The sequence below is a fragment of the Heptranchias perlo genome, chromosome 22 (genome assembly GCF_035084215.1).
Source record: "Heptranchias perlo isolate sHepPer1 chromosome 22, sHepPer1.hap1, whole genome shotgun sequence".
In the NCBI taxonomy this organism is placed as follows: Eukaryota; Metazoa; Chordata; class Chondrichthyes; order Hexanchiformes; family Hexanchidae; genus Heptranchias; species Heptranchias perlo.
The window spans coordinates 6,501,707-6,645,885 of record NC_090346.1 but is presented as its reverse complement, the minus strand read 5'-3'; the positions used below and the strand labels follow the sequence as shown (position 1 = coordinate 6,645,885).

The window sequence follows — 144,179 nt, the reverse complement described above, 5'->3', positions numbered from 1 at the left end:
CGATTAAATGGTTCGGAACAACTGGTGTGTTTTTTTTTGTTGGTGTTTTTTTTTCCCTGCAAAATGCTCTGGATCGGGAGCAGTGGTTTCTGCGCAGGAATGGAGCTCAGACCAGACGGTGAGCGTGTGTCTTGTGGCGGTGTGGGGGGCTGATCGCTGTCTGAATCTCTATCCCCTTGATGGGAGGCCCCGGGCCCTCTGGTGTCGCTCCCAGCCGAGTCTGGAGCGCCGCGACACGAAAATCAATGCAATCGCCACCCCGTGGTCACATGTTCCCCCGGGGGAGGGCCGGGCTCGCAAATCCACTCATAAAACAACATTCCTTTTTCCTCCAAACGACTATTTTTTTTTTCTTTCTCTCTAAATTCTCAATCCGAGGCCAAATCTGATTTGTAATTTGACTTTTAGCCTAACTTATTGTGACCCTGAATGCAAAAAGCAAATGGGATTTTAAAAAATATATATGACTAGACGCTTATCTTAATTTTTAGCTTAATCTTCAATACAGGAAACACCTTAAACCAACGTCGTACTAAATGTTGCCTTTTACAATCGCCGAATATCGACAGACGTTGCTAAGAAATGGGATGCTCCGGTCAGCATTTGTATTTGACGGAGACAAAAGGAATTACTTTGTAGATGTGTCCGTTTGGATTAGAAATGGGTTCACTCGGATCCAACACGTCTTACTCGCATTGTGCTTTGTGAATCAGGGCAGAATGCAGCAAACCTTTTTTTTTACATTTAATTTATTATTATGTTTGATTGGAGCAAACTGACTTCAACGAGTGTCCTTATTTTCATCAAACAGTCACTATAAAAACGGAAAACAAACAAGAATGGAAAACTCAATCTGTCACAGGCTGGTAACTGGGGTCCCCTATTGTTTCCCCCAGAACGTCTAAAATGAAATGAATTGCAAACAAAACCGCCAGCCCGGCTGGGTGCGGCTATAGGCCCAGTTGCATTGTAATTCGGAATAATTATAATCATTCCCTCTATCAAGCTGTTCCGAATCATTCGCGGATGGGCTTGTTGCTAAATCAAGACAACAAATCAGGAAAAAAAATACCGAGTGAAGAGACGCTTTCTTTGTGTGAAGCTGTTGTCCTTGGATTATTAAAGCTGCCATGTCACCCACGCGTAATCGAGAGGAACAAGTCGAATTAGAGTCCCGCGCCCCCTTTCCCCGGACCGTTAATAGCCACATATTGTGGTCTGTCCGTGATCTCCTCTCTGACTATCCCAAATAACTTTACCCAATTGTTTTACGTGCATAATTTTGTTGCAGTAATCTCTCCGTAGTGCACACACATTACTGGTTGGCTGATTTCAAGTATATGGAATTGACCTGAAACTGGCTCGTTACGCGAGTTTATTAGAGCGTTCTCATTACATGTATTTCTTTCTAATCCCTAAACGCCACATACACCCCAAGGGTTCAGTGTAACTTCCCCCAGTACAGAAATAACGCTTCACTGATATCTACCCACCAACAGCAATCGTCGAAACCCTAGTTTGTTAAATCAGTTGAAGAAATAAACATTGTAGTCTCAGAGCTTACGATGTATTGTTTATAGGCTCCCGGTTTCATACATTATCAAAGCATCTGTGCTGGTTCACTGCGAGAAACTAAAATGAGTTCATTTTTGGTTGCACAACATTTATTTTTGGAGACGAAATCACAACGCAGGATCAAATCTACCGGTGAAAAGACGAAAATCAACCGACGCAAATAATAGAGAAAAAATAATAACTGATCAGCAGGACCCCATTCAATTGCGCGTACCCGCTTTAAGAGTGGGAGGATAGTGAATGTAATACTGGGTGTTGTGTGAATGTGCCTGAAACCTCTGTGGCTGTTCATCCCGTCTCAAAGCCCTCCCTCCGGAAAGCAGGGATCAGAAGGGTCGAGGACATGATTTGCACCGTCATATATTTCTTTTTTTCATTAACCGATTCGGCGATTTATAGATTTGCCGGATTCCTGCTTGGCAAAGGCGAGACTACTTTTTTAAATCACGGAAAACTCATTTATCGCAACAAAGATATCGTCATCTTTTGTTTATTGGCAGTGAGAGGGGGGAAAGGGAAAAAATGGGGAATCGCCTCTGTTGTCTACAACCATCAAAACTGTTCTGGTCAGATTAAATAGGACCTTTTCTTTCAATAGCTGGGTTCTAAGTACTGTATAAGCAAATTCCTTCAATGTTACTAGCTTGTTGTTTTTCAGCTTGAGCGAATCGTTGCAATGGAGAATTTGCTGAGCGTTTCTCAAGGGCATCCTGGAGATTTATTTTTCAATCTCAACATGAACACACGAGCGAGACAGATCAAGCTAATCTGCACGCAGCCCTCTCGTACCCTGTTATTTATTTGCAAAAGGGTAAGTGCTCTTTCTTCGGAAATTGGAAGGGCAGTGGCGAGAAGGATTTTTTTGTGTTTTTTTAAGGAGGACGTGGAAGAAAATTAACCAACCTTAATACGATTTTAACACGCAACTTATGCATTACTTTATAACCCGTCATCAAATCGATCGGTCTGTCTGTATTCAAGATACATATGGGACTCGTTTTATATTTTATCTCGCCTCATACTGCTTTCTACTTGCTGGCTCAGACACATTGATAAATAACATTAGGTTGTCTTTTCCCCAAACATTTTTTCGGGGCTGTTACGACACTGACGGGGTGCAGCGCTGCTTTAGAACTGTAGCCAGAACATTCTGTGTCTCGAAACCCCTAATTCCGCCCCCTCCCCCCAACAATTTATAGAGCTGCAGATTTACTGGAGGAAGAAGTCGCCTACAGCTACATATATCTAAAAGCTGATCGACACTGACGTTTGGGGAATTAGGAATAGAGTTGCGTTTGGCGTTTTGTTAATCAGCTCGATGGAGCGGACAGACAGATGAGATGAGAGAGGAGGCAGCGAGGCAGGGCTGCCTGTCCTCCGGGGAGCCTGCAAGGGAAGGCGGGGAAGCGGAGATCCAGGATCCGGCGCAAGCACTATGCACAAAAAAACAAGACTCCCATTAACCACCAGTGACTGGGAATTCAACACTGAATGAAAAGCAACCCACATTAGGATCCATGCACATTTTAATCTTCTAAAAACATACGTGCCAAATAAAGTAATTCAGAACACAGTAATACACAGGCAGGGACAGAAATAAGTGTAAACGGTACAAAATAAAGATTGCGGTTGGAGTTTTAGTAAATAGAAAGTTCTAAAAATAATGTTACGCCCGACACAAATGCATTGCTAATAAAGAGTAAAACCAGTGGCTGTTTGAAACAGGGGCTCGCTCCACAGTATTCAATCGCCGAAGCTTCTCCTCATGTAACCAAGATACTAATATTATTTTACAAATTGTAACAGTTCCCTTATTTTAATCAAACAGGTACAAACTTATCAGTTGTATCGTATGTTTTCTGCCAACCTTCGTCGTGTGGTGGGCTGCGGACCTGAATTACAGCGTTTTCTGTAATTTATGATATATATAGTTATCTATAGCTTTATAATAGATATTATAATGGTCACAAAATTTAAATGTTTACGTTTGAACACGTGTCTTCAAGCTGTCTAACTATTAATAGAAGAATTAAAACCACATTCTTTCTTTTTCTCTGTAGTTTACAGCTATCGGTGAAGGTGACAATGGAATCTTCGGACTGAGGAATTCACGTCGGCCGAAATAAAATTGTGAACAATTTTTTTAAAGTACGAGCTAAAAGGCAGTAAGGAGCTGGGTGTTTGAGCGCGGTAATGACTGTCTCTGGGGCTCCCTACTCCATTACTTCCACTGACAAGCACAACAAATGGGGCAGAGCTCATTAAAAGGTAGGCGCAATGAAAGAACATAAAGAACGAAAGTACGCTGTGTATTTGCGTGTGTGCGAGAGAGAGAGAGAATGAAATAAATAAAACCGAAATAAAGATAAAACGAACCAAAGTGGGTACTAGTACTGAACCGAGATCTAGGTATGTATTTTTTACATAGAAAAATCAATCAAATTCACACATCAAGCGAGTTATAAAATAGACCAGTACATGAAATACGGATTATAATCCCTTTTAAAATAGGTAGATAAATGAACGATTCCATACCAACTGGCAGAGGGAAATAAAATGACCGGTGAGCAAAAGGTTCGGTGCCGCAGATGCAGCTGACTCCTTGCAGAGAATCCCTAGGTGTAAATCTATATTTAATAATGGCCAAGCGTCTTTAACGCTACAATAATTGTATAAGGAAACCAGACGGAGATAATATAACAGATATCACCTCAATGTGTTCGGTTGCTGGAAGGTCAGTAACAGACTGTTTCCAAGTCACAGACTGGGGGAAATGCTTCAGTCGCGTACACTAACCTTTCTTAAAAGTACTGAGTGAGTCTCTCCCGGTGTACGGGCCATCACTGATGGTAGTAATAAGTTCTCTCAATCATTCCATGCAAATATGTGACATTCCCCCTTTCCAATCATTGCTCCTACAAGAACCACTTTTACATCGCCCATTTACTGGGACTTTTTTTCAAACATCTCTTGCAGCTTCTTGCTACGTGTCCCAGTATCTCCCTTCATTATCTTAAACATTGCGATCATATATATGCACGTTTCGAAACACTGACTGTAGCTATCAGTTTTCCAATCTCTTTCATTCGCCCCCTGAAGTAAATCGGAATGTAAATTTAAACTGGTTTAAAATCCGGTGTGCTTTTTTTTGGATATCAATTTGAAAAGTAGTCCTTGGATAAAATGAGTGTGTTTGAGAATACTTTTATTTGCTGTACGAGCATTCGAATTACTTTATACACCCATCTCACAGCGTCTCCATATATTAATGCACGGAACCCTTCCGCATTCATTGTATATTTGCTTACTGTATTAAATACATTTTATCTATAGTCTTTGTTCAGTCATTCATTTGGTTATCTATAATTCTTGGTATGTATCTATCTACCTATCCCCGTCAATCTTTGTGCGTTACTTACATTTATGCTATTCGGTTGCTTATTCCTCTATTTCTGTTCCACTGTTTAATTATATCTTTTCCCCACCCACACCCTAGAATGTCCAAATTCGGACAGAGTTTATTCGCCCTCCAAGACGCACCATGTACCTTGGATCAGTGTTATACTCAGCTCTCCTCGTGTCATTCCCCCACTCTGCTTTTTAAAAAAAAATAACGGCCAGCAATCCAAGCTACCGATATAATGTTTTAATTTCAGAGCACGTTTTAAAAATCTAAACCAAGCTATAGCTTTCAGAAAGAGTTACATCAACTAAAAATAGAGCCGGGAAACTGGGAGTGTTTCCAAGCGGACCTGCCGAGGTGATCGGGGGCAGATACCGGGCCTTTAACCCCCTTCCGTCTCCGTGAAAAATAAAATTAAACAGACACAGGCTTGATCACTACGCTATTTCGACTGAAACGGGTCTTTTGATAGCAAAACCTGAAAACGGAGAGCTTGTGGTTCCCATCATGAAACATTCGTGTCTCTGTTCACAGATTATGTATAAGATATTAACACTCTCAGTAACCGAGCACATAACGTTACAGGGACTGGCAATATATGAGTGGATTTCATGGAGGGTATAGATGCGAATATCTGGACTTATAGGTGGACATAGAGGGACAGACGGAGAGATGCAAATACTGGTAGGAAGATGATGTTGCTGTGATATCAATATTTAGAATCTTTAGTGATGTTTAAACACCCGGACATAAATATTAAAATAGAGATATAGAATGCGTACAGTAGAATTCAATTGGAGGTCCCTCGTAATGTACCCACACAAAGGCCAAACTAGCGATACATTTATATTTATATATATGCAAAGTGCCATAAAGGTTAAGGAAAATTGCATACCCTGTTATAGACATAGGTATAAACATGTGAATAGATATACAGGGATAAATAAATGGGCATAATAAAGGATATAAGGGTGATTAATAGGCAACCAAATTTAAAGTCAAATAATGAACATACTGTATGTCGGTGTGTGGGGGGGGAGTGAGAGTGAAACAGAACGATATTAACAGTGATAACAGTGCTGAGGATTTCATCTACCTGGTTTTCCCATTTGTAAGGATGAGAAGTTCAAGGTAAACTTGGACCCTTTTTTATTGCAGTCGGCAAGGAGCTGGTGCTGAACACTGTTCTGTTCCTATCTGGGCTGCTCGGGTTCCACCAAACAGACCCGCGCCCTTAATGAATGCAGCCCTGTATAATTAAATAATTGCCTGTTCCCCGGAGGAGCCGTTCGCTGCATCTGTCCCCGGCTCCGCGGGGGATCCGAGACAATACAGGACAGGCAAAGACTGAAGGAGGCATCCCGTCCCAAAGCAGGGGATCCGAGACAATACAGGACAGGCAAAGACTGAAGGAGGCATCCCGTCCCAAAGCAGGGGATCCGAGACAATACAGGACAGGCAAAGACTGAAGGAGGCATCCCGTCCCAAAGCAGGGGATCCGAGACAATACAGGACAGGCAGAGACTGAAGGAGGCATCCCGTCCCAAAGCAGGTTGTTTCATACGTTCTTTGGGTAAAAGCCTTCTGATGTCAAATAAAAGGAAAATGAAGAAATATTTAACAAAATATATATATTTAAAAGAATATTTAATATCTTAACGCCATTGAGCCATTGTCTTCTAGATGCTCTTGATATAATCACGTATGTTTAAATCATATAATCCCAACATTTTCCTTTAAACGTTATTTAAATATTAACAATTCTCCATTTACTAGGAAGGTGAGTCTCAATCAGCCTCTACAGCCCAGGGACCAGTTGGCTGATTCTGAATTAAAACCTATTTTGAGGATAGGGGGAGAGGAATGAATGTTTTGCCTGTAAATATGAACGAGCAGCACACGTGGGCCTGTTTGAAGTGAAATATATTTTGAAGGTTTCGTTTACATAGTACTGTGGCGGCATCTTGCAAGTGCTGAGAGGTTAGAGCTTTTTGGTGAACCCAATTGTAAAATCACAAATGGCTGAACTTGCAATAACAATCTTAAAACAGGAATCATCTTCCAGGGGCGGACAGTACAGTACTGCAGAGTGACTTTGGTACTATAGCACACCGTGGCGGTAGTTTTGTGTGTGTATTTCTGTATCCCTCATTGCTTCTGATTTTTTTTTAAATAACAAAAATAAAGATGAAATTAACATTGTTTTTCTGCATTCGTCTTGTTTCACTTTCCAAAAAATAAACCTCACTCTTTAAACCAGCGCCTTACTGTCATTGAGTGCGATCTATCTTTTTACAGAATGCTCAGTATCGTTCCAGCAAAGCCAATTGGCAAAAGAAGACAGCAGAACCGCATTATATGTTTTATAAATGTCTGTAAACTCACTGATACAAGTGTGAAATCCATACGCACCGGTCTGTGTCACCATGAAAATAACCCAATCAGCAAAATAAAACGTAAAACAAAAAAGGTAAAACAAAGATTTTCCGTTTAAAATGTCAGGACATCTCCAACCTTTCAATGATTCGTTTAGCTGTAGCTGGGTTACCTTGTACCGCCGACGTTTGAGTGACGTTCAGGGGGAAAATATATCATTTTTTTAAGGAACAGAATATAATGTAAGGAAATTAAAGTGAACTCCGCCGTGAAGTGACTGGCATCTTACAGAGCCGACCTTGAGCCAAGTTGTGTATTTTCTTTCGACATTCAGAGGGAGTTTAATGATCACCAAAATGTGAGACTTATACTTTATATCATTGGCATTTGATCTTGCGTGCCAGTTTTAAACAGCTAAATTGTAACAAGAATTCTTCAATATTTCTAAGGAATACTCTGCAGTGAATTGGTCGATTGTTTCCACTTGGAGTTTGCGCTGATGCCTCCCTCCCCAGCGTAGAAGCAACAAGACATATTGCTGGTAAAAATGATAGTGTGGCAGCAATGCTTCTGGTCACCTTCAATAATCACCCGGGGGTTTGAAGGGGGCCCTTTTTTGGAAACAGTTCCCGTTTAAAAGCGGCTCTTGCAATCCATGTTCTAACCCAGCTGCATCCACTGTTTAAAGTGATATGTTTGCAATACAAATAAAACTTCACCAAACAATTAGAAACTGTGATTCTATTGTGCCATCGCGGCTGATTTAAACGCTAGAGTTAAAAAAAATCATATTCATTCAACAGACACCAGCAAAAAAAAACCCAATCTATTTAGGTTTGGTCCCAGAAGGTTTGGCTGCAGCGAAGTTATTCCCTCCTGATAATTCTCTAGGAAACTATAAACAGAATCCGCCATCCCAGTTTGTTTTTACACAGAAGAACCCCATTGAGATCAACTAAAATGTTCCCAACAGGGGGAAAGCACTCGTTTTAGAGATTGGGAAATCGACGATAGGAGAGTGGGAATCTTAAATAGATAGGACAGTTATATAACCATCCTCCCCCCGCCAAAATAAAATATTTCACAGACTTATTCGGGCTGTACAGAATTACATAGCCACAGGACTGCGAAAGTTAATGCAAATAAAGTGAGTTAAAGGAACAGAGTTTGACAAATGACAGTCTGTTAGTGCTCACCCCTATGGCTACTTCAATAACTAACTAACATAAATAACTAACAAACTGCTTCGCAGTGATCTTTCCTTGTTTACAGTTTGCTCGCATAAACAAGCGTTACTCACAAGAGGCCGATCTACCTGGTGTTTGCCCATCTTTTCTCGCTGTCTCTGAGCTAGACACAGAGTCACGGTTGTGGGTGGAACATGGGGGATCCAAATTGGTTTTTTGTTTGCAAATCGATCAGGGGCGATGGAAAGTATGCAACCGGAGCGGTAAATCTGCAACATCGAAGAAGAAACTGCGTATAAGTTGAGTTATTCAGTTAAATGTTACGCGTTTGAATTCTGAATGTTACCCACTGCCCAGTGTCAAGGGAAACAAAACGGTTCCAGGGCTTCCCATGGGAAGATATGGGGCGCGAACTGAACTAGTGTCAATAAATGAGGGCCAATGGACCGAGGCAGTTACAATAACAATAATTACCCTAAAATAGAAATCTTAACGTCATACTAGCGAACGAAAGAGCGACTTATATGTTGCCTTATCACCTCTCAGAAGCGTATCCAAGCCCATTATGCTACTAGTTTGGAAATATGAGTCTGGACAAAGCATCTTACAATTCTATATTTTGTAAAAACTCCCCCCGATGTAGAATTTTAAGTACAGTAAATAACTGATATTTTAGATGCTATTTTGATCATGATTCAGCAACAAATGAAGGATTATAAAGCGGTAAACCCCTTGACACAATCTTTGGGGTTTCTCTGCTATTGTAAGTAAGCGGTGAAACATCTATTGGAGCCGTATGGCAGAACTTTGATGTCCTTGATACAGTACGACAGGCAGCCCGATGGCAACGGGCTTGAACCCCAAGAGTTGGTCCTCGCTCAAAATGAGCGGCCACTGTTGGAGAGTGAGTTCTATCAAGTCTTGGCTGGGTTTCGCTGGGTGGATGGGTTCCAGAAGGGGCACGGGGGTCCAATGGTTGAGAAAATGGAATATTGCCATTCACCTTCATGCATTTCCAACTGCAGTACTATTGCTGGCCAACATGGGGACAACCGCAGCCCAGTATGTCCCATCCTCTCAATTAAGTATACTTGGCAGTAAGCATCTCCAGTAGAGGCATAAAGCACAATGGACAAAGGTCTAAATGAAACCATACATTATTGATTGCCGTTTAATTGTATATCATTATTTCATCCAATCATTTGACTGCCAGAAGTCTCACTGCCATAGCCCCGTGTCCTGATGGTTACTTTTCTACGTGGGTTAGTTCAGGCCCAGCTCACTTGGCTTGTCTTGTCTTTGAATGAATGAAACTGATCTTTAAATGACGAAAGGCGATAGATTTGGAAACACATACACGCCGTAGCTTCGAGAAGAAGCAATCTTATCGGAGGAGGGATCTGAGAAATCTGTGTCCGTATACTGATGGCTTCACTGAACCTGGCCTGACTCTGATCACCTGAGTAAGTACACACACGGGTCAGAGGAGTCAGGAGCAGTTAGAAGATAATGGAGTTCCCGACCTTCTCTTAGCTAAAGTGATTGAAGTCCAAGTTAAATCGCCAGTGTGACACTGTCGGTGTGAACACAGCTTAACCCTCTCCTTTTCTAACCTCTTTTGGCAACAACCATCACCGGAGTAAGGTTAATGCTAATCACAGTAGCCCCCGCTGCAAGCCAAATGAGTTTTCTAACGCACATAAAATGCACTTTAAAAGGTTAGCCTTTGCATGCACATTTCAATAAACACTGTATTCTGCTCGAAAACAGGACGAGTGGCAATGATTTAATTGCATTTATGCAAATGAGCAAAGCAGTCAATAAAAGGAGAGGGGAAAAAAGATCCATTCAGCATTTTTTATGCAAGGGCAGTAATGTATAAACAAAATGGTTGTGTTGAACAGGCTGGGGGAGGTGATTGAAGGGGTCCCCTGAGGGATGTGAATGTCATAGGATCTTGCAATATCACTTACGTGAAATTTAATATGAGCCAATACTTCAGCATCCAAATGGGATTTAGCTTATGAAAGCGGGGTCTGTGTACAATACCAGCCAACCCTGTTATGTGCGTGGATGGTTTGATTGCAGTTTTGTCGTAGCTGGAAGGAGGTTTGTATGCACTGAGGGTTATTTAGAATCAGCCAGACCAAATTAACCCATAGTGCATAGAAAGTCATTTGCAGTTAACAGCAAAAAGAAATCGCATTGTAATCATACCACGTCAGCAAAATTGATTTTCTATAACGTTCTCACACTGATTATTAGAAAGTTAAATTACAAAACTATGAAGAGCCAAAGGACACAACTAAACTCACAGTCTTCTTCAAAACTTTGATATAAGAAAATCTTACGCAGGGTAGCCCTCCCTTTAGAATAACTTAATTTCCAAACTCATATTAAACGAGTGGACAAGGGCGAGGAGGCTTGATAACATGAACTCGGAGAGGTGCACAATGTTTTTAAAAATTAAAGGAAAAGATAAATGGTCAAGGAAAATGGGAACAAAAGCAAATGCACCAGAAGAAGTAAAGGTCAAAGTCAGAGAGTGAATTGTTAAAACGTTCCAAAAAGACAAGAGGATTAGACTGAAACAATCACACAACTCGTTCTTGTCAGTGTTTTGTTTTTGTTCTTTCTGTTTGTAAATCTGATTGACATTGAGAAAACTACTATTTATCTTATGTAGTGGGTATTGGTATTTCAGGCTGTATATATATATATATATATGTTTTTATATAGTTTATTTATTCCTGACCATTGTATTGTAATCACTGTTTTTAAGCAGTCAGTATATCCCTTTACTTTTTTTAAGTCTCTATTTTCTTTCTCCTTGGGTAGTTTCTATTGACACACCCCTATGCCTTGTACATGCCCTGACTATCTCTAACATTGGAACCATTACTAACTGTACCGCATACATAAAGAAACATACAGGACACAAGAGGCTGAATGCCCTGACACCATGCATCATGTGTGTGCCAGAGCAACAAGAGTGTTGCAGCCAGTACAGATGAGCTATGTCAGGCAAAGGTTTATGTCAGGTTTGACCCAAAGACTTGTAATTGCACAAGTAAATATAATGGGGAGGGATGTCATGACATTGATACAATGTTACGATGTACAGAGGTTTCTGGGCCATTGTTTCGGTTCCTCATCTTAGACTGAATCTTACACAACACTAATCCACTGTGAGACCACCACCTTGTGGAGGCCTCATTCCTGCCAACACAATGAAGAACAAAACCAATGGGTCTACATTCAAAGATTGCAATCATAGTGAGTGACATGAAGAAAAGAAATATCATAACAGTAATATACAATTCAGTTTAAATGTGACTGAGGTGCTTTGACCTCATAAACTGTAAGACAGTAAATGGTTCATGTGGCATAAAGAAAGGAAGAACTTGCATTTATATAGTGCCTTTCACAACCTCAGGATGTCCGAAAGTGCTTCACATGCAATGAAGTACTTTTGAAGTATAATGATTGTGGTAATGTAGGAAATACAGCAGCCAATTTGCACACAGCAAGGTCCCACTAACAGCAATGAGGCAAATGACCAGATGATCTATTGGTGGTGTTGGTTGAGGGACAAGTGTTGGCCAGGGTACCGGGAGAACTCCCTTGCTCCTCTTTGAATAGTGCCATGGATCTTTTGATTTTTAAAAATTAATTTGCGGGATGTGGGCATTGCTGACAAGGCCAGCATTTATTGCCCATCCCTAGTTTCCCTGAGAAGGTGGTGGTGGGCCTTCTTCTTGAACCACTGTGTCCAGCAGTTTGATAAAACCGAGTGCCACTTCAGAGGGCAGTTAGGAGTCAGCTGAGGAAGGAGGAAGCCTCCGAAAGCTTGTGAATTTTAAAATAAAATTGTTGGACTATAACTTGGTGTTGTAAAATTGTTTACAATTGTCAACCCCAGTCCATCACCGGCATCTCCACATCTGAACTGAAGTGTTATCCTAAGTTATGTGGTTAAGTCTCTGGAGTGAGCCTTGGATCCATGACCTTCTAACTCAGAGGCAAGAGTTCTACCACGTGAGCCAAGCCAGACACCTGATAAGATGTATTATTGTACAATCAATGAATAGGAAATAGGTTGAAATTTTGGAATTCTGTGATGTCAAGCCAATTGCTATATAAAATTGCATGGTAATATATACAGTAATTGATATCTTTGAATGATTCAGATGATGCCATGAAGTTTGAGAGGAAAACTTGAGCAGTTTGTCAGTGTTGTTAGAAAACAGATTTGATTACAGACTGGAAATCAATCGATTATTTATTATGCAAGCTGGATATTTATATACATGTAATATCAAATAAACTGGCATGCCAGCCCTACTATTTTCAGTCAGTGTCCTTTATATTGAAGCTATGTGAGGTAAAGAATCTATGGGTGTGCTTTGTGTTGGTAGCTGTCATTTTAAAGTGCGTCTTTAGTGTGGGTGGATAAAGATACCTCTCTCTTGGTCAATAATTATGAGAAAAAGGACAAGGAGCTCTGTTCTTAATAATCCTTTGATTTTTTTTTGCCAACTTTAGTCCCCTTTTGACCTTCTTTCCTGAAGGTGCTGTTTCATGCTGGAGTCTGGTTCTATGAGCTGCAGACACCCTACACTACCTCACCCGAGTGCCCATCCTTTACGTATTGTGACTTTTGGTGGAATATATAACTGTGGGCTGTGTTAGCTGTGGCTCAGTTGGAGCACTCTCCCCTCTGAGTCAGGAAGGTTGTGGGTTTAAGCCTGCACTCCAGGGACTTGAAGCACTAAATTCAAGGCTGATAATCCAGTGCAGTAGTGAGGGAGTGCTGCACTGTCAGAAGTACTGTCGTTTGGTTGAGATATGAAACTGAGACACCATCTGCCCTCTCAGGTGGATGTAAAAGATCCCATCGCACTATTTTGAAGAAGAGTAGGTGAGTTTGGCCTGGTATTCTGGTCCATATTTATCCCTCAACTGCCATCACTAAAACAGAATATCTGGTCATCATCACATTGCTGTTAGTGGGACCTTGCTGTGCTTAAATTGTCAGCTGTGACTACACTTCAAAAGTACTTAATTGGCTGTAAAGCATTTTGGGATGTCATGAAAGGTGCTATATTAACGCAGGTCTTTTTTTTATGGGCCAACCCTGATCTTGGCCTCACCCGACATCCATAAGCATACATCGTCTAGAAGAGATCACTGGATAGCAATCAGGAGCAGGAACTCCGGCTATCTGTTCCCCTCCCTAGGTCTAGATGCACTGAGGCCAATTGTAACATCCCTAGGGCCACCCTGGCTGAGTTGGGCTAACTGAGCCCATCCCAGAAATGAAACCTGGGGGTGGTAGATGCTGACTTTGTGCGATAGTGTAAAACAGGAGATAGCGAGTCGGCAGCCCATTTTATATCTCTCTCAATTTTTAGTTCCGTTGACTTCAATGGAAATAAAAACCGGGAGAGATGTAAAACGAGCCTGCCGATTCACTATCATCCGTTTTACACTATCGCACAAAGTCAAAATCTACCCTCATGGGGTATGATAACCTTATGATTTTTAAGGTTTTGTTTCTGTAAGGCAAACTAGCAGATGGCAGCCTTGAAGCATGACATTCACAGAAGGGTATTAAAGGTGTTTGTGACATATTTACTGCAGCTTTACAGAGAAATAATCTACAGTTGATTACAAGGAAATTCCATGCCTCTGTTTTATTACAAGCAGGTTTCACTCTGCTATGTGCACTAATGGGGAAATGGCACTGCAGTCGATCGGTTAATTTCTAGTTTCCTGGGCATCAAGGCAAAGCAGTCAGCGGGAACCATGACCAGAACACATTCTTTAAAAATTACACTCTTTAAAAATTACAGCCTCTGAATTGTCCACATAATAATAAAATATATTACTGGTAATCTTTCCGTCTATGCCCCCTAAACCCATAACGTTAACACTTTAAAAAAAAATTAGATCTGAATCACATTATGTACAGAAAGTGATAATCTTCCCATCCTCTATTATGGAAGGTTCAATAGTTTGTGACTGAGGTCTTTAGACAATGGCCTTCTGTTAAGTACCGGTGGGGTCCCACACCGTCTTCACAATGCGGTCATGTTTTTTATCATACATCCTGTTGATATTTAAATACAGCAGGATCTCTTTAAAAAAAAAATCAATTTAGGTAAATTGGCTGTGGAGAAATTCTGCCAGAAATATTTCTCCTACTAGAAACAAAGGGTAATAGACACATAGAAATATGAAAAATTATTGCTGTCTCGCACTCGTCTAGTTTTTAATAAAACATTAACAGATGTGTTCTAAAACTATTTCCTGTTACCGACACTCCTGAAGTTCAATAAATACCAAGATTGTAACACAATTAATTATCACTGAAAGGTTATGAAACTCATGCATTTTACATTGGGTCTGGATATGTTTACATGTTCAGGACTGACCACTTAATCATTTTCTATTGTAAGGAGTAACGCCCAAGATAACAAGAGGAAACGAAAACAAAAATTAAAGTGGAGAATCAATGAGAGAGAGGGAGATTCATCTTTCATTGTTGGGAGTGCTGAGACTCACACACAGTGAATTGGGTTTGCACTTTATTTCTGTTTAAAGTGCAGTGTGTGGAAATCTCCCAAGATGTTTTGACTCACAGCCTTGAATCTTTAGTTTTTTGTTGAGTTTGCAGAGAGTTGAAGTCTCCAAGGCAGCGAGTCAAAACATCCTGAAGGAATTTCCACACACAGCACTTAAGACAGGAATAAGGTGGAAGCCCAATTCATAATGTTTATATTTACATTTTATTGTCTCTTTTTGTCTCCCTCAAAGCCTGTCACTGTACTATGAGCCGTTCTTCAGTCTGGGATGGTGTTGGAGCAGGTAATTCCACTCAGACTCGACTCTATGCATATACAAAAGACATGCAACTTGCTGGTGGGGTGGGGGAGGGGCAAGAAGGAGGCACTGCTGCTCTCTCTCCCTGATGGGTGAAATGGTTCATCCCAACTATTGATAAACTAAGAACATTCCTTGTAAGCATGCTGGATGGAATCAAATGTTAGGCAGTACCAGGAACAAACACAATAGTTGCAGAATCATAAAGAATTTGTCTTTAATTTCTCTTGGATAAATTCATGCTTATCAAGGTGAGATATGCCAGTGCTAGTGAATGGCATATTTTTCAACTTTTTATACCCATTGTTATCAAGCACCCACAGGAGCAGGTATTGCATGGGTTAGATATTGGCTAAAGCTCTCTCTACACTGCCTTCACCAATCTCACTTCAGTTCAACCTCAGAACAGCACCAATGTGACATTTGCAATTCCCATACCAGCCAACTTGTGGCCTATTGAAATGAGATGGCTGATTTAGTACCCCTCATTGCTAAATAGTGAATAATTCTATACTGGATTGCAATCACCCAAAGTCACTTCTATAGTTAATCAAACTGCTAATAGTAGTTTTATAGTTTGTGAATGAAGTGGCTGTAACAACTATGATGTCACTTACACCTGGTGTGTTATATTTACCTGCGGCTCTAGTTTCTCTGACACTTAAAGCACCTCCACACTATATGCAGGCCCACCTGTGTATGTTCAGTGACACTGGACACTCAATGGGTGCAGTTTGCTTAATCCAAACATAGAAATTGCAACCCAGCTAATAGCACCAGTATACTGTTCAGACAGGGGTCCGACATGCACCAATAACCAGGTTGACAGGAGTTAATTTATATTGTGTCAGGTCAAAGTGTTTTTTCATCTCCCCTCCGCTGCTGAAGGCTTGCGTTCCATTGCTGGAACATGATTCCATGAGCAGTGATCACCCACAGTATCTTGACCAATTGGCCATTATTCTAGTGCCACTCCCCTGTTATGACAGTGAGCGCTGGCAGTCTGTTTGGGACTATGGAGGTTATCACACTCAAGCCTGATCCTGACTATCACGCAATGTTGATACACAAGCACTTTTAGCAGGGGTTGCTGGATAGTGATCAGGAATGGAAACCCTGCCAGATTTTCTCTTTACTGGCCTCCCTCACCCTAGCCAACTGTAGGTGAGATCAAATAACGACACGGAGCAGGGATTGAACCGGGGCCTTCTAGTTTACTTGGCTCACAGCTGATGGCCGGGAGATTCCTTGGTGAAGTAATGCTGGCAGAACGGGTGCAGCTATGAAGAATTTAGGAACGTAGAAACATAGGAACTGGAGTAGGCCGTTCAGCCCCTCGAGCCTGCTCCGCCATTCAATTACATCATGGCTGATCTGTATCTTGACTCCATCTACCTGCCTTGGTTCCATAATACCGTTGCCTAACAAAAGTCTATCAATCTCAGTTTCGAAATTTTCAATTGACCCTCAGCCTCAACAGCTTTTTAAGGGAGATAGTTCCAGATTTTCACTACCCTTTCTGTGAAGAAATGCTTCCTGACATCAGAACAGCCTAAATGTAATTTTAAGATTATGCCCCCTTGTTCTGCACTCCCCCACCAGAGGAAATAGTTTCTCTCTATCTACCCTATCAAATCCTTTAATCATCTTAAACACCTCATTAAATCACCTCTTAGTCTTCTATACTTGAGAGAATACAAGCCTAGTCATATCCAATTTCATGGCCAATGACTTTATCTCGAAATATCACATCGGCAGGATTGGAGTTACAGAAAAACGTCTTTCGGATGAGACGTTGAACCAAGGCCTCGTCTGCCCTCTCGGGTGGACATAAAAGATCCCATGGAACTATTTCTAAGAAAGGGGAATTCTCCCCGGTCTCCCGGCCAATATTTATCCCTCAACCAGCACCTAAAAAGAGATTATCTGATCATTATCACATTGCTGTTTGTGGGACCTTGCTGTTCCCAAATAGGCTGCTGTGTTTCCTACAATGCAAAAGTGACCACACTTCAAAAAAGTACTTCATTGGCTGAAAAGCACTGTGGAAGGCACTATATAAATGCAAGTCTTTTTTTCTTTCTTTCATCAGTCTGGGCTGGGCTGAAACCCAGATTCGAGAACTAAATGGGCAGTGTGCTAATCTGCTAACCCATCCCATCTTTGAAGGAACTATCTCAACTCCTAAGATACTAGGTTTTCTATTGAAGCTAAAAGGCAAAATAAGATTTTTTTTGACTTGTAGGGAAACATCAGGTTGCAACCATTTCTATTCTAATCCTTTTTGCTGAAGCTCAGGCCCAAAGAGAGAACTTGCATTTATATAGCGCTTTTCATGACCTCAGGATGTCCCAATACATTTTACAACAGGAACAACAACTTGCATTTATATAGCGACTGTAATGTACTAAAACATTCCAAGGCACTTCAAAGAAAATTTGACACCGAGCCACATAAGGAGAGGTGACCAAAAGCTTGGTCAAAGAGAATGTTATAAGGAGCATCTTAAAGGAGGAGCGAGAGGTGGAGAGGCAGAGAGGTTTAGGGAGGGAATTCCAGAGCTTAGGGCCTAGGCAGCTGAAGGCACGGCCACCAATGGTGGAGCGATTAAAATCGGGGATGCGCAAGTGGCAAGGATTTTCAGCCAATGAAGCACTTTTGAAGTGTAGTCACTGTTGTAATGTAGGAAACCAGAATGTGGGGCTCAGCCTTCAGAGGCACCACTCTCTGTGGGTGAAACTGTTCTGTTTATTCTGCTGGTAAAACCACTTTCATGAAAAGGAGGGATTCGCAAATGTCAGGCACCAGCCTCCTATCTTTCCTGGAAGTGGCTTTAATAGAATTTATATTGAATCTAAAATCAGGCTGCAAAATGCATATCTCAACATGGAGCACCTCTCAGCAGTGTGCTGGAGTGCACACTGTTTCTCTTGTTTGTTGCCCCTCCCTCCTTTGCTGGTGTCCAGCTCCACAGTCACCAGATGCCCTTTGGTACCTTGGCGAAGTTGTTTGTCTAAACCTGACATCCACACATGTGCACTAGTGGCAGAGGTCACTGGACTTTGATCCCAACCTGCTGTTTCTCATCTCTAATATGGGGGCACTAAGACCAATGACAGGGGCCCTACAACCACCCTAGCTGAGATCAGCTAACTGAGCACAGACCAGGAATTGGATCTGCAACCTCCCTACGTGGATCAGCTACTCACTGAGCCATTGGGGGAGCACATGTTTAGAAGAAAACCAGATCTGATCTCACAATGGGGGGAGATGAGGAGAACTTTGTTTTACGCAGCAAGTTATTATGATCTGGAATGCACTGCCTGAAAGGGTGGTGGAAGCAGATTCCACAGTAACTTTCAAAAGGGAATTGGATAAATACATGAAAAGGAAAAATTTGCAGGGCTATGGGGAAAGAGCAGGGGGAATAGAACTAATTGGACAGCTCTTTCAAAGAGTCGGCACGGGTACGATGGGCCAAATGGCCTCCTTCTGTACTGAATGATTCTACGCTGAGGACTAAGTTCACTTAAAACCGATTAGAATTACAGGAAATTGAGAGGTATTTGGCCTGAGTCGTTTCTCAACCATTGCCGATTTATCACCATTATACTGGCAGTAGCTTTGCAGCTTGAGTTTTTGAAACAAACAGCACCAGTCAAGAAAGTAGTTGCCTTTATTCCACCTGGACTAAGTTTGCAATGTTACAATCAGGAACCCAAATGATCTGATTTATTCAGTGATTCAGATCCCATTTGTGCCTACAAGATATAATACAGCGAACATTACTGCAGTGTTTAGTTTATAGTACTCATTTTTTTTATTTTATCATTTCATCTACGAGGGAAGAAACAATTCAAAGTGAACGCCTTCCCCTCACTGAGAGCAGCTGTTGATTGCTGTGGAAAGATCATTAGCAGCCTTTTAAAAGCAGACCATGATGTCCCACTGCTTGGTGCTGGCTACTTCACACAGCATCCTTCCAGGATCTGGTTCCCAGAACTAGTTTTCTTTTCATCATTTCTTGTACTTAGCATTAGTCATCAACATTGAAATATTCATCTACATTGTGAATTAATCCTAAGAAACCAAATGGTGTGACATCATCAAGCGGCAACAAAGGGCTGCTTCTAACGAAGCCTCGATGGCAGTTAGATGGTGGATCTAAATACAGAACATGTCCTTAGAAATAAATGTGTTTTCACTGCAGATGAAATTTTAAAACTGAATTACTTCTGGCAACTGGATGCTGGAGGAGCGCTTTGTGTGTCATAGAGAAGAGGTTTCATTGGTATACTTTTATTTATTTTTTGTTCTTTTACCCTTAATTTTCATCCCCCCAAAATAACTTTTAGGGGATGTAGGGCATAGTGTTTTATTCCCCAGTTATACTGTCCCAAACTACAAATTAACAGTGCTGTGAGTGAACAGCCAATGTCACACTGCCTGCCAGCTGGCACGGCTGCCAGGGGGCAGAGGTGTGATCAAAAACAAATGCATGAAGTTTGGCAGAGATCTGTATATGTGCACAAATCGTTGAAGGTGGCAGGGCAGGTTGAGAAAGCGGTTAAGAAAGCATACGGGATCCTGGGCTTTATAAATAGAGGCATAGAGTACAAAAGCAAGGAGGTTATGATGAACTTTTATAAAACACTGGCTCGGCCACAACTGGAGTGTTGTATCCAATTCTGGGCACCGCACTTTAGTAAGGCCATAGGGAGGGTGCAGATCGAGTGGTTGTGATCTGGAATGCACTGCCTGAGGGGGTAGTGGAGGCAGATTCAATCATAGCCTTCAAAAGGGAATTGGATAAATACTTGAAGGGAAAAAATTTGCAGGGCTACAGTGATAGGGCAGGGAAATGGGACTAGCTGGATTGCTCTTGCATAGAGCAGGCACCGGCTCGATGGGCTGAATGGCCTCCTTCCGTGCTGAAACATTTCTATGATTGTATGATACTAAGATAAAAACAGAAAATGCTGGAAACACTCAGCAAGTCAGGCAGCATCTCAGAAGAAAGAAACAGAGTTAACATTTCAGGTCGATGAACTTTCGTCAGAACTGGAAGAAGTTACAGATTTAACAGTTTTTCAGCAAGTACAGAGCCAGGGAAAGGCGGGAGGTTGTGGGGTGGGGGTGGGGAGGTGGGGAAGAGGAAGGGGAGGGGAGGAAAGAACAAACGGGAAGGTCTGTGATATGATCGAGGGCAGGAGTGATTAAATGACAAAAGGGGATGATGGTGCAAGGCAAGGAGGGTGGGAATGGGACAAGTAAAGGAACAAAAGATGGGTCTAGAGGAGCTGTAAATGGTAACATCAGAACCATTACCAGCACCTGCTGTCTGAAAAAATGGGACCAGTGGTTATGATCTGAAGTTATTGAAATCAATGTTGAGTCCGGATGGTTGTAAAGTGCGAAAGCTGAGGTGCTGTTCCTCAATGCTGCCTGATTTGCAGAGTATTTCCAGCATTTTCTGTTTTTATTTCAGATTTCCAGCACCCAAAGTATTTTGCTTTTGATTTAGAGATCTCAAAGCGCATGCCCAGAACTCTGCACACTGGCTTCCATTTCTAATGATTGATGAGGTCCAATGCAATAGTTGGCCCCTTCTGATGATTAGAAAAAATATAGTCGAGAGAGGTAGTGGAAGGGCAAAGGCCCACTGAACAGGACATCACCGAGGTTGGAAAGAGTAGGAGGGAAGACAGAATATATGAAGAGGCAAAAGAAGGACTTGCATTTATATAGCGCCTTTCACGACCTCAGGATGTCCCAAAGCACTTTACAGCCAGTGAAGTACTTTTGAATGTAGCCACTATTGTAATGTAGGAAATGCAGCAGCCAATTTACGCACAGCAAGGTCCCACAAACAGCAATGTGATAATGATCAGATAATCTGTTTTTTTTAGTGATGTTGGTTGAAGGAGAAATATTGGCAAGACAATGGGGAGAACTCCCCTGCTCTTCTTTGAAATAGTGCCGTGGAATCTTTTAAGTCGATCTGAGAGGGCAGACAGGGCCTCAGTTTAATGTCTCATCCAAAAGACAGCACCTCTGACAGTGCAACACTCCTTCAGTGCTGCACTGGAGAGTCAGCCTAGATTTTATGCTCAAGTCACTGGAGTGGGCAGATGTTTTAGTGGTGACAAGCTTTGGTTTGAAAAGCCTGTAGTACTGTATGAGAAAGGGAATCCTGAGGTAAGGAGATAAGGAGTTCAACAGTTTTAAGTTGCTGGCAAAGAAATAGTTGGAACATGAAGCAGTGGGTTGAGCTTTGATCTGCACATTGAAGGGAGGAAGAAGAGTGCGTGACTCAGTATGCTTGGAGCTCAGGGGCACAAGACAGGGAAGTTCAGACGATCAATGACCATTACTGCATGAATAATGGAGAAGTGGAAAGGCAGTTTAGTAGATTGCCAGAGGTGTAGTTTAAATTTTCAATCTTAAAGATTACAAAACCCCAGTGTGCACCAGCTGCAGTTACTGTACAGCCGCTGTCAGTGACCATTGCTTGCTTTGCGGTGCCTCAGATACTACTGTGATAAGTAGAGTTACACAGCAGGTCTTGCATCAGGGCAGTTTGAAGGATCATATCTGTCTAACATAAGGCCTGCATTATAACCAGGGTATTAATAAAGTACCTCAAATCTCTAGTTCAGAAAGCCCTCTCTGTAATACTTGCACTGATGCCTCACCCTTGTTTTGTTACATAATTAATAAAAACAAGTTCTTATAAACAAACTCAGTGTGATGAATTAATTCAATTTAAAGAAAAATATAGATCTATTCTCATGGGAGAGCACTCTTTAAAACTTTTATTGAACTTCAATCAACACATAGTTGGTTCATAAAATAATTAAATGTTCAACAGACCAATGGAGAAGCCCTGTACAGTTATTGAGATGTAACTAGCCTGATGGGGTCCTGTAGATAAACTGCGCAGGAGCATCAATCCATCTATTAATAGTTTAGCCAGAGTTAAGATGGATGAATTAGATCATCTAGACACGGATTGATATGTGTGCACAAGTCAAAGTGCAGCCCTGTGCTTATAATTTAAAGGGGTGGATCTGCTATTAGCTGAGGAAATGATAAGATGGTTGCCCTGTCATTAAGTAGACTTTAGAAAGTGAATTCCTTTTGACTTATTTCATAAGGAAATAGTTCTCAAACCTTTTTTAGTATTTTCCAATTTTCTCTTTTTTGCCCACATGACTATACTTCAAAAAGCACTTCATTGGCTGCAAAGTGCTTATGGGACATCCTGAGGTTGTGAAAAAGTGCTATAGAAATGCAAGTTCATTCTTCCGCTGCTCTCCTGAAGATGCTGACCGATGCATGGATATTTCCGTGGGTTCCAGCAGTGCTCCGGGACGGTGACTTGTTTGGCCATTCTTCACAAGCAAATTTGGACAGTGAGTGTCGGCAAGCGTTTGCGTCATGGGGGAAATCACAATCCAGCCAGATCTTGCCCTCGTCTGACTTCCATACACGTGCAGGTTCCAATATAAGCCTAGGTTTGACATCGCATTCGAAAGACGGCACCTCCGACAGTGCAGCACTTCCTCAGTACTGCACTGGTGTGTCAGCCTAGTTTTCGTGATCAGAAGCACGCACCCTGGATGACTTTCCCCCTCCCTTGCCCAGATGCCATGGGACAATTGTAGCACCCCTACACCGCCCTGGCTGAGATCAACAAATTGGGAATCAAACCTGGGACCTCCCTGTTCTGTGTGGTTCAGTACCACATGAGGCAACTTATTTACCCAATAAGGCACCAGGGGAACAGAATATTTGTCTTTAAGAAAGAAGAAATTGAGGGACTGGTTGTGCAATGTGTTAACGGCGCTATATAAATACAAGTTGTTGTTGTTGGAAGGGTTTAAAATTGGATTTGTTGCCTCACTGCCACATTTACCTTGATGATTGGCCGGCCGCCATTTTGAAAGGGACCTATGACTTGGCAGCTGTACTGCATTTAAAATTCAAACTGGGGCCCTGTGACCTACATAGGACCTCGAATGCCATTTTAGGGGAGAATTGGCCGGAGCCTGCGCAGTGCACTCTCCGACCAATTTCACTGGGTGATAGAGCCAAAGAGGCCCAGTAAAAGGTCGCTTAGAAATTATTTTTGTGGGGCCAAGGAGGAGCAGGGGTCCTTCAGGATGCCTGTTTGGTGCCGGTTCGATTTAAATGAGGCCGGGGCCTCAAAATTGCAGCCGTCTGACTGGCCATCAAAAAGTCAAAACTGACCCCCATGTTCCCAAAGCCTCACACTGGGTGGTCAGAGCGCCCACCTGCGTCAGGTGGTAGGCCCTCGGAGTCCAAGATTCAACTAGGCGGAGCGTGCATCGTGCCGGCAGTCTGGCTGAAGAGAAGCCCAGTAGGTAAGTTCTAATTTATTTTTGTGGGGTCATGAGGAGCAGGAGTGCTCTTCAGGGTTCCCCATAAACAACCTGGGCCTCTGCCACAAGGGGTCCCCCCTCCCCACTCACCCCTCCTCCCTCCCCCCACCCCTCCTCCCAACCCCATTCCCTTTCCTCCCACCCCCCCCCACACTGCCCCTCCCTCCCATCCCCTCCCCCCCTCTTCCCACCCTCTCTCCCCCAGCCCCTCTACCTCCTCCCCCTCTCAACCCCCTCTCTGACACCCCCCTCCCTAACACCCCCCTCCCCCTTCTTAGCTGGCCAGGATGGCCAAATGGAGAGGAGAGATAAGAAAATAGAAAAGGAATAACCAAATATTTTTGTACTAATACTGGAAGCATAAATGAAAGCCCCCAGAAGTGTCAGTTCGGCTCAGTATTAGCACTCATGCCTCTGAGTTCAAGCCCCACTCCAGAGATTTGAGCACATAACCTAGGCCAGCATTTCGGTACAGGAGAGGTGCTGTCATTTGGATAAACATTAAAGTGAGCCCTGCCAACATATTCAGGTGGATGTAAAAGATCCCACAGCACTTTTATGAAGAATGGAATTCTCCCAGTTACTGGGCAACATTTCTCCCTCAACCAACACCAACAAAAAACAAATTAACTAGTCGTTCATGTCATTGCTCTTTGTGGGTCCTTGCTGTGTGAAAAATTGGCTGCTGCCTTTACTTATTAAATAATAGATCCAAAGTAATTCATTGGTTGTGAAGTGCTTTGACATATTCCAAGAAATGCAAGCTCCGTCTTTCTTAAAATAATCTGATCGGTTTGCATCGAAATTCTTTGGGTTTATGGGGAGAGACTGTGCATTCCGTATCAGGCAAATGGGGACTACTTAAATGTTTTTTTTAGCAGTTTGGTTCAGAGGTTTTTAATTATAGTGATGGGTTTCTGCATGCATCAGACCGAAAAAAAGACACACTTACCTACCGTGCAGTGTCTACCCTCCAGGCAGATGAATACATTTTGCGGCAGTTTGTATGGTACCAGGCATCAGATGCAAAGACATGAAAATACAGATGGAAGGTAAAGGTTGCACAGTTTCTTCCAGTGCGCACTTTAAGGGTTCACTTTGATAGAATTATGTTTGGAATAATCCAATGGTCCAACCAGTAATTGCTGTAGCAAGTGCATGCAAAAGTCGTGATTTGATATGGGTTTTGTGATGTTAATTTTGTCATTTAATCTTTTATGATGCAATCTTGCTCCTTGTTGAGTATTTTATGATGTAAATGTGTACACTTCTGATGTGAATTGCATCAATATTATTGTTTTTTAAAAAATACTATGATGTATAATGACAGGACTGCCACATGCCAAGAACAATCTGTTTGGCCATGGATGTTCTGAGATACATTCCAATGCCCATCACCCAATCTTGGCCGACAAATTGTGTCATAGGACCAAATCACATCACAACCATCATCACCATTAATGTTGAAGCTCCTCGGTGTGCTAAAGCTATATAAGCACCACAATCCATTGTAGGAATGATGCAGGTTTTCAATGTGAAGGAGAAGGAGATGAGGACGTACAAATTCCAATGATTACAAACAGCTTTTGTTCCATTTCCCATTTCAAATTTTCTATCAACACTTTCTGGACTTTGGGGTGGGGGGTGTTGGTGGCGGTGCTGAGGGTGGGGGGGTGCGTTGGTAAGATGGAGGAACTGGCTGAACTGGCTGCTTTATCTCCAATGATGGTATCTGCCTATTCCTTCCTGGCACTCCCACAAACCTCTGTGGCAGCACAAGAGTGTTGTGCAGTAAACGTTTATTTAAATTAGTGTTTGAGTATTTATATGGTGGCACTAGCATCCCCTGTGAATTGTTGAATGTAATAGATTAACACCATGGCACTCAAAGTTGCCTTTAACATCAGCACCAACAGCAGTAGTCAAAAATAAGTGTTGCCTTTAATTCCTTAAATATATAATAGCACCAAGTGGGCTTTTGGATAGTGACTTGAGGTTTTAATAGGTACAACGCTGTTTATTGTCTAGCACATTCCCGACAAAACAGAAGTTATCGCTTAATGAACCATTGCACAATTACTCAACTCTTTTGGGAATATGACATCATAGCAGCATGTGTGGGAGCAAACAAATAAATTGTCACAGAATGCATGAGTGCTGTGTTTTTAATAAGGGAAGGCATGTCTGTGTGTTCCTAGTCGCCGCTGCAATGTCATAGGTTTTAAAAGGGTCAAGTAACGATGAAATGGTTCAATGAACATGTAGCCCTTTCTTCCGTGAGTTTTAATCAAGCATGTAACCAAAATCTAGCTCGCAACATGTCAGTTGAAAGAAAGAATAGCTTCTTTGTGACATATGTTCCCACTGTGATGATCAGCTTTCAGCCAAATGGGGGGTTGTGCTTAGCGCTTGCTATTAGAAGACATCTGTCCACCTTCAACATACTAGAGGCACTGGCATCATCAATTCCTTTACCGATGTACCATCTCAGGGCAACCTCAGTATAATGGGCATTGTAAAGACGACAGCTGAGACAATGAACTTCCAACCTGATGCGGCACTAAATTGGGTCATTTCAGGTTATTTTGGATTTAGGTTGGCTTGTCTCTTGTAAAACAGAGCAGTTCATACACACAGAGACAACGTCCCACATTCCCTGTCTTAAACCAAATTATTTACTGTTCTAGCTGTCTAATTTAAAAAAAAATCATTCTTGGGGATATGGGCGTGGTTTGTAAGGTCAGCATTTATTGCCCCATCCCTAATTGCCCTTGAGAAAGTGGAAGTGGGCCTTCTTCTTGAACCGCTGCAGTCCGTGTGGTGAAGGTTCTCCCACAGTGCTGTTAGGGAGGGAGTTCCAGGGTTTTGACCCAGTGACGCAGAAGGAATGGCGATATATTTCCAAGTCGGGATGGTGTGTGACTTGGAGGGGAACTTGGAGGTGATGGTATTCCCATGCACTTACTGCCCTTATCCTTCTAGGTGGTGGAAGTCACGGGTTTGGGAAGTGCTGTTGAAGAACACTTGGCGAGTTGCTGCAGTGCATCCTGTGGGTAGTAGTAGGGTTGGCAATTACTTCGACAGGTAGCTATTGACAGGCTGAGCGGGGATGAGTGGTCCTACACTCAATTCCTGATAATATAGAGGTAAGCATGTGTCACCTTTCCTGGTAGTGAAGTGAAGGATACATCCATGTTTTTTCCCAGTCTGTAGAAATTTTGATGTAATCGTTAGGATCGGGTCCATAGAACTGGCTCAAAAATATCCAAATCTTGGAAGCAGACTACCAAAGAAAAGACAGTTCTCTCTCCAACTAATCTTGGGCCAGGACTGAGAGTCAGGTATGTTTAACCAAAAAAGGTATTTCAAAACCAAAATCAAATATTTGAAAATAGCTCCATTCAATGCAAAGCCACTCCCTATTTCAAGATCAATAAAGAAATTGGACACCATGTACACTTTCCTTGGAAAATCAATCACGGACGATGCTGTTACTGAGTTAGCATCTCTGGGCTAGTATCAATCAGCAATACTTATGGAGGACAAAACATCTCGAGGCTCAACTGAAACCTTTCAAAAAAGATGACCATGAAAACACAAGAAGGGGAAAGAACGCCTGACTTATTTGTCTTGGATGCTTTCAAATGAAATCCATTGAGAAGTTCCTGTCTGATTACCATTCACCCCTCCCCCGCTTCCACAAATTAAATGTGCAAAGGGATCTTTGGCGCTGAAGTTGAGCTGACTAGAACGAACATGAGCTCTTCTTTTTGAGGATATGCCACTTCAAAACACAAGGAGCATAATAGGGACCAAACCATAGTGGACTGACCATTACTGAGGGAAGATAAGAAGCAATTCCAAGATTTTAGGAAGTTCTTTATTTACACCTCAGAATGTGCACCGTCTGACAAAGACTCGTACTATCCTCTTTCAATGCTTTTAATCTCTCCAGTGTCTTGCTGGAACAGAAGACTCTGTTGGAAAAAAACATACACATTAAAGAAATAATTACGACCATTCATTCATCTCATCCTTGTAAGTTCTCAGCCTTGATGGCTGCACCAGAGTGTTCTATAGAAAATACTCGAATCCTGACCCCATTGTTGCTTCACATATAAATAAAACACTGCTCCACAAATTTGATTTCTGTTGGAAATAAGGAAGCTGGCCAATATTGTTGTTAAACTCAAGGATGACAACTCAATAATACTTATTGTTCATAGTGCCAGATCAAATTGGCTTCACAAGGAGGAGGTTTAAAATAGGCAACATCCTTCCTTTCTTGGATCTGTTGATTGGTTATAGAGTGAATAGGACTGTAACTGCATCACCAGGAATACTGTTAATGATGCAAAGTTGTTGAATTTAATGCACATTAACATTTTGGATTTGGATCTGCCCTAACTGACTACACAGTAACTTTATAGGAAAAGGTCTCAGCAATGAGTTAGCTGATTACAGCAGGAATCGTATTAATGGTCTTTTGACCCTCAGGCTGTTCCTGATCACTATCTAGGGACCCCGGCTTGAAGTGTGGGTATCAGGGATTGGACTCTGCTGGACAGCTCAGAAGGTCAATAATCCACTAAAGGACGATTACATGCGAGGTACTGGAGGGATGCAAGCAGTCATGGAACCGCAGAACAATTCTCCATTCTCATAAGAGCACAGGTCCGTCTGTCCGTTGTGTTCTGCCCTAGGGCAGGTCCTATCTCAAGTCTCACACATGAGATTCTTCAGCCACTAACTATTGGAGAGTAGCTGAGGTGGTTTACCATTGCTTTCATCGCGGTTTTTAATCTTGGGTGTACTTTCTCCTTGGTGTGCTGCAACCAAGGCTAAAGAGCCCTGCCTACCCTTTCCAATGGCAGGGGGGGAGAGGAGCCATACTCATCAGACATAAGTACCCCCGCTGGGCATCAATCTGAACCCAACCCTCCTGACGCAGAGTTAGGAATGCTATCACTGAGCCAGTGGTCACTCCGTCTGGTCGAGAGTACCCCGCTGGATGTCAATCCATATTCTGGTCTCTGCTTTCCAGTGCTGTGTGGAGTGGGGCCTGAACCCAACCCTCATGACTCAGAGGCAGGAATACTACCACTGTGCCAGTGGTCACTCTGTCCAGACGTCAGCCCAGTATTTAGGGACAATATTCTAGTCTCCACTCGCCGGGGGCTGTCAGGAGTGACTTACTTTCTTTGTCGGTATTCAACAAAAGTCTAAACAATGCCAAAGTCTGAGGCCCAGAATTTCCCCGGAGCTGCTGCTGTTCCACGGCCATAACTTAGTTACCTGCATAACCAGGGTTTCCACCGCACTTCCAGAAAAGTTATGGTGGCCAAGTAGGAGCAGCTCTAAGGAAATTCTGGGCCTAGCTCTTGTGTCAGTTACATGCAGCTTAGGCCTTTGTTACTCACAAAACTGGGGACAACTCTTCAAGAATTGCCGTTGGACACACAAACGCAAGGTGGCAAATTTGTGACCAACTGTTATGGGCTCTTGGAGGAGCAGGTGGATACTAGCTCTTGGTGTTTCAGGTGCAATGGTTGAAACATTTACAGAAACTTTGAGGAGATCCACTCACATTATCAGTTGCATGGAATCATAGGAATTACAACACAGATGAAAACCATTCGGCCCTTCGACTGGTGTTATTCATGCAGCCGTGATTCCTTAACAGAGTCTACATGGTTCTAGGAGGTAGTGAAGCATCTTAGTTTCCTGGACTTTTGGAAATGTGGAGCAGATGGAGAGAGCCCTAAACCATCTTTGAGTAAAAAGAAAAAAGCTAGAAATCCGAAATTAAAACAGAAAATGCAGGAAACACACAACAGGTCAGCCAGCACCTATAAAGGGAAATGATAGGTTATGACTTTTCGGGTGCGGAACCCTTTGTCAGTCTGATGAAGGATAGAAACCCAAAATTTGTTTTCTCTCTTTACATGTGAACATAAGAACATAAGAACATAAGAAATTGGACATAAGAAACAGACCTGCTGCCTATTTCCAGCATTTTCTGCTTTTATTTCCTCACCATCTTTCCCTGGATTGTCCAAAGCCAAACTGATGTGTGAACTTTGTTTTTTTAACAGATAACTTTCAGACGTACATACTAGTGAATGTGACTCTGCATTCGGGTGATCTATCCTTTGCGCATTGCCAATTGACAGTCAAATTGATCCTTTATTCCTGAACTGATGCAGGTCAATCCAGATTTACGAAATGGCTGAGGACATGATACGAATATAAGCCCTTGAATATCCACATTAAAAGGTGTTTATCGAAGCAATTAAGTTAAAATAAGGCTGATGTCAGAGCATTTGTCCTTCATTTGTCAAAGCGGTTCATGTGATAAGCACAAGGTGTCTTTACGTCTCCCTCTAAATCTATCCACAATTTAACTGCCAAGCAGGCAATGGCTGCCAATATATTTCCATTACGTGTAGCCCAACACACGTTACACAGTCCTACCCACTTATGCCAACACCTTGTCTAATTTTGTCCACCTAAGCAGTTTGGCGAAATAAGGGGGCATAATATAAAAATATAAAAATGAAATGCCCCACATAGCATTTCTGAATTTTAGGGGAAGCTAGATAAATACATGAGGGAGAAACGAATAGAAGGATATTTTGATAGGGTGAGATGAAGTAGAGTGGGAGGAGGCTTGTGTGGAGCATAAACACCGGCATAGACCAGTTGGGTCGAATGGCCTGTTTCTGTGCTGTAAATTCTATGTCATTCTATGTTTCTGTCATTCTATTTTCCTTAACTTTGTTTAAAAAAAAAGTAGTCATTTAAGAGTATAGATTGAGATCAACAGATTTTTGGACTCTAGGGGAATCAAGGGATAGGGGGATCGGGGGGGAAAGTGGAGTTGAGGTCGAAGATCAGCCATGATCTTATTCAATGGCGGAGCAGGCTCGAGGGGCTATGTGGCCTACTCCTGCTCCTATTTTTTATGTTTACGTTCAAACGCGACACTTGTTCTTTTCGGATTAGTGCTTGCAGCTTATCCAAATACTCAGCTGCTTCATCCATTTCTTTCAATGGCCCAGATTGAGAAATAAATGTCTGCAACCCTTCACACCTACTAAACGCCTCTTTGCACATCACTTGCCAAATATTGGCGTTGTCGGGTTCTTCATCATCATTATCAAGTTCCTCAGCTTCTTGGCTGTCGTCTTGACCCTTCTTTACTGAGGCGATGATATCATCATCGGCCGGTGCCGCACTGCGCTGCTCTTTTGCATCCATAATAACAGCAAGAGCTATGCGGGGTGAAATCGGACGCGGGCGGGGACATAAAACAGGCAGTATGGCATGGGCTGCTTGTTACAGGCTCCACTCGATATTCTGTTCCATTCACTTCAATAGAATGGAATATCAGGCGAGTCCCACAACGGTCATCAAATGCGATTAGGCCTGGTTTGTGCCCCGCCCATGTGCTCTTTTTGCAAGCCCAATGCTTCATACAGAATCCAATCGTCGCCACCTTCTTCAGCTCTGTCACCTATGAACCTACAGAAGTCATCAGTCATGGGGGTCGCAGCAAAAAAAAGCACGTGCAGAGCAATTTTGAATTGTCTCTTGCCTTACCAATCGCCCCCAGTGGGTTTTCAGGAAGCTCTTCCTTGGCGTCCAAGGCTGCCAACATTTCACGAGCTAAAAGTTTTCGGTAAAGATTTTGAATAATCCCTCGATCCAGTGGCTGTATTAAGGACAGAAGGATTTGGAGGAAGAAAACTAATTTAATGGCGCCTATATCATTGACATAAGGGTGGGCAGGGAGTTATCAACTAATAACACTATTTTCCGACCAAGCGTTGCCATTTTATGATCGAGTTTTTGGATCCGTCTTGTAAAAATATCAGATGTTAGCCAGGCTTTGACATTGGCCTCATAATTGACTGGCAGATGTTTTATGTTTTTTTTACGAGAAGCTGCAGTTTATCTATTCCATTTTGTCAAGTTCCCCTCCAAGTCACGCACCATCCCGACATGAACATATATCGCAGTTCCTTCATCATCGCTGGGTCAACATCCTGGAACTCCCTACCTCACCACATGGACTGCAGCAGTTCAAGAAGGTGGCCCACCACCACCTTCTCAAGGGCAACTAAGGATGGGCAACAAATGCTGGCCTTGCTATTTCCACCAGTAGCGTTATAGGTCACGGAGAAAGTTGGGCTGATTTATTTTCTGTACTTTCTACTCTCTGTTGCTTTGATTCTGCCCTATTCATCCTTGAGCATTCTCAAGTCAAGTTTACGTTTAATTCCAGTCTCAGTATCCATCGCTGATGGGCACTTGCAACACGGCTAATTTAAAGGCCTAATAAACATGTGTCACACTCACTCATATGTCACACGTGAAGATAAGGGTCTGTCAACATAAGTGGTAATGAAATAGGACCTTTAATACTGTTAGGGATGTTAAAATTTTGCTGGCTTAAGAATGCCAGAGTGTATGTTGACATTAACATCCAGGGTAAGTATTTGGTATTAGTTTGCAAAAAAGTGACTGGGACTTCACTTTTTTGTCAATATGTCGACATTAATGAGCTTGAGATGAATGGGTAGGACTGAATATCTTATTTATTCTGTATTATTTTTTAAAAGCTCATTCTTGGGATATGGATATTACTGGCAAGGCCGGCATTTATTGCCCATTCCTAGTTGCCCTTGAGAAGGTGGTGGTGAGCCGCCTTCTTGAACAGTGGTGAAGGTGCTCCCCCAGTGCTATTAGGGAGGGAGATCCAGGATTTTGACCCAGCGACGACGAAGGAACGATGATAAATGTCCAAGTCGGGATGATGTGTGACTTGGAGGGGAACTTGGAGGTGATGGTGCCATGCACCTGCTGCCCTTGTCCTTCTAGAAGGTGGAGGTCACGGATTTGGGAGGTGCTGTCGCAGAAGCCTTGGTGAATTGCTGCAGTGCACACAGTATATAGGATACACTACAGCCAAGGAACACCGATGGTGGAGAGAATGGATGTTTAACATCATTAATATCAATAAAGAGCGAATTAATTATTAATTTTAATTAATAATTTTAAATCTGAGAGCGATAGATTTTTGCTAGCCAAGGGTATTAAGGGATATGAAGCTAAGGAGGGTGGATGAGTGGCGGAACAAGCTCGAGGGGCTGAATGGCCTCCTCCTGTTCCTATGTTCCTATGTAAAGAACCAAAGTCTAATCAGGCCAACTGTAACAATACTACTCTTTCTAAAAAAAACTGGGGGGTACATTTTCTGATTAGTGAAGTTCACGTACAAACATTTAATGCTGTTATACTGTGTCCTATTTTTAGACAAGAACATGCTCAGGTTTTGGACCTGAACTTTGCCGGTTGGAAAATATACTGCTTTGGAGTCACTGTGGACATCCATTCAAATGATATTGTGGGGAATCTTGCAGTGGCCCAGTGGATACATTCCCTGCTACGGTACTGAGCCGTGCAGACCAGAAAGATCTCTGGTTCAACCTGCTGAATAAGCTGACCTCTACTGCAACAACCATGGGATACCACAATTGGCTTTGGTTCTCCATTGCTAGGGAAGAGAAAAATCAACCAGGGGTCCTTCTCCTAGTCACTATCCAGCATCACGACTGAAGTACGTGCACGTTTGCAGGTTTGGTGGGGACAGGACTGGCTGTGAATGAAATACCTTTCATGAACTACCTGGCACATTTACTGTCTCAGCTCACGCATGAAGAATGGCCATTTGAGTAAGGCTCGGAATGGCTGCTCTCTATCGTGGCTGTCGTGGCTGAGCCTTGTCTCAGGTGGTACCTCTCTCCCCTGAGTCAGAAGATTGTGAGGCCAAGTCCCACTCTGGCGACGAGCACAAAATCTAGGCTGACATTCCAATGCAGTACTGAGGGAATGCTGCAATGTTGGAGGTGCCGTCTTTCGGATGAAATATTAAACCAAGGCCCCGTCTACCCTCTCAGTTGGATGTAAAAGATCCCACTATTTTGAAGACTAGCAGGGGTCCCGGTGTCCTGGCCAATATTTGTCCCTCAACCAACATGTAAAACAGATTACCTGGTCAATTATTTCATTGCTGTTTGTGGGACCTTGCTGTGTGCAAATTGGCTGCCACGTTGCCTTACATTACAAGTGAATCCACTCCAAAAGTACTTCATTGGCTGTAAAGCGCTTTGGGATGTCCTGAGGTCGTGAAAGGTGCTAGATAAATGCAAGTCTTTCTTTCTTTTTCACCTACAGCCTAACATGAGCTGCCACTTTAGAGCAGGAGGGGGAGAAAATTAGCATAAAAATATAATATTGTGCTAAGCAGTCAGTCTATAAACACACATACACCCGAACTCCCAGATATCATGGGAATCCCTAAGTGCAGAGTAAAATCCTGCTTATAAATTGATCTGGAACAGTCCTCTTGCAACAGATATGTGAATGGTGTAGCTGGGGAGCAATATATACGTACTGCAGAAGGATTGTTGGTAAATCAACTGAATAGTAACTAGCTGCAAGGTAGGATTGATTCACAATTGCAATGTTTTCCTACTATTTAATGGTATGTTTAGTTTTTGACGGTAAAGAGGAAGATGTTTAGAACCTAACTTTAGTAAAAGACTGACCAAGAGCTGGGAGCCCTGGATACATTGATTCACAGAAGTATAAACAGTTGCATTAATGCAGAGGCGGCAAAATTCCTTGGGAATTCTGCTGATCACCCGACACAACTCCGGCAGAGGACCAATGGAGCCCCTCCTCAGAACACAGTGCGGACCCCCGTTGACTTACTTTATAAGGGACAGATCTTTAGCCCTCCCCTTATAAGGCAAATGTTTTCAGGGTGGGAAGGCGGGGGCGCAGAGTCAGAGGTGGGCACGCCCTACGCCTGCTCCATTTGCTCAGTCGGGACCCTGTGTTTCTCTGAAGGCCGATATGTCCAGTAGGATGAGATGTACCAACCTCCAGGGAGGAATGAGGGCCCCATTGGTGGGGTCCAGGCCCAGGAAGCAGCCTGGATTCCCGATGAAAAGTAAGAATTTACAGGGAGCCAAGAAGGATTCGGCTGGTGTGGGGTGGGGGAGGAGGTTGGAGACCCCCTCCCCACTCCCCATGACAGGTAGACACTGAAGCTTCTGGTTTCAGGGGACAGGCAGGCACCAGAGATGTTTCTACAGGCAAAAGCAAAATACTGCGGATGCTGGAAATCTGAAATAAGAACAGAAAATGCTGGAGAAGCTCAGCAAGTCAGGCAGCATCTGTGGAGAAAGAAACAGAGTTTCAGGTCGAATTCAGGTTAGAGTTTCAGAAACAGGTCAGAGACCTTTTGTCAGACCTTTCTATAGGCCTGTCCCATACCAATGAGGTGTCCTCCCCCCGAATCTGGAAACTGCAGTGGAGTCAGTGCTCGAAGGCACCGGCTGACTCAATCCGCATTTAACTGCCAGGATGGTGCCCTGCTGATTTTCAGCCGCAGAGTCTCTGAAGGCATTTTTACACTAAAGGGGTGCAGCCAGGGAAGGGTCACCTGGTTCCCCTTCCAACAACTGCATCCCATTGTGTAAAGGAGCTGAGACACTGGGAGTCAATGGGATCGTAGATCCACAAAATGAGAGTCTATGATGTTGTGCTGGGTGAGGGAACTGCTTTCTCTGCAGTAAATGCAAGGAGTTGGTCCTTACATTTTCACTCTGGGTCTCCAGCTTACACCCATCACCCCTGTGCTCGCTGACCTACATTGGCTCCCAGTCCAGCAACGCCTTGATTTTAAAATTCTCAACCTTGTTTTCAAATCCCTCCAGCCCTACAGCCCGCCAAGATCTCTGAGCTGCTCCAATTCTTGACTCTTGCACATTCCCGATTTTAATCGCTCCACCATTGGCGGCAGTGTCTTCAGCTGCCTAGGCCCTAAGCTCTGAAATTCCCTCCCTAAACCTCTCCGTCTCTCTACCTCGCTCTTCTCCTTTAAGACACTCCTTAAAACCTATCTCTTTGACCATGCTTTTGGTCACCTGTACTACTAGCTGCCTATGTGGCTCGGTGTCAAATTTTGTTTGATAATCGCTCCTGTGAAGCGCCTTGGGACGTTTTACTACGTTACAGCGCTATATAAATGCAAGGTGTTGTTATTTTTTTTATTCGTTCATGGGATGTGGGCGTTGCTGGCGAGGCCGGCATTTATTGCCCATCCCTAATTGCCCTTGAGAAGGTGGTGGTGAGCCGCCTTCTTGAACCGCTGCGGTCCGTCTGGTGAAGGTTCTCCCACAGTGCTGTTAGGTAGGGAGTTCCAGGATTTTGACCCAGCGTCGATGAAGGAACGGCGATATATTTCCAAGTCGGGATGGTGTGTGACTTGGAGGGGAACGTGCAGGTGGTGTTGTTCCCATGTGCCTGCTGCTCTTGTCCTTCTAGGTGGTAGAGGTCGCGGGTTTGGGAGGTGCTGTCGAAGAAGCCTTGGCGAGTTGCTGCAGTGCATCCTGTGGATGGTACACACTGCAGCCACTGTGCGCCGGTGGTGAAGGGAGTGAATGTTTAGGGTGGTGGATGGGGTGCCAATCAAGCACGCTGCTTTGTCCTGGATGGTGTCGAGCTTCTTGAGTGTAATTGGAGCTGCATTCATCCAGGCAAGTGGAGAGTATTCCATTACACTCCTGACTTGTGGCTTGTAGATGGTGGGAAGGCTTTGGGGGGTCAGGAGGTGAGTCACTCGCCGCAGAATACCCAGCCTCTGACCTGCTGTTGTAGCCACAGAATTTATATGGCTGGTCCAGTTAAGTTTCCGGTCAATGGTGACCCCCAGGATGTTGATGGTGGGGGATTCGGTGATGGTAATGCCGTTGAATGTCAAGGGGAGGTGGTTAGACATTCTCTTGTTGGAGATGGTCATTTCCTGGCACTTGTCTGACACGAATGTTACTTGCCACTTATGAGCCCAAGCCTGGATGTTGTCCAGGTCTTGCTGCATGCGGACATGGACTGCTTCATTATTGTTGTTGAACCAGCAGACTGGCAGACTGTTTTTGTGCAGGGCTCACTAGATAGTGATCAGCAGTGGAAACCACGGCCGGGAATTTAATTGGAGTCGCTCCAGTAACTGCGTGAAAAGGGTTTCCGCTACACACCTGGCGAAGTTACAATGGCAGCGTGGGAGCAGCTCCAAGGAAATTCCCAGCCCAAGACTGATTTTCCCCTTCTTAGCCCAGGGGTTTAACATGTTATCTGAAGCACTGCACCTCTGGCAATGCAGCACTCATTCAGTACTGCACTGGAGCATGTTAGTATACATATAAACACAAGCAGACGGGAAACAGGCTTGATACTGAGCCTCCAATGAGTTGCAATATATCTTGGTGAGTGTTCCAAATACTACACGTGTAAATTCACCATTTTAACCACTATCACTGGATATTTTTACCAATATGTCGTCTAGTGTTGAGCACAGCATCACTTGTAAAAGCAGTTTCTCACTCTACACTGTTAAAATTAAATGCTGCCTTGAGGACCAATTTGTTGAACATCTCAGAGGTATAAAAAGAAGCCTTACATCTACATCACCTGCGGCTGCACAGTGGAGATCAAATGGACACTCTATCGATGACATCAGCGTTTTGAGGATCAAACAACTATTTGACGCGAGAATAAAGCAAAATGAAATTCTCAATTAAAATTAAAACCATCAGCCCAGTGGAATAAATATATTATTTTCTATTTTGAGAAAGCAAGCTTGAGAGAGGAGAGAGAGAGAGAAAGAGAGAGAGAGAAAGCAAGGGCATTGCATCATAATTCTGTCATAAGTTTCATCATAATCAACTCCCTGACACTAACTAAACAATCTATTGTGGCATAGCATTTAAATTTAAAATTTTACTTTGCCCTTCAATTATTTCCTATCCTTTCTTGAAGACAGTGGAGTCGATCCTAACTTTACGCGATGAGTCGGCAGCCATTGAAGCCAATGGAAATAAAAATCGGGAGAGATGTAAAACGGGGCTGCCGACTCGTTATCGCCCACTTTACACTATCGCCCAAAGTCAAAATCTACCCCAGTGACTTATGCTGCAGCTCAGACGTTGGAGGTCTGATAATACCTAACACAGGAGACCATTCTTTATGAGTGAGCCTAAACAGGGAGTCCAGGAGGCTCGAGGCAGCTGTGCTTGATCCTGCCTTTACCTGATGTCCACACATGAACGCTTAGGGCAGGGGTCACTAGATGGCAATCAGTAGTGGAAACCATGGCCAGGAATCTCCTTGGAGCTGCTCCCATTCCGACACCGTAACTTAGCTGGAAATGCGGCCGAAACCGTGTAAAAGGAGTTTCTGCTGCACTTCTGGCGAAGGTACAGCAGCGGAGTGGGAACAGCTCCGAGGAAATTCCAGGCCCATGACTGATTTCCCCCTTCTTAGCCCAGGGGCACTGTTGCAATCCCACAGCTGCCCTAAGATTAGGTAACTCAGCATAGCCCAGGGGTTGAACCTGGCACATTCCCAGTTGCTATGTTCAGCATTAGATCATGAAGTACATTTCTCAGTGAGCTATTGGGAGAACCCAATTTTTAAATTTTAGCCTGCTTACATAGCTACGTAAATACACATTGTGTGATGTAAGGGCTCATATATGTAAGTTAAATTTAAAACCAATATTTATCTTTAAGATCTGATGAAGGACCAAAAGATAAAAAGAAAGAAAGTCCCAAGGCGCTTTACAGCCAATGAAGTACTTTTGAAGTGTGGTCACTGTTGTAGAAAACACGGCAGCCAATTTGCGCACAGCAAGATCCCACAAACAGCAATTAAATAAATGACCAGATCATCTATTTTAGTGATGTTGGTTGAGGGATAAATATTGGCCAGGACACCGGGGAGAACTCCCCGGCTTTTCTTTGAATAGTGTCATGGAAATCTTTTACATAAACCTAAGAGTGCAGACAGGGCCTTGGTTTAATGTCTCATTCAAAAGGCAGCACTCCCTCAGTACTGCACCAAAGTGTCAGCCTAGATTTTGTGCTCAAGTCTCTGAGAGGGGGACTTGAACCCACAACCTTCTGACACTCAGTAGGTGAGAGTGCTACCACTGAACCACAGCTGACACAAAGTGACTCCAGTCGCACACTATGTGAAGGAGCCCTTAAAGCCCTCAGGGCAACTAGGGGTGGGCAATAAATACTTCCCACATCATAAGGCCAATTGTTTAGTTTTTTAAAAACACCTTGGGATGTTTTCCTATGTTATAAGCACTATTAAAAGTAGTTATAGTAGTAAATGAGTATTAGTACAACTGTGGTAGGACAATACAGCCAAGTCTAATTCTACATGTCCCAGCACTGGTCAGTGAGTGATGATCAGGAGCACAATCTCTGGTTTATTTTCCCCTTCCTAGCCTGGGGATTCTAAAGCCAATGTTAGGACTCCCACCACTGCATAGCCTAGATCAGCAAACTCTTCACAAACCAGGACATCCTTGGCCTATGTGGATGCTTCTATCCACCAGGGAAAGCCCACCATCACCTTCTCAAGGGCAACTAGAGACAGGCAATAAATGCCGGCCGTGCCAGCGGCACCTACATGCCAGGAATGAATTTTTAAAAAGCCTCTGAATGTCATCTATTTATTATCATAGCGTTCATATCACACTTCATTGTTATCATTCTAAAATTCTAAAACACTCAATAATTTCCTACGTTCTCCTATAAAACATGTTATCACAGCCTCTGTGCAATGTCATATATAAAAATATCATGGCTATATATCCACAGCTACACTGAGTTTAATTTGCTACATCCCTTCCGACCTTTTTATACCAGCACTACATCTAGAACAGTGACTAAATATATTACCACGTAAATAACTGTGACCTTTGAATTAATCCTCATCTCTCTCACCTGTTTTGCACCTTTCTACTGGATCTTCTTATTGAATTTCTCTCTCTTCTCATCTTCCCCGTTTGTCTCTTTTCTATTTTACTTCTGTTTCTGCACTTTATTCGTATTCTTTTCGTTTCCTTTTTTCTCTCATCTATTTTTCTCCCATCCCCTCTTGATTCCTTGTTGAACTACAGTTCCTCGGGCAACAGCCACCCTCTGGTACCTCATTATTCATGTGTGAGCCTTGTCAGTGAGTGTCAGTGGGTTATTTAACCGTGAGGGAGGGAGGAGGTACCGCAGCTGAGCCTGGTCCTGTCCTTGCCAGTCAACCACCTCTACGTACATCCAGTAGGGATTGTTGGATTGCAATCAGCAGTGGGAGCCTTGTCCAAAGGGATGCTGAGGATAATTGCAGCATCCCTACAACCACCCAGGCTGAGATCATCCACCACAACAGAGACTGGGAATCCGACTTGGAACCGTTCTGGTCTACATGGGTCAGCAAATCACCGGATGGACTCACAGACCCACCAAGGAAACGTTTTCTAAATTTGCTTTGATCAGGCTGCTAATATCACCAATGTTTCCAGTACATGGGATATGGTAACAGTTTTACCATATGATGTTAGCCATGGCTCTCAGTGGTAGCACTCTCATCTCTGAGTCAGGAGGTTGTGAGTTCAAGTCCCACTCCAGAGACCTGAGCAAAAAATCTAGGCTGACACCCCAGTGCAGTACTTTCAGATGAGATGTTAAACCAAGGCCCTATCTGCCCTCTCAGGTGAACGTAAAAGATCCCACAGCACTACTTCGGTGTCTTGTTCGATATTTATCCCTTGACCAACATCACTAAAAACAGATTATCTGGTCATTATCTCATTGCTGATTGTGGGACCTTGCTAGGTGCAAATTGGCTGCCGCTTTTCCTATATTATAACAGTGTCTACACTTCATTGGCTGTAAAGCACTTTGGGATGCTCTGAAGCCGTGAAAGGCTCTATATAAATGCAAGTTCTTTCTTTTCTTTTTTAAAATTTGGCTTCATTGCCAGATCCTTTCTAAAATTACAGCCCAGTATTGACCGCACAATTCTGCTTGCTTGACACTACACACAATTACCCGTTCTCAGCAGAAAAAAATTAAAACGACTCTACAAAGTATTTTGAAGATTGCTGGTGCAATATATATTCCGTATGCTAATAAAGGTCCATCTAAATTGATCTCTGTCGGGCTTTCCTCCTTATAATTCAAATACAATGAGCTTCCAGATCTTTGCAGAGCTAAGCAAACTACAGCCTTTAAAGGGGGCCTCATGGTACCTTTGAGAGTAATTACGGGGAGCAGCATGCTGTTTTAAATGAATCAGTCACTCCTCACTTTCTACCCCAAACATAGCTTTTATCCAGCAACAAATATCATCTCATTTCGGAATAGACAGTCAGACCAGTTTACATTCATTTCTAGTGTTTTAGGCTCTTTATGAATGATATTTTAAAGCAAGTACTTGTTACAAACACTTTGGGGGCGAGATTGGACCTCAATCTTGCCTGTTTCTCAGGCACGAAATGGGGGTAAAAAGGTCTAATTTTGGGAGCCTAAGTCCCGTGCCCCTTGGGCGCCTGAAATATGCCCATTGTCATTTTGGTTCGGGCGATATTCAGGAATCCCTGGCAGCTGCCTTAAACAGGCCTCTTGCATATGTTAATGAGTGGCCTAATCCTTGTTTAAGGACCCCTGTCCGGTTGCTTCTGGGGCCTAACCAGGGATCACTGGAGACCAAGTACGTATTTTCTTTTTAACTTATCTCATTACCAATGTGGAGCCAAGAGGAGCAGGTGTGCTCCACAGCACTACAGCCGGCTTTCACTCGTTCCCCTCCCATTTGTCTCCCCCCCCCCCCCACCCCCCAACCTGGACCTACCTGAGGGCCTCTGCCGACATTGCAGTCGGCCCAAATTGGCCACAAGGAAACCAGAGAGCTGCCTCAGGAGGCCTGACAGGTGTTGGCAGCTCACTAAAATTACTCAAATGAGGCCCGAGGCCCAATTTCAGACGAGCCTCCGGCTTCTGATGCACCCCGACCACATCGGGCCCGAAAATGGGCCTAAACTAATTTCTCTCCCTTTGTCTATAACACTTTCACTGTTGTCTCCCATTAAGCTTATAGTTATCATTCTGTTAACACACTTCCACTGTTGCAACCAGTCTTTTTCAATCTACAGGAAGTGCTCCTGCTCTTTTTAAGATGCTGGTGATCTGCAAAGCTCTGCTGAAGCCACTGAGCCTTCTGACCATTTTAATCCATTTTTCTCCCACTCTCTTGGCTGCCAGTAAGGCACATTGGTCATCCTAACCACATGATCAAATTAAAGCTGTTATTACTGCAATCAATCTGTTTCATTTTGGCTGATGATTATTCTAATTACATTTGACTCCCAATGCGTCTGGAAGAGTGAATTAATGCAGTACATGCTGCACAGTCTGTCGATATCTCCTAAAGATCAATAATCTCATCAACAAAATATACATTAAAAAAAAATGCTTGCCTCCTTTCATGACTTATGTGGGGTTCCGATTCCATAGAGTCTGGAGGTCGTCCAATACCTTGCTGAAGTGGCCATTCTTCATGTGTAAGCCTGGATAGTGAGTGTTGTCATAAGGCACCACACTTGAGTCCTGCCCTGTCCTCGACTAACATCCAAAATACATGTGCTTTCCAAAAAGAATATAGCACCTTTCATAACCTCAGACATCTCAAAGTACTTGCTTCACAGGCAATGAAGTACTTTTGAAGTGATGTAGGAAACGTGGCAGTCAATTTGGGCACAGCAAGGTCCCACAAACAGCAATGTGATAATGACCAGGTAATCTGTTTTAGTGATGTTGGTTGAGGGATTAATATTGGCCAGGACATCGGGAAGAACTCCCCTGTTCTTCTTCAAATGGTACCATGGGATCTTTTACATCCACCAGAAAGGGCAGATGGCTCATCCAAACAATGGCACCTCCTGACAGTGCAGCACTCCCTCAGTACTGCACTGTCAGCCTAGATTTGGTGCTCAAATCTCTGGAGCAGGACTTGAACCTACAACCTTCTAACTCAGAAGGCAAGAGTGCTACCAGTGAGTCACAGCTAACACCAGTGTAAGTTACTGGAAAGCAATCAGAAGTGGAAACCTTGGCTTCTTCCCCACCCCTTCCCTAGCCCAGGGTCACTCGGACCGACTGCAGCATTCCAAGTTGGACCAGCTAATATCAGTAGAAACTGGGGACTGAACCGGGAATCTTCTTGGCCTGTTCACTTCAGTTCCACACTGGGTGATGTAATTGGTAACTGAGTCATTGGCGTTGAGCAGGAGCATTCAATCTACGTATAAAACCCTTAAAGCCCATTGCTACCTTCAGCGCCATTAATAACATTTGTAACTAATGGGGCAGAAATTGCTTGCAAAATAATGGTGATCTCAACAGCGCTCACCATTGTTCGTGGTGAAATGGAGGAGCAAGTACCGGCGTGATCACCTGCACAGTGAAACGTGGAAATCTGGAACTTGCTCCTGCTGGTTCACCGGCGGACAGCTTCGAATTAAAGGTATATCGCACGCTGCAATCAGGGAAATCATTAAAAAACTGCAAACTTACTCAACTGCCCAGCTGGAAAGCACTTAATATCGCCAAAAAACAGGTACGCTTAAAATTAACGGAGCCGTAATTCTTAATGACTGCCAAACAACTAAAACTTAACTTTTAAAAATATGGGCCCTGAGATTACCAGGGAGGCGGGATGGCAGCGGAGGGGAGCGACTGGGCACGTGGGTAACCCACCCAGTAAAATCGGTCCGTTCCCCACGCGATCGCTGGTAAATTTAAGCCACTTACCGTGGCTTCCGGGTTTCCCGTTGTCAACCTGCGCAGCGGGCGGACTGCGCACCCGCATCACAGGCTGTCAGCTGGAGGAGCCCTATTTAAAGGGGCAGTCCTCCAATGCTGCTCTTGCAGCAAACAACCAAAATTATAGAATGGAGCAGACCAGGGGAAAGGCTGCTCCCAGATTTACCGATACCTCACTCCAGGTCCTACTGGATGGGGTGAGGAGGAGGAGGAGGGATATTTTCTACCCAGCAGACGGGAGGAAGTGGCCTGTCTCTGCCACCAAGAAGGTCTGGCTCGAGGTGGCAGAGGAGATCACCAGCAGCAGCAACGTCTCCCGCACAAGGATCCAGTGCAGGAAGCGCTTCAATGAGCTAACTAGGTCAGCAAAAGTGAGTACACTTACTCATTCTCCTACACTCCGTCTTCCACATCACCGCCCCCACGTCATAACTCCTTCTGCACTGCCAACACTCCTCTATCACATCACTCCTCACACCCCCTCAAACCTCATCCTCAACTTACCTGCACTTACTCACCTCCCCAGTACTCATCCCACCACTACCACTCAACCCAATCCTCATACAATGTCATGGCTCTGTCTCATACTCACTCTCTGATGCATCTCTTTCACGGTCAGCCTCACCCAAACCAATGCATTCAGCGGTTGGCCACAACACCATCCCTCACTCATGCCTCTCTACTTTCTCCCCTTATAGGGGAAGAGAGCCCAGAATGCACGGGAGAGGGCGAACGCCGGAAGGGGGGCCGCAACATCAGGTTGTTCTCAAAGACACGGAGCAGGAGGCTCTGGAACTAAGCCGCACCCTCGAGTGCCTGTCCGTCAGGGATGCCAAGACTGTCACCCGACAAACGGCTAGTGACAGAAGTTTAATATTCAGCACTCACAATAGCAAATGATGTTAACATGCCTTGCCATCTTCAGCACCTCAACATCTGTCATCATGCTTAATATTGCCTTCAGTTCTCTTACAGGGCCTTCAGCGACCGCTGTGACGGTGGACCTGCCGGCCTCTGAGGGGTCACCATCACATCTGGGCGAGCCATCCACCAGCGCAGATACACACACCTCGGTGGGTCCCCGTCCTCACTTAGTTGGGGGCGCGCATGATGAGTCACCACACACGTGAGCACGAGCAGACACTGGTGGTAGGAGCAGCTGTGGAGAGTCCTTGTCGGTGGGAGCACTCTTCTCCAGGCTCTGCTCAGCTGGACACAGATGCTGAACCCTGGGGGCCATCCTTTAAAAGGAGAATGATCGAGGGGCAGCAGCACATTTGCGAGGTGCTGGAACAAGTGCCACACACACTCTCCACAATCGCGCAGAGGATGGAGGAGTCCAACTCCTGCATGAGTGGAATGGTGCACAGGTACAGGAGGGAATCTCTGAGATACTGTCACAGGGACGTGAGGGCATCTCTGAGATAGTGTCGTGGGTAAGTGCAGGAATGTCTGCGATGGAGGGAAGGCTAGCCTCCATGGAGCTTCGAGCACGGCTCACAAATGATTCCATTGAGGCCCTGACAACGGCCCTTCAGACTCAGGGTGAGCAACATTCTGCTGCCTTAAACAGGCAGGCAGATACTCTGGCACTGGCCTTACAAGGCTTCACACATGTCCTCCAAACTGTCGTCCAGCAGGGTGGTAGCAGTGACGTGGGCCTGGCCCAGGAGAGGGATGATGGCGAAAGGGGACATGGAAGTGGGGACGCCACTCAAAGCACCCCCACATCTCAACCGTTGCCCCCCTCTCAACCAGTACCCGCAATGCTGCCTCCTTTCCAGGTGGCCGAGTCTGCCCTTGCACAGGTGCAGGTGGACCAGTCTTTGGAGGGGCCCTCATGGGCACTGAAACCCAGAGGGCGAAGGCCCAAAGCATCTAATCGGTCAGGGCATGAACAAGAGCAACCTGCCACTACCTCTGCTGCAGCCACAGGGGATGCACCACGTAGGAGTACTTGTAAACATAAGGCAAAGGTTTTGTGAGCACAAAGGGGATGCACAAGGGTGTTTGACGGTTTGTCATGTTTTTTATTTATATTTGATTTTTGTTAATGGCACATTAAATATTATATTGTCACCACTACTGCCACATCTTGGCTATTCTTGACTGGCTTGTGTAATAAGTCCCTTTCATGAGGTTCACCATGAACACTCACACTTGATGCCACCCATTGGGTCACCCTACAATGGGTGTTTGTGTAGTTGTACGACTATTTTGTGCAGGTGCCTGTGGTGCAGCACTGTGTTGTGGAGCTCCACGTGGCGGAGGTGGATGGAGTGCCTGGCGAGGCTGGTGATGTTGCTCGTCCTCGGGTGAAGTGATGAATGCATTAGGGTTAGGGTTAGGGCTATGGCGCCCCCCCACCCCGATCCTGACGGTGTGAGTTTGAGGGGGTCCGCAAAGTAGGTAAATGTGTTTGCACAGCAGAGTTTAGGGTATTAATTAATAATTTTGAGTGGAAAGACAAAGGTGCTGCAGCCAAAACTTTGTCTGAAGTGACAGAGTGCCCCTGCTGCAATAAATGAGGTTTCCCCCCCACCTGTCAAATAATCCTTTGCATCTCCCACTGGCTCCTGGCTGAAACACGTCTGCTCCAACAGGGAGTGTTTCCCACAGCACAGGAAACACGTTGAGGATCCTTCAAAATTGCACCCCTGCCAAAATCTCCACTCAATGAGGTCTGTCAAGTACCTCAAGTATCTGACTAAAACTATCTAAAGCAGCATCCCGCCAGCTTTAATTGCCGGTGGGAGTCCCGCACGCACTAACCCACTGCGCGCGCACCCAAACGCGTGACTGGAGAACCCGGAAATCAGCGGGGTGGAGCCGGGCTCCGAACCCGCTCTGGAATTCAGCCATTTTAGGAGCCCCCCTGCCCCCAATGCACCCGCTCAGCCATCCGAAAATGGGACCCATGGAGTCTCATTACTCCTTATTTTAATTGTTCTTGGTCATTAAAAAAAATAAAATTAAAAGTTTAAAATCTTTTTTTAACTTTTTGCTTCTGTCTCTTTTATTTAATTCAATTATTTCTTACCCTCTTTTTTCACTGTCTATAACTGTTTTTACATTGATTTTAATGTTGTACCTTACACTTCCTGGTTTAATGTTCCAAACCTACAGACTGAATTAAAGCAATGTGCTGCACTCTGCTTGGTGGAGGGGAGAGTGTGATCCTCCCTCTTCTCCCAGGGTCCCAGCTTCGCTTGGGCTCTTCTCCGCTTCCTATTCGAGGAAGTGCCCGAGGAAAAGACGGCGGTAAGTTAGTGGGTTATTGTAAATCTATGGAGGGTTGGGCAGTGTTGGTTCACCGCTCTGAGCAATTCCTACCCCATTGTCTTGCTTTGCAGCAGATTAGATCCATTGCAACACCGTTAGTTTTGTCAGTCACCACAAATGGTAGCCTTATTGGCATCATTGACCTTGCAATGGAAACGGCCAATATGGACATAGAAATCACCTCAGTATCAGCCATTATATCATCAGGCATCGGGTCAGTAAATAGGGCTGTACCATTTATCGATCTTACGTACTTCAGGCATCACATTTTGGTACATTTGGTACATTCCAGTGCCATGCCTTTAAGAGCAAAAACAAAACAGAAAACTGATCATTTGCTTTTGGTTTCTTCTGACCTTGGGGCTTGAAGATTTACAGGAGTGGCCAATCTACAAAGAAACTCCCTAGCAGCAGTAATTACCTGCCAATTGATGTGCCTATCTGCAGCAATTACACTGCTACACCCCTGCCAATGACTTCTTTCATCTATCAGAGATAGATCGGTGACCCTATTACAATAAAAATGATAATCCAGTATTTATTGGTTTGGTACAATAAAGGTAACAACACCTCCTGTACAGTTGGTTATTGAAAGACTGCCTTGATCTACAAATCTTCCAGTTCAGTCTGATCACTGGCTCCAGTCTCACACAATACTGAAATAGCTCCATTTTCTATTTATAAATAGAGGTATATAGAGTACAAAAGCAAGGAAGTTATGTTGAACCTTTATAAAACACTGGTTCGGCCACAACTGGAATATTGTGTCCAATTCTGGGCACCGCACTTTAGGAAGGCCACTGTAGGCCTTAGAGAGGGTGCAGAAAAGATTTACTGGAATGGTTCCAGGGATGAGGGACTTCAGTTACATAGATAGATTGGAGAAGCTGGGTTGTTCTCCTTAGAGCAGAGAAGGTGGAGAGGAAATTTGATAGAAGTGTTCAAAACCATGAAGGGTTTAAATAAAGTAAATAAAGAGAAACTATTCCCATTGGCGGAAAGGTCAAGAACCAGGTGATTGGCAAAAGAATTAAAGGCAGCATGAGGAAAAGCTTTTTACGTAGTGAGTAGTTATGATCTGGAATGTGTTACCTGAAAGGGCGGTGGAAGCAGATTCAACTGTGGCTTTCAAAAGGAATTGGATAAATACTTGAAGGGAAAAAAATACGCAGGGCTACAGGGAAAAAGCAGGGGAATGCGACTAACTGGATTGCTCTTGCAAAGAGCCAGCATGAGCTCGATGGGCCAAATGGCCTCCTTCTGTGCTGTAACCATTCTATGATTCTACAATATTCTTTTTTATTGGCTTTCTATAGATCATTTATTTATTGACTTTTTTTGTCGAACAACCTTTTTAGTTAATTTCTTTTTATTGAGCAAGCAGGGCGATGGTCTGAGGCCCCTAATACAGCTCATCGCTTTTTGCTGGGACATGGAACCAACTGGATTGGGGATAGATGTGGATCCCTCACTCATACTGGGGATTACGGGGGTGTAGGTGCACCCAAGGTAGTGCTCCTGGGAGGTACTTTTCCAAATACACATGGGAGAGAGGGAACTTGCCAAGCCCGCAGTACAGATCAGAAAAGCACTAGCATGGCGCCCATGATTCTCAGGCCACCATTTTCCAATATGCGCTGCCAGCGGGCAAGGTTTCCCCGTTCCTGGAAAAGTGCCCCCCTACTGCCACCGTCTCCTTAACTCAGGAATACTAAGGCCAGTTGTAGCTTCTCTCAGGAAGGATATATTGGCCTTAGAGGGGGTGCAGTGTAGATTCACCAGAATGATATCGGGACTAAAAGGATTAGATTATGAGGACAGGTTGCATAAACTAGGCTTGTATTTCCTTCAGTATAAAAGATAAAGGGGTGATCTAATTAAGATGTTTAAGATGATTAAAAGATTTGATCGGGTAGATAGAAACTATTTCCTCTGATGGGGTGTCCAGAACAAGGGGGCATAACCTTAAAATTAGAGCTAGGCCGTTCAGGGGTGATGTCAGGAAGTACTTCCTCACACAAAGGGGAGTGAAAATCAGGAACTCTCTCCCCCCAAAAAGTTGTCGAGGTTGGGGGTCAATTGAAAATTTCAAAACCGAGTATGATAAATTTTTGTTAGGCAAGGATATTAAGGGTTACGGAACCAAGGCGGGTAGATGGAGTTAAGTTACAGATCAGCCATGATCGAAGTGAATGGCGGAACAGGCTCAAGGGGCTGAATGGTCTACTCCTGTTCCTATGTTGCTATTTGAAGAGCACGGAGTCCTCCCAGGGGCCTGGCCTACATTCATCCCTCAGCAACAAAAACAGATCATCTGGTCATTCACTCACTCATTTGCTGTTTGTGGGAACTTGTTGCATCCAAACTGGCTATCGTGTTTGTCTAAAAAACAACAGTGACTGCACTTCGATATTAATCCTTTGGTTGTAAAGCACTTTGGGATGGCCTGAGGATACACTACATAAATGCAAATCCTTTCTTTTCTGTTTTCTTTCAATAGAAGAGGTTTTCAATTGGTCGGTTCCTTTTCCATCGATGTGTACAAAAGCAGCTCAAGAATGAGAGGTCTCTAATGCTATCTCTCGCCTGTAGGTGCACTTAACAAATCTACTCATTCAAGTTTGGGAATAAGATCCACATTGGACCACCCACCCAGTTTACTTGGAATTTCACACTCAGGTGCATAAGACTTTATTTTCAATCACATCCAAGATTGGGAACCAGCATTAAAAATATCAAATTCTTAAACTCCTTTTCAATAAATAACAACAACAACTTGCATTTATATAGCACCTTTAAGGTAGAGAATGTCCCAAGGTGCTTCACAGGGGTGTAATCAGACGAAAATGGATGCCAAGCAAAAAAAAGGAGATATCAGGGGGCGTGACCAAAAGCTTGGTCAAAGAGATGGATTTTAGGGAGGGTCTTAAAGGAAGAGAGGGAAGTCAAGTGGCAAAGAGGTTTAGGGAGGGAATTCCAGAATGTGGGTCCTAGGTAGCTGAAGACACAGTTGCCGGTGGTGGGGGGATGCAAAAGAGTCAGAGGAGTGGAGAGTCCTGGGAGTGGGGAAGTTGCAGGGTTGGAGAAGCTTAAAAGATAGGGAGAGAGGGAGGGGTGAGACCACAAAGGCATTTAAACATGGGGATGAGTTTAAATTTGAAGCGTTGGGGGAATCAGGAGCCAATGTAGGTCAGCAAGGACAAGAGTGATAGGTCAGTGGGACTTAGTGTGGGATAGAATACAGGCAGCAGAGTTTAGGATGAAGTTTACAGAGGGTGGAGGATGGGTGGCTGGCCAGAAGAGCATTGAAATAGTCAAATCCAGAGGTGACAAAGGCATGGCTGTAGGTTCCAGAAGCAGATGGGTTGAGGCAGGGGCGGAGACGGGCAATGTTACGAAGGTGGAAGCACACAGTCCAGTGAGGAAACAGAGGAGATTGGGTTGGGAGCTCAGCTCGGGGACAAATCGGTCGATGAGGTTGTGAACAATCTGCTTCAACCTAAGGCTAGGGAGGGGGATAGAATCGGTGGCAAGGGCATGAAGTTTGTAGTGCTGCCCATTACATCCCCGAATGGGTGTGTTTATAGCGGGGGAGGGGCTGCAAAAATCGGGGATTCCCGGGGCCGTTCCGGAGCCCGGCTCCAACCCGCCCACTTCCGGGTTCCCCAGTGACGCGCTGACATGTGCGTGCAGCCCCCGCATGTGGGACTCCCGCCAGCAGGGTGCCACTTGAAGTAATTAAACAGATACTTCAGGTCGTTTACAGACCTGATTGACCTGATATTTTAGGAGGGGTGGGATTTTGCAATGAACTGAGACTGTTTCCCGTACTGGGGGAAACACTCCCAGTTCAAATGGACGTGTTGCAGCCATCAGCCTGTGGCAGCTGCAAAGGTCCATTTGACAGATGGGGGGGTGGTGGGAGACCCTCACTCATTGCAGGAGGCCACTCTGTCACTTTGGACAAAGTTTGGCCTCCACCACCCTCCTCCTGACAAGAAAATTCACCAACTTGCACACTTACCCCAGGGTCCGGAGACATGTACCTACCTTGCGGACCCCCTCAAATGTACATCTTCCGGATGGGGGCCGCCGTAGCTGCAGTCATGACCTCCTCGGAGGAAGAACAGCATCACCAGCCTCGCCGGCCACGCCGTCCACCTCTGACACGTGGAGCTCCACAACACAGTGCTGTGACACATCCACCTGTACAGCAGGAGGGAGGGCAACGGCAGAGAGAGATGCGTCGCAGGGGGCACTACCCTCGCCACAGGGTCCACAGACCGAGGCTCAGCTTCCTGGACCTCTCTGAGCAGCAGTGCACACGGAGGCTCAGAGTCACTCGACATGTAGTCGTGGACATCTGCAGCCTCCTTCGTGCCGAGCTGCTTCCGGCTGGCCCGAGCACCATCTTCTTACCTGTCGCTCTCAAAGTCACCACTGCCCTCAACAACTTCTCCTCATCCTTCCAGGGTGCAACCGGGGACATCGCCGGTGTCTCTCAGTCGTCTGCGCAGAAGAGCCCTGCAAATACACCTACACCCAATCTGCAGTGACACAATGGGTGGCATCAGGTGTGGGTCTTCATGGTGATCCTCAGGAAAGGGCATTATTGCACAAACCAGACAAGATTCGCAAAGACGTGGCAGTAGTGGTGACAATATAATATGTGATGTGAGTTGATCAGAGATTAGATATAAGTTAAAAACCATGACAAACCCTCAAACACCCTTGTGCATCCCCTTCATGCTCACGACACGTTTGCCTTACGCTGCCTACTGCACGTATGTGATGCATGCCCTGTGGCTGCAGCACAGGTAGTGGCAGGTTGAGTGAGGCTGACCGTGAAACAGATGCATGAGAGGGTGAGTATGAGATAGAGCCATGAGATTGTATGAGGATTGGGTTGAGTGGTAGTGACGGGGTGAGTACTGGCGAGGTGAGTAAGTGCAGGTAAGATGAGGATGAGCTTTGAGTGTGTGTGAGGGGTGATGTGACAGAGTAGTGTTGGCAGTGCAGAAGGAGATGTGGGGTGGGGGCGATGATGTGGCAGACGGAGTGTAGGGGAATGAGTAAGTGTACTCACTTCAGCTGACCTACTTAGGTCATTGAAGCACCTCCTGCACTGTATGCAGGTGGGCGATATGTTGGTGGTGCAGGTGACCTCCTCTGCCACCTCGAGCCAGGCCTTCTTGGTGGCAGAGGCAGGCCGCTTCCTCCCGCCCGCCGGGGGGAGGATCTCTGTCCTCCCCCTCCTCCTCATCCCATCCAATAATACCTGGAGTGAGGCATCATTAAACCTGGGAGCAGCCTTCCCCTGAGCTGCTCCATGCTGTAATTTTTCCTATTTCCTGCAGCATCAGTCAGTGGAGGACTGCCCCTTTAAACAGGGCTCCTCCAGTCTGCCCTCTGCGCAGCTTTCCAGCGGGGAACCCGGAAGCACAGGTAAGCGGCTCCAATTAGCCTGTGATTCCGTGCGGAGCACCCCGATTTCACTGGATGCGTTACCCACGCGCCCAGTCGACCCCCCGCTGCGAACCCGCTGCCCTCCTAACATCGGGCCCAAAGTCTTTAGTCTTCCCAATGTTTCTCTGGAGAAAATTGTACCCAAGACTGGGTGTTAGAGAAGGTAGGAGAGTTTTTAAATGGAGGTTTATGGAGCACAGCAGGGCAATAAAATCAGAGGAGAGAGGGCATGGTGACACCATCAGGACCTGATCTGCAATTCCAGTCCGAGGCTTGATCAGGGGAGCAGTGACGGCTTCCCCATCACGCCAGACCTGTCGGGAGGTGGATCGTGGGCCAGAAGAGGTCCAGGCAGGTAAGTTTTTTAATTTTTATTTTAGTTTTTTTTATGTTCTTATGTTTCCTTGTGGGCCACAGCTCCACAATGAAGCCTTGGGCCTCCCTTACCCTGGGCTTCCCTCACCCGATCGCCCTCGCCCCCCACCACCCCCCCCTTACCACTCACCTGACTGCAGGGAAGCTATCCCGTGGGTCCCTGTCTGCAGTCTCCTGCCTGCAATCTTCCGCTCTTGCCTGCCGGTCAGGTAGGCCGGGTTCGGGTGGGACTCTGATGAAAGTTATGGTAATGAGGCCCGGCCACTAAGATTCCCGTCCCTGGACTCCCAGGGCCCATTGCCCACTTCGTACCCGCCCCCCTCCTTTAAAATCGGGGCCTCACTGTCTCGACTCACAATGAAGAATAGCCAGTTTTTTTGAGGTTCCAGTGTCTGTTGAGTATGAGTCTCCCTCTTCAGGACAGGAGGGGAGAGCAAAAGAAAAATCGACCAGACTTTGCTGGAGTGGGGGCATCTCCCGTCGTGGCCTGTGAGTTGCAATTTTATCCTTCCCCTTCAGCTCGAAAATTTCTTGTGCTGCAAATTGCTGGAAGTGCGAGCTGATAATGGCATGGCGAGGGCAATGGGCTGTCTGGGACCTTAGTAAGCGACGGGACCAACTGTCTATCTCCTTAACTAATGAGATTTAAAGATAAAGAAGCAGAGGAACGATGGAAAAGGAAACAGGGTCAATTAGAGTCAAAGTAGATACAGAAAGAGAAATGAAGAGAGGGAAAGAAAGATTGGATTAAGAGAAAGAGACAGAAAGGAAAAGTTAAAAAAAAATAAAATTTTTACAGCCTCCAGGAAAAATTTACTACCTGCAGGAACGAGGCTCCACAGTTTCAATTATTCCCTTCCTGGGCCGGTGAGGTCGGGTGGCATTGCAGGAACATAAATCTCTTCATCAAAAGGTTCCTTACGCTGTTAAGTACCAGCCCTAACTTTCTGCGGCGAGTTTAATTGATAATTAATGTGCAAATGCAGAAATTTCTTGAAACTCACTGGGGGGAGGGGTTTTAGGGCGAGCTGCCATTTTCATAAAGTTAATGGCGGAGAGGTTGTCCAGCAATCTGTGGCTCTTAGTGACTCACTGCGTAGCTCTTCCTCGCCATAAATTGCTGTGTTATTTACTCACTAATGACGGCGTGCGCATTAAACTCACCGTTATTTTCCCAGCAAATTCTGGGCCAATGTGTTGGGTACTGAACGTCTGGTGTAGTCAAGGTCACTCTGAAAACAGGGAGTGCTGTTTTCTCTTAAAGAAAAACAGTAACGTAGATTGCAAGCCCATTGAAACGAATGTTCTTCAAACAGTGGGACACACGGAGAATGGATCATGGATTATTTCACCAGAAACAGCATCTATCGCTGGAAAGAGTCTCGACAGATCTCCAGCCCCAGCGGCAGCTTAGTTTTAAAGGGCATTTAGATTTCATCTCAGGATGTGACGTGAAAAAAAAATGAGATCTTTTCACTTGATCGGAATTTTCAGTCCAAATGCGATGAACTTACAAAATTTGGAAGGAAGAAAGAAAAATCATATGAATCGATCAAAAAACCGAATACAAATGAATTTTAATGTTGCAAAAAAACTTTGATTTCCTCGGTGGTTATAACTGATTTCTGTGCAAATGAGGTGCAAATTCACCTCAGGAGAAATGAAAACTGAACAGTGCTGATCAGACAATGACAATGGATGTTACCACACAGTCAGGATTTGGGTCTTAAAGGCGCTATATAAATGCAAATTGTTGTTGTAAAGGAACATTGCTAGCAGAAGGCACAGGGATCTTTCTGTTGACTGTCCTCCATGGCATGAATGCCCCTGGCCTTCAGAGAACTGATGATTCTTGAAAACGTGGCCCTACTAATGTGCTGGTGGGCTAAAGGAACTGGTTTCTATTAAGCAATCAGATCTTCCCAGGACACGGTGAAGCCCAGTATGATCGGCACCCAGCTGAGAGCCAGAAGAGAAAATGTTAGGGGTTGCCAACCCTCCAGGATTGCCCTGGAGTCTTCAGGAATTAAAGATTAATCTCCTGGACACTGCTGCGAGCAGCCCAAGAGAAAAATCATAGGGATATTAAAAAATTGCGTTTTTATTTTACATTTTCTTTGAACACTTTTGTTTATTAGTTCTAAAAATATCAGACATGGGAAAAAAGGCTGTTCGACTGACAGTTAAGAATCATCCAATCGGGTAATGAAGAGTCTATTCACTTTCTGATTGGCTGGGGAAGGCAGAGCGCTGCAAGTATGGGGGTGTTGGGTGACCAATGGCGGGAATGTGGGGGCGGGGCAGTTGGAAGCAGGAGGTCATGTGATGACACTACCGGGAATATGTCCAACCAGAGTTGGCAACCTCAGAACCTCTCCAGACAGAAACAGCGGGAAACCAACAGCGTAAATAGCTCTGATTTGCAATACTGTAGTAGCCTGTTCATACAGTGCAGGTAGTTTTACAAAACAGGATGGGAGGAAACAAAATAGCAGCCATGGTCCACCTGCTTCCCAGACAGCTGCGTCCTCTCACTTAGTGGTTTAAATCGTTCCTACTTTAAGATACCTTTCTTTCAGGTTCCACCTATGGCGTGGTTGGTAAGTGCATTGTCCATTGCAGAGCTAAGCCACACAGACCAGAAGGAGGCAGGTTTGATTCCTGATCTGTGCTGAGATAGCTGTCTCAGCCTGAGCGAGTGCTGCACTATCAGAGGTACCATCTTTCGGATGAGATGTTAAACCGAGGCCCCGTCTGACCTCCCAGGAGGATGTAAAAAATCCCACGGCACTATTTTGAAGACGAGCAGGAGAGTTCTCCTGGGGTCCTGGCCAATATTTATCCCTCAACTAACACCTGAAAAAAAACCTTCAGATTATCTGGGGTCATTATCACATTGCCGTTTGTGGGATCTTGCTGTGCACAAATTGGCTGCCGCATTTCCTACATTACAAAAGTAACTTCACTTCAAAAGTACTTCATTGACTGTAAAGCGCTTTGGGATATTGTGAGGTTGTGAAAAGGCACTATATAATGCAAATTCTTTCTTTCGCCTATAAACATAGCATTCTATTCACTGCTGTGCGTCCTGCTGTGAGTTGGGTTTGCAGCTCACTGTTCTGCATCCGTCTACACCAACATTTTTGCAGACTGTGCCCATCTCTAGGAGACCTGTATGTCAAACAGCGTCACCCTGTTGCCGCAGTTACCGTCACAACATCTGTAAACATCAGGTTTTGTACTTGAAGTGTTGGGTGGGAAAAACAATATTCTGGGAGGGCGAGAAAATGGGAGGAGAGAAGGAAGTGGCAAGGCTTGGGTTCTCACACTCCCAACTCTCTCAAACCGGGAGACAATAGAAAGGAAGTGGTCCCAACCGCATTTACAGACCACTCAGAGAGAAATGGATCCACAGAATGAGATAAGTATTGGGTGGACTTTTTCAGTGGGAAATTGCCTCTTGTAGTAAGGACCATAAGTCAAGTTTACATGACATGAATCCAAGACAATTCCCAAACCCTCCATGTAAATATCCTGAAATGATATCCTGTTTATAGATGATGCTTGGGAATGCTCTATAGGACTGAAGGAGACCGTCACCATATTGGAGTGTATAACAACAATTTGCATTTATATAGAGCCTTTAATGTAGTAAAACGTCCCAAGGTGCTTCACAGGAGCGTTATCAGACAAAATTTGACACTGAGCCACATAAGGAGATATTAAGGACAGGTGACCAAAAGCTTGTTCAAAGAGGTACGTTTTAAGGAGCACACAAACCACCCCACACAAAAATACAAACGCACATAAACACACACACATACAAAAACGCACAAACACAAATGCGCGCACACATACACACACAAAAAGACAAACACACACATACACACAAAAACACAAACGCGCGCACACACAAACACAAACGCACACACACACAAAAACACAAACACAAACACGACTCCTACACACAAAAACATAAACGCACACAAAACACAAACACACACACATAAAAACACAAACACACATACACAAACACAAAAACAATCACATTCACACAAACACAACACCCCCACACAAAAACATAAATGCACATAAATACATACACATACAAAAACAAGCACACATGCACAAAAACACAAACACACACACAAACACACACAAACACACACAAACAGACGCACACAAAAACACAAACACACACAAATACAAATCCCCCCACACACAGGCACACAAACACACATGCATAGAAAACAAGACTCAAACATACATACAGACACATACAAACACATACAGACAAACACACATAAACAGACATACAGACACACACAAACACATACACACATACCGACACACACACATAGACAGACACATATACCCTCATTCAGAACCAGTCCTCAGTGTTGTAATACCAATGAGACTGGTTTAGTTGCTGAACTCCTCTTATCCATGGAGATTTTCAGTTTGAATTCCAAACAATGCTGCGTCATATCTCTATCGTAAATCATTTGGAATAACTCAGCCACCTGGTTTGTGACAAAAGTGTGGAGTTTCAAAGCACATTTGGTATCAGTACAAACCAATAGGTAATACTAAAAGATTAACCAGCTATTTAAGTAGTACAGCTCTCAGCATAGATTGGAGTTTGTAACTTAGATAAGTTACATCAGTCACATAAACCCTGATAAGTGAACAACTTATTTGCCACAAAAGTAAACTTTTATTGCTTTACTGTTCTTTACTTATTAGAAATGCACAATGATATATTAAGTCCTGTGTGATGTACAGCAAACTTTCTGATCTATAGCAGGCCAGCCTGCTTATTATCACGCCACTTTATAACATAATCAGTTTATCATCCATTTCAATCTCATTGCAGGTTACAAAGGATGAGGTCAGAGCACCTATCAAAAAACACAGGATCCATAAATCGTCAGCACAAACCACCTTCTTGCTGAGTTGATTAAAGGAGTGGGCCCAGTTAAAGAAACAATGTACAAAATCTGCAAGAATGATATGGGATGGTACCGAGCTATAGATAATAACTTATGATCAAAAGGGATGGAGATACCACACAGTGTGGACATTACAGGACAATTAACCTTGTCTGCTATTTCGGTTTGGCGGTTCTTGGAAATTTGCCATAGACACCACAGAGCAAAAGACTGAAGAACGTCTTTCAGAAGAGCAAGAGGCTTTCAGGCCAAGTAGAGTAAGATTACTGCCCTGCGTCAATTAGTGGGGAAAACTCCCAGAAAAAGAATGGCATTAGACTCCATGGTCTTTTCATCGGCTTCAAGAAAGCCGTTGACAGAATTTGGCACCAAGAGCTGTTTGAGCTGCTGCAATATCCAAACATGCCTGCCAATAGCACTCAAACTCATCAAGAACTGTGCGAATGACTAGAGCGTCTATAAGAGTCAACAAAGATTTTGTTTCAAGCTACTTTTTTTTTTGTGTGTGAATTTTCTGTTCATTGAGTTGAGGAATGATGGTGCAGGGAAATGAAACAGGCACCCCCCTGTGTCAGCATCTAGCATTCCCACGTCAGGTGTAGCACAGTTAAGATGGAAAGTAAGCCTAACAGCACACTCCACCCCCAAACCCCAGAGAGGCGCCCCAATGCACCAGCTTGATACTTTCCATTTCACACACCAGCCATTCTGTGGCCTCTCTGAGTGACGTTACTAATTTGGTGCCAATCAGTATTAAATTAAGGGCAGTTTTGTGGCCTGGTGTAGCATTAAGGCATATAAATCACAAATTTCCAGGCTCATTTCTTGGTCTGTGTTGTCTCATTTCTTTGACATGTGTATTATATTCTCTAGTATATTACTAACATGCTGCATCAGCTAACTGCCCTGTTTGAGAGTTTTAACTCTGAATATCATGACACATTTCCATTCGCCATTGCTTCCATGGAATGAAGAGTAAAGCAGTCTGCTGCATTTTATGTCTATCAATGATCCAAATGTTATAAAACACATTGTCTACTGTCCTTTACACAGTGGGATCTGGAAACTGGATATGCAATGGATTCCATGACAAAACTAAATTTTTATTTGTATGAAATAGCAACCTGCATGGACCAAAATTAGGCCATGATAAAAGATTTCCTTTTTTTTTGGTGTGGAGGAAGCATGCTAATATCTGGCCTCACTTCCATTATTCCCCACATGGCAAGTCCATGGATTCAGGAAAGGTGTTGGGCAGCTGCCAAGCAGGAGATGGCAAAACGTGCAGGATAAAAAAAATCAAAGGAAAAATCATTCTGGTTGTTCCCATTCACCTCCTCGTGGCAGGTGATAGAAAGGCTGAGGCGGAGGTAGAGACAGATAGAGGCTAAGTTAAAGGTAGAGACAGAGGTAGAGGCAGAGACAGAAGTGGAGGTAGATACAGAAACAGAGGGAGAGATGTAGAGATACAGACTGAGACAGAGACTGAGGTAGAAGCAAGGGCAGGGACAAAGACAAAGAGGTAGAGATAGGGATAGAGATAACAGTTGGAGAAGAGGTAGATGTAGAGACAGAGGTATAGACAGAGACAGAGACAAAGCCAAAGATAGAGATAGAGACAGGGGTAGAGGCAGATGGAGAAACAGAGGGAGAGACAGAGTCAGAGGCAGAGAATGGGGGAAGAGATAGAGGCCAAGGCAGATGCCTGAAACACGTCATCAGCTCACCCTTTCAACTTGAGCTAGTATACGGTACAGGGAAGACCCCCAGAGCAGAAGGGGAGAAAGTAATAAATATCACTTACAAAAAATGTAAATCTCCACTGATCGCTCAATTGATTAGGGATGGGCAATAAATGCAGCCATGCCTACGCGTCCACATCCCATCAACAAATAAACTGCTTACTGTACGACTGAGCCATATAGACAGGAAGGCCCCCAGGGGTTGAAATTGCAAATTCTACAAAAATGGAGGCCCGCAGCCTCTTTGAAAGGTTTTAGTGACCAACCCGCCTCCTGGGGACAGGTTGGTCGCCCGCCCCTCGTCCTGCCCCGATGAAAACCGGAAATGGGTGGGTTGGAGGTGGGTTGGGGGCGGGTTGGGGACGGGTCTGAAATGGTTGTGATTTTGAATGCCCCCCTGCCCCCAACCCACCCGTTTTTAAATGTTAAAATCGTGCCCCAGGTGAGGACAGGATCAGGTTGGACTGTCATGCCAACCATGGTATAATAGGCTGCCAAACTCAACGCCCAGTTTAGCACATGGAGGATAGCCACTTCAGTAAGATGCCGGGACTACAGGTGCCTCTCGATCTGTATGTCATCATGAGTCAGCACCTGCAGAAGAGGAGGCAAGGTAAGGTGGTGGAATATTGGGGAAGAAGAACTTGCCTTTATATAGTGCCTTTCATGACCTCAGGATGTCCCAAAGCGCTTTACAGCCAATGAAATACTTTTGAAGTGTAGTCATTGTTACATTGTAGAAAACAAGGCAGTCAATTTGCGCACAGAAAGATCCTACAGACAGCAATGTTATAAAGGCCAGATTATCTGATTTTAGTGACGTTGGTTGAGGGATAAACTGTCCAAGACAAGGGGAGAACTCCCCTACTCTTCTTTGAAATAGTGCCATGGGATCTTTTATGTCCAACTGCGAGGGCAGACTGGGCCTCAGTTTAACGCCTCATCCAAAAGACAGCATCTCCGACAGTGCAGCACTCCCTCAGTACTGTGCTGGAGGGTCAGCCTAGATTTTGTGCTCAGTTCTCTGGAGTGGGAGTTGAACCCACAACCTTCTGACTCAGAGGCGAGGGTGCGACAACTGAACCACAGGAAGGGGGAGCGGAACATTTTTGACACGTCCTTGCCCTTGTCACTTTTAGCTCACTAGCCAAATTTTAAAGGGTTTTTTAACTTTGTTACGATGCAGCTGCCTCAGGCAAACGTTCAGTACAAAGCATTTTGCAATAAAAATGACTATTAAATAATTCTGCCCACTTTTGCTGTGATTGCCGCTGTGCAGGTTTTGATTACATTGCCCATTTCGAAGGAGCCGCAAACACTTGTGTCTGACGAGTGTGACAAGAAAATTATAATACGTACGGCAATATCTAGTGGAAACGAGTCAAAATATCTGGGAACGGGCAATAAAAAGTGGCATTATTAGATAAAAGAAAATGATTGAGGATGGAAAGCACAGAACTGGGGCAGCAGACAGTGAGTGGGAAGCGACAATCAGTGGCACCAACTGCACCTCGAACATGCTGTGATCAGATTTGCATTTATGTGGTTCCGACTGGTAGATCAGGCAGTCAAATTAAAAATACATATTCATAATTTTAGTCAACTTACTTGAATTTATTTGCTTCCCTGCCCATGCTACGGTTTAAGACAGCCCTTGTTTAGCTGCCCTCCCTCACTCTCTCTGTCTCCCTCCCTCCATCCCTCCCTCCCTCCCTTTCTCTCCTTTCCTCCCTCCCTCTTTCCCCCTCTCTCTTTCCCTCCCTCTCCCACCAACCCTCTCTCCTCCTGTATGGAAGCACTGGGCTGACTGATGCCTGAGTTGATAAAGGCAGTGTGTAAGAGTCATACACTATCGGGCAGCATTTCCTGTTTCTGTACCTGGGAGCACCATAGGCCCCTAATGGAACTTGTCTGATTTTCCATATATTAATTTAAATGAATGGACATTGGGGGAGGGGCGTGGTAGAAAAGGGCTCCCTCACTGGTGTTCATTCTTCTCTGCCCCATTTTCCTGTATTCCCCACACCCAGGGGATCCAATAGTCTCCGGTACTGGAAAAGTCCCTATAAATCAATATGCACTGCCTGATGTAGTAATGAGCCATACACTAGGAAGATCCCAGATTCAATCTCCAGTCTGCATTGCAACTGATCTCAATCAAAGCCCCGAAGAGTTGCTACAGCAACCCCCAGTCCAGGCAGAGGAAAATAAGCTGAAGTTCGTACTCCAGTAGCCTGATGGAAAACCAGTCTGTTTAGGCATTGGGTGGAGACGATTGGGCTTGGTTGTGATGGCCCTCTTTTGATCAAATTTCTCACCGTCTAGACTCACACATGAAGAATGGCTACCTGGGTAAGGTACTGGAAAACTGCCAGTGCCCGTGAAACTGTAGGCCAGCAGGAGTCAGTGCATTCAGGAGGGGAGAAAATTGGATTTTTAAAAATGTATCTACAACAACTACTTGAATTTACATAGGGCCTTTAATGTAGCAAAAATTGACACTGAGCCAAAGAGATATTAGGACAGCTGACCAAACACTTGTCAAAGAGGTAGGTTTTAAGCAGCGTCATAAAAGAGGAGAGGTGGCGAGTCGGAGAGATATAGGGAGGGAATTCCAGAACTTAAGGCCTAGACTACCGAAGGCATGACCACCAATTGTGGGGACAAGGCAGTAGGAGATGCACACGAGGGCAGAGTTGGAGGAGCGCAGAGTTCCCGGAGGATTATAGGGCTGGAGGAGGTTACAGAGATAGGGAGGGGCGAGGCCATGGAGGGATTTGAACACGAGGATAAGAACTTTAAAATCGAGGCTTTTGTAGACCTTGTGCCGATATAGGTCTGCGAGCACAGGAGTGATGGGTGAATGGGAATTTTTACTTTCAACAGATGTGATTCATCCGTTTTGGCCACATGCAGGAAAGGAAAATACTAACAATACAACTGTAGTCTGCCCCAGACTCTAGAATCTGCAGTCTTTCCCTTTCGGTGCTGATTAGCCAGACCCTGTGAGTCTTTTGTAAAATCTCTATTAACTCTTAGCATAATAATGTATCAAATTATTGTTTCCGTTGCAATTTAATAACTCTGCCCTTTCCAACACATTACAACAATGCAATGACGACACACTCCCATTTCCCTTCTCACTGGCAACACAGGCGGAGATCATTTTATATACTAAAGATAGTGGCCAATCATGTTCTCCACTTACAGACAGGTGATTTCCTGTGAGCCTATTACCAAGATCCTGCTTCTGTTTGACGGTCACAGTAACCTACAGGTGAGCCCCCCCCCACCACCCCCCCAAATTGGCCACACTTGGAATAACTTCCGTTTCATCCAAACAGTCTTCTACAATAACTTGTTTTTTTGCACCTCCCAAAATGTCTGCATTTGGTTCCTGTCACATAAGCAATGGCAAAGGGAACTAATATCTGCAGGTTCACATTAAGTTTGAGGAAGTCAATGTTGACATGTTTAAACATTTTGGAAACATGCATATTAACCCTTGGCCTGCTGCAAACCATTGCATGAATGCTGTGCCTGGCATTATAAGCATTAAAACTCTACAAATAAACTTTTGCTTTTGGATGTGAAAGGCTAAATATTTGGAACTATTTTAATCACAAACTTATCTTAATTCTTACTCCACCATCTGTAGTTGTTCATTTACCCACTATAACCCTACTCTCTGGAACTCCCCTCTTAATCCCCTCAGCCTTGCCAACTTCCTTCCCTGCATTCAAAACCCCTGTCTCTTTAACCGTGCTTTCACTCCCCTCCACCCATTTCTGTTTCCCATTGCTGTTCTGCCCAGTGTTCACTATTTTCCTCAGCCCTCTAAAGCACACTAAGATGTTTTTCCTTTACACATTTTAAGCTATTCAAGAAGGGAAGGAGAGAGAAAACAGGGAAATACAGGCCCATTAGCCTGTTTTCTGGCCTTTAACCAATCTTCTATTGTCGTCAGGAAAATGCTGGAATCCATTATTAAGGAAGTGGTAACAGGACACTTAGAAAATCATAATATAATTAGGCAGAGTCAACATGGTTTTATGAAAGGAAAATCGTGTTTGACAAATTTATTAGAATTTTTTGAGGATGTAACTAGCAGGGTAGAAAAAGGGGAACCAATGGATGTCATTTATTTGGATTTTCAAAAGGCATTCGATAAGGTGCCACATAAAAGGTTGTTACACAAGATAAGGGCTCATGGGGTTGGGGATAATATATTAGCATGGATAGAGGATTGGTTAAAGGACAGAAAACAGAGAGTAGGGATAAATGGGTCATTCTCAGGTTGGCAGGCTGTAACTAGTGGGGTACCGCAAGGATCGGTGCTTGGACCAAGTGTAATGTATTCAAAGCTATCCAAATGTATCGATGATACAAAACTAGGTGGGAAAGCAAGCTGTGAGGAGGACACAAAGAGTCTGCAAAGGGATATAGACAGGTTAAGTGAGTGGGCAAGAAGGTGGCAGATGGAGTATAATGTAAGGAAATGTGAAGTTATTCACTATGGTAGGAAGAATAGAAAACCAGATTTTTAAAAAATATTTTAAACTATTAAATGTTGGTGTCCAGAGAGACTTGGGAATCCTCGTACAAGAATCACAAAAAGTTAGTATTCAGGTACAGCAGGCAATTAGGAAAGTAAATGACATGTTGGCCTTTATTGCAAGGGGGTTGGAATACAAGAGTAAGGAAGTCTTACTACAATTGTACAGGGCTTTAGTGAGACCTCACCTGGAGTACCGTGTACAGTTTTGGTCTCCTTATCTAAAGGAAGGATATACTTGCCTTGGAGGCAAGTTCACTAGATTCATTCCTGGGATGAGAGGGTTGTCCTATGAAGTGAGGATGAGTAGAATGGGCCTATACTCTCTGGAGTTTAGAAGAATGAGAGGTGATTTCATTGAAACATATAAGATTATGAGGGGGCTTGACAGGATAGATGCTGAGAGATTGTTTCCCCTGGCTAGAGAGTCTAGAACTGGGGGGGCATAGTTGCAGGATTAGGGGTCGGCCATTCAAGACTGAGATGAGGAGGAATTTCATCATGCAGAAGGTTGTGAATCTTTGGCATTCTCCAGAGGGCTGTGGATGCTGAGGCATTGAATATATTCAAGGCTGAGATAGATAGATTTTTGGACTCTAGGGGAATCAGGGACATGGTGGGAAGGTGGAGTTGATGTCGAAGATCAGCCATGATCTTATTGAATGCGGAGCAGGCTCGAGGGGCCCTATGGCCTACTCCTGCTCCTATTTCTTATGTTCTTATGTACATGATAAGCTCTAGAGGAGTGTAAGTTGCTGCTGTATTCAGGAGATCAGTTTTGTACTGAAGGTAGTAATTAATTCTGGTAGAGTTCTGAAACATTAACTGGTCTTTTCTCCAGATAATAGGATAGATACAGGTGAAGAAGGCTGTTCAGCCCACATTAGCTCATCCATCCAAAAGGACCTTATTGTTGGCCCATCATGACATCCAACTCCACAAGTTTAGTGTTGGTGCAAAGCCGAAACCCCTTCGTACCAACGCAAAACTTGGAGCGTAAATCAGGTGCCAATGCTTCAATTTAAGTGAAGTGAGACTTAGGGTTGCCAACCCTCCAGGATTGTCATGGAGTCTCCAGGAATTAAAAATGAATTTCCTGGACACTGTCGCGAGTAACTCGAGAGAAAAATGAAAGGGGCCGTTAAAAACGTGTTTTTTCTTTTTTTTTTGAACACTTTTGTTTATTAGTTATAAAAATATGGAAGATGGGAAAAAAGGCTATTTGAGCAGGTGGGGCAGTTGGAAGCAGGAGGTCATGTGATGAAACTTTCAGGAATATGTCCAACCAGAGTTGGCAACACGAGTGGGACTAGCTCTGACAGGGAATCTCTCTCAGCTTGCTTCCAGCCAGTGTCAGGTTAAGCCCAGATGCCAAATTCAGGCTGCATTCACACTGTGACTACAGCATTGGTGTGAAGCCAAACCGCTTTGCTACCTTAAATGATTCCAGGGTTTTTGCCTCCACTTTCTTATCGAGAAGTCAATTCCATGTGTTGACTATTCTTTGCGTGAAGAGGAAACTCCTGGCAGCAGCCCTAAATTTCCTTTTACTAGTTTGAACCAGTATCCCCTTTTTAAAAATTCATTCTCAGGATGTGGGATTCACTGGTTAAGGCCGGCATTTATTGCCCACCCCTAGTTGCCCTGAGTAGATGGCGGCGGGCCTTCTTCTTGAAGCCTCCAGTCCACGTGGAGTTGTTCTTTTTAATGGTTTAATACAACTGAGTGGCTTGCTAGGCCAATTCAGAGGGCAGTTAACAGTCAACCACATTGGTGTGAGGCTGGAATCACAGGTAGGCCAGAGTGGGTAAGGACAGCAGGTTTCCTTCCGCCTTCATTAGTGAGCCAATTGGACTTTTACAAAAATTGAACAGCTTTATGTTCACCTCTACGAGCTTTTTATTTTTCCAGATTTTTTAAAAAACTGAATTCAAATTCTCAAACTACCATGGCAGGATTTAAACTCACATGCCTTGGATTACTAGTCCAGTAACATAAGCACTACGCTACCGTACATCATTAACATCATGGTTTAGTTTGAAGTAATGTTCCGGATTTAACTTTTCTTTACCATTTACTACCTTATGTCTTTCAGGGTGAAATCTCCCCAGTCTTTCCTCATAACTCAGTCCTGATTTTTCTCCACCACCTCCAGGGTTTGACTTTTCTCTTCTGTCTTAGTGACTAGAATTGGACACAGTGCCCAAGGTGTGGTCTGATCAAAGCACAGTTAAAAGCATGACTTCCTCTGACTTGTGCTCTCCTGTTTTGGCTGTATAGATGTTTTTTCAGATCATGACAAGCCTGTTTTTGGTTCAGTTCTCCAGTATTTGCAACTTTTCTTTTCTTTTTAAAATGGATATTCTGCTCCATTTGCTGCTGTGCTAAATAAAGTTAGCACCACCAAATATTCAGTGTCGTGTCACTGCAAGAGGCATGAATATGCTCTAAATGTTAGTTTGGAGCCTCTGGTGTCTCTAACTTTTGAAGCCTCTCAGATCATCATATTTTGGTGATTGAGCAATGTTGAGTGTTCTTTCCTGATTATTTCTGAATCAGTGCTGGCTCCACAGAGTGCCCTGATAGGGCAGGGCTCTAACTGGCATCTTTAACTACCTCCTTGATACATGTCACGGTTGGGAGGAAAGGCCCTTTAAGTAGCAGCTGTGCATGTAGTCATTTCCCCTCAGTGCTCCATCACTACAATGTGGTGTGGCAGCACCATCAGAGCACAGCAGAAGTCCCTGTAAATGTGGATCTACATACGGAATCAACAGAAAATGACATCTGTAGCTCAGTTGAATGCCACTTTTGTGCCAAGGTGAGCCTGATTGCTATTAGTGCAATGAAAGTAATAATAAAAATGACACTGCTATTAGCAGCCCCGGTGGTTCTATTGGTTACCCGACTGCCCAGTGAGGAACTGAACCAGTGACCAGCAAGCCCCCCAGATTTGAATCCTTGGCCTGTGTGTAATTTGCTACTCTCAGCCTGTGCCAGCAGTAGTGTTCCAATTGGTCTTAGCCCCCTGGTGGGAGAAGGTAGAATGATTCTTCTCCTGATGGTTTTGCAGGAGCTCATGCCAATGGTGTGGGTATCAAATGAAAACAGGACCAAGAAGTCAACACATGCGAGAAAGGAAAGGAGAAAGAAATTGGGGGGGAAGAAAGAGCTTCCTGGGTAAAGGTGCTGTCCAGGGAAGCAAGAGCTTGCATTTATTAAGTGTCTTTTTAAGTCCTCAGGACGTCCCAAAGCACTTTGCAACCAATGGATTACTTTTCAAGGGCAGTTCCTGTTATGTAGGTAAACTTAGTAGCCAGTTTGTAGACAGCAAGGTCCCACAACAGTGCATCAGTGAACCAGCTTGGCTCAGTTGGTGGCACTCTTGCCTCTAAGTCAGAAGGTTATGGGCTTAAGCCTCACTCCAAAAGTTGAGCACATAATCTAGGCTGAAACTTCAGTGCAGTACTGAGTGAGTGCTGCATTGTTGGAGGTGCCATCTTTTGGATGTAATGTTAAACTGAGATCCTCTCTCAGATGGATGTAAAGATCCCATGGCACTTTTCGAAGAAGAGCAGGGGAGGCCTCCCAGTGTCCTGGTCAATATTTATCCTTCAACCAACATCACTAAAATAGATTAACTGATCATTTATCTAACTGCTCTTTGCAGCGTTGGGTGCAATTTGTTGATACATTTGCCTATATTACAGTGGCTACACTTGAAAAGTACTTCTTTGAATGTCAGGCTTTTTGGGATGTCCTTAGGATGTGAAAGGAACTATATAAATGCAAGTTATTTCTATTTTCATGACTAGATTATGTGTTTTTGGTTGAGGGACAAACATTGGACAGACACCAAGAGAACTCCCTGCTTGTCTTCAAATAGTATCATGGGATCCTGAACATCCACATGAGCAGGTAGACAGGGCCTCAATTCAATGTCTCATCCAAGATACCACATCTTCTACAATACAGCACTCCTACAATATTGAATTGTTAACTCAAGTCTGAGCCCACAACCTTCTGACTCAGAGACTAGAGTGCTACCTCCTGAGCCAAGCTGGCATTCTAGCAAGAAAGGACAAACTTGCATTTATACAGTTATACTGCTACCAGTTCCTTTGATGTCCCAGTGAGTCAATAGACTGGTTGGTGTGGAACTTGAGCCATTAACCGACCAAGAAAGTCCCAGAAGTAATCCCTGGCCTGTGGTCAATTAACTGATCTTAGGTGGGCCAGGATTAGGGATGTAACAATTAGTTTCAGTGTATCTGGGCTAGGAGGTCAGGCTCTCACTCCTGATCACTATCCAGTGAGTCGAAAGTTGACTGAGGACAAGATTGGGCTTGGCTGCGATATACATCCCTAATGAATACCCTGCTACCAATCACACTCTAGATTAACACACGATGAGCGACCACTTGGGTGAGGTGCATGAGGCTGAATTATCCGGTTGCGTGAGTTAGTGCCTTTAGGACAGGAGGGGAAGACTTTGGGGGGGCGGGGGGGAGGAAGTGTTCATTAAAAATTAAGCAACCACTCTGTGGGGAAAATGTACCCACAGTAATTATTGACTTTTCTCAGTGTTATGTGGTCGAGGTCTTGAATGTGTTGTTGGTAAAAGGGTAACAATGATGGTGTTGAAGGCCTAGTGGCACTGGGTACCACTGTCTGCTGTGGTCTGTTTTGATCATCATTGCTGGAAATTAAACAACACGAATCTTACAACCCTGTGTGTGACAGAAAACCTCTTTCTCACAAATAGGAGAAGCCTCTTAAGAACTAACAGGTTCTCCCAGACCTCATTTTCTTTCCTTTTCTCCTCTGCTGGCTCACACTGGGATATGGTGCCTTACTCAAGTGGCCAGTCATTATGTGTCAGCCTAGACTGCAAGGCCCCGATATTTACAGGGAGGCGGGGTGGGAGCAGGAGGAGCGTATTTGCGGGGGGGGGGGTGGGGGCAGGAGGAGTGTATTTGCAGGGGGGGGTGGGAGCAGGAGGAGTGTATTTGCGGGGGGGGGGGGTGGGAGCAGGAGGAGCGTATTTGCGGGGGGGGGGTGGGGGCAGGAGGAGTGTATTTGCGGGGGGGGTGGTGGGAGCAGGAGGAGCGTATTTGCAGGGGGGGGTGGGAGCAGGAGGAGCGTATTTGCGGGGGGGGGTAGGAGCAGGAGGAGCGTATTTGCGGGGGGGGGGTGGGGGCAGGAGGAGTGTATTTGCGGGGGGGGGTGGGGGCAGGAGGAGTGTATTTGCGGGGGGGTGGTGGGAGCAGGAGGAGCGTATTTGCAGGGGGGGGTGGGAGCAGGAGGAGCGTATTTGCGGGGGGGGTAGGAGCAGGAGGAGCGTATTTGCGGGGGGGGTGGGAGCAGGAGAAGCGTATTTGCAGGGGGGTGGGTAGGAGCAGGAGAAGCGTATTTGCAGGGGGGGGTGGGAGCAGGAGGAGTGTATTTGCGGGGGGGGGGGGGGGGGGGGTGGGAGCAGGAGGAGCGTATTTGCAGGGGGGGGTGGGAGCAGGAGGAGTGTATTTGCGGGCGGGGGGGGGGTGGGAGCAGGAGGAGCGTATTTGCGGGGGGGGCGTAGGAGCAGGAGGAGCGTATTTGCGGGGGGGGGGGTAGGAGCAGGAGGAGCGTATTTGCAGGGGGGGGTGGGAGCAGGAGGAGCGTATTTGCGGGGGGGGGTGGGAGCAGGAGGAGTGTATTTGCGGGGGGGGAGGTGGGAGCAGGAGGAGCGTATTTGCGGGGGGGGGGTGGGAGCAGGAGGAGTGTATTTGCGGGGGGGGGGTGGGAGCAGGAGGAGTGTATTTGCGGGGGGGGGGGTGGGAGCAGGAGGAGTGTATTTGCGGGGGGGGGTGGGAGCAGGAGGAGTGTATTTGCGGGGGGGGGGTAGGAGCAGGAGGAGTGTATTTGCGGGGGGGGTGGGAGCAGGAGGAGTGTATTTGCGGGGGGGTGGGGGTGGGAGCAGGAGGAGTATATTTGCGGGGGGGGGGTGGGAGCAGGAGGAGTGTATTTGCGGGGGGGGGGTGGGGGAAACCCGGAAATGCCGGGCACATGGAGGACCTGCCGAATTTAATGGCAGGACCTCATTATCATTTTTTAACCCTGTTCCCCACCCGGTGGCCGGCCTGATTGACAGGCTGTCTGGCTGCTGGGCGGGAAAGCTTTGGTGGAAGGTTCCCCGGCAATCGGCAAAGATCGCAGAGCATTAGCAGGGCGGAGGGGGGGGGTCGACAAAGACTGCACCGTGGAAGCCTGATTTCAATATTATAACGAGGTGGGTTGGGGTCACGTTATGCGATTTGAAATTTTTAACCCCCGACTCTCTCCCCCCCCACCCCGGGGGTTAAAACTCCCCGGAGTGTCTGCCGGGCTTTGCATCCTGAGGTATGTAACGGCCACACTCAAACCTGCCCTCTCCCACCCCCCCACCCCCACTTAGTGTTCACAAAGCAGACTTTCCGACAGTGGTCCCGGGACATGATCCTGAGCGGGAGCCCAGTCCTTTCCTACTCTCTGGTGTAGAGGTGCTGATGCCAAATCTTTCCGAAGGCCCACCTAACTCAGCACAGATCCAACCAGAGATATCCCAGTCAGTGCATGGCTCAGTACCGGTAACCAAAGGGTTAATTGCACATCACATCCCCCCAACACTAGATGCCTGAGGTGCACCAGCGGAGGTGGAGGGATTGACGTTACTTGGCATTCACAAGCTAGCTGGTGCTGTTTCTGTCACTAACTGCTTTAATTGTGGGGGATTGTGTGGGTCGTTGGAAGGGAATCTCAGACAATGAATTTAAAAGCCTGTGCGCAGCACGCTGCTGAGCTGACATTACACTGCAGACTGCAGGGGAGGCTGCGTGCAGGAAATTAAAACTGCTGCACTGAAAAGTGACGCTGTGCTGGGAGAAGGGCATGTGTTGCAGGGGAGGGAGAGGTTGTGCAGTGCGCATTCATTGTTTAATTAGGACGGCTTTGCAATAAATCACATTGATTTGTTACCCCGAGACACCGAAACCTTTCTGGAACTTTCGCTACAGTGCAGAAAAATGATTCTAACATATGAACAGATAAATAATGCAATACTTAACGCCCCTTTTTGATATTGAAATTCCTTGGCACCGTACGGCAGCCAAACATACTGAATTTATTTGTTTGTCTACATTATATCTCCCCAGGGTGACTACATTGCCCAACTAGTACCAATTCAACATAATAAAAGATATGCACAAAATATCCAATTACACAGTATGCAAATATCAGATTGACTTCCCAATGCTTTGCCACATCATTCTGCCCATAGAATTGAGAATACAGAGAGTACTTGATAATTGAATGGTTCTGTTAAGTGCACAGATATTGGAAGAAGACTCGCTGCATACATTACTGTAAATGGAATTACTTTTGCTTTTAAGTTTGTGTAAAATGAATATTTTTCTCCCTGGATTATATATATGACCTGATTTGTAATCCAACCCCCAGCCACACACCCACATAACACACAACACACACACAGAACCTCATGCAGCACAAACATAACACACACACACAACACACAATATACACACTCACATAACACACACACTCGCATAGAACCTCATGCAGCACAAACATAATACACACCATAAGACTATAACACCATAAGAGATAGGAGCAGGAGTAGGCCATTCGGCCCCTCGAGCTTGCTCCGCCATTTAATGAGATCATGGCTGATCTGATTTTTACCTCAACTCCACTTTCCCGCCCTTTCCCCATATCCTTTGATTCCCTTGCTGATCAAAAATTTGTCTAACTCAGCCTTGAATGTATTCAATGATTCTGCCTCCACAGCTTTTTGGGGTAAAGAATTCCAAAGATTCACGACCCTCTGGGAGAAGAAATTCCTCCTCATTTCCATCTTAAATGGGCGACCCCTTATTCTGAGACTATGCCCCCTCGTTTTAGATTCCCCCATGAGGGGTAACATCCTCTCAGCATCTACCCTATCGAGTCCCCTCAGAACCTTGTATGTTTCAATAAGATCTCCTCTCATTCTCTCATTCTTCTAAACTCCAATGAGTATAGACCCAACCTGTTCATTCTTTCCTCATAAGACAACCCTTCCATATCCGGAATCAACCTAGTGAACCTTCTCTGAACTGCCTCCAATGCAAGTATGTCCTTCCTTAAATAAGGGCACCAGAACTGTACGCAGTACTCCAGGTGTGGTCTCACCAGCACCCTGTATGTTGTAGCATGACTTCCCTGATTTTATACTCCATCCCCTAGAAATAAAGGCCAATATTCCATTTGCCTTCTGGATTACCTGCTGCACCTGTATGTTGACTTTTTGTGTTTCATGTACGAGGACACCCAGATCCCTCTGTACCGCAGCATTCTGTAATATTTCTCCATTCAAATATTATTTTGCTTTTTTATTTTTCCTCCCAAAGTGGACGACTTCACATTTTCCCACATTATATTCCATCTGCCAAATTTTTGCCCATTCGCTTAACCTGTCAATATCCCTTTGCAGGCTCTTTGGGCTCGATTTTACAATGGTGGCAGGTTGGGGTGTGTGGTGAAGGTGGGCATGGCAAACCCGCATGAACAAAACTTACCGTTTCCGATATGATCGCGTGTTGATTGCTGATGATTAACGTCCTCTCCGGGTTTCGCACCCAGGAGCCAGCCTGATTGGCCACAAGACACTGTTCCTTCATCCAAGTCATTGATATATATTGTAAGTAGTTGAGGCCCCAGCACTGAGCCCTGCGGCACCCCACTAGTTACAGGCTGTCATTTTGAAACTGACCCTTTTATCCCGACTCTTTGTTTTCTGTTAGCCAATCCTCTATCCATGCCAGTATATTACCCCCAACACCATGAGCTCCTATCCTGTGCAGTAATCTTTTATGTGGCACCTTATCGAATGCCTTTTGGAAATCCATATATACTGCATCCATTGGTTCCCCTCAAAGAACTCTAATAAATTTGTCAGACACTATTTCCCCTTCATAAAACCATGTTGACTCTCCTTGATTGTATTATGAGTCTCCAAATGTCCTGCTACTACTTCCTTAATAATGGAATCTAGCATTTTCCCAATGACAGATGTTAGGCTAACTGGTCTATCTGCTTTCTGTCTCACTCTCTTCTTGAATAGGGGTGTTACGTTTGCGGTTTTCCAATCCACTGGGACCTTTCCAGAATCTGTGAATTCTGGAAGATTACAACCAATGCATCCACTATCTCTGTAGCCGCTCATATAACACACAGCATACACACTCACATAACACACTGTCACACTCACATAACACACTGTCACACTCACATAACACACTGTCACACTCACATAACACACAGCATACATACTCATAACACACTGTCACACTCACACAACACACTGTCACACTCACACAACACACTGTCACACTCACACAACACACTGTCACACTCACATAACACACAGCATACATACTCATAACACACTGTCACACTCACACAACACACTGTCACACTCACACAACACACTGTCACACTCACACAACACACAGCATACACACTCACATAACACACACACACTCACACAACACACTGTCACACTCACATAACACACAGCATACATACTCATAACACACTGTCACACTCACACAACACACTGTCACACTCACATAACACACAGCATACACACTCACATAACACACACACTCACACAACACACTGTCACACTCACACAACACACTGTCACACTCACATAACACACACACTCACACAACACACTGTCACACTCACATAACACACAGCATACATACTCATAACACACTGTCACACTCACACAACACACTGTCACACTCACACGACACACTGTCACACTCACACAACACACTGTCTCACTCACACAACACACTGTCACACTCACATAACACACACACTCACACAACACACTGTCACACTCACACAACACACTGTCACACTCACATAACGCACAGCATACATACTCATAACACACTGTCACACTCACACAACACACTGTCACACTCACATAACATACACTCACACAACACACTGTCACACTCACATAACACACACACTCACACAACACACTGTCACACTCACATAACACACACACTCACACAACACACTGTCACACTCACACAACACACTGTCGCACTCACACAACACACTGTCACACTCACACAACACACTGTCGCACTCACACAACACACTGTCACATTCACATAACACACACTCACACAACACACTGTCACACTCACATAACACACACACTCACACAACACACTGTCACACTCACACAACACACTGTCGCACTCACACAACACACTGTCACATTCACATAACACACACTCACACAACACACTGTCACACTCACATAACACACACACTCACACAACACACTGTCACACTCACACAACACACACACTCACACAACACACTGTCACACTCACATAACACACTGTCACACTCACATAATGCACAGCATACACACTCACATAACACACTCTCACACTCATGTAAGACACGTATCCACACAGTATACACACTCTCACTCAGATAACACACAGTATACACACTCTCACTCAGATAACACACAGTATACACACTCTCACTCAGATAACACACAGTATACACACTCTCACTCAGATAACACACAGTATACACACTCTCACTCAGATAACACACAGTATACACACTCTCACTCAGATAACACACAGTATACACACTCTCACTCAGATAACACACAGTATACACACTCTCACTCAGATAACACACAGTATACACACTCTCACTCAGATAACACACAGTATACACACTCACACTCAGATAACACACAGTATACACACTCACACTCAGATAACACACAGTATACACACTCTCACTCAGATAACACACAGTATACACACTCTCACTCAGATAACACACAGCATACACACTCTCACTCAGATAACACACAGCATACACACTCACACAGCACACTCTCACACTCATAACACACTCTCACACTCACATAACACAAAGCATACACACTCACATAATACACACCCACACAAAACCTCATGGAGCACAAACATAATACACACACTCACAAAACAGACTCACACAACACACACCTACACGCACATAACACATACTCATGTAACACACACATCCACACAGCATACATGCACAACACACACATTCTCTTACACTGACACAACACACACACCACACACACTCTCTCTTACACTCACACAGCACACTCTCACACTCACATAACACACACACCCACACAACATACACACTCACACAGCACACTCTCACACAACATACACACTCACATTCTCACACTCACACAACATACTCTCTCATACAATACACTCTCTTGCACATCTATGCAACATGGATGCTCATGCAACACACACACATTTCCTCACACACACACACAGCAAGTAATGTCCACACTCATACACATATACAGAACACACGCACACACAACATACACACTCAAACGCATATACAGAGCACACGCACACACAACATACACCCTCATACACATATACAGAACACACGCACACACAACATACACACTCATACACATATACAGAATACACGCACACACAACATACACCCTCATACACATATACAGAACACACGCACACACAACATACACACTCAAACACATCCATCTTCATGATCGCTGCACCATGAGTTTTGAGTTTCCACCAAAATGCAGCAAATTGAAGAGCGAATGTTACTATCAGATGTCCTTTTTAAACAAAGAAATAGTGATAAAAATAGTACAGTTAGAGGGGTGGTGGCTCGATGAGCTGTGGAGCCTGACAATAATGGATTTTATTTCTCCAATGAAATGCAGAAACAGAACAGAAACAAGAAGTTGCAAGCAGAGGGGAGTAGTTGAAACATAATTCGGAATAAGCCTGAAAGTGCACACACATTTTGGGATATCATTGGATTTTATCACACTTGGCTATCCCTCTATTGAGACCACATGACAATGTGTTTCTATAAAGTTTACTTGTATATTGTAAAGAAAATGTATATTAATATTTTGCTTAACACAACCTATCCTCCCCAACCATTGGCTGCGAGTGGGTTTTTTTTGGAAAGAATAATTTTTTGGTGGACCTGTAACTCAGCTGGTCGCTCGAGATCAGCCAGGATAACAACTGAAATTGTGAGAAGAAAATTTAAAAAAATACCTACAGATGCTGGAAATCTGAAACAAGAGCAGCAAATGTCTGAAATACAACAGCCATGGTCAGCTGGCAGCTGAGGAGAGGGCAGGCAGACTAACATTTCCAGTGTGAATTGTTCTTCAGGATAGTGGTGGGGGGAATAACTCCAAACATTAACCTGTCTCTTCCCTTTGCAAGTGCTACATTGATCTACTATGTGTCCCACCACCCGTCTGTTTTTTTTTATTACAAATGACGTAGTGCCCGTGTCTCGTCTGTTCAGATTCCACCAGCTGTTGGGATACGAGGTCAGCCTGTAATGGGTGGCGAGGTGAAACTACACTCCGTCCTACAGCCCAACCATTGAAAGTGCCAACCCTGGAGGCATTCCACTGAAATTAATTTTTGCACTTTTTAATAAAGGTATATTACACACTGACAACATGTACTGGCTGTGTTATTTTCTGGTAATCAGTTACTAATTATTACATAGAATTACATAGAACTTACAGCGTAGAAACAGGCCATTCGGCCCAACTGGTCTCTGCTGGCGTTTATGCTCCACACAAGCCTCCATCTTCATCTAACCCTATCTGCATGTCCTTCTATTCCTTTCTCCCACATGTACTTATCTAGCTTCCCTTTAAATGCATCATGTTCTATTACCCTTGGGAGTTCAACACTGTATTTGGGCCCCAAACAGTCCACGGCTCTCGAAATATCAGTCTGAAGATGCCTGTTAGGCGGAAGCTTCCAAGTTTACAGTTCAGAAGTCACAAGAGCAAGAGCCTGCTCCCCACCGTTATGAACCCTGATTATAGCAAAAGTTGGAATGGGAAATGAAGCATTAATATAATCTCTTTGATTAAAATGCCCCCAGCTTGATCACTCAATACATTTAAAATAATTATAATCATACAAATCCCTCAGCAAGGACGTGGATTGCTCTTCTAACTTTGCCCCCAGTTTCCTGAAGATAACTCATGCTGGCGTTTGCTTCCATGGATGCTGGCAACCCTCCAGTGCCTCACCCTCCTGCCCATTCTTCATGTGTGAACCCAGACGGTGACCCTGACTTTTGAGCTTCCAAGATTTCAGATCTCCAGCTGCTCTGCCTTGCACTTGTTTTTCTCTGGGCCTGACTGAATTCCAGTTGCTTAATTCCAATCCAGCTAATACTTTGGAACACAGGAACAGGAGCCGGCCATTAAGCCCCTCGAGACTGTCCCGCCATTCAATTAGATCATGGTTGATCTGTATCTGTAACTGCATCTACCCACCTTGGTTCCAAATCCCTTAACACTCTTTGCTTATAAAAATCTATCAATCTCAGTTTTCAATTGATCTCCAGCCTCAACAGCTTTTTGGAGGGAGAGAGTTCCAGATTCCCACTCCCTTTTGTGTGAAGAAGTGCTTCCTGACATCACCCCTGAACGGCGTAGCTCTAATTTGAAGGTTATGCCCCCTTGTTCTGGACTCACCCCTCACCAGAGGGAATAGTTTCTCTCTATCTACCTGATCAAATCCTTTAATCACCTTAAACATCTCAATTAGATCATCCCTTAATCTTCTATACTCACTTCTCTAGTATACATTTTAAATCGGTCATTAAAAGTCATGATACAACTACTATTGTGGCCATCTTCGTCGCCCCCTTAAATATCCTCTTCAGCTCCCAACGTTTCATTGGTGCCCAGTTCATCTGCCGCACAGCAGCTACACGACAGGGCAGCTGGCGATGTTGAATCCTTTGAAGTTTTATCCATGTCCAAACTGTGGCTCGCAGGCCTAGTGCAGCTGCCAAGTCTTGGCAAGTCAGCCTATGAAGCCCAGGCAACTCGGTTGTGATTGCTCTTACTGTTTCTTATGCACTGGTTTGTCCTGTTTGCCTTTGTTTACCTCTAGACTCGACTATTCCAATGCTCTTTTGGCCGGCCACCCATCTTGCACCCTCCGTAAAAACTGGAGCTCATCCAAAGCTCTGCTGCCCACACCTTAACTTGTACCAAGTCCCGTTCACCCATCACCTTGTGTTCGGTGACCTATAATGGCTTCCGGTCCGGCCTCAATTTTAAAATTCTCACCACTGTTACCAAATCCCTCTGTAGCCTGGTCCATCCCTTTCTCTGTAACCTCCTCCAGCCCTACAACGCTCCGAGATCTCTGCGCTCCTCCACTTCTGGCCACTTGCTCATCCCCGATTTTAATCACTCCATCATTGGCGGCCGTGCCTTCAGCTGCCTAGGCCCTAAGCTCTGGAATTCCCTCCCTAAACCTCTCCGCCTCTCTACCTCTCTCTCCTTCTTTAAGATGCTCCTTAAAACCTACTTTTTTGACCAGCCTGTCCCAATATCACCTTATGTGGATCGGTGTCAAATTTTGTCTGGTAATGCTCCTGTGAAGCGCCTTGGGCCATTTAACTACATTAAAGGTGCTATATAAATGCAAGTTATTGTTGTATTTTCTGTGCCTGGAGGTTTGGTGACTAAATCCTAAATCAGAACAGTAAGATCTGTGGGCGTCAGCAGAATTATCTGGCTGCCCCATTTCCTACCTTACAACACTGACTACACTTCAGAAGTACTTAACTGGCTGAAAAGCACTTTGGGACGTCCTGAGGTTGTGACAGGTACTATATAAATGCAAGTTCTTTCTTTCTTTCATACTCCAACTTCGATGTTTTTCTCTGGGAGCAAAATGAAAACTATTTCTATTCAGCAGCTCAGTCGTCCATCACCTTGGTGAACTCATATATATAAAATGAAAAATGAATAAAGAAAGCATCTTGTTTAGATACCCAAACCCAGAAGCTGATTATAGAGGGAGAAGTAAAATATTCGCCGTGGCTCAGTGACAGACATTCAAAATAAACAAGGATCTATGATCCAGACTGTTCTGGCTTAGTCACACTGTCTGAAAATTAGGTGGTATTGAGTCAGATTCAAATTATGACTAAGGAAAGTGTTTATCCATCGAACGTCCCCTATGTTTTTGTCTTAACTCTGCTTCATTTGTTACATAATTCTGTTGTAAGACACTTATAATTTATTTTGTTTTCTTTTTAATAGAAGATTAGACCCAGACAAAAAGGGACTTTTTTTTGTCCGAGTGACATCAGAATAGGAGTAGGCCAATAATTTAAAAGGAACGGTCTGGAGGCTAAACTACAGGAAGAATACCAGATGATTCGTGATAGACTGCCTGACTATTCACTTTCCACCAGGTCTGACCTTCACAGTATTAATCTCGGAACATCTTCCCTGGTTTAGTTCCACACAAATTAGCTTCCATAGGATATAAAAACAGAAAAGGCTGGAAAACATTCAGCAGGTCAGGCAGCATTTGTGGAGAGAGAAAAATAGAGCTAACGTTTCAGGTCGATGACCTTTCTGAAAGTGTCTCTCTCCTCAGATGCTGCCTGACCTGCTGACTGTTTCCAGCATTTTCTGTTTTTATTTCAGATTTCCACCATATTTTGCTTTTGTATTGCTAAGAAAGAAAGATAGATAGAAAGATAGAAAGAGGGAGAGAAAGAGAGAGAAAGAAAGAAAGAAAGATAGATAGAAAGAGAGAGAGAAAGAGAGAGAAAGAAAGAAAGACTGATTGGCTTGCATTTTTACAGCACCTTTCACAACCTCTGGATGTCCCAAGGGGCTTTATAGCCAATGAAGTATTTTTGAAGTGTAGTCACTGTTGTAATGTAGGAACTTCGGCAGCCAATTTGCCCACAGCAAGATCAACAGGATCATCTATATCTTTCTGCTGAGGTAAAAGGCTCTCTTAGATTGTGTGAGACCCACATTAGTTCTACTCCCCTCATGCGAATCTTGCCACGTGTAAAATCGTTTGGGCCTTCCGAGACTGGCGGTTTGGAAGGCCCATTTGCAAGTAGTGTTTTTGACTCAGTGATTCTGTTGTGAGTGGGGTGGGGTGGGGGAAGGCATGACAATTGGGCCTCTCCGTCCTCGGGTTTAGAAGCGGTGAAAGCCAACAAAATTTCCACCTTCAACTGCTATTTCGTGACCAGCTGCTCAAAAGCAAACATCAGGAGAAAACAGCAACACGCTCGGCTGTGAAATCTGACACTGTCCTTTCTCACCCGTGAAGAACGACTCGCCAAGTGAAGTGTTGGAGGGCAGCAGGCTCCCGTCAAATTGTGTCCCAGGATGAGTCAATGGTTTCAGGTGAGGACGAGTGAAAATTGCCAGTGGGGGAGGGGTTTCTCAGCTACTGTCAGGATAAATAATCGTTTTTTTAAATCACTAACAGGAATTTTCCAAAATATTTTTTTTCCCTTATTGGCCCTGGGTATTTCCCTGATTTTCTGCCTCTCCCAGGAGATTACATGGCTGCGGGGGCTAAGTGTTTAATCACTTTTAAAAAGCATTTGGACAGTTACATGGGTAAGATGGGTATAGAGGGATATGGGCCAAGTGCAGGCAATTGGGACTAGCTTAGTGGTATAAACTGGGCGACATGGACATGTTGGGCCGAAGGGCCTGTTTCCATGTTGTAAACTTCTATGATTCTATGATTCTACGATGTTCCAGCTATCATTAGCTGTGGGGCAGGCTTGATGGACTAGCTGGTCTTTCCTGCCTGTCATTTTCATATGTTCGTAATTACAGGAAAATTCACGGTATTGTTCGAGTACAAATTATTTTACAGCTCTGCGTTCCTTTCCTGGTACTTTGCCACAATGGCCAGCCTTCGTATGTGAGTCCAGACAGGCTTCTCACCCTGAGGAATGTCTAGTCTGTGCCAGCACCAACTCCCAACCACACCCACCCTGCCTCTGCCATCCTGCAAGTAAGAAGTGAGCTGGCATAAAGGCGTATTTTAAACAAGGACACTTTTGCACCTGTGTTTCTTACCCATATAAAAAGGTGTCACATCCAAGGCTCTATAGAAAAAAAATTGCTTTAAAGAAAGAAAGAACTTCCATTAATGCAGCGTCTTTCATGACCTCAGGACATCCCGAGGTGATTTATAGCCAATGAAGTACTTTTGAAGTGTTGTCACTGTTTTAATGTAAGAAATGCGACAGCAAGGTCCCACAAACAGCAATGTGATAATGACCAGATAATCTGTTATTAGTGATGTTGGTTGAGGGATGAATATTGGCCTGAACACTGGGGAGAACTCCCCCGCTCCTCTTCGAATGTGCCATGGGATCTTTTACATCAACCTGAGAGGGCAGACAGGGCCTCGGATTAACATCTCATCTGAAAGACGGCATCTCCAACAGTGCAGCACTCCCTCAGTAGTGTGGGGTGGCGGCAGCTAAGTCTTTCTTTGACAAGTTCGTTTTTGACTCCGCCAAACTTTATAAATGGCTGGAAAGCAGCATCAAAATCCAAATCTTCAAATCCTACTGAGGGTAGGTCGAAAAGCCTACTGACACATCGCCTGATCCGAGTGGTCATTCCCCGTCCGAGAGCCTGGATGGTGTCGGAGAGCCCCTGTCAGCACCCGAGGAACTGTGCCATTGGCCAGGGCCCCAAGTGGGATCGGCCAGCAGGACTCAGCATTTGGTTCAGGCTGCCGACACAACAACAAAACTTGCATTTATATAGTGCCTTTAACGTAGTAAAATGTCCCAAGGTGCTGCACAGGAGCGATTATCAAACAAAATTTGACACCAAGCCACATAAGGAGATATTAGGACAGGTGACCAAAAGCTTGGTCAAAGAGGTAGGTTTTAAGGAGTGTCTTAAAAGGAGGAGAGAGAGGTAGAGAGGAGGAGAGGTTTAGGGAGGGAATTCCAGAGCTGAAGGCACAGCCGCCAATGGTGGAGCAATGAAAATCGGGGATGCGCAAGAGGCCAGAATTGGAGGAGCGCAGAGATCTCGGAGAGTTTAGAGCTGGAGGAGATTACAGAGATAGGGAGGGGCGAGGCCATGGAGGGATTTGAACACAAGGATGAGAAATTTAAAATCGATGCGGTGGTGGACCGTGAGCGATTGTAGGTCAGTGAGCACACACATTTGACCCCCAGAGCCTGCAAAACCACGCAGCCCGAGGGGGAAACCACCAACACTGGGGTCATGCACTTCACCCCTGCACCACCATAGGGGGCGTCCCCTGCCGACAGTCATGCAAGGACTCGTCCTGTGTTTGTGCAACTCATCGGTACGTCAAGTAAAACGTCAGGGTCCCAAACCCAATATTTTGCACGGAGCCCTCTGCAAGGCTAAATGCCGCTCCTGACCCCACCCCACAAAGAAGGGGGATAAAGACGGGATAATTTTGCTTCACTATAAAGCTCCAGGCAGTAAGAGGCGCCTTTCACGGCCTCAGGACGTCCCAAAACACTTTATAGCCAATGAAGTACTTTTGAAGTATAGTCACTATTGTAATGTGGGAAACACTGCAGCCAATTTGCTCACAGCAAGGTCCCACAAACAGAAATGTGATAATGACCAGATAATTCTTTTTAGTGATGTTGATTGAGGGATAAATATTGGCCAGGACACCGGGGAGAACTCCCCTGTTCTTCTTCGAATAGTGCCATGGGATCTTTTACATCCACCTGAGAGAGCAGACGGGGCCTCGGTTTACATAGGAAAATAGGAACAGAAGTAGGCCATTCAGCCCCTCGAGCCTGTTCTGCCATTCAATTAGATCATGGCTGATCTGTATCTTAATTCCATTTACCCGCCTTGGTTCCCTAACCCTTAATACCCTTGCCTAACAAAAAACGATCACTCTCAGTTTTGACATTTTCAATTGTCCCCCAGCCTCAACAGTTTTTCGGGGGAGAGAGTTCCAGATTTCCACCCCACTTTGTGTGAAGAAGTGCTTCCTGACATCACCCCTGAACGGCCCTGAGCTCTAATTTTAAGGTTATGCCTCTTGTCCCCACCTGAGGAAATAGTTTCTCTCTATCTACCCTATCAAATCCTTTAATCATCTCAAACACCCCAATTAGATCACCCCTTAATCTTCTATACTCAAGATTCCATTAGCCTTTTTAATTATTTTTTGTTTCTGTCCACTGGCTTTTCGTGATATCTGTACTTGGACCCCTAAATCTCTCTGCTCTGCCACAGTTCCTAGCTTCTCATGATTTAGAAAATACTCTTGATCTATCTTTCTTAGGTCCAAAGAAAGGATGACCTCACATTTGCCCACATTGGACTCCATCTGCTGCAGTTACGTGCCTCATCTGAAAGACAGCACCTCTGAAAGCGCTTCTTCAGCACTGCACTGAAGTGCCAGCCTGGATTATGTGCTTGATTCTCTGGAGTGGGATTTGAACCCGCTGGAGATTAGAGATTGAAGGTACAGAGAGACCCTGAGGAATGACAGCCTCCCCTGATCCGGCCTACAGCCAGACTTAAAGGAACAGGCCAAAGTATGGCTCAGTAGGTCGGAACTTCTTGAACATGCAAACATATGAAACTGACGGGCAGGAAAAGACCAGCTGGTCCATCAAGCCTGCCCCACACACCATGATGGCTGGAGTATCATAACTAGACATTCCCAACCACTCCGCCCCACCCCCCCACGTCCTAATATCTCCTTATGTGGCTCGGTGTCAAATTTTGTTGATAATTGCCCCTGTGAAGCGCCTTGGGACATTTAACTACACTAAAGGTGCTACATAAATGCAAGTTGTTGTCACATTTTTACTGAATCTTTGTGCACCACTTTCACTGCAGTAGCTAAAATTAGACTTTGTTGAAATGACGAAACATTTAAGATGTTGTTGGTAATGTGCTAACCATTGGGCACTCAACAGGGACTCCAACAAAAAATGAAAATGCATGAAGCGATCTCACGAATCTTCATCTTTCGCTTCAAGTTCTTGCTGAGTGCTCGATACTTAGCACATTGCCAAGGGACACTTCAGTGTCTTACATCGAACACACGATGCTCTCACGGGAAGGTTTAGCCAACTGAAAGGGTGTAAATGGAGCTTGTGCAAGCTCCCAGTCATTGTCCGCTCACTGGTTTTCAGATTAAAGTGCCCGCTGTTTTCCACACGGCCTTTCGCATTATAGGAATTAAAATTACTCTAATGAGGTGTGAGTTACCCTACACGGCAACATCCCAGGGTTGCAAGAATCAACCTACGGTCAGCGACTGACAGTCCTGAGATATGCCTGTTTATAACAGCAAATATCTCAGCAGTGTCACTCCCTGACTGTCGGTTGGATGATGCAGGCCTGAGGGTGTGTGAGGTAGACTCCAATTTATGCCCTTATTAGAATAATATCTGCAACTGGAAAAACTATACGGGCAGCAAGGTGATCTTTCCATCATTTTTTTCTGCTGCGGTGACTCTGAGGTCAGTACGACTGACTGGACTAGACAGGGGAATATCTGCAAAGGTTCCTCCTCCTGATCAGTATCCTCCCGGACGCAGGTTATACAGAGACGTTGGGAAAAGCTGCAATGGCCCGTGGTGCTCCCCCATGCTGAATAGTTGCTGACCTTCACTGCCCAAGGGCAGTAGAGCAGGTAAATCGGAAAATGCTGGAAAACTGCCAGCAGGTCAGGCAGCAATCTGCGGAGAGAGACGTTTCAGGTCGATGACTTTTCATCAGAGAAAGGTCATCGACCTGAAACACTAACTCTGTTTCTCTCTCCACAGATGCTGCCTGACCTGCTGAGTATTTCCAGCATTTCCTGTTTTTATTTCAGATTTCCAGCATCCATAGTATTTTGCTTTGAAGTGAATATTGACACCACCAATGAGTTGGAGGTGGGGGCCGGGACTTGTGCTTTTAATTTACGGGCGTCTCCGAACCCCTGCCCAAAACAACATCAATCAGTCTCCCAAGTACATCAGGATTATTTCTCCAGGAAAATGCAGTGAGTGGAGGATAGTTACATAATACAGATTATGTGCAGAAAATCAATCCCAGTTACTTACAGCAGTGTGGGCTCCAGGCGTGATTACATATTACATAAAATTAACAGCACAGAAACAGGCCATTCGGCCCAACAGGTCTATGCTGGTGTCTATGCTCCACACGAGCATCCTCCCACCCTACTTCATTTAACCCTATCAACATAACCTTCTATTCCTTTCTCCTTCATGTGTTTATCTAGCTTCCCCTTAAATGCGTCCATGCTAGTTGCCTCAACTACTCCTTGTGGTAGCGAGTTCCACATTCTAACCACTCTCTGGGTAAAGAAGTTTCTCCTGAATTCCCTATTGGATTTATTGGTGACTGTTTTATATTGATGGCCTCTCGTTTTGGACTCCCCCACAAGTGGAAACGTCTTTTCTATGTCTCTCCTATCGAACCCCTTCATAATTTTAAAGACCTCTATCAGGCCACCCGTCAGCCTTCTCTTTTCTAGAGAAAAGAGCCCCAGCCTGTTCCACCTTCCCTGATAGTTATAACCGTTCAGTTCTGGTGTCATCTTTGTAAATCTTTTTTGCACCTTCTCCAGTGAAGATCCCACAAACAGCCATGAGACAAATAACCACAAATGGTTTTTGGTGTTAACGGTCTCGGTGTCAATTTTTTGTCCAATTACGCTCCTGTGAAGTGCCTTGGGATGTTTTCCCACATAAAAGGGGCTATATAAATGCAAGTTGTTGTGATTGTGTGTATATTACATGCTTCAGGATCAGGATGTTCTGTTGGTTAGGCCACTGAGGGTGGCAAGTCCATGTGTGGACGTTGGCTCAGAACAGGATCAGGTGAGATTACAATGCCCAATAGGTGAATGCAACATCTACTCACTGAGCCATCGATGCTGCCCATCTACATATTCTAATCAAAGGCAGATAATCAGTCCCCACACCCCCAACACAAAACATTGATTGACGACAAAGAGCTGCAAATTAGGGACAACAGCAACTTGCATTTATATAACACCATTAACATAGTAAAACGTCCCAAGGCGCTTCACAGGAGTGATTATCAAACAAAATTTGACACCGAGCCACAAGAGGAGATATTAGGACAGGTGACCAAAAGCTTCGTCAAAGAGGTAGGTTTTAAGGAGCCTCTTAAAGAATGAGAGAGGAGGAAAGGTTTAGGGAGGGAATTCCAGAGCTTAGGGCCCAGGCAGCTGAAGGCACAGCCGCCAATGGTGGAGCGATTAAAATCGGGGATGCACAAGAGGCCAGAATTGGAGGAGCGCAGAGATCTCGGAGGGTTGTAGGGCTGGAGGAGGTTACAGAGACAGGGAGGGGCGAGGCCATGGAGGGATTCAAAAACAAGGATGAGAACTTTAAAATCGAGCCGACATTCACTGTCTAGATCCACACAACAGGGATAGTCATTTGGGAAAGGTGTGCAGGGTGTGACACTGCTTTAAGAGAGGAAGATAAGAAAATTGGGGTGGGGGAAAGAAAGAAACTGTGATGTAGACCATCATACTCTCACCATGAGCATTCATTGCAGGCTGAGTAAAAATGTAATTTTATTGGGTTTTCTCTAGCAAGTGCTGATCTCAGCTGGTCAGAAGTTGCTGATAATTCTTCCAATCATTCAGCCCAATCTGTAACTTCAGGCCTACTCCTGCTCCTATTTCTTATGTTCTTATGTAACATCAGTGAATGTACAGGGAGATAGCACAACCTGGTCTGACTGGCATCAGCTTTTCCCTGGCTTTACCAGTGCTATCACCGAGGCAAAGGCTATCCCTTACTGAAAGGATAGCTCCAGTCAAACTTACAAAATGTAACATGAAAGAGCAAACTGTTTAAGAAAATCTTCCAGTCTTTTTTTTTGCTGACTGCATTTTCTGAAGACATTTAAGCAGGGTTATGGAGAAAAAGCAGGGGGTGTGGGACTAATTGGAAAGCTCTTTCAAAGAGACGCCACAGGCATGATGGGCCAAATGGCCTCCTTCTGTGCTGTATCATTCTATAATTCTATGATTCAGAGCGTAAATGCACGGTGGACTATACTAAAGCATACAGGCTAGAAGGCCCCAGGTTTGCTCCTTGGTTGGTGCCGATCTTATTTGGGGCAAGATTTGGCGGCTTATAATTGGATTCAGTACTCTATGTTTGAATGGGTAAAAACCCAGTCTTAAGCACCATCCAGTGACTCCCTGCTGAGAAATGTCTGTCTTTTTTTTATTCGTTTATGGGATGTGGGCGTCGCTGGCGAGGCCGGCATTTATTGCCCATCCCTAATTGCCCTTGAGAAGGTGGTGGTGAGCCGCCTTCTTGAACCGCTGCAGTCCGTGTGGTGAAGGTTCTCCCACAGTGCTGTTAGGAAGGGAGTTCCGACGATGAAGGAACGGCGATATATTTCCAAGTCGGGATGGTGTGTGACTTGGAGGGGAACGTGCAGGTGGTGTTGTTCCCATGTGCCTGCTGCTCTTGCCCTTCTAGGTGGTAGAGGTCGCAGGTTTGGGAGATGCTGTTGAAGAAGCCTTGGCGAGTTGCTGCAGTGCATCCTGTGGATGGTACACACTGCAGCCACGGTGCGCCAGTGGTGAAGGGAGTGAATGTTTAGGGTGGTGGATGGAGTGCCAATCAAGCGCGCTGCTTTGTCCTGGATGGTGTCGAGCTTCTTGAGTGTTGTTGGAGCTGCACTCATCCAAGCAAGTGGAGAGTATTCCATCTCACTCCTGACTTGTGCCTTGTAGATGGTGGAAAGGCTTTTGGGAGTCAGGAGTTGAGTCACTCGCTGCAGAATACCCAGCCTCTGACCTGTGGAAGTTGGTTGAAAACAACTGTTGGCTAGGATGCATCTGTAGTCAAATAGCCTGTTGACGCTCACTGCCTAGTCTTACATATGAGGAATAGTCAGTTTGGGTAAGGTACTGGAGGGCTGCCAGGACCCGTGGAATTGTCCCCCAGTAGGAGTCAATGGGCCCAGTATTTTGGGGGCTAGAAGGGGCAGAGAGCAGCCTCATCACACACCAGGGAGGGGACTGGAATTTGGGATGCAGCCCAGTTCCACCAGGATTCCACCCCATGTAACCTGCCCAGTGGGTTCCAGTTGGGGGGCGGGTGGGGGTGGTGTTGTGGGCGAGTGCTCTGCCCATCTTCCACCATGTCTGAGGGGCTCCCTAGATCATGCTGGAAATTGGCCTGTGCTTCCTGTGTGCTGAGTACAGCCTCCAGCATGCAGCCCCACTCACCTGCTGTCTTCTGAGAGGTCCCAGCTGCAGGTTCCGGTGGTTGCCGACGCTGATGCCACTCCTCTTCCTCCTCCAAGTCTTGCTCCATCCAGAATAAAGTAGCAATAATGGAACCCCATGATGAGTGGAGAAAGCTCACCAAGGGTTGTAAGGCAAAGAAAAAGTCTGGAAGCTGGAAATTTCGGTGAGCTGCAGCTTCCGGGACTCTCAGATTCTCTAGGGGAATCAAGGGATATGGGGATCGGGCGGGAAAGTGGAGTTGAGGTCGAAGATCAGCCATGATCTGATTGAATGGTGGAGCAGACCCAAAGGGCCGTATGGCCTACTCCTGCTCCTATTTCTTATGACATCTATCACACCAGGCTTTACTGGCGGGTTTGGGACTGGGCGGGGCTTCCGTGATTTTGAGTTAAAATCGCATGGCGGTGTCTTTGGAGCAAGACTTTCAGGTGTTAATGAGGACCCCACTTTCCTGAGACTGGCACCTCTCTCAAAAAAAAACGGTGAGTTTTAAAGGCGGCGGGCGGGTGGGTGGGCACGGTTCGGGTTCCATGGAGGGCCTTGGGAAGGTCCCAGAACTTGCCAGGACTAAGGTAACTGATCCTGGATAGGATCGATTAACTTTTGCATTTGGCCCATTTAGACCCTGCAGGATAAGATGATCAAAGTTTCTTTACTCCTTCTGCCCTTCAATGGCCTTTTTGCTCTCCTATCGGAGGGGCATGCAGCTGCTCCGATTTTCCACACTGCTGTCAGAGGAGGCACCTCTGATGTGCCCTTACAGGCATGGGTGGTGCCCCCTCCCTCCGACTATGATAATGACCCCATCCCTGAGATTTGGGATGGAGTCTGTGTCCTTGACCGTGACTCCACAGTCACCTGCTTTGCCACCTGCTCAGTGGAGGCGAGACCTCGGACTCTGTCATGAGGAGAGAAAGGAAGAAAATGTAACCTATTTTAACATACGTTACTCTGGAAAAATAAAGAATAAGGAAGAGTTTGTTGTGTGTAACAAAATCCTAAATCTGTTTATGAATAACAAGTTTGAAATTTCCCGACATATAACACACGGAGAAAACCCCTCCCCTCCTTTATATAGTGCCTTTAATGTGGCAAAACGTCCCAAGGCCATTCACAGGAGCGATTATCAAACAAAAATATGACACCAAGCCACATAAGGAGATAGTAGAGGTGACCAGAAGCTTGATCAAAGAGATAGTTTTTAAGGAGCGTCTTGAAGGAGGAGAGGGAGGCGGGAAGGTTTAGGGAGAGAATTCCAGAGCTTAGGGCCTCGCCATGTGCTTAACTGAATTTGAAATTGGTATCTTTTTGTCCTAACCTGCATTCCTAATATTTCCCCCTAGTGACTAATGTTGACAGCTCTGCGTGTGCTGCCAACAGTTGCCTTGGTGCTCAGCTTTGCCAGTGTTCCCGCACCAGGCCAAAACCCACTGTAAACATCCTCTTCCAGTCTAACTGTTCCATTGATAAACTTTGGTCTGCAATCTTCGCACTCCTCCTCTTAAAAATCCCGGGCTCTATTTGTGGAACTCAGGTGTGCAGAGAGGTAGCATGTTGCGCAGGTAATCCCAGGTTACACATCATGACAGGCAGCTCATTGTCCCAGGTGGCTCCTGTCATTATTCAGTCACCCATGGCTGACCACGTTTCGCTAATCTCATTGCGCGGATTGAATTACATGTGCTGTTGTTCCCATTGTGTAATCTGCATTTGGCACAGCTCATTTTACATGTTCTTTGATTAGATTATTAAAGTTTGACCAGGTGTGAGGAGCTCTCCCACAAACAAAAAGGCTGGTCCCTACTTGAATAACAACTGCAAGGTCAGTGTGTTGCATCAGATGCAAGTGTGGTGTTAACTTTGAAGGTGGGAGCATTTGAATGAAGGAAAATAAATGAGACTGTTTTTCCGTGAATGAAAACCAGTTCTGTAATATACTATCTTTCTACAATACTGCTTCACGAATCATTCAGTCTTAAAAAAGAGTTTTCACAGTGTACAATGCAAATTAAGACTTAGCGATATCTAAGGTTTAAAAGTGCCATTTTGCTTCCATCTTTTTTCTCTTGCCCCGCTGAAAGTGCCGACTGCTTGAGTGCAGTTCCACAGGCATTGCTACCTTGCCCAAGTGCCCAGTGTGAGCCTAGGCGGCGAATGTTGCCTATTCTACTATAGAGGCATCACGGCGAACTTGATCCTGTCCTCACATCCACACATGCAGACGTTCCAAAAGAAGGTTCACTGGCTCGCAATCTGAAGCAGGAGTCCAGGTTGATTTCCCTCTGACCTAACCCAAGGATGATGACATCAATGGTAGCAGCTTTTCTGTTTCCCCATTGGAGATGAGCTACCTCAGAATACACTGAAAGTCAAACATTAACCTGTCTGGTTCCACCTTTGACCAACTGGCTTTATTATGTCTTAATGTATAAATGGAGAATGCACTTGATATATTTTTTTGTAATAATGAATGAGAAAATGTGCACTTATAAAGGAACAGGAGTAGGCCATTCAGCCCCTTGAGCCTGTTCTGCCATTCAATGAGATCATGGCTGATCTGTACCTCAACTCCATTTAACTACCTTTGATCCGTATCCCATGATACCCCTAACTAACAAAAATCTATCTATCTCAGTCCTGAAAGTTTCAATTGACTCATCATCATTGGGGGAGAGAGTTTCAGTCACCCTCAACCAACATCACTAAAACAGAATGGGCTCGATTTTACAATGGCAGCGGGTTGACAGCGGGGGGGGGGGGGGGGGGGAGGGGGAGGGGGGTGAAGGTGCGCGTGGCAAACCCGCATCAACAGAATTTACCGTTTCCGACCCGATCGCATGTTGATTGCTGATGATTAACGTCCTCTCCGGGTTTCGCGGCGGGAGCTGGCCCGATTGACAGGCTGGCTGCAGTCAGGAGCTGCAACGCGAGGAGGGGGGGGGGGGAGAAAGAGAGAGAGCCAGACGTCATCTGGTGCTGGAACGGAAGGGGGGGGGGGGGAGAATGGAAGATCCGGCGCTGGACTGGAAGACCATTGGGGGGGAGAGGGGAAGATCGGGGGGTGAAGAGGGGGAAGATTGGGGGGATGTAGAGGGGGACATCGGGGGAGGATTGGGGGGGTGAAGAGGGGGACATCGGGGGAGGATTGGGGGGGTGAAGAGGGGGACATCGGGGGAGGATTGGGGGGGTGAAGAGGGGGACATCGGGGGAGGATTGGGGGGGTGAAGAGGGGGACATCGGGGGAGGATTGGGGGGGTGAAGATGGGGACATCGGGGGAGGATTGGGGGGGTGAAGAGGGGGACATCGGGGGAGGATTGGGGGGGTGAAGAGGGGGACATCGGGGGAGGATTGGGGTGGTGAAGAGGGGGACATCGGGGGAGGATTGGGGGGGTGAAGAGGGGGACATCGGGGGAGGATTGGGGGGGTGAAGAGGGGGACATCGGGGGAGGATTGGGGGGGTGAAGAGGGGGACATCGGGGGAGGATTGGGGGGATGTAGAAAGGGACATCGGGGGATGAAGAGGGGGACATCGGGGGGGTGAAGAGGGGGACATCGGAGTGGGAGACATCGGACATCGGAGCAGGGTGCAAAGGTAGGTTCATTTAATGTTTTCACTTCCTTCCATTGTTTTCTTATTTAATTTATTTAATTTCTTGTTCCCTGATCCGGCCCTTCACTCCCGGTTTCACCAGGCGTGAATCAGAAGCGGTGGGCAAGCCGCCCAGGGAAGTTAAAAATCATTCTAATCATTTACTCTGTCACAGGTAACGTTCCTTAAGTCCCTCAATGGTTTATTTGGCTCTTTGACTGTCATCCTGTTGGCTTTAATTGCCGGCGGGACTTCCGTTTTCGGGTTGCCCGCTCACACACAGGGGGGTCCCTGGGAAACTCGGAAGTCGACAGGTCGGAGCTGGCGTCCAAACCCAAACGGGATTTGCGCGATTTTCGGAGCCCCCAACGCACCCACAATTGCCTCCTAAGATCACCCCAATGTGTTCAATTATTTCATTGCTGTTTGTGGGACCTTGCTGCGCATAAATTGGCTGCTACGTTTCCTACATTACAACAGTGAATACACTTTAAAAATATTTCATTGTCTGTTAAGTGCTCTGAGACATCCTGTGGTTGTGAAAGGTATTATATAAATGCAAGTTTGTTCTTTCTTTTGATTCCTCTCATTATGCCTCCTATTGTCTCATGCCTATATCATTTCTCCCATTTGACCATTTCCTCTTTTCCATTTAAGTACTTCACAGGTCATTCTATTTCTTTTCCTCTGTGTGTGTGTGTGTGTGTGTGTGTTTTTTCCCTCTTCCCCTCTGTAACATCTTCCAGTTCTGACAAAGAGCTCGCACATTTGAAATGCGAACTAATCTGTTCCCTCCACAGATACTCCCTGACCTACTGATTTCTTTCAACATTTTCTAACTGAGATCAGCTAACTCAATACAGACTAGGAATTAAAGCCGTGGACCTTTCTGGTACTATATGGTACCTCACAGGGCAAAAATATGTGGTTTTAAAAAAAAAGATTTTCAGTTTCTGTCATTGATGTCTGGACTGCACAGCAGTAACTGATGCAGAACAGCACAGGGTTCAGGGACTTGAAGGAAATTGTGGTTTTTATATTACTTGAAAGCCTCCTTTCTCCTCACCAATAATCTCAAATACAGTTTAGCCGTGTCTGCAACGTATTTAAAACTTATCTCTTTATATTCAGTAATAATATGCCCTTTCTTTGTGAGATTGAACCAGGCTTCAGCTGTTCTGCCCCCTGTCCCTTCCAGTGATGGAAATTATGCAAACCTACAACTATAAAGCCAGGAGGATCAATGGAATCAGCCATATTCGTTTCATGTAGATATTAGACAGATTCTCTGGCTAGGTCGAAGTCGACAGTTCTCCTGGTTTGAAATATTTGCTTTATTGAAATCATATTTTTGCTCACTCCGTTTAATATTTTCAATGAGATGGAAAGCAATTAAATCTCTGGCTGAAATCGGAGAGTGCGTAAGCCATATCGACTTCAAACAGACTCCTTCGGAGGCAGGTCACACTAGTTCAAATGAGAAGTCGGTTTGGATTATCATTTCTGATTTTAACAGATTTCCAATGAATGGGAGAGTCATGGAATAGTTTTGGAAAGTTCTGTCACGCCAAGGGTTTCATTGGCATGTGGAGTTTGTACTGTATTAAATCGGCTTTCCCACTGACCCCAGTGGGAGCTTTGCCACCTGCACATTCCCCGGGAGCTGTACACAGCTTCTGCTACCGCTAACATCTCTGGAAGTGCGCACTGCTGTTCCTCCGACCTGCGGTCTAAAGTCGAGGAGGGGGAGGGAAGAGGAAGCTGGATTGCAGGAATTCTTTTTTCTCTCTCGCTAATTCTTCACCAGTTTTCTCCCATCTCCTGACAACATCGATTCCTTGCTGGAGTATGGTTTCATCGAAGAGGGGAACTCTCTGCTATCTCACTATTCTTGTGTGAACCTTGAGTATCGAGTGACTATTCGACCACGGGAGGCGTTCGAGCCCAATTCCATCCTCTCACACGGTTCCTTTTTAGGCCCTTCTTAATTCAGTTGAAGGAGCGGGAATGTCCGTTGATCAGTTTTCTTCCCCTTACCCCAGGGGCCCTCGGGTTGATTGTAGCTCACTGTCACCACCAGGCTGAGATTAGCTAACTCAGGACAGGTCCAGATGTTGTAACAGAAACCTTCCTACTTACCTCGATAAAGGCGCTGAGCCAGTGAGGGGCGCATCGGAGACTTTACTGTATATGCATCAGAAACACCCAGCAGTTCACCACAATTCACAAAGGGAATGAAACCACACACAGTCAACTCAGATGAGCGAGATGGGGAAAGACAGACATGGCAAGGGAAAGAATTTCCCAAAAATGACGAAACGGTGCTGGATAAAAATATGTAAAACAGAAAATGAAGTCGTAGGCCATAGAGGGAAAGAAAGCCAGTTAAAGATTAATAACAAGTGGAATCCCTTGCTGGTTTAATTAGTAAACACATTGCCCAGTGTGGTATTGTGCCATTCGGAGTAGGGTGGTCCCACATTAGAGCGGACTCTCAGGGTGGTGCTGAGAGGAGCATTACAGCCCGGATTATGTGCTCAAGTTTCTGGAGTGGGACTTGAACCCACAACCTTCTGACTCAGGCATGAGTGGTACCCACTGAGCTAAGACTGACAGCTGTTAGGAAAAGGCTCCTGATTGCTATCCAGTGACTCCTGCTGGCAACCGTGGGTTTGGGGACACTGGATGAAGACAGCACCAGACTTGGTTCTGGTGTCATCCATGGGGGTAATATTGATTGTGTAAAACGGGTGCTAGTGAATCAGCACGGCCGTTTTATACCTCTCCTGATTTTCATTTCCATTGATGCCCGTTCTATACTATCGCACAGTCAAAATTACCCCCTCACACTCGAATGTCTTGATGATACCCACTAACCAGGCACACATACAAAGAATGCCACTCGAGATAAGTGCAGATAGGTGGAGCTATACCGGTGTGAGTCGGCACCGCTGGGAGAGGAGAAAATTGGGGGGGGGGAGGAATCGGGAGGGGGAGGTCTGAAAGAAATATTCCAATTCGCTTGAGCTCATCAAAGCTGAAAATAAAAAGTCCCAGCAGCCAATATCAGTAATGTCCTGGCTATGAAATATTGATTTCTCCAATTAGAAATTACTCTATTGTGCTTCCAACGCAGGCACAAAGAGCAGTGTTCTTGTCGCAGCTGTCAGGATAGGCCAATGGCTGGGAGAGTAGGTTACTGGACATAGAGAGTCATACTTTGGTTTGAGAGAGTAATTCATTTGCTAATCTTGATAGCAACTTTTTGCCAACTAACGGTCACAGAGAATATCCACAAGCCAGGCTGTTTCTCCTTATTGAAGGAGGATGCTTTGAAATGAGTAGCCACTGCAGCAACATAAAGTGATAAAGACAATCTTTATCTGTTACCTTGAAACACACTGTAAACTTCATTAATTTCTGCAGCATGGGGGCTGTTTGGTCTCTGTTTTTTGGGCCCACCCGCTGCACTCGGACTAAGGCAGATTTTTCACATCATATATCAGGCACCTAGAGCATTAATACCAGTCACAAATCTCACTTCATCAATCTAATCACTGTTGCTTTCACCCTAAGCCCTGGCCTCAATGGCAGTGCTGTAAAGTAAATGAGGTGAGGCTGCTGTCTGCCTCAATGTAAACAGCTGCCTCTTGAAGCTCAGACCATCACTTCTTCTGACCACAGGTTGAACGTGAGTGTTGGCAGGCTATTCAACTGGCCTCATCCAACACCCACACACGTGTGCACTTTTCAGTGGGGCTCGCAGGATAGCGATCAGAAATGGGAACTCTGGCTGATTTTCTTCTCCATAACCCAGGGACGCTGAGGCCAGTTTGTAGCCCTCGCTGCCACCTAGTTGAGACCAGCTAACTCAGCACAGACTTTGATTCAAACTGTGTGGTTGGTACGACTCAGTCACATGCTTTTTTTGCCATCTGAGCCATCGGGGCTCAGTTGTGCAGTTTCTATTGGCAACTACTGTAATATAGAGAGTTGTGCTAAGCTCTGTGCTGCACAATACTGTTGGAACTAAGCTAAGTACACACTTGAAACAATAGACACATTCATTGGTGTTCGCAATGATTATGACTAAAATGACAGCTATGTAGTATATGGAATATAATGGGGTGTACAAGAACTTAACAATATCTGGTGGCTGCAGGCTATGAACTGACAACACCCAATACCACCCGCTGATGCTAGCCACATCCCTGGTCTCTGCTGTAGACCTCAGTCTAGCATTTAATACCTGTTACTGTATCCGATTCCTCTAATTAATTCTCACCTATGTCTGTGAAGGCGAATGGATTCTGTCATTGAATTTCCTGGCAGTGGGCCTCTGGAGACAATTGGCTACAATTTTGTTTCTTCTTTCTTTACTCTTGTATTCTACCTCTGTTTATAAAACCTAAAATTAGATTGTCCCTTTTTTATGGCTTTATCTACCTGCACTCACATTTTCAGGGAATTAGGTATTTAAATCCCGAAGTCACTATGTTCATTCAACACCTTTCAGCGTCTTTCCATTGAGTGCATACTTCCATTGCTTGTTTTGCCTCCCTTTACCCTATGGACTCAATCTTTTTAAAGCCTAGGATGCACAGGAAGAGGTACCAGGTTGGAGATAGGTATACAATCTCCCATTCCTCTTCTGATAGGGCACCCATGGGCGTCAGTCACCCTCGGGTACCTCACCAAAATGGACATTCACCCCAGATGGTGGATCTCAACAGGCTATTTGACTGTAAAGGGCATCACAGCCAAGCGTGTTCTATCCTCACTTAACACACACACACACACACACACACACACACTTCTAGCAGAGGTCACCGCACAGCGATTGGGATTGTGAAACTTGCCTGATCTTAAGCACCTTGGGATGTCTTACTACGTTAAAGGCACTATATAAATGCGAGTTGTTGTTGTTGTTGTTGTTGTTGTTGTTGTTGTCGTCGTCGTCGTCGTCGTCGTCGTCGTCGTCGTCGGTCATCTCCTTAATCCAAGGGCACTGAGACCAATTGTAGGGTCCCTATTACTGTGCCACCTGAGATTAGCTAATGATGCAGACCTGGGGAGACTCCAAATTTTTCTCAGAAGGAGCATTGGTTTCAGTTCCCAAAATTGGTGGCTGTGGAACTGGAGGTGATACCTTCAGGAGATGAGGAGGGAGGGGAAGGGCGGGAGGGAGGGGAGAAGTGGCTGAGAAATAAATTGAGCCCTGCTGAGAAGTAAGCATGTGTGAACGTTGGGTGAGAAGAGGGCTGGCATGTCCGCGTCGCCTCCCACAGTCAAATAGTCAGTTGACAATTGCTGTCTGGACTCTCACATGAAGAATGGCCACTTGAGCGAGGTCTGTGCCCGTAGAACTTACCCCAGTAAGACTCAGGGATGAAGGGGAGAACACTGGAAGGAGAAAAGTCTAATTCCAATCTGCACAGTGTGACTTTGGCCAAATGACAGTCTTCGTGAACATTCCTCCCGACATTTGTAGAAATGTTCGTTTGAGAGTTTTCCAAATATTTTGAGACTGAAAAGTGGACGGTCTGAAAATTTACTTCCAAGTGCCAACTTTCTGCTTTGGTTAATCTGTTAACAGCTGGATGTAAAATGGGCCTATTCTGCAAAGATACTACACGCTTAAAAAAAACCATACAAGTCTACTTTTGTTCCACTGGCAGCTGGATGCAGAATTCTTAGTCTGCGCCACAGCTGGGTTAAATATCATCCTTCTCCCCTGCCTCCTGGTCAGTCAGTCCTACATCTGCATTCCTTGTGATAACTGATTTGGACCAAGCACTGGTTCTAATCTGGCTACACCGAGGAAACAGATGGAAAAACACTGCGTTGCCCGTCGCAAAACCAGATGGTGTTTTGATGTGATTTCTGGGAAAGTAAAGGGTGTAGGGATTATTTGATTAAATGACTAATGCAACATTTCACAAGCATTAATTACATGACCAGATCAGATTAAAATGTGCAGTGGAGCTGATGTTTAAACCGGATGTATCATCAGAGCTTTGAGGCTGTGGGTTCAAATTCTAGTGCTTTCTCAAACACTAATCTCCATCCTTTGGGAAAAGAAGGGGAACAAGCCAGATCAGTATGGAACTTCCAAACCCTTCGATCTTAGCCTTAATTGGCGTTGTATCTCACCAATCCTCATCCGGAGAGTTTCGCTAGTTCCCAGACAGTCAGCAGGTGGCCCTTTGCTGGGCTGGGACTGATTCTATGTCTGGGTTGAGGGAGAACAGAAAAAAAGTCTGGATAAATCCTTTCTGCCAGAAGGGCTGACTATCCAAAGCTCGTGGGAGAAAGGGGAAGTGTCTCATTAGGAGGTAACAGGGCCAAGAAAAATAGGAAGGAGAAAGGAAAAACAGATACATTAGCCCAAATATGGTCCATAAAATGGTCCACCAATAAGGGAACTGATGATGTATGTTTGAACTCCCATCATGTCAGGCCTGGTGATGAAGGTAATGCCTATCCCCTGTACGTCCTGCTGAAGGAGGATATCCAGTCAAAGTCAAACGGTCTGAAGTGTAAATTTCCAAACTCCGAATGGATTCTCTTTACAGACACACTCCCAGTTTATTTTCCCCACTTCTCTTATTTTTCTCATTCCCTCCTCTGGTCTTCTTTGAAATAATGCCGTGGGATCTTTTACGTCCACCTGAGAGGGCAGGCGGGGCCTCAGTTTAATGTCTCATCTGGAAGACGGCACCTCTGACAATGCAGCTCTCCCTCAGTACTGCACTGGACTGACAGCCTGGATGTTGTGGTCAAGTCTCTGGAGTGAGGTTTAAATCCATAACCTTCTGCCTCAGAGGCGAGGACACTACCACTGAGTCAAGGCTGGCACCTACTATTTTTATCTTTTCATGTACACTGTTAAAAAATTTCTTAGTAGAACATATTTTACCCACTTACTATAACTTGGAGATCATTTCTTCACACAAAGGGGAGTGGAAATCTGGAACTCTCTCCCTCATAAAGCTGTTGAGGCTGGGGGTTAATTGAAAATTTCAAAACTGAGATTGATAGATTTTTTTTAGGCAAGGGTATTAAGGGATATGGAACCAAGGCAGGTAAATTAAGTTCAGATACAGATCAGCAATGATCTAATTAAATGGCGGGTTAGGTTCAAGGGGCTGAATGGCCTACTCCTGTTTCTACGCTCCTATCGTCCTGGCCTCTTGCGCTCCCCAATTTTCATCGTTCCACAATTGGCGGCTGTGCCTCCAGCTGCCAACGCCCTAAGCTCTGAAATTCCCCCCCTAAACCGCTCCGCCTCGCTACCTCTCTCTTCCTTTAAGACGCTCCCTAAAACCTACCTCTTTGACCAAGCTTTTGGTCACCTGTCCTAATATCTCCTTATGTGTCAAATTTTGTCTGATAGCACTCTCTTATGTTAAAGGCGCTATATAAATTCAACCGCAGGAGGCATCACAGCAATACCCACGCCCTGCCCATCAGCCAATATCTGCATGAGCCTGCTCCCAGCAGAGCTTGCTGTGTAACAGTAAGGGAGCGGATCTTTGGGCCAATTTCCCCCTTAGCTGATGTAAGGTGCTGAGGCCATTGGATAGAGTCCCTGTTGTTCCTAATTTGCAGCTCTTTGTCATCAATTAATGTTTTGTGTTGGGGGTGTGGGGACTGATTATCCATCTCTATTTGGAATATGTGGATGGGCAACACCGGTGGCTCAGTAAGTAGATGGGCCACACAGATCGGGAGAGTCCCAGTCTGTGCTGAGTTGGTTGCCCCCACCCAGGGTGTCAACAGGGACTCTACCCAGTGGTCTCAGCACCTTATGTCAGCTGGGGGGGGGGGAAATTGGCCCAAAGATCCGCTCCCTTACTGTTACACAGCAAGCTCTGCTGGAAGCAGGTTCATGTGGATATTGGCTGATGGGCAGGGCGTGGGTATTGCTGTGATGCCTCCTGCGGTTGAATAGCCAAGCTCACTGTCAAGGCTCACACATGAAGGAGGCTCGGTTCGGTGAGGCACTGGAGGGGGACCCCAGCAATCGTGGAACTGCACCTCTAAGCAAGGAGTCAACAATGCCTTCAGGAGAAGTGAGGGGACAATACTGGTGAGAATGAGGGGGGAGAAAAAGAACTTCTTTAGAAATTTACAAATAGGTTTTTATTTGAACAGGCTGGGGCTCTTTTCTCCAGAAAAGAGAAGGCCGATACCTAATAGAGGTCTTTAAAATTATGAAAGGGTTCGATAAGGTAGACATAGAGACGATGTTTCCACTTGTGGGGGAGACCAGAACTAGGGGCCATAAATAGAAGATAGTCACTAATAAAACCAAGAGGGGATTCAGGAGAAACCTCTTTACCCAGAGAGTGGTTAGAATGTAGAACTCGCTACCACAAGGCATAGTTTAGGCAAATTAATCAATTATTTCTATTTGACAATAGTTATTTACAAATTAAGGTTTTTCATTCCTCTATAGTTTTTCTGCTCTCCTCTTCAAGTCATCTTCAGTGTTCCAAGATGGGAAGTTCATGTGTGTGGATGTGAGGTGAGGATAGAATCAGGCTCAGATGTGATACGCCTCCACAGTTGAATAGCTTACCCACCAGATAGACTCACCGTCTAGAATGGCTGCTTGGGTGAGGTACTGGAAGATTCCCAGCACCCATTGGAACCATATGCCAACACTTACAGAGGGCTTTATTGGAAGAGTGTGTGTGTGCCTGATGAGGATAGGAATGGGCTTGCTTGTGAAGTCCTCCACAGTTGAATAGCCTGTCAACACTCACTGTCAAGGCTCACACATGGCCACCTGGGTGAGGCACTTGTGGAACTGTACCTCCATGAGGCAGCCAGTGATTTTTAGAAGAGGAGAGGAGAAAAACAATAGAGGAACAAAAAAACCTTAATTTGTAAAAAAAAACTATTGTCAAAAAGAAATAATGAGTGAAAGGTATATATCAATCCGGGTTCATCAAACCTTTTAGTTCATTCAGCAGAACTAAACTTGTAATTACTGAGGGAGGAACTCAAAATAAAACTTTTTGAAAAATGGCCATGTGACATCAGAAATTCCTTGATTGTTTAGCCGAAGCAAAAGACCTTCCTTTGAGTGGAACGTTCATTCAGTGAGTCACTGGTTAGTTTACCTGCACTTTGTAGCCAAACACAATTATAGACAAATGAACCATGTATGGTAAAGTTCTTCTGCAGTCTGCTCAAAATACCAAGACTGGCATCCTGGTTAATAATGCAGGGAGGATAGTAATCTGTGAATGTTTAGACAGTAGATAAGAAAGATTTCTTCGACTTGGGTCAGCATCCGTTATTGCTCGGGCTGTTTATTCAAAGGTCGGCTGTTTCAGTGCTTTCCTGTCCAATTAAAAACAATGGGACCACAAGTGCGCACCAGTAAGTCATCCTGCCTGGGGAAAAGTGCATTGTTTTCAGTTCCCACTGTTTGTCCATGGCAACATGTGCAAGGATATGTCATACATACTGAATACATATCGAGCCCACTGCTTACAGAAATACCTGGTTAAGGCAGGGATATAGGAACAGGAGTAAAACACATCTTCCGAAAACACGTCAGGTTCCACATGTACGCTGACGACACCCAGCTCTACCTCACCGCCACCTCTCTCGACCCCTCCACTGTCTCTCATTTGTCACACTGTTTGTCCGACATCCAATCCTAGATGAGCAAAAATTTCCTCCAACTAAATATCGGGAAGACCAAACTCCGTTCCCTAGTCACCGACTCCATCCCTCTCCCTGGCCACTGTCTGAGGCTGAACCAGACCGTTCACAACCTTGGCGTCCTATTTGACCCTGAGATGAGCTTCCGACCACATATCCGCTCCATCACCAAGACCACCTACTTCCACCTCTGTAACATCACCTGTCTCCGTCCCTGCCTCATCTCATCTGCTGCTGAAACCCTCATCCAGGCCTTTGTTACCTCTACACTTGACTGTTCCAATGCTCTCCTGGCCGGCCTCCCATCTTCCACCCTCCATAAACTTGAGCTCATCCAAAACTCTGCTGCCCGTATCCTAACTCGCACCAAGTCCCGTTCACCCATCACCCCTGTGCTCGCTGACCTACATTGGCTCCCAGTCCAGCAATGCCTCGATTTTAAAATTCTCATCCTTGTTTTCAAAACCCTCCATGGCTTCACCCCTCCCTATCTCTGTAACCTCCTCCAGCTCTACAACCCTCCGAGATCTCTGCGCTCCTCCTATTCTGGCCTCTTGCGCATCCCTGATTTTCATCGCTCCACCATTTCCTAGGCCTTAAGCTCAGGAATTCCCACCCTAAACCTCTCTGCCCCCTCTCTTCTTTTAAGATGCTCCTTAAAACCTACCTCTTTGTCCTAATATCTCCTTATGTGGCTCGGTGTCAAATTTTGTTTGATAACACACTGTTGAAGCCTTGGGACATTTTACTACATTAAAGACACTATGTACATGTGAGTTGTAGTAGTAGTAGTAGTAGTAGTAGTTGTTGTTGTTGTTGTTGTGTCGGCCATTCAGCCCCTCGAGCCTGTTCTGCCATTTAATTAGATCATGGCTGATCTGTACCTCAATTCCATTTACACGCCTTGGCTCCATATCCCTTGATACCCTTACCTATTGATCTCAGTCTTGAAAGCTCCAATTGACCCAGCATCCACAGACTTTTGGGGGGGGGGGGGGTAGAAGAGTTCCAGATTTCCACTAACCTTTAAGAGTAAAGATAGCAATAAATAAATCCACTCCAGTTTTGTAAGTCTGAATATTTGTCATAAAACAAACGTGCACTGAGGTCCAGCTATTAATATTGTTTAATTATTGTTTATTGACTCGTGATAAGAGAAACATAAAACTATCGGCAAGCTGCTGTTACACATGTATTGATCAGGGTAATCTGCTGCATCTAGAACTTGCAGTGAGCAGCTGCCTTAGTGACTCAGTGAGTGAATGCACCGCCCAGTATGGCAGTCAGTTCCACAGGCCAGCATGTACCAAGTTCAATACTCAGTTTGTCTTGAGTTAGCTGAGCACAGCTGAGGTGGTAGCAGTAGTGCAGGTGTCGCTGGGCCAGGGGAGGAGAGCAAGGCAAAAAATTAGCCAGAGTTCCTGATCACTACCCAGTGTCCCGTGCTGGAAAATGCACATAAGTGCATGTCAGAATGAGTACAATATCAGCCGTGCTGCCTCCCATGGGTGAATAGCCAACTTATTGTCCAGGCTCACAGATAAATAATGGCCACCTGGATGAGATACCAGAGTGCACCTGGTACATTTGGAATTGTACTTCAGCATCAGCCAGTGTGTTCGGAAGAGGGGGAATGGGGAGGGGACAGGGACAGGGACAGGGAGGAATAAAGCAACCAGTGGATGGAATATTTTAATGATGCTTTCAGGGACACAGATGTACGTTATATATTGTAGTAATTTACTCTCCCAGATGTGTTGTCACAAGACAGATACAGCAGGTACAGATGAGGAAAGCCAGCTTCACTCATCCAACTCCACAGTTATTGGATACATTAAGGGTGAAATTTGACTCGGGCGGGGATGCAAAACGGATAATATCGCGTCAGCCACCCGTTATACACCCCACCCCATATTCAATTTCATTGGATATATCAAATGCCTCTTTTTAAGTCTCACTTTAATTTTAATGTCTTTACTCGTCCAAGGAGCTCTGACTTTTGCTGCACCTCCTTTAATACATTAGCTCTCAGTCCACCAACACCTTGATTTTAAAATTCTCATCCACATGTTCTAATCTCTCCATGGTCTCGCCCCCCCTCCCTATCTCTATAACCTCCTCCAGTCCTTGAACCCTCCGAGAACTCGGCGTTCCTCCAGTTCTGGCCTCTTGTGCATCCCCCACTTCCTTCACCCCATTAGCAGCTGTGCTTTCAGCTGTTTAGGCCCTAAGCTCTGGAATTCCCTCCCTAAACATCTCCGCCTCTCTTCCTCTCTCCTCCTTTAAGACGCTCCTTTAAACCTACCTCTTTGACCAAGTGTTTGTTCACCTTTCTTAACGTCTCCTCCTTTGGCTCGACGTCAATTTTTTGTTTGATAACGCTCCTGTGAAACGCCCTCGGGACGTCTTACTACGTTAAAGGTGCTATTTAAAAGTAAGTAGTTGTAGGAATATATCCAGTTTGTACCATAATAATGTCCTGTTTGAAAGTTTTTTGCTGTTTGCCCACTGTCTTGTCGGCTAATTTTTCTTTCGAACTGATCTGGTCTGTTTTATCTCTTTTTGTTTTTATTTTCCCGATGGTAACCTTGGTGACGTGAGTGGTTTATCAATACGTCGAACCATTTTGTCACCCAACAGCATAAGACGGTGATAAAGATGGAGGATGAGATTTGATAGTGAAGGTGCAGAATTGTTTCCTTTCACGCTTATATTAAATGACTCCTTTCCCAAAGGAGCTGAAAAATCCCTTCAGCCCTCAGACAGTTAGAGAGGGCCACTTTACCCTGGATTATGCAGTGCGAGCAGTTCAAACGTGGTCAAATATTTGTGGCAGGAGAAATAAAAGCCCCAAAATGGAAACTCGTTTGTGTTTCAAAATGTTGGTTTGAGGTTCCTGCTAAACATTTCCACCTGCTCATTGGATTTGTGGGAACTGAGCAAAAAAAAAAACAAGAGTTACTTGGCCGGAAGCAGGAGATGGAAGTTGTTCCAAAGATCCATGGATTTCAACTGTCATACCGGGAATGTGTGGGGTTGTGGGTGGGGAGAAGCCTGGTCACACCAAACGCGACTAAAACACGGAAGCAGCCACTCATGACAACGTTTGTCAAAGGTTCGAACTCTAATAAACTCCAACTTGGCTGCATTCTTGGCAACAAGTAAGACTGATTTTCTTGTAAATGTTTAAAGTAATCCTTGGTCGCAGTGTAACTGAATCCACACCGTGGTAAAAGAAGCAAATTACCACTAGACAAAAGGATTATTTATTAGCAGGGTGACCAATCATTCACTGGGTTTCTGTGTGGTTTAAGGGGGCAGTGGATTAATCCCACCTGCTCACTAAAGCTGGCTCTTATTATTATAATACAGCCCATTTCTCTTAAATACTTCAACTCTAAGTGTTTATTTTTGATCCAGACTCAATTATTCCAAGAAATAACTGTGTTATTAACTGGCAGTAATGAATCCAATTTCAATGTGGAATTGCCTCCCTGAAGATGCTTCCCTATGGAGGAAACTGTTGCTTTCATCCTATTCCTGTATTTACTATATTCCCATTCAGTTTTCTACCCTTCTGTCCTGTATTTGCTGGTCCATAGTGGGGTACAGATCCATGGACACCAGCCACCCAACGGTACCTGACCATTGGCAGGCTATTCGACAGTGGGTGGCATCAAAGCTGAGCTTGATCCTATCCTCACCTGACTGCCACACAGGGACAATTTCCAGCAGGAATCACTGGATTATGATTAATATGGATGTGCACGCGTGCATATACACATACACACACATACACACATATATACACACACACACTATCAGGCATGCACTTTCTAGCAGGAACCATGGCTGATTCTTCCCCCCCACCTGCCCACCCTCAGCCCTGGAGGACCAAGGCCACAGTTGAACCAGTATAATTGGCCTCAGTTTCTATGCACAAGATAAAAGTGGAGAAAGATCAGCCAGGGTCCCTGGTTCCAATAATTATCCAGTGAGCTGCACTGTGCTTGTGTGAATGTCAGATGAGGATAGGATAAGGCTTTGGCTGTGATGCCTTGCACAGCCAAATATCCTGTTCAACATTCGCTGTTAAAGCTCAGGCATGTAGAATAGGCTGGCACGAGGTAGCAGATGTGTCTGTGATACTACCCCCCCTGCCTCAGCCAGAGTCAGCGTCTTCGGGGTATTGGCAGGGATAGGGCAGAAAATTGAAAAGAACAACTGATGTAGTATGTTTCGTAGACTGCAAAAAACAGAAGTTATTTGGGGGATCCTAACTCAAACTCTAAAGGGGGATTTTTAACCCCTCCCCCCACCCAGTGGAAACTGGTCAGAGCAGGAGTTGAAGTAGAGCAGAGAGGTTTAGGAAGGGAATTCCAGAGGTTAGGGCTTTGACAGCTGAAGGCACGGCCTCCAATGGTGGGGCGAAAGAAGTGGGGGATGCACAAGAGGGAACGCAGAGGTTGTAGGGCTGGAGGACAAAGAATTCTGTGAATGAAATGACCAATTATTGGTGAATTAGGGCAGGAGAATGTTCGTGATTAACACTACGGTCCAGGATGGCTAAGTCTTACCACCCCTTTAATTGGAGCCTTCGACATATCTAAACCATTAACAATAGCAACTCAAAGGACATTCACTGGTTCTTACAATGCTCATGTTTGGATTGACAGCAATGTCTGACCAACAGCACCTTTTTCATATAGTGCTTTAATTTAAAACAAATTGCTGCCATTTGACTATGTTCCCTTTGACTGCATCTAATTAGAATATTTTGAAAATGTCATACAACACATCATCAACAAGACATTAATGCAGTGACAGAAAGGCTCTGTACCAAACAAACAATTTCTTTATTTAGATTAATAACCTAGTAAAGCTCTGGCCTGAGCATAGAATTCCAATGTAAAAACTCACTTCCCATTCATTCCCATTACAAAATTTCCTGATCCAGGCATGTGTAATCCCGATCAAAGCCTGAAATCTTCCTCAATGATTTGTATTTGTTTGCTGAGATAATTCTGTCCTGACTTGTACACTAACACCTCAAGTTTTGTATAATCGTACTGTAGATCCCATTGCAGTGTGATTGATTAAAGGAAGAGACTAACACACTGGTCATTGTTTACAGGGTGACTGAAGAATAAATCATGGTCCAAGGAAAATATTTCTTGGCAAACTATGAAACTCTATGTTTAATCGTGACTCAACGGTAGGAAAAAGTGAAGAAATGAATGATGTGTCAGATCAGAATGAAATCCACTTAAAGTCAACCTTTTCAATGGCAAGTTAAAAATGATAAAAGACGTTTGAGAGCCTCACTGCATTTTTTCTCCCGACTTTTGGAGGGCTAGTTCTACAGTCACTATCTGCCCTCTGGCACCTGGTTCTAAGAAATAGTTATTCATGGGTAAGCCGAAATGGTGAGTTTTGGCAGAATATTTAACCACGGGGGGAAATATCAGGCGAAGCCCATTCCTGACCTAATCCAACAATAAATACATAGGTACTTAAAGAAAGAAAGAACTTGCAATTCTATGGCCCCTTTCATGACCTCAGGACGTCCCAAAGCGCTTTACAACCTATGAAGGACTTTTGAATTGCAATCGCTGTTGTAATGTAGGAAATGCGGCAGCCAATTTTTGTAAAGCCAGGTCCCACGAACAGCAATGAGATAATGACCAGATAATCTGTTTTAATGATGTTGGTTGAGGGATAAACATTGGCCAGGACACTGGGGAGAGTTCTCCTGCACTTTTTCAAAATAGTGCCATGGGATCTTTTAAATCCACCTGAGAGGGCAGACGGGGCCTTGGTTTAACGTCTCATCAGAAAGACAGCACCTCCGACAGTGCAGCACTCCCTCAGTATTGCACTAAAGTGTCAACCTAGATTGTGCTCAAGTCTTTGGAGTGGGGTTTAAACCCACAACCTTCTGACTTAGAGGTGAGAGTGCTACCAGTGAGCCATGCCTGACACCAGACTCCAGGGCCTGGATTTTTACTCCAAGCCGTGGAGAGAGCAGAGGTGGTAGGGCGGAGGTGGGGTGTAGGATTTCAGGAAGTATGGGTTCTCCGGATATCCTGGCGATTTGGACGTCAGGATGTCTTTTAAACGTTGGCAGCAGGTTTTCCGCGCGTCTGCCAGCCAGATTAACAGGCTGGCTGCCTGTCGGACGGGAAAGCAGCTGGGGAGCAGGTGCTAGGTAAGTCAGACATCGAGGGGGTTGGGGCAGGACATCGGGTTGGGGGGGGGGGTTCGGAGACATTGGGGGGTGGGGTCAGTCGGAGATATCTGGGGGAGGAGGAATCGAGACATTGGGGGGGGGTCGGAGACATCGTGGGGGGGTGGGAGATGGAGCCAGTAAGACGGCGGGGGGGCGGGGTGGGGGCTGGTATTCCTGAGAGGAAACCTGGACGTCTTTACGGTTTTGACATAAGGGCGTCTTTTATTTTTTTTGTCAGTTTCCCACCCGACAGGCTGGCCTGATTGACAGGGCGAGAGAAGAGGAAGGAAGAGGATGCGAGAAGATAAGTCTTAGAAGGGGGTGGGGGGGGGAGGGTCCGGGTCGGAGGTCATCGGGGGGTCGGAGGTCGTTGGTGGAGGGGTCGCTGCAGGCAGGCTTGTTGGGCCTGAGGGTTGCACTCCCGCTCCTCCGTGTCTACAAACAGTGCGATAAAGCGCTTAGCCACTGTTTCAGGCCTTCTCTCCTCCTCTTATATGGCGTGAAGCGGAAGGCCCGGGAATCCTGGCCCCTAGGAGTTAAAAATAAAAATGTTGTAAAAATGGAGGCCCGTAGCCTCCTTGAAAGGTTTCAAAAGAGCGGATTGGTCACCCGCTCCTCGTCACACCTCCGTTAAAATCGGAAGTGAGCGGGTTGGGGTCGGGTTTTAGATTTTAAAAACTTTTACTGACCCCCCCCCCCATCCCGCCTCCAACCCACCCGTTCTTCCGGGTTAAAATTTAAGCCATTGCGGGGGGGGGGCCGGAGACGTGGGGGGAGGGGCTATGGATAGATCAGAGGGTCGGAGACATCGCTGTTTGGGGGGTGGGGTCAGCCGATCGCGTGCGTCGGATCGCGGCAGGCAAGCTTGCTGGACCCGGAGGAAACAGACCTCCTCCTCCTCCTAGCCTATAAGCAGTGCAATAAAGGCACTTACCTGTTGATCTGACCCTTCGCACCTCCTCTTACGTGGCGAGATTGAGGAGGCCTGGGAATCCCGGCCCCCAGGAGTTAAAAAATAAAAAAGCTATTAAAATGGAGGCCCGCAGCCTCCTTAACAGATTTTACTGACCGACCCACTTCCGTTAAAACCGGATGTGGGTGGGTTGGGGTCGGGTTTTACATTTTTACAATTTTTGCCTTTCCACCCGCCCCAAACCCACTCGTCCACAGGGGTTAAAATTACCCCCAGGAATCACCGATGGCAACTAGCAGCAGAAACCCCAGCTGATTTTCGCCCTCTCTATCCGTGCGGCACTAGTCCAATTGTAGAACTTGCATTATCACCCTGGCTGAGATTAAGTAACTCAGCACAGACCTTCCTCATTTGTATGATTTGGTTCCATACTTACCAAGTGAGCCTCAGGACACCAAGTTGACCTGTTCTATGGCAAATAAATTGTGTGCGGTTCACTGCATTTCTGGTAAATATTTACTAGAGTGCACCAATAAAGAAAAACAAATACTGGAAATGATGAACATTTGGTGTCATTCTGACAATCTTACACAGTACAGCTGGAACTGGGTTAGTGTCCAGGCCTCCAATCACAGAACACAACAGCCCATTACTGGATGGTGTGATCGACCAAAATGGTTTCTCCAGGGCTGTACATTCCTATGTTCCCTTTTAGGAAGTTAGACAGTGGTGGGGTGGGGAAATTCCAACCTGGAGTTAATTATTGTGTGTGGTGCACACACATACTGACTTTCCTTTGTTCCTCTTCCCAGAAATCTTGGCACAGTCAGAATGGTTTTACACTGGAACCAACACAAAGCAAATATTCGACACGCATTTCCTGTGATATCCGACCACAGCAGTTGGATACCAGAAAAAAACTTTGAGCGGCGATTGAAACAAAAAAGGAAGAATGTGAGCCCGTGAGCCACTCTTACACATTCTGCCCATCTACCTCCGCACCAAAGCTACTCCTCTTCATGTTCCCTGCTTAACGCCTTCTTGCCTTCCAGTGCCTGGGACAATGCCAACCCATCACAACATTACTGAAATACAAACACTGTTCAGCGGAGATTAAATTACAGGAGATGAAGAGATTGAGTGACATTACCAATAATATACATGAGAACACACAAAACAATACTCTTAATAACCTCATTGCTGGCAAGAACTTTTGTTCCCTGAAGAGTAATTGGTTTAAAAGATAATTTTCTACAGGTATTAATGGACTTGCATATGGCACATATCCCATTTTGAAACACACGCACACATATAAAGTGGGATAAGAAAATATAACTCCACTGTTAAGTAAAATGACTACTTGGATGCTGAAATGAAAAACATATCTAACAAAGAACAATGCAAATAGCATTAATTAAAAAATATTAAAGATTATAAATAAATAACATATTCCTGATCTCATAAGTCTTCACATCCAAAGCACCTGCCCTAAGAACCACCTTTCCATTTAGTAAGCACGTTCTAAAGATGCTGCATGACTTACTGAGTGAATTCCACGTGGCATCGTACTAAACCATGCTGCGTTTCCTGAATTACAACAGTGACTATATTTCAAAAATACTTCATTGGCTGTAAAGCTCTTTGGAATGTCCTGAGGTTGTGAAAGGCACTATATAAACACAAAGTCTATCTATCTATCGATACCAACCAGAAGGTTACTGGTTCAGTTCAAGGTCTGGGCTGAGTTAGCTGATCTCAGCTGGGCGTTGGTTGGCATGCTACAGTTGGCTCAGTGCCCCTGGGCTAGGTAAGGTGGTGCAAGAGGGCAACTCAATCACAGTTCCAGCTTCTGATGATTGTCTCATGATGCTGGAAAGAGCTCCTGTGTGACGACGACAGGATTATGGCAGTGATGCCCTCCCATGGTCAAACAGCCCTCCGACTGTAAGGGAACATCTTACGAATAGTGACCATAATGTTAATATTTGATATTAGGTTTGAGAGGGAGAAGCAAGAGTCACAAATAAAGATTTTAAATTTAAGTAAGGCAAACTTCGAAGGGATGAGAAATAAATTGACAGCGGTAAATTGGGCTGAGCTGTTAATGGATCAACCTACAAGTAAACAGTGGGAAGTTTTCAAGGGAGTTTTTAGTAAATACAAAACCAGCACATACCCCTCAAAGGCAAAAGCTCCACTTGTGCAGTTAAGCAACCATAGTCAACAAATGGGGTAAGAGACATTATTAAGCTAAAAGGCTTACACAAATGCAAGAAAATACGGAAATCCAGCAGAGTGGGAGAGCTATAAAAAGAGGTGTAGATAAAATAATACGAGGTGCAAAAAGGGAGTATGAACATAAACTTGCAAGAGATATCAAAGCTAACAGTAAAAATTTTTATGAATATATTGAGAAAGAAAGTGGTAAAGGAGAATGTGGGCCCATTAAAGACACATGCAGGTGAGAGCATAATGGATAATAAAGAAATGACAGACTTGTTAAATGAATACTTGTATCCATTTTCACATTAGAGGAACAGGACAAAATACCAGTGGTGCAAGGAAACCTAAAAATAAGTGAAGGGGAGGAACTTATTGAATTTAATATAAGCAGAAAAATGGTAATGGAGAATAATTTAGATTCGGGAATTGTGCCTTAGGATTGGAAAATTGCAAATGTCACTCCAATATTTAAGACAGGAGGGAGGGAGAAACCAGGAAACGACAGACCTGTCAGTTTATTGTCAGTTGTGGGGAAGTTACTGGAATTTATCATCGGGGCAGTGTGACTGAGCATTCGAACAAGTATGAACATGGATTTGTGATGGGCAGGTCATGCCTGACTAATCTAGTTGCATTTTTTGAGGAGGCCACTAACATGGTGGACAGGTGAACACAGAAACCCAAATCCCCGACCATGAAGTCAGGCTCAGACATGAAGAATGGCAACTCTTTGAGTTAATGAGGGGTTGCTGGCACCTCTGGAATCATAGGCCAGAGTCAGCATAGTCCGGACAAGAGGGAAGAAAATATGATACGTTAAGTTTTTTTTAAATTGATACTTTTCTTTAACATTCAACAACAACTTGCATCTACATAGCGCCTTTAACATAGTAAAACATCCCAAGGCACTTTGCAGGAGAGTTATCCAACAAAATTAGACACCGAGCCACATAAGGAGGTATTAGGACAGCTTAGTCAAAGAGGTAGGTTTTAAGTTGCGTCTTAAAGGAGGAGAGAGAGGTAGAGAGGCGGAGAGGTTTAGGGAGGGAATTCCAGAGCTTAGGGCCTAGGCAGCTAAAGGCACGGCCGCCAATGGTGGAGTGATTAAAATCGGGGTGCGTAAGAGGCAAGAATTGGAGGAGCGCAGAGGTCTCGGAGGGTTGTAGGGCTCGAGGAGGTTACAGAGTTAGGGAGGGGCGAGGCCAAGGAGAGATTTGAAAACAAGGATGAGATTTTAAAAATCGAGGCGTTCCCGGACTGGGAGCCAATGAAGGTCAGTGAGCACAGGGGTGATGGGTGAACGGGACTTAGTGTGAGTTAGGATATGGGCAGCAGAGTTTTGAATGAGCTCAAATTTATTCTGTTAAAGACACTTAAATGAGTCGATTGCACCTTGTGCTCTGCACTGACTATATTAACCTGTGAGAAATATCTCCGTCACTCTAGCACCACAAAAACTGAAAGGTTACAGCACAGCAAAACACACAAAGAATAACTGGTGTTTAGGTCACATGATAAATATGAACGAGAAAGGCCATTTAGCTTGTCCAATCAGAAATGCCATTACATCATCCACCTGTCACTTAAATGAATGTAAGATATTCGCCTCCAATGCCCTACATTGAAGCTCATTCCTTATGCTGATAACTCCTTGAATAATAAAGAACCACCTGATATCATTCCTAAATTTATCTTTTGCCAGTTTGAATCTGAGCTCGCTTACCGTCCTGTTACAGTTTAAGTTGAAATAGTGTTTCTGAATGACCTTTTGGATACTGTTCTATCTTATATACTTCTATCAGGTCACCTCACAGTCACGTCTTCTCAAGGCTGAAGAGCCCAAGTTTTTCTAGTCTATTCTCATAACTCAGTCCTCTGTTGTCAGCTGTGGCTCACTGGTAGCACTCCTGCCTCTGAGTCAGAAGGTCATGTGTTCAAGCTCCATTCTTGGGACTTGAGCACCGAATCTGGGCTGCCATCGGTGTAGTACTGAGGGAGTGCTGCACTGTCGGAGGTGCAGTCTTTTGGATAAGAGGTTAAGACTGAAGCCCCAGCTGCTCTTTCAGGTGGATGTAAAAGATCCCATGGCACCATTCGAAAAGGAGCAGAGGAGTTCTCCTGAGCCCTGAGCTAACTGTGCATTGCCACACTGTCTCCCAACCATCTCAGCCCTGGCCCCAACATTTGATTTTTTTCCACGTCTGTGTGTTTTTGGGCCTACAGTAGGGTCCTCAGTTAAAGCAACCAAAAAAAATAATTCTGCATGAACAAAGTTAGCTACCTAACCGAGATAGAGACGCATTACTACAAATTTCTTAATCTGCTGTGAATCATTGATAGTCAAAATTTTAATAATCTTTGAGCTGACGTAAGCATAGGCTTTATACGCTGCACATTATTAAAATAATGCACAATCAGAAATGAAAATTTTTAGCGCCACTAAATTCGGCCATTTGAGCAGCAGCAAGATCCAATCTCATATTGTACTGAGGGAGTGCTGCACTGCCAGAGGTGCCATCTTTTGGATAAAACATTAAACCGAGACCTCGTCTGCCCTCGCAGGTGGACATGGCACTATTTCGAAGAGCCGGAGAGATCTCCGCAGTGTCCTGGCTAATATTTATCCCTCAACCAATATCACTAAAAAATAGATTATCTGGTCATTATCTCATTGCTGTTTGTGGGATCTTGCTGTGCACAAATTGGCTGCAGTGTTTCCTACATTACAACACTTCAAAAGTACTTCATTGGCTGTAAAGTGCTTTGGGACGTCCTGAGGTCATACAAGGTGCTATATAAATGCAAGTCTAATTTCCACCAAATTTTGCCAAGCATTTATAATATCTACACAGATGAAACGGAGACACAAGTGTACTATAAATACCCTGGCTACACTGCGGTCTTGGAGCACGCAGGTCTGTGGGATGATTACATGCCATGCTATTGAATGACATGAATCAAACAGCGCCACGATTCATCACTGACACAATCACACTAAAAGCAGAGGCTCACCTGGCGAAGGAGGAAAGCTCCGAAAGCTTGTGATTTAAAATAAAACTGTTGGACTATAACCTGGTGTTGTGCAAGTCCTTACACTTATTTCAAAGTACAGACTTATACTTTTTACTATCAAATGGTACAGTTCTGCATCATAGGCTTCCTCTGATGTATAACACAGATAAACGTGGTTTACACCGAATGGCTACACTCTACTCACTTGTATGCACGTCCCACGACTGTGATTGACAGATTGTTGCAGACCCCGCCCCCCCCCCTTGATGTATCTGTGGATAATGACAGTGTGAGTAACTCTATATAGTATCTGAGGGTTGAAACTGAGTTGCACATCTATCCAGTTTAAATATAATTATTTCTCTAGTTTTTCTCCTCATGTTTAAATATTGTTTCCTCTTGCATGTTTCTGCCCAAAGCCGATTCCAGAAGGTGTATGGTTTCCTGTACTGGGCTCGGGGTTTTGTGTTTGGCCTCTCCTCCTGGGAAAACATGTTGTTTTTGGTTCCTTGTCTCTGGCAGAACTTTCCACATTTCATTTCTCCTGTGAGCTGGACTCATTCTGTTTCGGGTGAGGGCCGAGGAATACCAACAATCCCATGACGAGGTCTCGAGCAAAGTTCATGGAAAGGCATTTCTGATTATTGGGGGTCAAATATTACCAGTGAGAGAGGGCTTGTCTGTCCTGGATGGCTCATTGGATTGGAGACTGCCCTTTCACCTCTGGCCCTGGGTTCAACTGCAGCCCGGAACGATCGGACGATGGACTCTTCGGCCTGCCGCTCTTGAAACTTCTAGGCCCTCATCTCTTCCAAACATTTCTGCTCCTGTGCTCGCAAGGTCATTTCTGGTGTACCCCAGGCCTCCATTCCTGGCTCTCTTCTCTTGAAAATTTACAGGCCATCCCTCAGTGGCATCATCTTTCACATGGATGCTGACACTCGGCTCTATATTTCCACCTCCTTCATCTACTCCTGGGTTATTGCCATTCACTCCAACTTCTTTTGAGCCACATGTTGTCAAAACCAAAACATCCTCCTCGGCTCCCACCAACATGGATATGCCTCCAGCCTCAAATCCACCAATCTCCCTGGCTGACCCCTCGGTGTAAGTCAAGAGGTATAGAACCTTGAGGTGCTGCTCAATCCCCAGCTCAGCTTCCTCACACAACTCAGATCCACTCCCAAGACATTTTTCTTTCGCCTCCAAAACATTGCCTAACTCTGCTTCCACTTCCATTTCTATGGAAATCCGAATCCACACCTTTATCACCTCGGGGCCGGATTTCTCGAATAAGCTTCTCAATGGATTTTCCAGCTTCCAGACACCATAAACGACAAGCCACAACATTGTAGCTCATGTTCTAATCTTTAGTAAGGCCCAAATCCCCTTCTTTTCCCCGCTCCACTGGTTTCTTGTACGCCAGAGAATTGACTTTAGCATCCTCATCCTAACCTTCTAATCCCTCATGGTCTCGACTCTCCCTACCACTCCAATCCATTCCAGGTATATGTCCCATCATACACCCTCCGAACCCTCGATACTGACCTACTTCTCATTCCTAGCTCACTCTGCACCAACATCGATAGCCGCTCCAGCCCTTTGGAACGTCCACCCTCCCTTCGTTCAGATGCCTGCGAAAGATCTTTCTCTTCGTCTGTCCTGTTGTCCCCTCTGAGCTCTTCCCTCTCCTGCTCTGCGTCCAGTAAATGTACTGAGATATCTCGCTGCACACGAGGAGGTCTATGGAAATGTAAGCAACTGTTACTAAAAGTGCCCGGCAAGTACAGTGACGGCAGTTTAACAAACAGAAGGCAGTCCCTCCAAATGCAGCTCAAACGAAGTAAAAGACTGGGTTTATATAAAAAAAAGACATGCACTTTGTAAAAAACACAACGGACACTTCAAATACATCACGTAGAATTTACTGCACAGAAACAGGGCATTTGGCCCAATTGGTCTTTATGTCAGAATTTATGCTCCACGCGAGCCTCCTTCCACTCTATTTACTTCATCTCACCCTATCAACATATCCTTCTATTCCTTTCTCCCTCGTGTACTTATCTAGCTTCCCCTTAAATGCTTCGCCCCTAATAGATTCCATAAACGACATAACCGCTGGGATTTGAGGACCTGCCAAGTGACCGAGTCACAGTCAACGGTGCTCTGGGCTGGTGCAGTGCAGTGCAACATCTGCACAATATCACAACGGTGTCTTGTTCCTGCATATCTTCACTGCATAGTGATTTAGGAGCTGTGGAAACGATTGGGCTGGAGGCCCGCTCGAGGAAAAAAAGGTTCGAAACTCAAATGTCAGCAAAGTGTGCTTTATCTCTCCAAGTGCTGCATGTGGCCCTCGAGGAGGGGATGCGAGAAGCACAATGAATACAAAATGATACATTTGGACTATTAACAGTCTGCTCTCCCAGTGCAACCTGGAGGCGAAGACTTCCAGGCACTTGATAACGGTCAGGAAATTTGCAACTGATGTCGGTAACCGCTGCCAATCACATCACCGCTTGCAGGAGGGAACAGCAGGCTGTACTGGTGAGGGAAAGCATTCTCCAGCTGAGATCTTGGTCTCCTGGGTCCGTTGCCCTCATGGGCTACGGGCTTCTGTCTGCCAGGTTTCTCTCTGTGGGGAGATGGCTCCACAGTGCTGATTGTTCATGACCACGGCTTTACTTCAATAACAGTGTTATTCACCAAAATAATAGTTTGGCAATCTTGAATATCAATGCTGTTCGCACGTTTCTCTTTGTGTAATACACCACGCTTGTGGGTTAAAAAAAGCAGGAGTCAGTTTCGGTGTTGCAGTTGCCAAATGTTTTCTGAACATTTTGACAGTGCATAACCGCTTCCCATCTCTGACAGACACAGGGAGCCTCTTTCTCCTCCCTAATTTCTTCCTTCTCTGAGCTTGTTTCACTCCTCGTCCCTAGCCCAGGGATGCTAAGTTAAGGTCTCTGTTGCTGCCCCAGCTAAGATCAGCAATTTAGCGCAAATCAGGGATCTTCCTGGACAACGTGACTCAGTACCACACCAAACGAAGCATGAAGCCATCCTGGGAGCTCGCTTTAATGCTCATCAATGCTAATGAAGGGTAGGAAAAGAAAAAAAGACAAATGATGATTAAAGGAAGATGAAAACATTAATAAAAGAAGGAAAAGATAGTAGAAATTTTATGTAAAGGGCAAAAACAGGCCAGCAGCTGTATTAAAAAGAAGTGAGATGCAGACACCCCACAATCAGTGAGCGCAGGTGATTGATTGAATGATAGATTGGAATTAGCCATTTCAAAGCGTCAGCTTGGCTCAATTGGTTACATTTTTGCCTCTGAGATGGAAGGTTGTGGGTTCAAGCCCTGCTCCAGGATTGGGCACATAATCTAGGCTGGCATCCCAGGGCAATGCTATATCATCAGAGGTGCTGTCCTTTGGATGAGATATTAAAATGAGGCCGTCTGCCAGTTGCAGTAAATATTAAAGATTGCAATGTTGAATTTGAGGATAAGCAGGCAGTTCTCTCAACGTTGTGGCCAACATTCCTCCCTCAACTAGAAATAGTTTAATTGAACACTCATTTAATTATTGTTTCCAGAATGTTGCCATGTGCATAATGGCTGCCATATTTGGCTACATAACAATGGTCAGTAACAAAGCAATACATTGTACATGAAATATTTTGAGATGTTTCTTTTTTTTATTCGTTCATGTGATGTGGGCATCGCTGGCAAGGCCAGCATTCATTGCCCATCCCTAATTGCCCTTGAGAAGGTGGTGGTGAGCCGCCTTCTTGAACCGCTGCAGTCCGTGTGGTGAAGGTTCTCCCACTGCACTGTTAGGAAGGGAGTTCCAGGATTTTGACCCAGCGACGATGAAGGAACGGCGATATATTTCCAAGTCGAGATGGTGTGTGACTTGGAGGGGAACGTGCAGGTGGTATTGTTCCCATGTGCCTGCTGCTCTTGTCCTTCTAGGTGGTAGAGGTCGCAGGTTTGGGAGGTGCTGTCGAAGAAGCCTTGGTGAGTTGCTGCAGTGCATCCTGTGGATGGTACACACTGCAGCCACTGTGCGCCGGTGGTGAAGGGAGTGAATGTTTCTGGTAGATACGATAAGGTGTTAAAAAAATGCAAGTCTTTCTCAACAAAATGTGGTCATCAGCTAGTTACAAATTTAGGTTAGTTCAAATTGTGTCACTTGGAAAATTTGAAACTTAAGGGTGGATTGCACAATCCGTCATTGCCTTGGGAGCATCAGACTGTGTAATCACCTGTATAGAGGCCAAAAATTCATGGGCAGACATCCTGACATAAGTGTTGGGACGTGCCCACTGATGGCTTTTGCTCCTGCCCCTGCCAGGGTGTTGCTGGTGGGTCCCTGGCATCACTAAGGGTGCATCCTGGGGCTCGCCATAGAGGAGGAGGGTGGGAGGGGTGGGAATAACGACAGAAGCTATTGAAGGGTCTCTGGTAGCCCCAGTCCCAGAAGCCACGTGCTTTGGGCCTATTGGCCCTCTTACAGAGGTGCCATTTTCTTCCATTTGGCAGGCTGGATCTTTGGTGGTTCAATCCAAGACTCCGGCCTTGACCCCCAGGTGGGCCTCACTGCTGACCTTGGGCAAAGCTAGTACGTCTTCTTTGTTTCAGCACACTTGCTACCTGGTGGATCTTAGGCTAGGAACGAGGAAACTCCCGGCCTAGGAACCCCCCATCTCCTGGCAATGCTCCCGTCTGATGCAGGTAACTTTGTTTGGGGTTAACTTACGGTGGAAGTGGACCGGAAGGACTGCAGATTTTCGCTCCCGCAGTCTTTACCATGAGGCAGAAACCGACTGAAATATGGAAATTGGAACAGTAAATGATTTTGAATTTTTGGGATTCAGATTAATAGCCAGCAAATTTTCACACGAGCATTACCTTCTGTACTTCTTCCCTTTATATCGTGGGATCACTTCTAGCTGAAGCTGTTCCAGAATGTGGTTCAGCTCTTGTTGCTCTAAGAATTTGCCATATTTACATTCTGGGGCAGGTTTCGGAGTACTGACAGGAATACTGAAACAGCTGCACGTGCATGATGCCAGGAGAATTATCCGTAACTGGCCAGCAATGCAAAAAAAAACATATGCAATGTCCGCCACTACCAGCTGCAAACACTCCCTATAACAGGATAATAATGGGAACCAGAACTGATTTCCCCCTCCCTTTGCCAAGGGACATTGAGGACTATTGTATCATTCCATGGAGTGGTTGAGGCGAATAGCATAGATACATTTAAGGGGAAGCTAGATGAGTACATGAGGGAGAAAGGAATAGAAGGATATGCTGATAGGGTGAGATGAAGTAAATAGAGTGGGAGGAGGGTTGTGTGGAATGGCCTGTTTCTGTGCTGTAAATTCTATGTAATACACTGACCAGTGCAGAACCAGGCCTTCAAGCTGTCCTAGCTGACTTCAACCAACTTGGCATAGTATTGGAGTCCAAGCCAGGGGCCTTCATGGCCTCGAAGGCGTGGTTCTGCACTGGTCAGTGTATTACATAGAATTTACAGCACAGAAACAGGCCATTCAGCCCAACCGGTCGATGCTGATGTCTATGTTCCACACAACCCTCCTCCCACTCTATTTACTTCATCTCACCCTATCAGCATATCTTTCTATTCCTTTCTCCCTCATGTACTCATCTGGCTTCTCCTTAAATGTATCTATGCTATTCACCTCAACACTCCATGTGGTAGCGAGTTCCACATTCTAACCACTCTCTGGTTAAAGAAGTTTCTGCTGAATTCCTTATTGGATTTATTGGTGACTATCTTAGTTTTGGACCCTAGTTTTGGACTCCCTCACAAGTGGAATCATCTTTTCTACGTTTACCCTATCGAACCCCTTCATAATTTTATAGACCTCAATCAGGTCGCCCCTCAGCCTTCCCTTTTCTAGAGAAAAGAGCTCCAGCCTGTTCAACCTTTCCTGATAGTTATAAACCTCTCAGTTCTGGTATTAGCAAAATAAACCATCAGAAAGCTTGCCTGCGTTCTCACTGAGTTCTCATACGGTGTGTAATGTACTATGATGCAGTGGGCTTGCAGAAAGCCTTCATTGAAACTCGGAATGAAAAGCTGCCACACAAGCTTATGTATCAATAAATTAATTACAGTGAAAGCTGACCGCACCTCATGCACTCCTCATGCTCCTGATTTTCATGTCCCACCCATTGTCCGCAGCTCTTTGGCTGCACTGTTATCCAAGGAATATTGGAATTGCTAGACGAAGAAAGACCAAGGTCCATCTAGTTCACCTTCTACCATCCTGTTAGTCGCATGATACAATGATAATGGAGTTGTTGACTAATCATAGTAATCAATCACCATCAATTAGTCTACAACAGAGCCAGACATGACATAGGGAAAACTCCAGTGGTGGAGAGCTTTGGGAACCATCGGCACAAAGTCACCTTTTTCCCCCCAAGCCTGTAACACTTGCCACATGTCAAGTCTCAAATTACTCATAATTTTCCTCTATCTCTCTTGTCTGGTGCTGACTTTCTTGCTCCTGGTCTTCTGGCTCTCCCTTGATACTGGCTCCTATCTAGCCATTCTGCCACTGTCTCTTCCGCCCCTGGCGACTCTCCCAATGCCTCTTCTGTTCATGTTGCCTCTGCTGGGAAACCAAAGCCACTTCCCCACTCCCCCCCCCCAATGTGCCCTGTAGCTGGTTGGTTTGGGTTGGCAGGGTTGAAGTGACTGGCTGCTGGTTGTGAACAGGTAGCTTCAGGGACTTGCTGCTGATGATAGCTTCTGATGCCGGTTTGTCTGTGATGGCTGGGTGACTCTGGCTAGCTGACTCCCCTGCTCTGTATTGCTCCTGGGCAAACACATTGAACCATCAGTGGAGCATGATTTGTGCACTTGAATTGTAATCTTCCTTTTGCACATCATAAAATCATATACACGTCATAAAATAATTTACCTGGAATTTCTGTAGGGAGCCACTCCTGATCTGCTGTCATAACTTTGGCAGCAGATCAGCGGAACCCTTGGAGAAATGGAATAAACAGCAAAAAATGGTCATTTACGCTGTTTAACCAAAGATTCGACAATCTGTCATAGTTACAGCAGTAGATTGGGAAAACCCTGCAGAATTGCAGGGCCTAAAACAGTTTACTCCAATGTGCTGGGAAATACACCAAATAGTGTGAAGAAGTAACATTTTCTGGGGGGAGCTGTAACCCAGGAAAATAAATCTTCTGCATGACGTACACTTTACTCACTCCAAAAATTGCCTCTGCACCATGACTAAATTTAATCCAGGACACTATTGCAAGTTAAACCATGACTGTAGGACGAGGGGTATAAGTGGTAACAGGTACTTTCGAGGCTGATGTCAGGGAGCATTTCTTCACACAAAGAGTGATCAATATCTTTCATTTGGCAGGCTGAGTCTTCGGGCCAGGCCAAGACGTGTCTTCTGGGCAGGGTAGTAGAGGTAAAAATCCGTTCAATGATTCAAGATTCAAGTTGGATGTTGTGATGGTAGGACCTTCTATCGAAGAATGAGCTAGATGGGCCGAATGACTTTCCTTACCGAGATTTATCTTGGGGATATGTTTTGGAACCTATATCCAATACCTTGTATTTATCAATACTGAATGCCATTTACTACTTATCTGTAATCAGGGTTTCTTTGGAATTAAGGTGGTACCAAGATGACACATCTGGTGATGGAAGAATTGAACCAAGTCAAGGCTTTGTAGCAGACACAGTAATCCAATACCTGAGCTCGACACGGCAGCACTTCAAAGCACTGTTAATGATTGTCTAGCTAGCCAGGCTCATTAAAGAGACATGGGAGATTCTTCCCAATCAGCTGCATATAATAAAGCTCCATAAGCATGGCAATGTCCCAACTGGCAGTGTGGTCCTAACTGAACACGCTCTGATCTAATAAGCTGCATGATACAGCCGATGGCAGCAGACTCTCTCTTTCTCATGGGTCTTGTGATCAGCCAACGAAACAACTGTCTCCTCCTTTCACTCCATGATTTGGATGAGAGCTCCTGCACAAAGGAGGTCAGATTACAGTTAATTTTAGAGCTGATCTGACCTTGAACGTGCAGTGTAACAAGGGATAGCATTTCTTTGAATGCACTGAGCCAGTTTCTGTACCTTTGCGTGCCTCCGTGATGAATCAAGTGCACAGATGCACAGATCTGTCAACTCTCAGGGGGTTTGCCACAACTAAACTCCAGCATAATGAAACTCCAGCAGTACCATTGTACACACTTGGGATTCCTTAAACCTTAAACTCTCTGAGTTTAGGTAAGTCAGGTGTACACTCCATACCAAGCAAGCAAAAGCTCTGCCCTTGTGAATTGCCCAGTAGCTTGGTTTGGAGACTCACATGGTGATGGGAGTTTGCAAATGGGGGGCACCCAGTGGACCAAACAAATGCTCAGATGCTAAGGCCTAGGACTTTGCCCACACATAGCCCATTTTTCATGTGTTAAACGGCCTCCTAAGCCTCCAATATGGCGATCAGGAAGCACGCGCTCATTACGAGCTAGAAGTGTGCCGACCGCCATATTGGTAAAGGCCAAAGAATTCGATGTTCAGGAATTAAAGATGGATCTCCTGGACACTGCTGCGAGTAACCCGGGAGAAAAATCGCAGGGACATTATAAAAAGTTGTTTTCTTTCGTTTTCTTTCAAAACTTTCATTTATAGGTTATGAAAATATTGTAAATGGGGAAAAATAGGCAGTTGGAGGCGGGGAGAACACCTGATGAAACCTCCAGGAATACGTCCAACCAGAGTTGGTAACCCTACTTTGCATATGTGTCATGACATTCAGTACTTGCACGGACGGGACATTTCAATCTCCCTGGATCAATCAGTCACCAACAGGCCTAAAAGATACCCGAGGCAGACTTAAATATATAGAGGGGAGGATGATTCAGGAAAGCCACAGATTTACGTGTCTCCTTCCCATGACCCAGACTGCCAGGAGCCTCAAACTTGTGAAGATATATTAATGGGGCCTCCTCAATTGTGTTTAAATTGGTATCAGCATGAATCCAGCCCCCAAGTTGGTTCTAAATTACACTGAACTCCATGATTTGGCTGAGAGATTCTGCACAAAGGAGGTCATTAACAGTTAATTTTAGCACTGATCTGACCTTGAATATGCAGTATAACATTTCTTTAAATGACATCTCTTTCCCCTACCTGTTCTACTTTCTCACACTAATTTGTTATTTTTAGCAAAGTTGGACTCTTTCAGCGCAAAACTTTTGTCTCGTCAAGGTCACTTGCAAATATTGTGAATAGCTGGGTTCCAAGGGCCGATCCTTTTGGGACTCCAATAGTTATTGCAGCTCAGTCACAACAATTCTCTGCTTTCTCTTGTGAAGCAAATTTTCTAGCCAATTTTCCACTTCACCATTGATGTGATCGAGCCCTCACCTTCGCTAGAAGTCCTTTGTGAAACATCTTGTCAAAAGCCTTCAGAAAGTCAAGATATAGAATATTGACCCACATTTTCCTTCATCCACTAAACTGGTCACATCCTGAAAAACTAACGTCAAACTTCCTCACGACCTTCATTTGATGAACTTACGCTGGGCCCTTCTAACAATGACATAATCCTGAATTGTTTCTTCTCTCATAGACTCCACTATCTTGCCCATTATCAATGTCAAGTTAACACATCTGAATTAGATTCACACCTCTGCCTTTTCTTCAAGATTGAAGTCACATTCACTTTATTTGAATCTTTCTGGTTTTTGCTCCCACTCCCAGAGACAAAGAGAAACTTTTAGCCACAGACTTTCCCTCCAACCCCAAACCCCACTTTCAGCACCTTAAATAAAAAGAAAGAACTTGCATTTACATGATGTGGAGATGCCGGTGATGGACTGGGGTGGACAAATGTACGGAGTCGTACAACACCAGGTTATAGTCCAACAGTTTTATTTGAAATCACAAGCTTTCGGAGCTCCGAAAGCTTGTGATTTCAAATAAAGCTGTTGGACTATAACCTGGTGTTGTACGACTCCGTACATTTGCATTTACATAGCACCTTTCATGACCTCAGAATGTCTCAAAGCGCTTCACAGCCAATGAATAACTTTTGAAGTGTAGTCACTGTTGTAATGTAGCAGCCAATATGCGCACAGCAAGATCCCACAAACAGGAATGAGATAATGACCAAATAATCTGCTTAGGTACTGGTTGAGGAATAAATATTAGCCAAGACACCAGGGAGAACTCGATATCCAAGTTTGCTGACGACACAAAACTAGGTGGGAAAGTAAGCTATGAGGAGGACACAAAGAGTCTGCAAAGGTTAGACAGATTAAGTGAGTGGGCAATAAGGTGGCAGGTGGAGTATAATGTGGGGACATGTGAGGTTATTCACTTTGGCAGGAAGAATAGAAATACAGAATATTTTTTAAATGGTGAGAACTATTAAATGTTGGTGTTCAGAGGGATTTGGATGTCCTTGTATACAAAACACAGAAAGTTAACATGCAGGTACAGCAAGCAATTAGGAAGGCAAATGGTATGTTGGCCTTTATTGCAAGGGGGTTGGAGTACAAGAGTAAGGAAGTCTTGTTGCAATTGTACAGGGCTTTGGTGAGACCACACCTGGAGTACTGTGTACAGTTTTGATCTCCTTACCTAAGAGAAGGATATACTTGCCTTAGAGGCGGTGCAATGAAAGTTCACTAGATTCATTCCTGGGATGAGAGGGTTGTCCTATGAGGAGAGATTGAGTAGAATGGGCCTATACTCTCTAGAGTTTATAAGAATGAGAGGTGATCTCATTGAAACATATAACAATCTGAGAGGGCTTGACAGGGTAGATGCTGAGAGGCTGTTTCCCCTGGCTGGAGAGTCTAGAACTAGGGGGCATAGTCTCAGGATGTGGTCGGCCATTTAGGATCGAGATGAGGAGGAATTTCTTCATTCAGAGGGTTGTGAATCTTTAGGATTCTTTACCCCAGAGGGCTGTGGATGCTCAGTCATTGAGTATATCAAGGCTGAGATCGATAGATTTTTGGATTCTTAAAGGAGCCAAGGGATATGGGGATCAGGCAGGAAAGTGGAGTTAAGGTCGAGGATAGCCATGATCTCATTGAATGGCGGAGCAGGCTCGAGGGGCCGTATGGCCTACTCCTGCTCCTATTTTTTAAGTTCTTAGGTAACTCCCCTTCTCTTTTTCAAAATGGTGCCATGGGATCTTTTACATCCACCTGAGAGGACAGATGGGGCCTTGGTTTAATGTCTCATCTGAAAGACAGCACTCCCTCAGTGCTGCACTGAAGTATCAGCCTGGATTATGTGCTCAAATCTCTGTAGTGGGATTTGAACCCACAATCTTCTTCATTCAGAGATAAAGAGTGCTACCAACTGAGCCACGGCTAACACCTAAAACACTCTTGGACATTCTTGGATATATCATGTCAGGGCTATTCACTTTATTTTTACTAACTATCTATCAATGATGCCTCCAATAGCTTGGTTGTCAGATTAGGATTATATATTTAACCCTGGACTATGAATGCTAATGTGACCTTTTTCCCTCCACTCATGATGACATATGCTGAGAAAAAGTTCCATGCAGCAGACGCCTGTCTGGTGCCTCACTAAACAGGCCACTCCTTACATGTGAGCCCAAACAGTGTCTGCTGGTGGGCTATTCCTCATGACAGCCATCACACCCAAGCCCAATCCAACCTCAGAAGACGCTCACATGCTCAGAAAACATTCACACAGCTCAGCGAGTTTATCCATTGTGAGTTTATCCATGCAGACCCAGGAAGGTCCCAGGCTCAATGCCAGATCCACGCTGAGTTAATTAGTCCCAATGGGCAAGGATAATATAGGTGGCACAGTTGGCCTCTGCACCTGGGTTACAGAGGGGAAAATGAAGGCAGCTGCTCTCGATTGTTATCCAACATCTTGAGTGGAAATGCACGGGTAAGAGAATTAAAAAAGGATTTGCATTTATATAGTGCCTTTCATGTCCTCTGGACATCTCAAAGCAATGGATTATTTTGATCGCAATCTTCCACCCTGAGATCAGGGCCTCCTCCTGTGTATAAACTTGGTTGGTAATTCCCAGAATTACTCTTGCTGGAGGCTATATTGAGTTGGGGGCTGCAGTAATGGTCACTACAACTAGCCTCAGTTCTCCTAAGCAAGGCAGCAGATTAAAAAATAACCCAGGCCGGTTTCCCACTGCCAACCAATATCTAGAGGTCCTTTGTGTACGTGAACATTGAGCTAGGAGAGGAGGCCCCCACGGTCAAATAGTCTCCCAATACCCACCATGAAGGCTCACCAATGGGGAATGTAGCACCAAGTCACCAGTGCCCTACTCCAACAGAACTCAACACCAACAGGAGAAAAGGAGTAAAAACTGGGGGTGGGTGGAATCCTAATCCAAGCAGAACGTGATTGGTAAACTGGTTACTGGCTGTTACTTTGTTTTATCATGTTTAGGAATTAATCTGCTAAATTAATAACCTGATTCGAATTATTTCCAACTTCCCTAATCATTAGTATGAAAACAGTGAGAAAGCATTTAACAAATAAAACTTTCCCCGATGTTCTGGCTAATATTTATCCCTCAACCAACACCAAAAAATTAGATGATCTGGTCATTATCTCATTATTGTTTGTGGGAGCTTGCTGTGCGCAAATTAACTGACACGTTTCCTACATAACAACAGTGACTACACTTCAAGAGTACTTAATTGGCTGTAAGTCCTGAGGTTGTGAAAGGCGCTATATAAATGCAAATCCTTTTTTAAAATTTAAATTTAGTTTGGTGCAGACACTCTCTGATACGATACTTTCAAGATTTATAGTCTCATTTTCTTAAATGTTTCTTTTTTTAGGTCCGTTGACTTTGCTGCAAGCTGGTTTCCCATAAACGTTGACAAATATTTGCTAAAGATACTGGACTCCCCCCAGAGAAAGGTTTAGCCTGTAAAAATATGGGAAGCCTGAATGGAGTCCTAAGTTCTGTTACTGAATAGGGAGTTTTGGAAAACTTTCTGCTCCAGATTTACTAACATGTTGACATTCTGGAAAACCCTGCGGAGTATTTAATAACATATCATTTGCCCTAGCTTCAAAAGACACCCAGTGGTTGAGAGATCGGGGAACATGTGACCTGTGCACACCCATGGCAACGAACTTGGGTAAATTCAATGCCTACAAAACAGATGTTGTATATTGTGGTAAGCATCAAAGAAACTTTTTTTTAAGAAGTGCTATATTAAACGTCATTTTTTTTGCTGCCGCTCTAGGGGTAAAATCACCAAATCTACGCTCCCGACTAGGGTTGCCAGCTCTGGTTGCGTGTATTCCTGGAGGTTTCATCACATGGCCTCTCACTTCGAACCATCCCAGCCCCCATTGGACCATCCTCCAGGCACACTGCCTTCCCATGGCCAATTGGAAAGGGAACAGGCTCTGTTACCCAATTGGTTTAATCTTGACTGTTAGTGAAACAGCCTTTCTCCCCCATTGCCAATATTTTTATGACTAATAAATAAAAGTGTTCAAAGAAAATGAAAAAAACAGCATTTTGTTTAATGCCCCTATAATTTTTCTCCTGGGTGTTTTAAAAAAAATTTGTTCATGGGATGTGGGCGTCGCTGGCGAGGCCGGCATTTATTGCCCATCCCTAATTGCCCTCGAGAAGGTGGTGGTGAGCCGCCTTCTTGAACCACTGCAGTCCATCTGGTGAAGGTTCTCCCACACTGCTGTTAGGAAGGGAGTTCCAGGATTTTAACCCAGCGACGATGAAGGAACGGCGATATATTTCCAAGTCAGGATGGTGTGTGACTTGGAGGGGAACGTGCAGGTGGTGTTGTTCCCATGTGCCTGCTACCCTTGTCCTTCTAGGTGGTAGAGGTCGCGGGTTTGGGAGGTGCTGTTGAAGAAGCCTTGGCGAGTTGCTGCAGTGCATCCTGTGGATAGTATACACTGCAGCAACGGTGCGCCGGTGGTGAAGGGAGTGAATGTTTAGGGTGGTGGATGGGGTGCCAATCAAGCGGGCTGCTTTGTCCTGGATGGTGTCGAGCTTCTTGAGTGTTGTTGGAGCTGCACTCATCCAGGCAAGTGGAGAGTATTCCATCACACTCCTGACTTGTGCTTTGTAGATGGTGGAAAGGCTTTGGGGAGTCAGGAGGTGAGTCACTCACCGCAGAATACCCAGCCTCTGACTTGCTCTTGTAGCCACAGTATTTATGTGGCTGGTCCAGTTAAGTTTCTGGTCAAAACAGTGTCCTGGAGATTAACCTTGAATTCTTGGAGACTCCAAGACAATCCTGGAGAGCTGGCAACCCTACTTCCGACGGCCAGTGGCATTGGAGGGAAGCGCAGATCAGAGAATCTGCGCTACAGTATCGCACCTCACCCCCCCCGTCCCAGCTCCAGCCCACACTCTCTTTGGGTGTGGCTCCCGGCTGGGGGTGTAAGAATGGTGCACTTACCTTTATATATAAGAGGCTGCATGGCGCAGGCAGTGTCTCGCAAACTGCGAAGAGTATCGATAGATCAGTGGGAGGGAGGGGGAAGGAGGGGAGGTGGCAGCACTCTGGTGATTTTCCAATACGCTTTGGCTGTGTGACAGGTCCTTCCAGCGATGACCCCCACAGGATCTTTCAGCTAGGGTGAGGAGGGGAGATATCAACTAGTGTCCCACTTCTGATCGGAGCCTGGTAAACCCTGCTCATATGCGGGTGGCCGGTAAGGACACTATCGGGCTTGGCTGTTCATTCCCCTGCTGACACTCACTGTCTAAACTCACACATAAAAAATGGTCACTTTGTCAGGGTACCTGAGGGCTATCACCCCCATGTAAACACCCCTCCCCCAGTATGGGTTACTACCACACCACCCCCAGTGTGCGTTGGTAGCTCTCTCGCCTCTGAGTCGGAAGGTTGTAGGTTCAAGTCCCAAATCTAGATACTTGAGTACAAAATCTAGGCTGATAGCCCAGTGCAGTACTGAGAGAGTGCAGCACTCAGATGTTTCGGATGAGATGTTAAACTGAGTGTCCTGGCCAACATTTATCCCTCAAACAACATCACTAAACAGATTATCTGGTCATTATCACATTGCTGTCTGTGGGACCTTGCTGTGTGCAAATTGGCTGCTGTGTTTCCAACATTACAACAGTGAGTACACTTCAAAAATAGTTAATTGGGTGTAAAGCACTTTGGGACGTCCTATATTAATGCAAGTTCTTTGTTTTTTGTATCAGCTCTGTGGAAATACCCCTCCCCCAGTATGGGTCCTTAAAGGGACCGCTGGAGGCCGCTGAAAAACAGGTAAGTTTCTTAGTTTTTACTTTCTCAATGGGGAGGCAGGAGGAGCAGGATGGGGGGATGGCAAATGGGAGGGGGACAAGTGCAGGCCAAGAGCTCCTCATGGCTCCAGAGCAATACTGCAGGACGCTGCCCTCCTCCTGTTCCCCTTCCCCGCACTCCCCACCCCCCACCCCAGGTCTTGCCTCAGCCTCGGAGCCAGCTCATTTTGAGAAAGCCCCGACCGGCGAGCTACATTGGCGTCCGCAGCCCGCCGGCTTTATGGAAACGAAGCCCAAGGCCCAATTTGGAATGAGCCTCGGGCCTCCGTCTACGGGCGGGCGTTCCAGGCCGGAACCAGCGCGAAACCAATTTCTTGGCCATCGTCTTTCAGTCCAGAGCTTTCTGGCAATAGCACGGTAATTAAACACACACACCTACTGGTTCCTAGCCCTCAGCTGAGACTCTTTCAACTGGAGGAGGTGGAAGGCCTGTACAGGGAGAGAAAAATTAAACAAGTAAAATCACAAAACCTCACAAGCACATTATGTTATCAGGAGTATATAAATATTCGTAGCCATTTCTTGTTTTGAAAGGAAAGCTAAAATACAACATAGATATAGCAGAATGTGAAAAGGCACTGCACGCCTACTTTACCGCGGTTTAATATATTGTCAGATATCTGCGTTGTTATTGTGCATCGTGTAAACCCCAAATCATAAGGAGGCAGGAACCACCTACTGTCAGAGAGGGACAGTTATATTTGAAGAAATGCTGGTCAGTTTTGAGAAAGCTCCATAAAGAAGATTAAACATTAACAGCGATAATGAACAGCTTCTCATTTTTGTTATTACAAGGTCCTGACATCTGGTTAAATTCACACATCCAACACTCCAATAATTATTCCGTTGATATTTACAGAGATATTATATTCCAGGGCACGAAATACCAAACAGCCACCTGCCATTTGCAAGTTCACGTCATCACTTAAACAGGGCACTATTTAGTTAATGGAGCAAGACGGCTTGACCAGAATCTTAAAGCGCCCCCTTCTAACAATAAAAATACTGAACTGAGATCAAATGGCTTGTATTCCCTTGAGTATAGAATATTGAGGGGTGATCTGATTGAGGTGTTTAAAGTGTTAAAAGGGCTCAATAGAATAGATAAAGAGACTCTATTTCCTCTGGTGGGGGAATCAAGAACAAGGACTGTGGATGCTCAGTCATTGAGTATATTCAAGGCTGAGATCGATAGGTTTTTGGACTCTAGGGGAATCGAGGGATATGGGGATCGGGCGGGAAAGTGGAGTTGAGGTCGAAGATCAGCCATGATCTGATTGAATGGCGGAGCAGGCTCGAAGGGCCGTATGGCCTACTCCTGCTCCTATTTCTTATGTTCCTAAGGGGACATAATCTTAAAATTAGAGCCAGGTCATTTAGGAGGGATATCAGGTAGGAGTTTTTCACAAAAAGGGTGGGAGAAATCTGAAATTCTCTCCCCCAAAAAGGCTGTGGATGCTGGGGGGAAATTGGAGCTTTTAAGATTGAGATCGATAATTTTTGTTGGGTAATGGTATCAAGGGATATGGAACTAAGGCGGGTAAATGGGGTTGAGGTACAGATCAGCCATGATCTAATTGAATGGTGGAGCAGGCTCGAGGGGCTGAATGGCCTACTCCTGTTCCTATGTTCCTAATAGCAGGGACTTTCACTTCAGTAAAAGTAAAACAGATAGGGGTAGATTTTCACTTTCAGCGGTGGTGCAAAACCAGCAGGGGTGGATCTGCTGTCCGTTATACACCCCATCCACATTGACTTCAATCGATAGGAAAATCAGGTGGGATGTATAATGGGCTGCCGATCGGCTACTACCTGCTTTCCGCCACCGCCAAAAATAAAAATTTATCTTCCTGGTTCCTGAAGGGCCTATCTCTATAACCTCCTCCAGCTCAACAACCCTCCAAGATCTCTGCGCTCCTCCAAGTCTGGCCTCTTGCGCATCCCCGATTTTAATCGCTCCGCCATTGGCGGGCATGCCTTCAGCTGCCTAGGTCCTAAGCTCAGGAATTCCCTCCGTAAACCTCTCCGCCTCCTTTAAGACACTCCTTAAAACCTACCTTTTACCTGTCCTACTATCTCTATGTGGCTCGGTATCAATTTTTGTCTGATTACTCTCCTGTGAAGCGCCTTGGGATGTTTTACTATGTTAAAGGCGCTGTATAAATGCAAGTTGTTACTGTTGTAAGAGGGTAAATGCAGCAAGTCATGCGGTGCAGGGCCGTAGAGATCAAGAAGATCCCGAAACCAATAGCTGTTGTAACATCGCTGCTGTTTTAAAGCTGATTCCGTGAGCTGACTCCCACCGCTTCTAAGTCCCACTTTGGTGAATCTACCACTGGGGTAAGCTTTCTGGGTTTTGTAGCCTAACAAAGAGGACCTGCTCACTGCTGCTGATCTCCGGGAATCCAAATTGGAACGGCTGCGTCTAGTCCCTGGGCTATGAAGCAACAGCAAAAAGAAGCTGTGGTATCCGTTTCTGATCGCTGTCCGGTAAGTCCCGAGGCGAGGGCAGGATTGTCTGTGATTGCCTCAGATAATTGGCAAGCACTGACGTGAAAAATGGCTGGTTGGACAGGGTAGTGGAGGGCTGCAGTGCCCGTTAGCACCGTATCCCAGCTAGAAGTCAGCTTCTTCAAGACGGAGAGGTTAAGGGGAGAAAATGGAGACAAATAAAGAGGCTCTAAGTTACAACCAAAGTCCTAGGCCATGTTATAATGTAACAAATGCACTCTTGAATTGAAAGGACATTGTCCTCTCATAAAGTGCCTTGCAAGAAAGTTGACTAAAGTTGAAAGCTGTGATGTGATAACAACATAGCCCAGATTGTGCTCAACAATCAGTTTAAATCCCATGATCCCATGTTGATTTACTTCAGGAACAGATTCATCATCTGGAGAAGAGTTCAACAGTTCAGTCCTTCAGGAACTTCTGTCGCAATGCTTTGCAATATGACAGAACAAAATTTAAACAGGGAAATATTGCCCCAGAAGTGAGATCATTCTTCGCTCCTCTCTTGGTTTAATTGTTGTGAATATATCTCAGCTATTTCTTATTCCTCCAGCACTCTCTGCTCGCTAATTTAAGCCACGTAACTAGTCGTGACATTTTAAAAAAATCTTGCTATGAACTTACAAATAATTCATGTTGCGAACTGACAATTCCTGGGTGAGTCTCTCTCTGACAACATTCACATTTCAGTTACGAAACAGTCGCGAGGGGGTTGGGTCTCACAGAGGAACCAAAAGTTCCCAGTTACATCATTTGTTCCATTATTTGTAGCAGGGAAACAACATAATGGTAACACAGGGATCTGAACTAGTCCATACTGAGCAATGATAGCCGAGAAATGTTTAATGGAGAGGGCAGTGAGAAATACAAGAAATTAAAATACTTCACCTCTGGCTTTAGTTCCCCCTAAAAAAACCCAAAGAATTGTCCATGATGTTTCACCATGGGTCTAATGTGAGCTAAAAAAAAAACAAATAATATAAGGACATAAATTAAAACAAAGAGAATAAATTAGCTCATGTAATGAGTGTGTCCTATATAACGCAGTGACAAACTGGTTACTGCCGTCGAAAGAAATATTAAAACTTGCCTTGGTACCTTTACCAATATGGCGGAAGGAGCACTTCCTGCACGGGCAGTGCGAGCGCAAGCCACCCGATATATTGGACGCTTAGGCACCTGTTTTATGCCTGTCAATGAATTTCTAGGCCCTGCTCACAATCTCACTGCAGCAGTTAATGATTTCATTTTGTGGTTTTAATACAGGTTAGTATCTAGAATGTTGTTATGATTGATGCACTGAAGTCAATGGAAATGAAAATCGGGAGAGATGTATAACGGGCGGCTGAATTGATATCACCCGTTTTACACTATTGCCCAAAGTCACAATTACCCCCAGTGTGTTTTATAACAGTTAGATCACTAGTAGACATAACATACAGCAGACTGCTTTACTGTTCATTCACAGAAGGGATGGTGAATGGAAATATTTCATGATATTTAGAGTTACTTCTTAAAACTCTCAAACAGGGCAGTTAGTTGCTGCAGCATGTTGTAATGTACTAGAAAATATAATACTGAAGTCAAGAGAAATGAAAATCTGGAGAGATGTATAATGGATGGCTGAATCAATATTGCCCATTTTACACTATCGCCCAAAGTCAATACTCCCCCATTGCCTCTACTCTGCCTGGCAAACCATTCCAAACATTTATCATTCCTGAAGTAACTGGGTTGGGCAACCTTGGGTTAGGAGAATAGCTACAGTTCACGCTCCTGATCACTATCCAATGACCTCTGCTGGGAGTGCGTGTGCATGACTGTTGGCCGAGGGCAGGATCGGACTTGGCCGTGTTAATCCCTGCAGATGAGTGCCCAGCCAGAGGGAAGGGGAGAAAACAGAGAGGAAAAAAAAATCTGTCAAGTTTCTCCTTGACCCCCTACAGTAACTCCAGGATAGCAATCTAACACTGCGACCTACATTATTCAGCCTCGAGCAGCTACATTCCCCAGATGACATGGTCTCAGCAAGACAGGGACCAATGTGTTTCACAGAGTACTTGATAATCTATGTCTGTCCTTATCTGTATTATAATTCTAACATTCAATCCTATTTTTATTTATTTATTCCGCTCCTTTTTAAAAAAAAATTGTTTGACAAAAGGACCAAAGGGGAGATGAGGAGAAATTCTTTTACGCAGTGAGTTGTATAATGGGCAGCTGATCCATAATCCACCCGTTTTACACCATGGTTCAAAGTCAAAATTACCTCAATGCAATTTCTAGTAAAAGCCATTGGTGCTCTTGCCAAATGTAACGTCCCTGGGTGAGATCACACAGACTGGTCCAACCAAAGGCAGGATTGGATTTAGGTGGATTTTAGAAAGCTAAGCTTTTAAAAAATTCATTCTCGGGATCTGGGCGTCGCTATCAAGGCCAGCATTTTATTACCCACCCCTAGTTGCCCTTGAGAAGGTGGTGGTGAGCTTTCTTCTTGAACCGCTGCAGTCCATGTGGTGAAGATGCTCCCATAGTGCTGTTTGGTAGTTCCAGGATTTTGACCCAGCGATGACCGAAGGAACGGGCGATTATGTCCAAGTCGGGATGATTTGTGACTTGGAGGGGAACCTGGAGGTGATGGTGTTCCCAAGCACTTGCTGCCCTTGTCCTTCTCGGTGGTGGAGGACGTGGGTTTGCGAGATGCAGGCTACAACTGGAGAAACCAGATCAGACCGGGAAAAGGCTCCAGCTTTGTCAACAGAAGCACTGCAAAGTGAATAAGGTGCCTCTACAATCTCCGGAAAGTCTGAGTCCTATCAAAAGAACCTACGGAGGCTGTGCTACTCCCTCCCCAACAGCAGTAGAAACATCACTGGACACATGCTTTCTGGTTGCCATGTAGTTGAGTAGTTTAACCATACAGGCTGGTGAAGTAGTCTTGTGCTCGTTGGCGTTCAACAGTCACTGGGGGAAGGTACGGGGGCAGAAATGAAGTCATGAATCAGACACATCTGCTCCTGCACAATTGTTCACTTTGTTGTTGTTCTGCCTGTTACTGAATCCATCTCACAATATAAACAGGACGGTTTCCTCAGGGAATGTTGAGGCAATGTTATAGAATTAGTCATGCAATGTAAAGCACCATTACTGACACTTACAACTTGAGGGATGCAATCAACACTTGAAACACCTTTACATTGAAGGAGTGCCATCGATTGGCATTCATGGGGTACACCCATCATTAATGCCACTCTCGAATATGAAGCAGAGATCCGTGGTAATAGAGAACCACAGTCTCCTGAACTCCTATCGGATCTCCACTTACTTCTGGCTGCTTAACAGACAGATAACATTTTCTTTTAGCAGGGTCCTAACCTTCAATGCGGTTTGACCTGGAGCGGCAGCAGGGAGAAGGATAAATGGGGGCATGATCTGTATTTGTCCCCCACTCTCCCAGGGACCCCAACTTTACATGTAAAATTGCCCGTTGTCACTCAAATTGTGTCACATTGCCTGTACAGGCACATGAACTCGGTTTCTGTCCTGTTTTAGCCTATAGAAAGGTGCGTGACAAAATAATCTCCTCCGAAGCACCACACAGACCCTTCTTTTTTGCTTCACTTCACTAGTTTCGGAAGAGCCTCCTGTTGCCACTCTGCCTGTTCACTGCTCCAGGTGGCAGCGTTCGTTCTTCATCAGGTGTTGGGCAGAGTTGGAGGAGGAGCTCCCAACACTCATGAGAAAAGTGGGTATCTCCAGTCACCAGAATAAGATGGAGCTGGTCTGCTGGCAATCCTAAGTGTGGCCAATGGTGGGGCATTGGTGCTTGCTGCCTGCTGCACTTTTACAACCTTGAATGGGTAATCTCAATAAACTGGAAACTTTTATAAATGGTTTTACTTTCCTATGTAGATGAAATAGTGAAAGTGACATTTTGCTGGTAACTAACTTTTGGAGTAGTTTTCAGTGGACTAAACAGAATTTGTTTGGAGACTCGATTTTTAAATCATAAGAAATCACAGTGATTGTGTCTCTAAAATATTTAATGCTTTTAACAAAGCTGAAATACACAATGAGAAATGTTGGGAAATCATCCTTGCTCCATCCAATCACTTCATTATCAAATGGCGTCCAATACAGCTTTAGTGGTGGATCCTACCTGACTAACCTCATGAAGAGATTTGAGCAGATAAAAAGGACATGTGCAGAGCCACATAACGTAATGTAAGGCTTTTGATAAAGCACTTCATGAGGGACAAATATTGGCCAGGACATCAGCAAAACTCCTCTGCTCTTCTTCAAGTAGTGCCATGGGGTCTTTTACATCCGCCTGAGAGGGCAGACGGGGCCCTAGTATATCATCCTTTAGTATATCATCCAAAAGACGGCACCTCCGACAGCGCAGCACTCCCCCAGTACACACTGGGAGCGTAGCCTAGTTTACGTACTCAAGTCTCTGGAGTGGGGCTTAAACCCATGGGCTCTGACTCAGAGGCAAGAGTGCTGCCCAATAAGCCACGGCTGACACAATAAACAGCAGGTGTGTCAGCACCTGTAAAGAGAAATGACAGGTTACTGTTTCAGGTGTAGACGCTTCATCAGAATTGGGCATGGACCTGAGCTGATCGGCCACAAACACATTTCCATATGGACCAATGCCAGGTACTGCATATTGGAAGAAAAACAGAATTTGGCAAGAGGAAAGATGAAGACACCTCGAGTTATTAGTTGATTCATCGCTCATCTTGGCCAAACAGTGTGAGGTGGCGAGAAACAGGATGTTGGGTTGTATTGCTAAATGAGCTAAGTCCAAATCCCCAGAGCTCATGCTGAAGCAGTACAGTGCTCTGGTCGTTCTGTGGACTGGTCTAGTCACTGTGACATAAGGCAAAGGGGAGCATACAAGGCCTAAAGATAAGCCAATAAGGCTGATCCGTATCTGGAGGGATAAGCCATGGGGAATTATTATAAGAAGCTAGAGCTTTTCAGCCTCAAAATATCTCAGGAGGGAAGTTATAGAGGTATAGAAGATATTTTTTTTTTTTATTCGTTCACGGGATGTGGGCGTCGCTGGCAAGGCCGGCATTTATTGCCCATCCCTAATTGCCCTCGAGAAGGTGGTGGTGAGCCGCCTTCTTGAACCGCTGCAGTCCGTGTGGTGACGGTTCTCCCACAGTGCTGTTAGGAAGGGAGTTCCAGGATTTTGACCCAGCGACAATGAAGGAACGGTGATATATTTCCAAGTCGGGATGGTGTGTGACTTGGAGGGGAACGTGCAGGTGGTGTTGTTCAGAGAGTATAAACCTTGCACAGATATATAAAGGCAGCAAACAGGCAGGCATTTGAAGGGCAAGTTTAGGACAGACATCAAGAAGTATTTTGTTATATAAAGGGTGAGATACAACCTGATGGGAAGAGTGGTTGAGGACAGGACTCTGGACCCATTTAGTAGTGTCAGCAGTGGCTCAGTGGGTAGTACTCTTACCTCTGGGTTCAAGTTTCACTCCAGAGACTTGAGCATATAATCTAGGCTGACACTCCAGTGCAGCACTGAGGGAGTGCTGTGCTGTTTTTCAGATGAGATGTTAAACCAAGGCCCCATTTGTCCTCTCGGGGAGAGATGTAAAAGTTCCCATGACACTATTTCAAAGAAGAGCAGGGGAGTTCTCCCTGGTGTCCCAGCAAATATTTATCCCTCAACCAACATCACTAAAACAGATTATCTGGTCAATGATCACGTTGCTGTTTGTGGGACCTTGTGGTGTGTAAATTGGCTGCTGCGTTTCCTACATTACAACAGAGACTCCAAAGAAAGTTCATTGGCTGTAAAGTGCTTGGGATGTCGTGAAGGGTGCTTTATATGTTTTCTTTTCGTTTGAGCTGGACATGGTGGCGTTCTGGAAGCATGTGATCAAAATAGGCCAAAGCGCGCGGTCTGAATGTACCTTGGGAAGCACTGAGTGGGATGAAAGGCTCCTCTATGTGGCAGTGCCGGTTTGAGGCCGAGTGACCCTATTACCCGCCTGCCAGTGGCACGACTCTCTGGTTCACGTCTCCACCTAGTCCCGTCCTTCAACAGGTGCCAAGCAGAAGCAAACCCAGAAATCTGGCACCAAGTCCTAAGTGGAGCGGGGGTGGGGAGGGGAGTGGCGAGAATAAATAAAAACTGTTTCGGGGCTGCTGCAGGAACGATGTAAATTGGTCAACTGCAGCCGATGACGGAGAATAGGGAGTTTAAGATCAGCTGCCGTTTCTAAATGTAAAAACACCTTAAGTTTCTCAAATTACCTTGCTGCATCTCCAGTGGCTTTATCTGAGGTAGGTACAGATAGACTTATTGCACCATCTGCTGGTTATGGGCTGTAGTCTATCCTGTACCAGAGGCTGATCAGACCCACTTGCACTTCTCAATGAAGCTACTACTGTACATGGCACTAAGGTCTGGTCTGGAAAATGTTCATACTCCCTTGGAGCGAAAACTAGTTTGATTGGAGTCTTCACTTAAGCAGATCAGCTTTAGAAACACTTTGTTCATAGAATGTCACACAGGAGCAAGTGTTTCATGGTTTTTTTTCTCTCTCTATCTCTGTAACCTCCTCTAACCCTACAACCCTCCGAGATCTGAGCACTCCTCCAATTCTTGCCTCTTGTGCATCCCCGATTATCATCGCTACACCATTGGTGGCCGTGCCATCAGCTGCCTAGGCCTAAACTCTGGAATTCCCTCCCTCCTCTCTACCTCTCTCTCCTCCTTTAAGTTGCTCCTTAAAACCTACCTCTTTGACCAAGCTTTTGATCACCTGTCCTAATACCTCCTTACGTGGCTCGGTGTCAAATTTTGTTTGATAATCGCTCCTGTGAAGCGCTTTGGGATGTTTTTACTTCGTTATAGGCGCTATATAAATGCAAGTTGTTGTTGTTACAGCCCAAAAATCCTAATCACTGTGCAAAGACAGAGCAGGCCACTAATGCGCTGGAAGGATTTTGATCAGGTTTCAGCTGCAGTTCACATTTTAGTAACAAAATACTCTACTAACCTTGATTCCTTCACCTGTGTTTGCCAGGAACCTGCGAATCAGCGGGGTTTACTGTTGTTTAATATTTGACTGGCTGTATAAATAAAGGATCTAAGATTTATGATATTTGTGCAATCATTGAATCCAACCACACACAGCCCAAGGTGCAGTGATATTGGATGCGTTCACCCTGGAAAGGAAGACCAGGGTTGTACATTGAGCTGGCACCAGGATTGAATGTACATACTTTGAACTTTTCATTTTCCATACTCCAGTCTTCCAGCAACCTCAGGCAAATTCCAGGGCTCCCTGGGCCAGCTGTTCAATTCCCAGACAGCTCCCAGACCACAATGCTGAAACAAATCTCGATATTCTGATATTAGTTCCACTTCAGCGTGAGAAGTAGTTTGATTATTGGAAGATTAGCGCCACCGTACAAAAAGAAAAAATGTGAGACATCTCCAACAGTACTTCAGCTAGAAAGGTCACCGACCTGAAACGTTGGCCCAGACTTTGCTGTCAAAATGACCATTTTGACATTATTTACATGCGAATCGTACAGCGACTTCAAGCGTGTGCAGAGGCGCCGTTAAAGGTGGAAATCCAAAAGTTGCCGCCCGAGATGCGCTGCTCCACCGTTAGCTCCGCGAAAGCGACGTCTCGCTGTCTGACTCACCGTTGAAATGTATTTAACGGTGTGAAGTTGCTGTGTTTGGGCGGTAGATACGAACTAACCTCGCCACAGAAAGTGAAGTCTTGTCCAATCCAGTCTAACGACATGATAAGCGTTAATTACTGCCAGTGAACCTCTCTGCTACTGAAAATTAACTATTACAAATGTGGAGTCACATTCCTTCAGGTTTTAATTGTTGTTGTTAATTTCCCCATCCTTCAATCTGATTGGTTAAAGAGACACCCAGTTGCTTGCCCTGTTCACACAGGTCCCAGACGCCCTGTAGAGGGCCCCGCGCCATTTCCATCTCCCACTTCCAGCAACTCGCAGCGCAAAATTTCATCGAGATTAAACAGGCAAGGCCAAGTCTAACTAACGGTGGGCACCGTTCGTTGCCCAACTACAGCAAAGCCTGGGCCGTTAACTCTGTTTCCCTCCCCACAGAAGCTGCCTGACCACATCATGAGACTAAAGAATTAAGTCCGATTTTATGTACCTGGTGCCTATTTTAAAAATTTCTTGAACTCTCCATTGAAAAACAAAATGGACTGCGGCCCAAAACCAGACATTTGGCAACTCCAGCCCAGCGTGGGCGGGTTGCAAGATGTGTCCTGGACCATAAACCAGAGAGGAGAGGCTACACGTGGCTGAGTCATGGGGCTACATCGAACACTGGATTCAACAAATCCGACATCAGAGTTCATGCCATTTCTGGCAAAAAACAGTTCAAAAATTCTCAAGAAAGAATTGGAGGAGCAAAAATTTCCTCCAACTAAATATTGGGAAGACCAAAGCCATTGTCTTTGGTCTCCGTCACAAACTCCATTCCCTAGCCACTGTGTCCATCCCTCTCCCTGGCTAATGTCTGAGGCTGAATTAGACTGTTCACAATCTTGGCGTCCTGTTTGACCCTGAGATGAGCTTCTGACCACATATCCGCTCCATCACCAAGACCGCCTACTTCCACCTCCATAACATCACCCGTTTCTGCCCCAGTCTCAGCTCATCTGCTGCTGAAACCCTCATCCATGCCTTTGTTACCTCTACACTTGACTATTCCAATGTTCTCCTGGTTGGTCTCCCATATTCCACCCGCCATAAACTTGAGCTCATCCAAAACTCTGCTGCCCTTATCCTAACTTGCACCAAATCCCGTTCACCCATCGCCCCTGTGCTCGCTGACCTACATTGGCTCCCGGTCCAGCAATGCCTCGATTTTAAAATTCTCATCCTTGTTTTCAAATCCCTCCATGGCCTCGCCCCTCCCTATCTCTGTAACCTCCTCCAGCTCTACAACGCTCCGAGATCTCGGCGCTCCTCCTATTCTGGCTTCTTGCGCATCTCCAATTTTAAATCACTCCACCATTGGCAGCTGTGCCTTCAGCTGCATAGGCCCTAAGCTCTGGAATTCCCTCCCTAAACCTCTCCGCCTCTCTCTCCTCCTTTAAGAGGCTTGTTAAAACCTACTTCTTTGACCAAGCTTTTGGTCACCTGTCCTAATATCTCCTTATGTGGCTCGGTGTCAAATTGTGTTTGATAATCGCTCCTGTGAAGCGCCTTGGGACGTTTTACTACGTTAAAGGTGCTATATAAATGCAAGTTGTTGTTGAAAATGGATCCCACCTCCACAACCAATTCCACGCATACACTGTTTGTGTCCTGCTTTGTGGTCCCTATTGATGTAAATGGAAAATCACTCGCTAGATGGACAAGCCGGAATAGGTTTTCCCTTTCAGAGGTGAGGAAAATCAGGAGGCAGCTGATTAGCCCCCCGTTATTCATCCCGCCCGATTTTCCATTACACATTGGGATGGGAAACCAGAGCGGGGGTGGGGGATGGGGGAATGTTTTACCAGCGGCCGTACCGCAGCCGCCCATTCTCCGCTGGCACTGAAAGGGAAATTCTACCTCCCTGTCTACAGGAGGATGAGGGCTGTAAAGGTGGAGGCAGACATTTTATTCAAGGCACACGAGTTCAGGAGTTGGGCCTCAAAACACAGCCTGAGATGGGTCTGGGCCAATTCAGCAATTGGAGCCCCGATTTTAACACGGGGCACGAGTTCGGCATGGGAGTGGCAGGGAGAGTGCCAAGGTTGCCTAGCAATGCTGGAGTGAGACCTGCTCCATTTTAACACCTGGGCCTCATTTCTGGCACCCAGATGAGTCTCTTGGAGAGAATCAGTACCTGGTTGGTGGGCGGGGACGGGATCTCAGGGGGCGGGAGGCTGTAGTGGGGGCCACTCAGGTAAGTATATCACGTGGGGTTGAGGTGGGGAGGGCGAGGGGGGTAGAGTCTGGAGACAATCACGGTTTGGGTTGGGGTGTGGGGGGATGGGAAAGCCTGAGGGACAGGGGACGCCCCTCGGGCAGGGGAGGCCCAAGGCTTCCTTGTGGGGCTTGGGTAAGCACTCCTATAGAAACTGTAAAAGTTTTAAAATCTTTTGTTTTAGGTCCTCTTCTTGGCCTGCTCCTGTCTGCCAGCAGCTTTCTCTGACAAGCCCAGCACTGGTCGTGAGAGGCACAACTGCGCGGTTAAAATCGTGTTGGTGTCCTATATACATCCGATTCTGCTGCCCAAAAAACGACAGTTAAACTGGTGGCGGGTGTGAGTGCGGGTGTGAGTGCGGGTGTGAGTGCGAGTGTGAGTGCGGCTGTGAGTGCGGCTGTGAGTGCGGTGGGTGCGAGTGCGGGTGCGAGTGCGGGTGCGAGTGCGGGTGCGAGTGCGGTGGGTGTGAGTGCGGGTGTGAGTGCGGGTGCGAGTGCGGTGGGTGTGAGTGCAGGTGCGAGTGCGGTGGGTGTGAGTGCAGGTGCGAGTGCGGTGGGTGTGAGTGCAGGTGCGAGTGCGGTGGGTGTGAGTGCGGGTGCGAGTGCGGGTGCGAGTGCGGGTGTGAGTGCGGGTGCGAGTGCGGGTGCGGGTGTGAGTGCGGGTGTGGGTGCGGGTGTGAGTGCGGGTGTGAGTGCGGGAGTGAGTGCGGGTGTGAGTGCGAGTGTGAGTGCGAGTGTGAGTGCGGGTGTGAGTGCGGGTGCGAGTGCGGGTGTGAGTGCGGGTGCGAGTGCGGTGGGTGTAAGTGCGGGTGCGAGTGCGGGTGCGAGTGCGGTGGGTGTGAGTGCGGGTGCGAGTGCGGGTGCGAGTGCGGGTGTGAGTGCGGGTGCGAGTGCAGTGGGTGTGAGTGCAGGTGCGAGTGCGGGTGTGAGTGCGGGTGCGAGTGCGGGTGTGAGTGCGGGTGCGAGTGCGGGTGCGAGTGCGGGTGTGAGTGTGGGTGTGAGTGCGGGTGTGAGTGCGGGTGCGAGTGCGGTGGGTGTGAGTGCGGGTGCGATTGCGGTGGGTGTGAGTGCGAGTGTGAGTGCGGGTGTGAGTGCGGGTGCGAGTGCGGGTGCGAGTGCGGGTGTGAGTGCGGGTGCGAGTGCGGGTGCGAATGCGGTGGGTGTGAGTGCGGGTGCGAGTGCGGGTGCGAATGCGGTGGGTGTGAGTGCGAGTGCGGGTGCGGGTGCGAGTGCGGGTGTGAGTGCGGGTGCGAGTGCGGGTGCGAGTGCGGTGGGTGTGAGTGCGGTGAGTGCGAGTGCGGGTGTGAGTGCGGGTGCGAGTGCGGGTGCGAGTGCGGTGGGTGTGAGTGCGGGTGTGAGTGCGGGTGCGAGTGCGGTGGGTGTGAGTGCGGGTGCGGGTGCGGTGGGTGTGAGTGCGGGTGTGAGTGCGGGTGCGAGTGCGGTGGGTGCGAGTGCGGGTGTGAGTGCGGGTGTGAGTGCGGTGGGTGTGAGTGCGGGTGTGAGTGCGGGTGTGAGTGCAGGTGCGAGTGCGGTGGGTGCGAGTGCGGGTGTGAGTGCGGGTGCGAGTGTGGGTGTGAGTGCGGGTGCGAGTGCGGGTGTGGGTGCGAGTGCGGGTGTGAGTGCGGTGGGTGCGAGTGCGGGTGCGGGTGCGAGTGCAGGTGCGAGTGCGGGTGTGAGTGCGGGTGTGAGTGCGGGTGTGAGTGCGGTGCGTGCGAGTGCGGGTGCGAGTGCGAGTGCGGGTGTGAGTGCGAGTGCAGGTGTGAGTGCGTCTGTGAGTGCGGTGGGTGCGAGTGCGGGTGTGGGTGCGGTGGGTGCGAGTGCAGGTGTGAGTGCGGGTGTGAGTGCGAGTGCGGGTGTGAGTGCGAGTGCGGGTGTGAGTGCGAGTGCAGGTGTGAGTGCGGGTGTGAGTGCGGTGGGTGCGAGTGCGGGTGTGGGTGCGGTGGGTGCGAGTGCAGGTGTGAGTGCGGGTGTGAGTGCGAGTGCGGGTGTGAGTGCGAGTGCGGGTGTGAGTGCGAGTGCGGGTGCGAGTGCGAGTGCGGGTGTGAGTGCGAGTGCAGGTGTGAGTGCGGGTGTGAGTGCGGTGGGTGCGAGTGCGGGTGTGGGTGCGGTGGGTGCGAGTGCAGGTGTGAGTGCGGGTGTGAGTGCGGTGGGTGCGAGTGCGGGTGCGAGTGCGAGTGCGAGTGCAGGTGTGAGTGCGGGTGTGAGTGCGGTGGGTGCGAGTGCGAGTGCGGGTGCGAGTGCGGGTGTGAGTGCGGGTGTGAGTGCGGGTGTGGGTGCGAGTGCGGGTGTGAGTGCGGGTGTGAGTGCGGGTGTGGGTGCGAGTGCGGGTGTGAGTGCGGGTGTGAGTACGGGCGTGAGTGCGGGTGCGGGTGCGAGTGTGGGTGTGAGTGCGAGTGCGGGTGCGAGTGCGGGTGCGGGTGTGAGTACGGGTGTGAGTGCGGGTGTGGGTGTGAGTGCGGGTGTGAGTGCGGGTGTGAGTGCGGGTG

At 45.5% G+C, this 144,179-nt stretch overlaps 3 long non-coding RNA genes across 3 annotated transcripts; 2 read left to right on the top strand and 1 right to left on the bottom strand.

The window, feature by feature from the left end:
* Positions 1-1,894: 1,894 nt before the first annotated feature.
* Positions 1,895-7,238, top strand: LOC137340437 (uncharacterized). The gene is made up of 2 exons (XR_010966803.1): positions 1,895-2,386; positions 3,636-7,238. It is a non-coding gene; the product is annotated as an uncharacterized lncRNA (long non-coding RNA).
* Positions 7,239-25,771: 18,533 nt separating this feature from the next.
* On the bottom strand, positions 25,772-104,477 carry LOC137340436 (uncharacterized). Its single transcript, XR_010966802.1, has 4 exons — positions 103,776-104,477; positions 102,403-102,494; positions 29,419-29,601; positions 25,772-27,808 (listed from the first exon to the last, which is right to left on the bottom strand). It is a non-coding gene; the product is annotated as an uncharacterized lncRNA (long non-coding RNA).
* Positions 103,417-110,059, top strand: LOC137340435 (uncharacterized). Its single transcript, XR_010966801.1, has 2 exons — positions 103,417-103,904; positions 109,425-110,059. It is a non-coding gene; the product is annotated as an uncharacterized lncRNA (long non-coding RNA).
* The last annotated feature ends 34,120 nt before the right edge of the window (positions 110,060-144,179 follow it).